The sequence below is a fragment of the Colius striatus genome, chromosome 4 (assembly GCF_028858725.1).
Source record: "Colius striatus isolate bColStr4 chromosome 4, bColStr4.1.hap1, whole genome shotgun sequence".
Taxonomy (NCBI): domain Eukaryota; kingdom Metazoa; phylum Chordata; class Aves; order Coliiformes; family Coliidae; genus Colius; species Colius striatus.
Window position 1 is genome coordinate 90078980 of NC_084762.1, and position 144179 is coordinate 90223158.

General features: G+C 39.6%; 1 protein-coding gene across 5 annotated transcripts; it reads right to left on the reverse strand.

Moving 5' to 3' along the window:
* Nucleotides 1-24240: 24240 nt before the first annotated feature.
* Nucleotides 24241-114679, reverse strand: ZFAT (zinc finger and AT-hook domain containing). 5 transcript variants are annotated; one of them, XM_061995445.1, is made up of 17 exons: nucleotides 114409-114435; nucleotides 113685-113822; nucleotides 104614-104784; nucleotides 97261-97521; nucleotides 85808-85981; nucleotides 73189-73339; nucleotides 71476-72923; nucleotides 69864-70096; nucleotides 60979-61066; nucleotides 57110-57259; nucleotides 55065-55238; nucleotides 50201-50289; nucleotides 47589-47727; nucleotides 42697-42815; nucleotides 41178-41304; nucleotides 38306-38436; nucleotides 24241-25346 (listed from the first exon to the last, which is right to left on the reverse strand). In XM_061995445.1, exons 3-17 carry the CDS (start codon nucleotides 104765-104767, stop codon nucleotides 25107-25109), a joined length of 3678 nt encoding a protein of 1225 aa, XP_061851429.1. In that variant the 5' UTR covers nucleotides 104768-104784; nucleotides 113685-113822; nucleotides 114409-114435; the 3' UTR covers nucleotides 24241-25106. The 5 variants fall into 5 exon arrangements, with proteins under 5 accessions (XP_061851429.1, XP_061851428.1, XP_061851427.1 ...); XM_061995444.1 differs by lacking the exon at nucleotides 114409-114435 and adding an exon at nucleotides 113934-113984; XM_061995443.1 differs by lacking the exon at nucleotides 113685-113822 and having other exon boundaries at nucleotides 114409-114679.
* Nucleotides 114680-144179: the final 29500 nt, after the last annotated feature.

Below are 144179 nucleotides of genomic sequence, written 5' to 3' on the forward strand. Positions count from 1 at the left end.
ATCCACCCGCTCCAGCGTGGGTTCCTCCATAGGCTGTGAGTGTGTCCCTGCTTCCCAGCGTTCCTCCATGGACTGCAGGGGGACAATCTGCTTCATCATGGGCCTCAACACATATCACAGGGGAGCCTTTTCAGTGCCTAAGCACCCTCCTCCCCTCTCCTCCACTGACCTTGGTATCTGTGGAGATGTTTTCACATTCTCCCTCCCTGTTGCTGCTGCAGTTTTGCAACTGCATAACAACTTCTTTTCCTTCTCAAATACGTTATTCACAGAGGCATTACCTCCATCATTAATTGGCCAGGCCTGGGTCAGGTGCAGGGTCCAGCTTAAAATTGACTGTCCCTAACACTGTCAGCTACAGGGGAGGCTTCTGGCAACTCTTTTTGTTTAAAGAAGCCACCCCTTTAGTCACCCTGCTACCAAAAAACCTGGCCCAGGCAAAACCACTAGAGTGGCAAAATATATTCTATCAATAGTTTCTTTTCTAAAGAAATATATTATTTAAGCTCCAGTTTCCAAATGCAAAAGAACAAAATATGTGATTACAGGCATGGGCCAGAAAAAAATATATACAAATATATTTGGCTTTTTGTCTAGGACTGGAAAGGCCTGTCAGAGGATGTAGTGAATGTGAGGGCAGTAGATGTTAATCCCAACAATGAATAATCCTTCCTTTAAAAAGTATTTTATACATTTGAGAAACAGAGATTTCATCTGTCTGGTTTTTAAGCTTGTATATCAGGAGAAAAATATTCAGTGCTAGTCTCAAGTGAAGTTATAGCTGCAGCTCTAGAGACAGAAGTATTAATAAAATACCATTACTGGGGCAGGCAACACATAGACTGGTTTTCACACACTGTATTCATAATTGCCTTACAAACTGATAAGCTGCAAGTCGTGGAGAGGACTCTCTAGCCCTGCAAAAAAACCCCAAAAGATTGCAGAGGTCAGACAAAACACCAAAAGTTGTCCAGGGGTACTTGTGAAATGGGCTGAAGTATCCTCTCTGATATCAGACACTGAAAATGTCTCTATAGCAGGGTCCAGGACCCAGTAACCTGCCTACTCCACACAGGGAGGCCTCTTGCATCTCCCATGTGGCTAGGTGGCTTTAGTTGTGAACCAAAAGACTTTTGAAGATTGCAAATCTGGGTGGTGGGGATGCAAGTTTCAGTCTTCTTAATCTGGAGAAGAAATTCAATGAAGGTCTCCAAGCCCCTGGACATGCTGTGGAAAAGGCAGACAACAAACAACATTGGCCCATCTCAACAGAGCTGATCCGACATAGGTATGATCTCTGTGAGAAGACCAAATGTTCTGACTGCACAGCAGAACAACATGCATAACATGCAACACTGCATCAAGCATTTGTATTTCCTCTGTTTGCCTCCAGGCTCCTTCCAGGCAGTGTAAAAAAACATCCCTCATCCTCTACCAGAACAGTGCTTCAGTCCCTAGGAGAGGAAGCCTGCTCCCAGAGACTGTACTTTGTGAACACACCAGAACAATCTCTGTTTGGCCCTATAGATCTTAACAGATCTCAAACAAATTAATCTCTGAAGACTGGAAAAAAAACCCAACAAACTAGTAGTCAGTTAGTGAGGCTGGGGATGGACCAAAAACTTGGAGTCAAAGGAGAAGTATATGTTAATCCAGCAGTACAGACCAATCTTGAAATGCCCTACCTGCTATTGAATTATTCATCCTACAGCCACACACGTGACCATGGGTGGTTTTTGCCTAATTGATCTGCCCAAGGCAACGTGAGAAGTGTGGCACGGCACAGACAAGCACAATGGAGCAGAGATCCCCTAAAAAAAACTATGTTAAACTAGGTCCTTCTCAATTTTGCTCACGAGTTGCTTTCATGTTAATATTCTGCTGCTGCCAGGAGAAGCCAGACACAACACACAGGGTACTGAGTTGCAGGAAATAAACCTTGTTAGCAATGCCTGGCAGCAAGTAAGGATGAGTCAAAGTTCCTCCTCTGTTCTCACCCTCCCAGCAGAGAGGAACAGTGGTAATACCAAACAAGGCACATAAGCATTAAAAAGTGAGATTTTAAAAGCATCAGTACACTTTTAGTAATCCCAGGTGTTATTAATAACATCAGTATGGGCATTTATTTTCCCCACATTGAAACGAGGGTTTTAATCCCCTATTGATTGAAGCTGAAGTGCAGGACACACTGCAATTTATGTGATTGATTCGCATACATTGAGGGAATCAAGTCATCTGTAAACCAAATTTTTTCTTCCCTTACAGGTCCCTGTTAGACAAATGTCTCTGTAAGCAAAATACCTTCTTTAAATTAAGGGCAAGAGGTCAAAGACGCTGCTGGCGAAAGCAGGCAGAGCTTTGGTGAAGTCTGAGTGGAAAATCTGACCTGATGAAGTAGCTTGGATTCAAGAAAAATAACTTAAGACTGAGAAGGTATATGATTCCAAACAGAAGGTACTTCACAGCACCCCAAAAGTGATAGTCATCTACCTATATATACTAAAAATGCATTTTTTTAACTATTTTTTTAAAAGGCAGGTTATTGTAGGAGCCCAAGCTCCTGTCCAAATAGCTAGAGTGTGCTTTGATTTTTGTCAAGCATTCCCCCTAGTAAAAGTACTAGTCTTCACTTGGGTGTAAAATGAGAAGCTTGAATATCCCAGTCACTTCATGAAAGGACGACTGGAAACCTGTTCAGAAACTGCAGAGAAATCACCTTAAGGGTAACGCCAGAGGGAGGAGACAGCCCCGAGTGCCTCTGGTGCCTGAGCCTGTGATCGACGGCTCCTTAAGCATTCTCTTTAAAACCTTCATGTCAAAGTTTCTCCAATCTCTTGACAAACAGAGTTTTTGCTACATTCATCCCGGCAGGGGAAAGTGTGATAACTTAGAAGGATGAAACTCAAAAGTATTTCTGGTTCATTTGAAATAGCAGCAGCCATGAGTAGGTAATAGAAAACAGAGTTCTTTCATTGCTGTGAATCTCAATGATGCCATCTCAGGCAGGAACAATAACATTTTCTTTCTCTTCCATATTTTTCATGCAGGGACTAAGTGCCCTGGGGGGGGGAAAGAAACTACATCTCACAGCATTCATACTTGTATATATGTATTTATATGTTGAATGACAAGGTTAAGGATTTGGGGGTGTAATACAGGTGAGCTTTCTGTTCCACAGCACTCAAAGCCAAGAGCCAAGTAATTCAGCAATGTAAAAGTTTGATTGGGTTTGTGTAAAAATCTAATTTATGTTTTCTGATGCAGACAGTAGCCTGCCCAGTCCCAAGGCTGGACTGCTTCTGTCCTGCTACCACCAGACCACTTCAGACTGATGAAGCATGCTGTCATAGAGACAACTCTTCACAAGCTGCACATGAAAGTTGTTGTGAGTAAAAGATTTGTTATTATAGGCTTTTCCTCCCCCTTTCCTTTTTTATTTACTGTTGATAGCAGTAGTAAAGAGATTCAAGACTGTGCTGTGCACAGTGTCTTCCCAACAGGGTAAGCTATGAGAAAATTATTATTGGAAGACATGTCTATAAAACAAGTTAAAATACTCATTTCCTTCACTTTCCCCACAACTTTTACTTACTAGGCTGTTTTTGTGGGATGGGGAGGAGAACCAGAAATAAAAGAAGTGAAATTTGTGGATTGAGATAACAACAGTTTGGTAATTAAAATGAACAGACAAGAACAGACAAGTGAAGCTCAATGCAATTGCTCAGCACTCTCTGATCAATGCCTGAGCTGTGATCCACCCCTCCCTGCCAGCTCCCTCAAGTTTATACACTGGGCACGATGTGCTATGGTGTAGAATAGCCCTGTGGCTAGCTCAGGTCAGCTGTCCTGGCCATGCTCCCTCCCAGCTTCTTGTGCACCTCCTCATTGGCAGAGCATGGGAAATTGAAAAGTCCTTCACTCAGGACAAGCACTACTTAGAAAAGACCTTTAAGATCATTGAGTCCAATCACTAACCTCACACTACCAGGCTCATCCCTAAACTAAATGAACAAGTAAACCATCAGTGTGTTATTGCCACGCCAAATGCAACACACAGCCTTGTACCAGTTGCTGGGAAGAGAACTAATTCTATCCCAGACAAAGTCCAGACAACTGTTTCAAAATCCTCTTGTTAAATTTACCTATAGAGAAGATGATCTCTCTAGTCACATCAATGTCTGAGGTGTTGGGCCAGTGAGTGGAGGTGGGTGAGGCAGCATTTGGAAAACTGCCTGTGTTTCCAAAGCCATGCTGTGTTTTTGGAATGAGCCTGGATATTTACTTCAACTCCCTTCTTCTTAAGTAAATGTTCATTTCCATGGGTTCCTGTGCAGCCGTGTCTCAGCTGGATGTAATAGTGCCAACATTTTGAAAGGGAAATTGCTTTCTGTTTCTCACAGTATTTCATGCATAAAGCATCCCTTACAATCAGAAAATGCAACTGCTCAGTCTGTGCAGACCAGGACAGTTACCTCAGGATACGAGTGGGTTGAGGTCTTTCCTGCTTCTTCAGTCCAGATCCATGATCTTTACTGTCATGACCCAAGGACTCAGGACTACACTGGCACGGGGCACGACTAAGGCCACTAAGAAAGGCTATTTCTGGCCACTTTCTTCAGACTGAGGAGGGTTCATTTAATTTTCAAATGATTGGGAAAAGGTTCAAGTAGTATCTGACAATGTCATGCAATGGAACTAAACTGAGAAAATGTCTTCTTTTTCCCCAAAGTTGGCCAGTTCCCCAGTGTTTGTTCATTTCTGCTTGTTTGTCAGAGTCAGACAAAGAAATGTTTATTATCTACTACCAAGAATAGCTCCTCGTGTCTTTCCCAGCCATTTAAACAAAGCTTCTGGAGGAACATGAGGCTTTATTTATGTTACAGGCAGCAGCATGGTAACAGAAGACATTTCTATTCACATATTTTTATTCTTGTGGGAAGTGAGGATCTATTTCTCTTTTTAAAACATGTTTGTACATAATGCTGTTGGAGGTGTCCAACAACATCATAAACACAAATCCTCAGTTAATCTGTCCATAGGCAGTGCCCCATGCCCAGGGGACTGCTCCTCCTTAACTTTTGGTCCTGGAGGCCAGGAGTGGGAGGGCTGCAGGACATCATCTTCTCCCACACAGCAAGCCGATGCTGACACCAGACAATGTGTATCCCATTCCATCTCACCCTGTGAGACACACATCTATAGAAGAGCTGCTCTTCTGTTAACATAGATATTTCTATCACTTGGATTTATCACAGCTCTTCCTTAAACTAGTGTGAAGTTTATTCTTGCTGCTCCTAAGGGAAAGTATTCAGAGTCCCAGTAAAACAACTCCTTAGAATGACTAATCAAGTATGTATTTAATAAGCCAGCACTGCATCCAGGGATTCACAGGGATACCCCAGAGCACTGTCGATGCCCTTTGCTGTTTTCTCCTGTTTTGTTACACTGTAGATGGGCTCAGCTGCCTTTCTGCAGCTGCTCTGCGACACTAGTTAGGAGGAGATGGAAATGGAATCTGCAAGTTATTTTGTAGGCTGAGGACTAGAGATGGCCAGCAAATGCTTGACAGAAAACCAGTATGAGCTAGAAGACAGAGTCACAGAGCATTTGCCTTGACCGTTTGCACCTCGGAAGGGCCCCGTTGGTGTCCTGCAAACCACATTTATGGAAATGGTGACTCACAACTTCCATTTCCCCTGCCTTACTGGCAGCCAGGTTACAGATCACCTCCAGCATTACAAGTGCACCTCAGACACAAAAGAGGTGAAAAAAGAGGATAATTTTGAGGCATCAGTAATGTTTTCAGTCTGTCAGAGCCAAGTTCTGTCTCTGTGAGGGTGAATAGAAGGAGCTGAAGAGCACTTGAAAAAAAAATTAAAGGCTAGCACAAGCACGCCATTAATTCAAAGAAATCCTGCAGCTGGGATTTAGAAGAGCATCAGGACAAAGTAATAGGTTATAAATCCTCGATTCCCTTAAAGACAGTAATGCCAATCACCTCAAGTTTGTTATTTACTGCCTTCCTACACAGCTGCCTTTCAGTCTGAGCACTCGGGGAGAAATTTCACTGGACAACAGACCAGCAGCGATTAAACTTTAAAATGCAATTCATGACTTTAACTCCACAATCTCCTGTACTTAGTGGAGAGAAAAATTGATATTCTACTTAAAATGTAACCACAGAGCAGATCTGATCTAGCTGGTTTGCACAAGGTGAGAGACTTTTCAGGAAAAATAGAAAGGGAAAGGGAGAGGGAAAGGAAAGGAAAGGAAAGGAAAGGAAAGGAAAGGAAAGGAAAGGAAAGGAAAGGAAAGGAAAGGAAAGGAAAGGAAAGGAAAGGAAAGGAAAGGAAAGGAAAGGAAAGGAAAGGAAAGGAAAGGAAAGGAAAGGAAAGGAAAGGAAAGGAAAGGAAAGGAAAGGAAAGGAAAAAGAGAACATTATTAGAAGGGGCTGGGGAGAAGGGAAACTTTACCATTTGAATGCAGGGTTTTGTAAAAGGAGAAAAAGATCCAAAACATTTACTGCAGTAAAACTGTGTCAAATCAGTTCAGAACCCGGGCTGTGTCACTCTAACCCCGCTTGGTTAATAAATGGAAATAGAAGCAACCAACCCAGAATGCTCCATCTTCTGATTAAAGAGAGAGAAGAAGAGGGGAGGGAAATGTTATCACTGTATTTGCAGCATGGCATGCTGACTTTTCCTTTTTTTTTCCTTCTTCTTTTTGTAACTGACTTTTACAAGCTCTCCATTAATAATTCATGCAGCCTCTAAACGACAGGGCAGCCACTGTTTCTTTGTCGAGTTTCACAATGGCTGAGTGACAACGGCAGTTCTGACTCCGGGCTACTATCTTTGACTATCTGCCGGGAGAGAAATGTTGCTGTCCTTCCGTTGCCATTCAATCCTTGTCACAGTTGTGACAAATGCTGACATGCCCTGTCATTCCCTCCACCCTCTGATAACAGAAATCTGCCACTTTCCTGTGCTCGGTCTGCCCTCTTGCCCCTCAAAGATGAAGCCGTATGTTAATGATGTCTGGCGATGTGCAAGCCTGCTTCTGCTGGTTGCTTTTTCCTTCTGTTATATATTTGGATTGACCACACTTCAAAAAGCACAGACTTTAAATGCTGCTTTGGGATCAGCACCCAGATCAAGCTTGTGTGATAATGATGTCTCCAGGGGGTTGGCAGGGGGAGGAGGGAAAAGGCTCTGCTTGGTTTTTAGCAACAGTGGTAGGAGACAATGCGAGATTTTAGGACAGGTGACAAAAGACCACAGATGGAAAGGACTGTGTTTCCCATTAGGTTATGGGCCTGAGCTGTCAGGGTGTGGTGTAATCTCACAGCACCCAAAACCTGTGCAGGATGGTGCATGTAGGACGTGCCATGTACCTTCCTCACAGCCATCACAAAGTGCTCTGTGGAGGCCTGTACAGAACACAGTCCCTTTTCCTGGGAAGTGCTGTGTTTGTTTTCAAAGGGCAGTGCAAAGTGTTCCAGGGCTTCCTCTACACTGACAGCAACTTGCAGTTCCTCTCTCTCCCTCCCTTCCTCTCCCCCTCCCCACCTGCAAAAGGAGGGGCACATGCTCCATGCATTCAGAGAAAATTGCTCTATTCACTTAATGTGCAATATCCATTACAGAGTATCTAGGCACCTGTTCAGGATGCTGATTCCAGGAAAGGGCTGGGAACCTTAATGAGTTTCCTAATTCCCAGCACTTTGATGTTCCCAGATAAATGGATGCAGGCAAGTGCAAAACAAGGATTAAGCCATCACAGCCAGAGAGACCAGCCTATTGACTCTGCCCTCTGAGCAGGCTGCAGTGCCTTAATGGGGCACATCCAGCATTCAACCAACACACCCTCAGCAAACACTCGCTACATGTTGCTATTATAAACACAGGGGACAAGATGTTACAAGGGCATTCTTTCTCCCATGGAGACATTGAATGCTGCTTCCTTTGCCCTTAGCTACGGCAGCGCTGGTACCAATTACAAGCACTAAAGAGAACAGCTGGCACTTGTTCCAACAGAACACTCTGCAAAGCTCACTGAACCTGATGGAAAAAAAAAGATCTTTCTTTCACTGGAGTTTGGATCAGGCTCAGAGACCCGATGGTTTAGAGAGGAGGTTTTGTGGGGTTTTTTTTGTCCATTCCTTTGTTAATTCTCCACCTCATGTTTGTGACTAGAAACCATTTCCTCCAATCTATACACCCCGTGATGAGAGGCTGGGGCAGCATCACCCCCACAAGATAAGAGATGTTAATTAAAAAGCTGCACAGCGGGGCTGGAACTATTAGAAACTAGAAAGGGAGAAAGAATGAGGCAGAACAGCAAACATGGGCAGAGTTTTGATGTCCTTTGCACATGGCATTTTTTCCTGTTAAAGAGTACATTCACAGCTGTTCCACCCATATCTCAAAGCTCAGTTTGTCTTGTACATTGATCTTACCAAAAGGTAACAAGCAGCTCCTAGCTAGAGAGTCAATTTACATGTAATCTTTGACATTTTGAATCATCAGTGGCTACCAGATGGGTTTCTTCTTTAAGCAGGATGAAATCTATTGCTTGAGTGTTTGTAAATTTGATTTTCTGTTACATTTTTCCATCCAGAGTGCTCTGTCTTCCAGTCCCATGGTGGCAAAGTGCACTGAGTTTTGCATCTGAACTTATTAACAAATCTCTTCTTGAGCTTAGGGAGCAACAAGCTGATCCAACAGTGACTGCATTGGGAGATCAAAATTTCATCTCCATTCCTTTCACTTCTTCCTTTTGGGGCCAAATGTTCATTGTCACACCTGTAAGGCTCGGGGCAGCACAGAGGAGGTGTGCCTGCATGACTGTAGCAGCTGCTGACACCACCTTCCATTCAGAGTTACCTTTCTTGCTGTTCAGCAAGCTCAGCTGCTCCTGCAGCAAGTACTGAACCCGATGCACAAGGGTTATATGATCTGAGATGACCCGGTATTATCAAAATGCTCAAAAAGAGACGTTCAGCAGCTGCTTCACGAGGCAAGAACTGTGGAGAGAGTGTGAAAGAGTGGGCAGCTGAGGATTAGATCTCTATATCCTTCCCACATTGCCAAGACACTAGATCTTTTATTTGCAGTGCAACAACAGTTTGAGCAGTTTTGGCAGAACAGATTACAGGTAAAGTACTTTACTGGACAATGTAAGTACCTCAGAATTCAGCTTGCAGACTGCTTGGAGAGGGACTTTAATTTCTCAAGTGAAGGATCCCAATTGAGGTTTCAGTTGCTAGAGCATCAGAAATATTTAATAACAGTAAGTAAGTGATTATCATTGCTCTGCAGTTTCATTATGTGTAATAAAATGGTGCCTATTAGTTAATAATATGCACTTATCTAAATACAGCAGTTGCAATAAGCCCTATCTTGCTCATCCTTCTGCATTACTGTTGGATCCCCACCAGTCTCAATATGGCTGAGATTCCATGTCAGTTCAAATGGGTTTAATTATCTGTCCCTAAAAGGTGAACAAGGAGGCAGGATTATATAAAAAGATCAAACATACACACAAAAATATCATATTAAGTAATGTATGAAAAGATCTTAATCACCTGTGAAGGCTGAAAAGCTGTGAGATTGGCCTGTCTTGTAGAGCTCTGTATTTTCTACATCTTGTTTAGCTATGTAGAATGATTTCAATAAACTATCACCTGTCCCCAGAAGAAAGGCTAAAAGACTATTGTAATAACTTCTGTTATTCTGTGCCACTTGCTAGCAATAGCCACAGCTCTGCAAGTCCTTCTGTTCATCTGAATGTCCTGCAAAAACATGTATATGTTTGACATCAACTGATATCTTTGCAGTTTTCTCATAACACTTCTGAAAACCAAGCAAGATAACAGCAACACTCATGTAAAGGGTGATTACCATGTTAATGATGGCCACGAAAGAAAGGCTCAGGCTCAATGAGCTCTGAATTGGAAATGAATTTTGCAGAAGAGGTAAGGAATATATGGGAGAATCTGAAACCCAAATCCACAGGGAAGCAATTTACTGCAATTTGTTGTGGACTGTAGGATTCTAAAGTAGAATGGAACTCAAGCCTTTTAAGAGAGGTTTCTGCCACGTCAATATGTTTGCTGCATCCCTACCAGAAAGGGGCTCTGCCCACTGCAATGCACTGCCCCGCAGCCAGATGAAATGGCTTACATCTCAGGTTCACTGGATGCTCCATTAAATCAAGCTGATAAAGCAGATGGATTCAGCCAAAGGACAAACTAAATGGCACAGAACGTACCGTTGCCAAGGCATAACACGTGGAGAACATGCAGAGAGGCTGCTTTAGTCCCTGTGTGCCTTGCTGCCCAAAGCAAGGAGACACTACCAGACATTCATGGCAGCACGGCCCATGTGCTAAAGGAGAAAGACATGCCATAAGATGCATCACCCATCGCAGCTGATAAAAGTAACCATGACAGAGACATTATACAAAGTGTAATTCAGCAGGTAAGACTTTACCATCTTTTCTGCAGAACAGATCAATGTGAGAAGGTTCCCAAAATTAATTGCAGTCAGTGGTGCTGGTGTATGAGCAGAAAGGTCACTAAGGGTCTGGAGCAGGAGTTGAACAGATTCAAGTTTGTATTACCCAGTGTTAGAGGGAAATGTAGAATAATCACTTCTGCAAGCCTGCAAACGATTAAACTGATGTACAGAATCACACAATGGTAGGGGTTGAAAGGCACCTTCAGAGATCATCTAGTCCAATCCTCTTGCAGAAGCAGTTTCACCTAGATTGCATAGGAACATGTCCAGGCGGGTCTTGAAGACCTCCAAGGAAGGAGACTCCACAAACCCTCTGGGCAGCCTGTGCCAGGGCTCCCTCACCTCAACAGTGAAATAGCTTTTTCTTATGTTTAAGTGGAACTTTTTGTGTTCCAGCTTCATCCCATTACCCCTTGTCCTGTTGCTACATACAACAGAAAAAAGGGATGTCCCAGCCTCCTGACATCCGCCATTTAGATATTTATAAATGTTAATAAGATCTCCCCTCAGTCTCCTCTTCTCCAGACTAAACAGCCCCAGTTCCTGCAGCCTTTCCTCATACAGAAGATGCTCCAGTCCCCTGATCATCTTCGTGACCCTGTGCTGGATTCTCTCCAGAAGTTCTGTCTGATTTTAACAGGCTGATTCTAGCTGCATCCCACTGCATCATCTGTGTTACTAATTAATATGTAGATTTGAAAAAAACTTAAATAGAGCAGTTTACTTTGCATTAAGGCAACATTTGCCTTTCAAAATTTCAGAGGCATCTCAGGTCTTAGCACAGATGGAGAGTGTAGAAGATGTCTTCCAGTGCTCAAAGTTCTTAATGTACAGGCTAATTAATTTTCCAGGCTGCTTTTTAATGCCAAAGAACTTAATTTGGGATTTAGAATTGAAAGTCTAGTTTTACACTACAGACCTAAAAAGTGTTAGGGAAAACAACTTACAAGTATACATAATAAAGTTGTGAGAGATGTATTTGCTTTGACTTGTTTTTCTGCTTTGCAGCTACGTAAAGGCCACAGTGAACATTAGACATGCTTAAATGGGCAAGCTAATTATTCCCAAACATTCATATTGCAGTAGCACTCACAACCCCATCACACACCAGAGTCCCACTGCTTTATTCAAGTCCGTCAATCAGACCTAAAACTGCATAGACAGAGTCGAGTGGTTGGAACAGAGTCCAAGGCAAAGTGGTGACCCAAGTCCAGGGTTCACTTAGAGGATGCAGTGAGGAACAGCAGGAGACGGGGCAGGAGGCACAGCTGCAGGCACAGCTATGGTGTAGGTTTGAGGTACATCCAGGAGATGGGGCAGAGGCAGGACTGGAGATGAGCTTCCCATAACCATGGTCCAAGGTCCTTTTAGGAAACAAACCCAGACACGTCTCAAAAATATCCTCATTTTCAATGCTGATCCTGGCTTCCAGTACTCTAAAGGTCCCTTCCAAACCCTACCATTCTATGATTCTATGACCAGACTTGGACATCTGTCTCTGTGCAATCTTCATGACCATCATCCTATGAATTTCCTCTTTAAGATCACTAAAAACTAATTTTCTATCAAAAAAGGAATCGCATCATTCGAATCAAACGAAATCTGTCGCTGGCTAAAGAATGATCCTGCTTTAACCTCAACTATTTTTATCTCACAAATGACAAAGAATGATGACAAGAATAACTCAAGAGGGGTTGTGACACTATTTGGAGTTGGTAGGCAGCTTTACTACAGACAGCTTCACAAGTTTTGTGTAACTCAGTGTAAGAGTTACATCTAGGAAGAAATGCTTAATTATTAGTTGTGCATTTCTGCTAGGACAATGAACATGTTACTGCTGAAAGTTTTAAGCTAGCTGATTCACTGGATAAACTTCTTAGAAGCTCAGCCCCTGCCTACAACACTATAAAACCAAAAGCCACATCACAAGGGCAGTTGGCTGAAAAGGAAAGGCAGCAGTCTGTGATCTGCACTGGAGAGCTGTTGCAATGCTCTGCCTTATGCAAGTAACACTCGACCTTTGGATGCTGGGAAACCAGCTATGCAGCTCTTCAGCAAGTCCTGAGCAACTCTTCTGCATCTCTTTTTCACAGCAGCTCCATCTCATATTCCAGATACTGTAGGATCCCCCCCCAGTCACTGCCCAGCTCCCCCCTTCTACCACCCTGCAGCTGGATGCTCACTCAGAGGCAATGAGCTCCCAGGCCCATTAGCACTGCAGAATTAGTTATGTTGCTTGTGTGCTGATGCTTTATAATTGCTACATATGCATAGCTAATTTTGTTTTTAACCACACTAGCTGTTCCTCTCAATCTCTAAAAATCTCCTGAGAAGTGGTATAATCCCATTGGTTCCCATTTTCATGATGCATGCTCCTAACACATGCAATTACTGCATGCATAATTGCCACCTCAAATAGGCTCAATTATTAGTTTCTAAATCAGGTATTTAACTAGTCCTTCTAAATCACTGGGAGGGTGATTTAAACACAAATTCATACACCCTTGTGGTGTCAGTCTCAGTGAAATGGTTTGGTCTTGCAGCAAATCACACAATATCCGAGCCTTAGTGCCTTGTGTTTTATAAGCAGGATCTATCATCTCAGAACAAGTAAAATCCTTTAATACACAGAATCCTTTTACATTTCTGAGCATGTGGATAAAGCAAACTGCCTTGAACAAAAGCTGAAAAATAGACCAACCTAAGCATTCAGCATAACAAAGGAGCATTAAGAGATCTGAGAGCAGAGCAAAAGTGGCAAGGCATATTCTTTTGAGTATATGGCACAAGGGAATAAGCACGAATGTCCAATTCAGATGGATCTTGGCTCAAGTGGGAAATATGCAATTAAACGACAATCTGGCTTTATGCTGCACTGTGATGAAGCACATTCTGACATCTAGCATGGAAACCTTATTGATGCCTCCCAGCATTCAGTGCATGAAGTCTTTGTGCACCAAGTTAAGCAAAAAGTAACAGCCGCTAACAGCTAGTGAACAGGGCTGAGAAAAGAGAGGAGAAAGTGGAAAACACAGCTTAAAACACTCTCATTTCTTTGAGAGGGGGTAGGAGGAAAGAAGTCCTGGTGGCTTACCTACAGAATTATATAAATACAGAATTTGCTGCTAAACACATTTATAATGTTAAATCAAGACAGACAGATCTCTCTCTTGCAACACCACAAAGCTGGGCTTTTCAAGAATGTTCCCTACATGTTGAATTGCAAGGTGCATTTCCACTTGCCTTGGTGTTACACTCCTATCTTGGCACCCACTAATATCTGCCACAAGAGGCTAGACAGTAGCTATATGACAAAATAACACTGATTTTATATATCTACAGATGATTAAAGCTAGTCTCACATGGATTCCCATGCAGAGAATACTAACTAAAAATGTACCTGAGTGAAAACCAGCACAACACCTGCAATCATGCTTCATACCACCACTCAACCAGTAGCTGTCCTTTTTTGTTTCCACTCCCCCTGCCATGGAAATATTGTTCATCAGAATTGAAGCAGCTCCAGGCTTTCACTTGTTCACAGAGTTACAGATCCACACAACTATAAGGTACCATCTCCACGCTGCATTGCACAAAGACACTGCACTGTACAAAGACATAGCAGAGAGGAATGGCCTGTGAGAAAAGCTTCCTTCCAGAAGAGCTTTCATATCTGTTTCTGCCTTCCTATGGGCTTTTCTGTCATTTCTTCATGTTTTGTGTATCAAAAGGAAAGACAACACGGGATATTTGGCTTCTCACGGCCCTGCTACAGATTAACAGCCACATCCTACTGTAATTAGCCATTTACAGATATGGAAAAACCGTATTTTAAGAACACATATCAATCCTGACTACTTAAATAGTGAAGATGTTTGGGGCAAGGACTTTCTGGTGTGACCTATACTGGTAACAAGAGGTTTTTCTGTCCCAGATGAAGACTCTACACTTGCTTGTATTGAATTTTATTAGATTTCTCTCTGTCCAACTCTCCAGCGTGTCCAGGTCTCTCTGGATGGCAGCACAGCCTCTGGTGTGTCAGCCACTCCCCCCAGTTTGGTACCATCAGCAAACTTGCTGACAGTGCCTGTTCCCTCATCAAGATCATTAATGCATATATTGAACAGTACTGGTCCCAGCACCCACCCCTGAGGGAATCCACTAGATACAGGCCTCCAACTGGACCCTGCCCCATTGAACACAACTCTCTGCCTTCTTCCCTTCAACCAGTTCACAATCCACCTCACTACCTGATCATCCAGCCCACACCTTCTCAGTTTTGCTGTGAGGATGCTGTGGGAGATGGTGTCAAATGCTTCACTGAAATCCAGATAAACCACATCCACTGCACTACCACCATCTATCCACCTGGTTACATCTTCATAAAAGGCTATCAGGTTGGTCAAACATGACTTCCCCTTGGTAAAGCCATGTTGAATCCTCCTAATGACTCTCTTGTCCTTTAAATGCCTGGAGACAGCACGTGGGATAAGTCGTTCCATCACCTTTCCAGGGCTGGAGGTGAGGCTGACTGGTCTGTAGTTACCCAGCTCCTCCTTCTTACCCTTTTTCAAGACTTAAGTGACATTTGCTCTCCTCCAGTCCTCAGGCACCTCTCCTGCTCTCCATGACTTACTGAAGATGATGGAGATGATGTACAGAAAGTTGGGAAGTTCTGGTGTAGCTTCTGGTACAGTAAAACAAAAACAGTATTAGCCCAATCACTGAAAAGCATAACACAATCCCTGTGACAGTCCCTCTGTCATTTATTTTCACTGAAGTACATACAAATCTAAATTTTCCATCAGCTAGTTAGTTTGGGGTTCATGGGGTTTTGCCCTTTCTGACTCAGGAAAATCATGCACTGAGACTAGTTAAAGTACATCATGTACAGTCATGTTTTTAGTTCTGTTCTTTTTGGTTTGTTTTGTTTTTTAAAAATCACACCTTAAGAGGGAGAAGTCCAGCAGCAGCTCACATTTCCAATACTAACACTGTTATGTTAGACACTTTTTGCCAGCAAAAAAGGGTTCTATTCAGGCAAATGGGAAAAGAATTTATTCTGAATAAGAGACACATCCAAGTAATGTAAAACTAAATCATCTTATCTTCATATTCCCAGCTTCAGCTATATCAGCATATGGAGTTTTATCCTGTCACCGTTGCACCCTTTTCCACAGCCATATTGGTTGATACCAGTGAAACTCCCAAAATGCTCATCATCAGCCACATCCATGAGGTTGCCCAACGCCTCTGTGAGTAGAGGGCTCAGGTGAAACTCTCTCACATGCCTTGAGGGAGTGTATCATTAAGTTAACGTTCCAGTTTCCTTGGAGTAGGTTAGAGTGCTTCTAAATGACCTTTTCTGCTGGCAAAGCAGTTGAATGAATGCTAGCAAATGGAAGAAAACAGTACCCAAGGATCACACTGCCTCTGGTGAACACCTCAAGGCTCAGAAGTGGACATCTGTCTAATACTTCGGTAAACAATCTTTGTAGTTTCAAGTATTGCTGTTCCAAGCTGTTTTCTAACTTCACAAAACAGCAGCTACCCCATAAGAACTTGCAAGTACTACAATTACACTAGTGGGATAGCACTCTAAATAGACAAGGCTTCACATTATTCACATTCAGGACATTCAAATCAGGACTGGGAGTCCTGATCGATAATACACTAACCATGAGCTGGCAATGTGACCTCGTGGCCAAGAAGGCCAATGGCATCCTGGGATGCATCAAGAAGAGTGGCCAGCAGGTCAAGGGAGGTTCTTCTCCCCCTCTACTCTGCCCTGGTGAGGCCTCATCTGGAGTCCTGTGTCCAGTTCTGGGCTCCTTAGCTCAAGAGGGACAGGGAAGTGCTGGAGAGACTCCAGCACAGGGCCACCAAGATGATCAAGGGTACGGAACATCTTTCATATGAGGAAAGGCTGCGGGAACTGGGGCTGTTTAGTCTGGAGAAGACTGAGGGGAGATCTTATTAACATTTATAAATATCTAAAGGGTGGGTATCAGGAGGTTGGGACATCCCTTTTTTCTATGGTAGCTAGCAACAGGACAAGGGGTAATGGGATGAAGCTGGAACACAAAAAGTTCCACTTAAACATAAGAAAAAGCTATTTCACTGTTGAGGTGAGGGAGCCCTGGCACAGGCTGCCCAGAGGGGTTGTGGAGTCTCCTTCCTTGGAGGTCTTCAAGACCCGCCTGGACATGTTCCTATGTGACCTGATTTAGGTGAACCTGCTTCTGCAGGAGAGTTGGACTAGATGATATCTAAAGGTGCCTTCCAACCCCTACCATTCTATGTTTCTGTGATTCATTATTTAAAGATTTAAATCACAATCTGAATAGCTAAAATCAAACTTTAGATAGAATGTCACAACGTAGGGTAACTTGTAGCAAGTGAAGGATGGCTGTTTCTGCTAGATAAACTGATTGACCTTTGATCAAGAGGTATACACAAAAAAAAATCTAGAGTTAAAGATAGGGGGATAAATCACTCAGACTTTTTTATATCAGTTAGATAATCACTCATATATCCTGTTGAGCCATGAACAGACATCTGCTGTAACGAGGAAACACAAGCCACAAGGTGAAATCAGAGAATCACAGAACGGTAGGGGCTGGAAGGGACCTTTAGAGATCATCCAGCCCAACCCCCCTGCAGTAGTAGGTCTGCCTAGATCAGCAATGAATTTTCCTCTTGAAATTCAGGTGTGTGTTACAAGTCCTGAACTTCTTACACGATGAAAACTGATAAAATGATCATTTAAAAAACCCAAGTCTCTGTACTTCTCTTCCAATCATTTTCCAGTCTCAAGTTTTTAAAGTTATCCTAGGACTCTTTACTTCCCACTTTGACTCCAGTCCCATTGGTGAAGAGTGCTTCCATCAGCAACATGCTCTTAGACTTTATTTTTAAAAACAAATTCCAATGCTGTCATCTTTGACTGGTTGGGTCTAACACAAAATATCTCTGTACTGGATGTTAGCTTTCTGACAGAACAATCTAAAATGCCAACCAGCTGACACTTCTGTCATCACTGAAAATCTGATTTTCAGAGAAGAAAAGGTATGTCACAGAACTTGCATCGCAACAGCCACAGAAACTTTCCCACTGATCTAATAATGGGTTTTTTAGCTACTCTGAGGACGACCTAAATTCAGGTCACATGTCTGCCTGAAGTTTTGTTGTTCCAGTAAAAACTTGACTTGGTACTTCGTTCCCAATTACAGAGATATTTTGACTTGGACCTTTTCTAGCATATCTTGGATTTGAATTCTCCAACTCATTCAGTTACCATTAGATGAAATAAATACTTGATTACTACCATTTGGATATCAATTTGAACAAGTTATCTAGTATAATAACTCTGTATTTTTAATAACCTTAGCCATTCAGCTTTCAGCTCCCAGGAAGCATTTTCACTCCTAATGGCAGTCACGAAATAAATGTTACCAAGGGTAATCAAAAAGGGGAAGCATTTCCAAAACAAATTGTAAAAACACTGACTAGCTCTGTAATCTGCTGTGATTTTTTGTCCTTTATTTCATTGCTAGCCCATAAAGAGTATTACAGATGAGGTAGCTCCTATGATCTCATTCTCATATATCTTAGTTAATCCCGTAACATAAACTTCATTTGAGTGCATGACACAAAATGATCCCTTATTTTCCAGAAGAAAGCACTCCTTGAAGTGACAAAAAAAACCCCATAACTTGTCCTATAAATTCCCAGTACTTATTTCATTCCAAAACACTGAAGACCTTTTGATCCCTTTTAATTTATCGCCACTGATAAAAGTTGTTCCCAGCTTTTCAGAAACGTTTACAATATTTAAAAAATCAGGTAGAGCTCTGTGCAATGTATTGACTGTAATTGGCCTTTTCATCAACTTTTAGCAAATAAGGCTGTATTATAGAGAACAAAAATGTAATTTATAGCACTATCAGAGATATTTGATTTGTGGTTTTGTATTTTACTGGCAACCACTACTCATTTCAAGTCTTGCAGTGGACCTTCATGAAGAATAAGTGACAGAAGACTAAGAAAACATGGCGATTTTGCTCTCATTTAACATCCCATCAATGCTCACCCCATCAATTCTTTCAGAGTAAGCTCTGATGAGCATCCTTGCTAGATGTGACTCAATATAAAAAACTTAGGTCATGTTGTTCTCCTTTGCTATTATTGCCCAGAACTCTGAGATACAAGAAAAACCTATGAGGTCAGGTGACCTGTTTTTCCCACCTGCCTCATTCTTATGTGTCTGGCTGTATTTTACTCAGTGCAATAATAGAGCAACTCAAGAAGAGAGGCTTGTACTATTCCAGTTACTGCCTTCCAGATACTACCTCTCCCCAACAGGATGTTAATTCTGTTATTTGGCTCATTATTTCTTTTCCTCAATGGCAATCTCATCACTCCATGTTTTTGTGTCACACTAAGCCCTGTCCATTCCCCTCTGGTGATATCCTTAAATATTGTTGATCAGGGTACACATGGGTACCTGGTATCCGTCACCCGGTCAGTTGATGAAAGCCAGTCAAAAGAGAGGAAGGAAAGAATACAAAATATTTTCAGTAATCAGCTCCCACTTCTTCCTCTCAGTTTCTGAGGAGCTGCAGGATGACATGGAGTCAACAGGCTCCATGAAGTACAGAATTTCGCTGCAGGAGCTGTGGCTGGGAAGAGCACCCAACAGGAGCAGGTTGGTCATGAAGGATGCAGCCTGTGCTGGAGCAGGGAGAGGGGGAGGAGGGAGGGGCTGCCATAGACCCGTCACAACCCCCAGCCCACCCTGCACCCCTCAGGGGGACGAGTCTAGGGTGTGCACTGAGAAAGACAGAAGACTGTTTTTTTAAAAGTCAGGATAACTATAGCCATCCCTTTCCTTCATCCAAAGGGCTCACAAATTAATTTAAGATTTATCAGGCACTTTAGATGTCATTTAGAGAGAAGAAAACAGGTAGCTGCACTAAGACAAGGAAGTGACTCTTGAACTCTTCATTTGAAGTCCCCTCCCGCACACATTGCTAGCAGAGCAGTCACTTGCTGACCAGATGTTGCTGCAGCTGCAGTACTATTCACATAGAATGGTAGGGGTTGGAAGGGACCTCTAGAGGTCATCCAGTCCAATCCCCCTGCAGAAGCAGGTCCACCTAGATCAGTAAAGCGTCCAGGCGGGTCTTGAAGATCTCCAAAGAAGGAACTTGAGCTCCACTGTAACTGAGGGCTGAATTGTACCCCTTGACAAATACCTCTCATACTTAATGGTTTATCAACGTGACAAGTGATTCACCTATGCATCAATATGTTCTGTACTCTAAAACATTTTGCTGGTTAATCTGAGAAAAGAAAAAGTTATTTTGGGATGGTGAGTTTGCACTGGGATCTGCTTCACACAGGACTGAAAGGAATTACATTTACATACAAGCAGAGCATTTTCATCCATTACTATTTAGCAAGAAACACACAATGTTTTCTTTCTCTGTCTCAATCATCTCGAAGACTGACAGAGGGAACACAACGGACTTGAACAGAATTTTTTTGTTAGGAACACTCAAAAAGGGCTCAGTAATTTGCACTGTCCTTTGAAATGTGTGGCATTGCTTTTAATCACTTAAAGCCCAATACAGACAAGTTGAAAACACATGAAAGATCATCTAACCAATTTATCTGTGGAATTATAGCAGAGATGAATACGATACTGTGTATTTATGTTGTAATATCAAGTTTGATACTCTCAGGATCCATCTCTGTGACTGAGTGAGCATGAAAGTCTACAAAGATGAAAAGTTGTCCTCATTTCAAGGAAGAAAAGACAAATGTAGTGCTGCTATTGATGGAAATGATGTCTTCTAATGATGAGAAAGCTGCAAATGGAAACTGAGAAGCTGCAAAGCCATGTGCATTACAACTCAGTAACCTCCCTGTAATCAGATTACAAAAGGGAACAGAACATCTGCAGTTCATCACATTATGAGCAAAGGCTGGATCATTGGCATCACCTTAAGAAACCATAGTTTTGTTAATGAGGCAGTCTGTAAATGAGCTCATGTCTTTCACTGCTTACACTTTCAGATGCAGCTCAAACATACCTACAAAAAACAGAAAATCTCATCTGGTGTTAAAAAACCCCAAAACAAACTGTAAGAATCTATTTAGTATGATTTTGTGCACACTGTCTGTTTCACTCTGCTATGTGCACTCTGGTAACAGTCATCACTATTATCAGATCAAAAGAATACAAAAAATAGAAAGCAATATTCTTTTCAATTCAATTCTATTGGCACAGTCCTCAGTTGAATCTTTCTATTCTTATAGAAATACAACTTCACATTTAAGCAAGACTAGAAAAGACAGGCTTGCAGTCTTTTAAAACACGTTTGGTTGATAATTCTCCTACCTCCATAAAATAGTAGCTGTAACTTTGGAAAAAAGTTCTCCCAAAGTGGTCAGTCTCAGTTATTCAGTATGCTTTTATCCCAATAACTTGATTTTCAGAAGGACTCAATACTTACAATTGCCTCAGTGGGTGAATTTTCCCATCTTCACTGACTTTACCTAAGCTTCAGCAATCTGCAGCAGCTAATGATAAAACTTTTCTATAGGCAGGCGTGAAGAGTTCAAGCCAAAGAACAAGTCCTGATCCTGCAGCAAAACACAGCTCCAAAGGTTCCCTCACGTGTGAAACTCTCCATCCACTTGGAATTTAATATATTTATTTCATAGAATCATAGAATGGTAGGGGTTGGAAGGGACCTTTAGAGATCATCTAGTCCAACCCCATTTGAACATCTTGCTATATTGTTTCTGCTACCTTCTTCCTTTCTCTATTGTGCTAACATTACATACTTATTCTTGAGATGCTGAGGGGGTTTTTTGTGTGCTTTGTTTTGGTGTTTTTCAGTTTGTAAAGCACATGTCCATGCTGTGACCAAATGTATCGGAATGGGAAAGCATTTTTCTTTTCCGTTATTAAGGCAGAATGGATTAAATGCCACATGCTGTGTGCACTCTGAACTTTAGAACTTCAGAAGAAATCTATTAAAAGGTTTTTGAAAATCTCAGACTTGCAGCAATGTCACTTCTGTAATCTTGTTTGAAAACATGCCATTAAAAGCATTCAAGTATATATACTCAAGGAGTGTAATTCCTTACAATGGTAGGAACGATTTGCCCAACGTTGTCATCTCTCTAGCACTCTTGTCCCTAGTCGTGATTTCACACAACCCAAAATCTGACGTGAAACAGGAAAGTATGCACTTCATTTCTCTTTCACCTCATGGATTTTATAGATAAGTGATGCAGATGTAGTACAAAGTCTCTATTTATGCAGCTTCATATAAGTCAGGATGCTACAACAGCTGGCTAATATCACTAGTATAAAGAAACAGTGCTGAGACAAGAGGAACTCCAATCTGCCACAGAAAGCAAACCACATCAGAAAGGCACATCTCATCTTCTTCTCTACTCAGAAAAGAGAAATTACCTTCTGTGGATATAACAAATCATGGATGTAAATGACTTTGCCATTTCCCACACCCTCTCCTGTGCCTTTTGCCCTGGGAGGTCCAAATTTCCCCCTCTGTGTCCAGATGCTTACACCTTTCTGTAAAAATGAGGTCGTTCCAGAACTAGCGCCCTGGTTAATTTCTGTAAGACCTTTCAAAGAAGTCACCTTCAAGCACTGTAATCTTACCTTTCATTAAATAAGACTGCTGCCACTAGAACTATTTGCAGCTTCTTTTTTTAAATCTTTGCAGGACTCCAAGCCCTACTTTCCCTCCATGCTCAATGCATTCCCAGTTAGCCCATCAGTTACTTCATTTACACATGCACAAGCATTTAAAGACTAATATTTGCCAAGTGTTAGCCTAAAGCCAGGATACTCCTCAGTTGTCAAAGAAAGAAGAAAAAACAGAAGATCATACAGTGTAGGAAATGCTAATGAAAATTATGAGGATGTGGGAAGAATGTACAACCTTCAGAAACTGGAGCTACTTGACTAACTTAAAACTGTAACTGCTTGTCTCCCTTGAACTGAAAAGGTCACTTAACCCACAGAAAAGATTAATTGGATAAATGGAGTTGACTCTACACTGAAAACAATCTGTGCTGTTTGGATGGTAAACAGAAGCAGAGCTTGCCAAGCAAATTTTACCTTTCTGATCATTCCAAATCCAGACAAATGACAACTGGAACAGTCATGGCCTCTCAAAACAAACTGTCTTTGTTTTCTTTATGTTTCTGAAAAAAACACAAATCTTTGGACATTTGCTTTGTAAAGTAGAAGTATTTATCTCCTCATAGCATTACAAATGCTGCATAGTCTAGAAAGAAGAAAATGTATTCCTTATGGAAGCAAGAACTGAAAATCCTTCCTGACTTTCTCCTCATATGTGTCCAATTATTGTATTTCCAAGCAGGAAAAAAATCTGGAACTTAAGAAAAAAACCCCTGAGTTAGGAAGCATTTAAAAAATGATAATAAAAAACGGATGCAAAAAATAACAAAATGTTTATGCTTTGCTGTAGGAAAATGTCATATAAGCAGTCAGTTACAAAACGAGCAGTTAATTACAGTAGGTATGCAAAGATATGATCTACTGGAATTAAATTAAAAAGTCAAACAAATACCCTTCTTCCAACTGAAAAGCCTCTCACTGACACAAGCACTGAGTCTACAGGACACAATTTACTTAAGAATCCTTGAGTGATGCACAGCAAATTACTGTTCTGTTTACCCCCTAAGTCAGATAATACTACAATGCATTGTTGACCTGAATCAGAATGCTTTCACATTAAGACCAGAGCTTTTACCACACATGGTCATGATGCTCTTCCAAATGTCATTTTAACAGCAAGTGGGCTATGAGTATTTCAATAAATACTAAGAGAACTTTTTGAGACTGCTTCCATTCCTTCTAGGTAATTGAAAGCATTATTCTTTCAAATCAAGACTGAATTTTAACCAGTAATTACAAACTCCAAGTTTCTTATGCAGATTAATCAAGTTGATACATATGGTGCATCAGTTTTTATCAGGTTGCAAACGTTGTTAAACACTTTGTAGTTCATTCTAGTGAAGTTTACTCAACATACAAGAAATCAACAACATTTGTGGCCAGGTCCAGTCAGTTACACCAAATAGCATAAAGGTCTCCATCTTACCAATGTAACATCCCTGGGGCTTCTTGTGCAATTACAAGATTAAACTAGAGGAAACAGAGCTTCCACCATAGTGGAAGGATTTTAAGTCCTTTCCCATTAACAAATTTGAATTCCCTATTGCCTCAGTTAAAGAAGCAGCTACCACTGAATGTTTGTGCTCTGATTTCGTACAGCGCTAATAGAAGCCAGCAGAGTTAGAAGAGGCAGACACTACATTACATCAATTCAGTTAAAAGCTTTTTTTCCACTTTTCTACACAGATCACCCATAAACTACTTATATCACGCAGAAAGGTCCACCCAGACTTCATTATGCTACTTCCTTGACTAGAGGCTACTAACAAGAAGAATAATTTACCAGAATCAATGCAAAGCAGCATTTTTTACTTAGCTACGAAAGCGAAGCCCACACTTAAGAAATTAGAGCATGAGAAGAAAACATGACAATTTTTAATTAATTAATAACTTTTATAGCTCAGATTTAAAAATATTAAATCAGAAACAATTAAAGATTCATGAAGAAAAATCTGGAACTATATACACACATAATTAAGAATATCTAGATTCCTGTCAATATTTACTTAAGTATTTTGTACAAGTTCTTTCACACAATCATATTTACAAGCATGTCTTTTAAAAACATATGAACATACATATTTTGTAGCATTTACAAATCATTTCAATATATATTTTTTTTCTTAAAAACAAAGAGCATATTTCACTGATTTGACAGATTTGGTTTCATCACATGGTACTAGAAAGGAATTTATCCAGTGGGATGGAAAGAGTTAGCATTATTCAATCATCTAAATGACAGTCATCCTACTGGTACCCAGAATTATCATATATGGCTTTAAATACCTCCCAAACTCAAAGGATCATCTCACAAGCAAAAACTACAGTCCATCTGTGTTGTTTCTAATTAAAGTCTTGAGCCTTTCTTTGGATTAGATCCACAACTCGGCAAATACGTTCTAAGTATACACTCAGAAATAAGAAGCCCTTCTAGTTTAAAGCAAAACAATTCTGCTTCCAACCAAGTCAAGCACATTTTAAGTATGTATAAAACAGGATGTATGGACTTTTCTAAACATTGTAGCTACTTTTATAGATGTTTCATTAATGTGGGGCAACACAGTTTTGAACAGATAATATTTGTGGGGGTTTACGGATATCATGTGAGAGATGTTCAAAGAAGGGGAAGAATACTTCTTCCTCAAATTATGAACATTTCTTAGACTGAAAAAAGTCTAAGCTACTGATACAATCCAATTAGTCAGACCACTGTCTAGTAACAAGGCCCCACTTCACAAACTAGTTCAAAATTTGTCAGTTTGCTTCCTTTCAGACAGGTAAAAAACCACAAACTTGTGGGTTTGGCAAATCCAGTAGCCATCCCCTTTGAACACTGTTCTTTAGAGCTCCTGCACTGATTGTTCCACAGTTTGTTCTTCTATAGGCTGCATAGCTTCCTGAACATAAACTATGAATTCTGAAGCCTCTCCACCCTGTGTGTAGACAGTCACTGTCTCAATTCCCTCCACTTCATCTGACGAGACAACCAGGTGATGTTGTTCAGACAGCTCTACTGAAGCCTGCTGCAGTGTCTCTTGAATCATCAAAGTGTGATTGGCTGATTGCTCCTCTTCTTTTACCTAAGGAGAAATTGAAGAGGTTACAGAAATTTCACCTTTCCATTAAGTACCTGGTATTGTGATGATTAATGGAAATACAGCACAGAAATTAGAAATCTGATAGTTTGGGGGAAAAAAGTCAGTTTTACATAAAATTTGTTGTGAGGACTTTTGATTAATAAGTGTAGAGCTAGACAGAATATTGAAAGCATAAACAGAGCACCTCAGTTATATTCACAGAGAGCTGCAAAGTTCTAACTAAGCACACAGGTCTTCAGAGACAGCTTTAATTTCTCAGCAGTCATTCATTCAAAACCAGTCTTATTAAATAAATCTGAAGTTTAACAATTCCTCTAGTAGCACTGAGATAAGAATCCATCAAAAAACACATCTACTGCACTCTTTTCTTTTTCATTTTGTGGGGTTTTTTTCCTGGCCAACTGATTGCTCAGGAAAGGAAAAACTTAATTCTAAACCTCAATGGATTCTTATGAGCAAACTGTGAAATGTAAATATTACTGAAATAGATTCCTAAGACCTGCTGTTTGTGAGGCAGCAATTTCTACATTATTGAAAGGATAATGATAAAACCAATTGAAAATACCAGAATTTTTACTGAATGTTTTGCTTCTTGTCAAAAAGGAAAAAACCCAACACAACTTGGTATCAAATCCTAAAAAGCTCAAACCGTTGTTTGTCACTTATTAAGATACAGTATTTACAAGAATTCACAAACAGATCTTAATTCTTTATGAATAACCATACAAAATTCCTATGCAAAGTACTTCAGGGCAGTCAGACACATCAGAAAACTCTAACTCATGTGGAAGAAGAGCATTCTCTTAATGACAAAATCACGTATTTTTGAGGAGAGAATGGAATAGCAATTTTTTGTTACACAGGATATATGCAGAGGCATTTGTTAGATGTACTCAGCACACCACCACTCCACCTCTCCCTGTGTTCATTGAAGAGAGTTGTTTTATTTGCTGGGCTATAAATGCCAACCCACCTGCAAATCCAACATGCAGTTAATCAAAGACTCTCTTCACTTTTTGGGAAATAGGCTGTTTGTGTTAAGGCTTCTTTCATTTAGACTTAGAGAATGGTTTCTGAAGTAACTTTCCAGAGGTAAATCATATTTCTTTTTCACTGTAAGAATGTATCTGATTGAATTTGGAGGAGGTCACGTTCTCTGCAATGCTTTTTTCGTATCATTACATGCATCTATAAATAGTCCACTTCCCCACACACCATGGAACAAAGATAGAGTAGCTGGCAAACCTACACCTCATGAGGTGTGCAAAACTCCCTGGTACTTCTAATAACCATTTGAAGTGTAATGAGAAGAGAACAAAGGCTTGGTAGATATCCATTTAGTTGATCTCAGTATACTCTTGTATTTCAGAGCAGTATAAGGTGTGCTCTTCACAACACTGAACTCATAAGTGACTTTTAAGAGAACGGGTCAAACATGGAAGATTCCACAAAGTCTGGATTCTAAATTATGCAAATTAGAAAGGGAATGTTTTTCTAATTAGAAGATCATTCAAAAGTTCTTCTCCAATTCTTATTTATATGACATTGTTTTGTAAGCTGTAGTAGTAGTAGAACAATTAAGAAAATATAATTGAGATCAGTACTGTTGCTTGAGAGAGGAGCAGAAACAGAAGGGAAGAACTACAGCAAAGATTCCAAGTGTTTGACTGCTTAGAGATCAGCAAGGAGAAAATAAGTTCCATATCTTTGTTTTCCTATTTCATTTTTCCCCTAAACAACCATTTCTATTGTTGTAGACTGACTTTTAACTTTTTTATTCTATATTTAACATACCTGCCAGATGAATCGTAGAATGATAAGGGTTGGAAGGGATCTTTAGGGATCATCTACTCCAATCCCACTGCAGAAGCAGGTCAACCTAGATCAGGTCGCATAGGAATGTGTCCAGGTGGGTCCTGAAGATCTCCAAGGAAGGAGCCTCCATACCCTCCCTGGGCAGCCTGTGCCAGGCCTCCCTCACCTCAGCAGTGAAATAGTTTTTTCTTATGTTTAAATAGAACTTTTTGTGTTGCAGCTTCATCACATTACTCCTTGTCCTGTTGCTAGATATCATAGAAAAAAGAGATGCCCCAATCTCCTCACATCCACCATGTATATATTTATAAATACGAACAAGATTTCAGAGATGTATAAACACTTCAGGACTTCATATTACTCTGAAATTTCACTAATTCACGAGGTTACACAAAACTTTTTCTTGAACAATCATGTTGAGGTTTTTATTCCAAGGCCCCAGCTACAGTATGCCTGTAATATATTGATATGTGCATTTTATCTGGTGAAGGATTTAACATCTAAAGAGAATCTTGCCATTTTCATTGACCTTAATGCAACAGCACAACTTTACCTGTTGATGCTGACTCTAGCTTTGTTGCACAGGATTCAGATTATACAGACAAAACTAGAGGAATGGGCTGAATTCCTTTCCAGGTTCTGTTTCTTCTAACAAGTACATCTGAATATTTTAATTGAAAGACACTTTCAACACCTCTTGCTGAAGTTCAGCTCAACATCCTACAAAAGCAGGTGATGCTGGATGCTTGTTTTGACACAATAAAATCTGCAACCACCCTCAGAAAAAACTAATTTATGTTGTTATAAAATATGGGTATCAACAAAGTACCCTTGACTAAGAGAAGCTTGAGCCTCTCTTTGGAAAACATGGAGCTAAATCACAAAAACATAGTGCTGTTAACTTACTCCCCTAGTTCCTCCTCATGAACCCCTTTTGTTTTCAATTATAAAAGAAATCCTAAGCCCTACTGAAAGCAATGGGAATTTTATGAATTCATTCTGTCCTCTCTTTTTTAATGACGCTACCTGCTCCTGTGTCAGCTCCTGTGCGAAAGGGAAAGGACACACATAAGATTTACTAATGAAGATCCAAAAGAGGTAGACTCACTTGAGAATTCAGACAGGAAGCTGCAGTTCAAAATGTTAGGTAATTAAAGTCTCACAGCTTGTCATGAATCACCTCACAATCACAGCCCTTGATATTAGAGGTCCTCAAACAAATACACAGATAGGGCTGCCTAAAAATTAGTCCTTTAACTATGTAATATACACTAAATTCTCCTGTGTTAGTGCACTGTTCATCATCCCCTGACAACATGCTTCGGGCCATAAAAATGACACTATATTTGTTAAGAGCTGCAAGAATACACCACACAGTCTGAGAAGGATCTCATACACTCACACTTCAGTCACTCTAAATCAAACCCCATAAATAATTTTAAATACAGATCTGTGAGTGTACATAAATAACAAAGAAAGGAAAATAAATAAAGCACAGCTGACAACAAAATGAAATGAAACCAGAATCTCATTGAATTCGATAGCACCAATCTAATACTTACTCAGTTTTATATGTCTTTGAAATGAAAATGGCCAATAAAGAAAGTTAACTTAACCTTCCTACCTGACTTTATCGATGTGGTTTTATTATCCTTGTCAGGCACGGTAAAGAAGACTAATGCCCTTATTTCTGGTGTTTCTAGCTCCCAGAATCTTTCTTTTGACAGCTATCTGTAATCCTTTTAGTTTGACAAATCACCACATTATTTTGGATATTTACATTTCAGATCAGTTCAATGTTTACATGCTTCCTATTAGATTGTTCCACAGGGAATAATCTCAACATGTTAATTTACATCTCTCAAATTGATGAAAGAATGGGACAGCTGCCATCAGAACCAATGAAGTCACCACACTCAATTCTTTTTATTGGCATCTGAAATCTTTTGAAGAGTAGTATCTAAGACCTCTTTTCTGTTTGAGAGTCAGTTGAAAAGCATCTGTCTGCTTACTCTTCACTAGAATGACAGTAAGAAGCTGAAGCTTCACACAGTTGGCATATTATATCAATTCAGTACCTGCATAAATATTCTTTATTACCTAAATGTGTCTCTCATAAAAGTCAATGGGACTTTCACCTCCATGTTTTCATAAGAAGCTTAACATTTCTAAATTAAAAATGTTTTTAATTTAAATATCAGAGGATCATCCAAATACATACAAGTGACATTAAAAATGATCTCTCTTAGAGGAATTTCTTACTCTCAAAACAAGTAAGTCCTTTTTAATTTGAGAGAAATGAATTCAAGTCATTAAGGAAAAGACACTTCTTCCTTTCTCTGAAAAGGAGTAAAAAACCCATCTTTGCAGTAAGATGCTAAAACTTCTTTCTTATTCTAGAGCTTATCCTGAGAAATAATGAGTGTTCCTTTGAAGTCAACAGGAGTTGCAGATCCACAGTGTTTAAAACAGTGTTGCTAGTCTTGACACAAAATCCTCTCCAAAATCTCTCCCTTGATTTCAGAATGCCCTTCAATTCACCACGAAGAAGAAAAGTTAATCAAAGAGATCTTGAAGTATTTCAAAACCTTACACTACAGATGCTCCTATTTATATCATAAGATGTCACAGTAAGAAAATACACAGAATATCTACAGAAGTGATTAAAAGAAAAAGTGAATATGGAGTCTCCTTCTATGGAGGTCTTCAAAACCCACCTGTACACATTCCTGTGTAACCTGATCTAGGTTGACCTGCTTCTGCAGGGGGGTTGGACTGGATGATCTCTAAAGGTCCCTTCCAACGCCGACCATTCTATGATTCTATAATTCTAGGTCACAGAGAGCACCTGGATATGTCATGTGCCAGCTTACAGAGACATCACTGTGCACACAGGACTATGTCTACCATTTTGTCCAGTGCCATTTGAATGATTTGAACTGTTTTGGCTCTAGTTTCCATATAGATATATTGTGTAGAACATACACAGACACAGAGAAAATGTAGTTTGATCACATGAACCTCTGTAATGAGCTACAAAACAAATTGACACACCACATTTTCAGAGTAATATAAGCCTTGAATTTGAAATATTTGCTTTGCATAAAACTTCAAGGTGACAGATAAACTTTTGTTTTGGTGAGGTTGATTTTAAAAAATCTTCTAGTAATTGGCTAGTTGAATAGATCCTGACAGAGAGACTGTGACTGGCAACTTCACTCATCTGGCAAAATGCTTTATTACTAGATTTCCTTCTGAGGAAATGTGCCAACATTACTGTCACTTCAAGACAGTAATGAGCTTCAAGAGCTCTAACAGAACAGTAACCTTGATATGAAATTTTATCTGTATTATAGCAGAGATTACAAGAACTTCAGAGGGGCTGAGAAAACAGGGCCATCTGCCCCAGCTGAAACTTTCTTTTGCTGGTACTGTCCCATGAAATATCAAATTGCTCCGTGTCCTAAAGCAATTGCAAATGTGACAATCAAGCTATATGTAACTCCATGCCTCAGCAAATTTTCTAGATGAACCCCAGCACCCAACATCATGCAGGTACAGAAACAGAGTCAGATTGAAATACAAGGTGCGTTGCTGAAGAACAACGTGCAGTAGCCTTTGACGTGACAGCCATGCTAATATTATTAGGTATTTATTTTTGAAGATGTGTTACACTATAAGATTCTCTTCTGTGATCAGCTTCAAGCTGATGTGTAATCTTTGCTGGGCATTATACCGCTGGCTGTCACTTTGAAGAAAGTTACCATGGTAGGAATTTACTGGAGCCTGAGGAGATCACAGAATAAAAGGATGAAAGGAACTAAAATAAAGGGTGAAATGCATGAATATCTAGTGTTTTCTTAAGCTTGATAAAGATCTGCTTAGTTAGTGAAACCCGTTGATATACTTAGTCTTCAGAGCAAATCATATTGAAATCTAAGCTGAAAATAGCTTAATATGCTTTTTAGGAATAGAGTTAACCCTACATTCCAAGCTACAGAGGTAGCAAGAACATTACTCCTGTCTTTTATTTCAGAATGGGAGAAAAGCAGAAATAATTCAGCAGACAATTCCAGCTCTTTATAGTTAGTATTACTGTAGTGCTTTGTACCAGCACCTGGATTGTACCACGTGTGCTACATGCAAAGAGGATTTCATGCCCCAACAGCCTTATAATTTCAATATAAAACAAGAGACAGTAAGCAGACATGGAAAAAGGGAAATGGGGTAGTACAAAATAAAGGAGGCAGTGGTAGTTTTGTGTGACAGGCACTAGTATCAATATATCAACAGCCTAACCACAGCCAATTACTGTCATATTTTGAAGAGTAATTGAGAAGACAATGAGGTACAAATTGCTCCTAATTAAAAGTCCACATAACTAAGTTCCATGTGAAAGAAAGAACTAAGATTCTTATTTAAAAAAAAATAATGAGCAATCAAATACTCATGGATTGAGCAAAGGCAGGAGTCAAAATCTTTACAGCTAGTGAGAAATGAGACTCTGAATCAAAAAGGAGTAAAAAGCCTTGGAAACAAAAACCAAGGTATTGTTTGATACAGCAAAAAAAGGAACATCAAGTGAAGAGAATAAAAGTTATATGAAGAAGGTCAGAGAAAAGTAATCTTTGAATTTTTCTGAAAGAATAGAAAAGGAGATATAACAGATATATTCTTCAGTTGGAAATTAAAGAAAAGAACAGGGAGCTAATTTGGTGAACAAGTCCATGGGCATAGGTTTGTTGAGTTTTTTTGGGTATTGGTTTTGTTTTGTTTGAACAAGGACTACTGCTGTGCTTTCTAGCAGTTCTCTGTATATGAGGCAGGATTTGCTTTGAGTGAAGAGGAATCACAGTGGCTTGTCCAGATGGGAAAATATAATACAGAGGAAAAGATTTAAAGCTTTACACAATCATCTGCTGCTGAGTTTCTGTCATGGTTTAGGCCTGTCTGACAACAAAGCACCATGTGTCTGCTCACCCACTCCTTTCTGCGCTGCAGCGGGATGAGGAGAAAATATAACAAAGGGTTCACGGGTTGAGACAAGGACAAGGAGGGATCACCCACCAGATATGGTCATGGGCAAAACAAACTCAAATAAGTGGCAAAAATCCAAAATAAATCAATCTGTTATCTATCCAAACCAGCGAGTAGGATGATGAGAAACAATCAGATGTTAAAAAACACCTTCCTCAACCCCTCTCTTCTTCCTAGGCTCAGTTCTGCTCTTGATTTCTCTACCTCTTTTCCTTCAGCGGCACAGAAGGGACTGCAGTCAGTTTATCACAGATTGTTTCTGCTGCACCTTCCTCTGCAGGGGAAAAAGACTCCTCCACAGATCCCAGTGTGGGATCTCTCCCATGGCAGACAGTCCTCAAGGAACCTCTTCAACATGTGCCCTTTCCATGAGGTGCAGCTCCTCATTAACTGGTCCTAGTGTGGAGCTATTCCACAGGGTGTAGTCCTTCAAAAGCAGACTGCTCCAGTACAGCCTTCCTACAGAGCCATGGCCTTCTCTTGAGTGTTCCTCTGTGTTCTAGCATGGAGTCTTTCCTGGCTGCAGGTGGGTCTCTGCTTTCCCATGGCCTCCGTGGCTGCAGGGGCAGGGCCACACCATGGGCTGTGGGGGAATCTCTGCTCTGGCGCCTGTAGCACCTTCTCTCCTCCTTCTGCACTGTCTGTAGAGTAGTCTCTCTCACATTCTCACTCCTCTCTCCAGCTGCAGTTTCAGGGGCTTTTTTCCCCCTCATTAAACATGAAGCAGTATCAATATTGCTGATGGGCTCAGCCTTGGCCAGTCGTGGGTCCATCTTGCAGATGGCTGGCATTGGCTCAATCAGACATCCAGGAAGGTTCTAGCGGCTTCTCACAGCAGCCACCCCTGTAGCCTCCCACTACCAAAACCTTGCCATGCAAACCCAATACAATATTACAGGCCTAAACAAGGCAAATTAGCAGCACATTTGTCTATCAGTATCTAAGAGAAAAAAGTTAAAAAATCAAGATAACATACAACCAATTTTAACAGATTACTAGAGCATATTGATTTAAAAGTGCGGTTGAGACAAAGAATCAACAAATCTGCCACTCTGGTTCAGTAATTTGAGGGGAAAAAGGAAAATTCAAATTTGGACAAAGAATCTCACAGTTTCTACCTTTTGTTTCAAAGAGATTTGGTACAAACAATGCACTGCATTTACGAAAAATACATGATTCAAAACAAAAAGTATCTTGTCACAATTACTCATTCCTGCTAGCACACACTGGAGATGGAAAAGCAACAACTGTAACAGAAATAAGCTGCTGGACGCAGACCAAGAAGGGATAACTTTTGTAATCACAGAATCAGAGAATGGTAGGGTTGGAAGGGACCTTTAGAGATCATTTAGTCCAACCCCCCTGTAGAAGCAGGGTCACCTAGATCAGGTCGCAATGCTCTGATCAATCCAATGGGACACTCAGGAAATAAGATTCAAGGATGTTCATACTATTCAACTGAGAAAATGCACTTTGAATCTTGTCTGCATGGAGAATAACTTGCAGATACTACATATAAGAAGAGTTCCCTCTGCAAAACACAACAAGAGTGCTCATTTCTGAGGGAGGTGCTTCTTCACAAGAAACTCAATATTTAAATAAAACAAATGTTTAACTTGGAACAAACTTCTTCAGGATCAATTAATATCTTTATCTGATCATACTGGTAAAACTTCACATTATTAAATCTTTTTCTCAGTTATTCAGTGTGTACTTTGTTCCTTAGTAACTGTATGTTTTCATAGCTGTCACGTAACAAGATTTCTCCCAAATTAGACACCAGAAAATGTTTAACTTTGATAACAGGTTAATATACTGACTCTGAGGCAAGAATGAATTAAAGTTATTTTGGGCTCTACATGCAATCTTTGAAAGGCCTCATACACATGATGCCATAAGAGCCAACAATTCCTGTTTCCCAATTATAATCCAAGATAAACAGAGACACTTTTCCATGTTTGGGGTTTAAAACATTAACCTGAATCCTGCTATGGTGTCAAAGTATTTTCTTTCACAAATCATTCCTATGAACAAAAGCCATAAAGTCAGAATTGACTTTTTTTTCTTGCCAATACCCAATTCAATTGTTTAAAGCTGGAGGCTTTAAACAATTTGATCTTGATCCACCTCCACTATAATGTATACTCATCATTTAAGATACTTGCAATAGGACTACATGCTACCAAGAAGAATTTAATAGAAGATAGTCTTTCTGTTTTGTGACTTTAGTAGAAAACAATTACTAGAAAACATAGCAATCAGATATAGCTAATACACTGGACATCTTGCAATAAGCTGAAAAGGAATTGTGGATAAAGACAGAGATTGTTTCTGAAGGCAGAAGTTCTGCAGTAAACTGAAACACTGCAAGTACTGCACATGGAAGGCATCTCAGCACAGAAGTTAGGGGAAGTGCTAAAACATGAAGATGGCAGCATTAATGACAGATACATCTGGATTTGCACATCATTTTAAGGATCAAGTGTAAATGGCACTTTTATGGGTGAAAAGTAAGGAAGAGGACAGCTGTAGGAGAAAGTTCCAGAGAGGAAATCGGAGACAAAGATAGCAACAATCTAGTGTAACATTTAGAGAAAAAATACTTTAAAAGTGTTCCAATAATTCGAGATTTACAAGAAATTTTTTTGGTGCAAATATAGAAATACGAAGGCAACTTGGAAGGGTAGCTGAAAATGACATATGAAGGTAAGAAATGATGAAAAAATGAGATATGTCCTTAAAGGTAAAAAATCCCAAACCCCCAATGTAACAGCATAAAAATCAGAACAACTACAATAAATGTTAAGGAAAAAAATGGAACCAAGATGCTTAGCAAGGACTCAGTGAGGCCATTAAGGAACAAGAGTAGAAATTCAGTGACAGATGATGCTGATATATTGCTGACACCCTGAATGAATTTTTGTCTCACAATCCACAGGAGAAGCTGAAGGTCACAGTAGAAATAGTGGAATAAATTTTACAGTAGGAAAGTGAAATATGAACATGTCTTGAGATCACTTCAAGGTTAACAATTAGGAACTGAGCATAATTAAAACCTGACAAAGTCGTAGGTACAAATGAGTGATATCCCCCCGAAAGCAACTCAGTATTGAAGAAAAGGGAAAAGCTGTCAGTTCTGAACAGGAGAGGATTACAGTCATGTTAATAACATTTAAAGACTTCATTCCTTCAAATTAAAAATGGGTGTGGCTTTAACTCTTCAACCAGAAGCAATCTTATGGTGGGAAGAGAAGAGCTGGAAAATAACTACAACAGTACAACAGACCAAAAAGTCTGATTTATATAGAAAATTAAAAGAGAAAAACGAAAGGAGAATAACTTACAAGAGAAATCATCATCACCATCATCATCTACAGACCTTCCTTTGTCTTTGTTCTACTTCCATAAGCCCACTAAAGGTAACTAAGCAGTAAGAGCACTGCCACCTGATCCTCCCCTGGGAAATCATGGGTCTGTACACATCTGCACACTCCAAGTGAAAAGTCACTGAGGCTACCAGAGAAAGAAATGAGTAGGCATTCCAGTAACACACAAGAAGCAGGGTAATAGAGGAAGAGTGCTTCAAGCATCAAAGTAAGGCATTAGTAAAATCCAGTGTAAACAGAGGTAGCACAAGATCGCTCAGATGTACTTAAATTCTTCATTGATTTTTCCTCTGTGCAACTTCAAGTTAGAGGAGAAAAAGGCATTTTATATTAACAAGATTTTAAGGAGAGGGGAGAAAAAAACAAAAAAGAAAAGCAGCAAAGAGATTCTGTGCTCTGAGAGTTCAATGTTTGATTTAATATAGCAGCAGAGCTTGTAACAGTTTGACATCAGACCAGTGAGAGTCATTGATGTATACAAGGCAAGGGAAAAGAAAAAGTGATCAATGTCTGGCAGCTGTAAACTCAACAGGCTAGAAATATGGATTAAAAAGCGAGGGAGAAAATTAACTTGAAATACAAACATTTACTTACAAAAAGCTGTCAGCAAATTCACATAGTCTAACAAGGAACATGATAGATTTTAAGACATTGATCAGATTTAATAGCTGAAGGCAGAAGAATCATTGCATTTTTTAAATGATGTATTTTTAAGTTCCAAGCTTCAAATATCAAAACAGAGCTTCTCCTTGGCAGATGCCACTTCAATGGTCACTTTCTCCTACACTTTCAGAAGGGCCTCAAAAGATGCATTTTTAAGGGAAGAATGGGTTTCAGCAATATTGACAGCACACACAAACACCAAAGGCTAATACTACATCCAACCCTTAAATAGGTCATACATGTGGCACAGCATGCATGACGGTAAGGACTCCCCTGATAAAGTTGTTTTGAAACTTGCACATAACAGACCTAAAATGTTCTCCTCTTTAATGACTGAATTTGGTTTCCAAATTTGGATCTGTTACTCTCCAAAAATCCTCAAAACTCTTACACGGTTTCTAATCAAAATACCTTTTAAGTATTGCAAAGGAACATCTCCAAAGAACATGGTTGGTCTTGAAATTCTGCCTTATGCACTTAATCTTTGGGCATCAAATTTAGGAATTATCCAAAAACTGCCCTCCAAGACTTCCCACTTGTATGCAATTGAACATGAATTGAACATTCACAACCCTAAAGAAATATTGAAGTAAAAAATTAGTTCTGGCACTCAGAATAAACAGATTTTCAGTTTATTTAAATAAAAAGAGTTACTCTTCAGGAATTAAAGACTTCTCATGTACTTCCTTCCCTCACCTATCAACCACATTTGAGTGCAGAGACTCCAGTGGACCAATGCGCAGAATGGAAAAAGGGACAAGCAGAAAGGTATGATGAAACAGGAGGAACAAGTGGAGCTTGGAGAACACTGTGAGGAGAAACCTAAAATGTCAGCAACAAAGTCATCAGATACACCTGTGGGCAGGAAATAATGAGCAAAAGCCCTGATGTTTACACTCAATAACCACCTCAAACTGAAAATTATTTCCTTTACTTGCTGATTTGGTATATCTTACTGTTCTTAATTTCTGAAGTGCTTTAGTAATACTGTACATTGCAAATAATTTTAGGAAAAACTGTGCAGCAACAAACTTCAAGAAAAATACGGAAACATTACAGTTACTTCTATCACTATCTCATAAGGTTTGTCTCATTTTAAGAGGAGCTATATTGCCTGTTGAAAATTATATTACTTAATTAATCCACCATTTTTCTAGAAAGAGAATGTGTGTAAAATCCTGAAATTAACCATCAATCTTATACACAGGGTTTTTTTTAATATTGATCTCTACCTTCTGGTCTTGCACAATTTGGTAACAACATCATTAACTATAGGTATTTTCAAACAACTACAACTCAAATGACTTTTTTCTTCGTCTCACACAAGTAACTGCTCTAACCTGCAATATTCCTCTCAGAGCTGTTATATGCTTACAGATCACCTTTTGGAAGCCTCACTAGAAAGGTAGGGTGAACTCAGACTGAGGGGAAGCCTCATTTATTCCCAAGGCACATGACTTCAGAACCCCACAAGTCCATTAAACTTCACCTACTAGACAGCACTGTCCAGATAAATGACAATAGTTCATCTTTGGGTACAGTCTTACAGCACTATGGCTGCAGAGCACATGCAGCTCTGCACAAGCAAAGCCCTTTCATGCTCTTCTGTATCTGGATCAATGCTGTGCCAGGGATCTCCTATTTCTTTTAGATGACAACAGAACTAAGTGCCCACACACAATGCAGGTATGTAATTTTAAAAAGCCTGAAAACACCTGCTATAAAAAAGTAGTCTTTTCACCCACACACATACATAAGTCCACACATACATACGTAAGTATGTGTGTAAATATATTTTATAGGCATGCAAAAAGTGTATGTATTTTGATATTTATAACCAAACCTGTGCACATACATATAAACATGTATGTGAGTGGGCACACGAACACACATGAACGTGACTTGTAGGAAAAAGCAGTTCAAGAAGAACTCGATATATATCTTGCACATTCAAAATTGAGCCCTTACAAAACCCCCTCATTTCCAAATGTATATATGAAAATTCAATACAGTTGTTTCAGAGATAAAAAGAGCTCTTACCTGCTTTACCACAGTCACAGTGCCAGGTGCCATGGTAACTACAGAAGCAACTGCTGTGGCATCATGGGTTTCCGAACCCAACTCGATGATTTGCTGAAGGATGTTTACAGCTGTTGGATCAAGTCTTTCACCTTATCAGAAAGATAGTAATGATAAGATTACAATAAGCCAGCTATAAGGGAATAGCTGTAGCTAAGTGCTACAGGCATGCTTTCTTCTCCTGCTTTAACCCTGACTCACAGGCCTGTTTATAAATTTCAAATACTTTGATAATAGATCTATGGCAGAAAAGTATTCACCAAGTTTGCCCAAGGAATGTATGAATCAGTGAGTGAAGCTACACCAATCGTTTCTAAGCATCTTTGAAAGAGAACTAAAAGACTATATTCAATAAATAAACAATAGATACAACTCTCAGCAGCAACTGTAAAATAGGAAGCTACAACACTTTACAAATCCAAATGTGTTATTTGCAAGTTATTCAGCTTAAACAGAACCTGAACTCTATACCTATAAGCACAACAGCTACTTGGTATATCACAAACCTATGTTTACCATCTCTCCAGCCATCTGCAATACCTGTCAAGCTAAAAGGAGTACTGTTATCACTTGTGTGCTGAAGGGAAAAGTTAATTCCTTGAGAGAGCTCATGCTTAGCATTTTATAAGCAGAGGATCAGAGCACATTTGCCCTTTTCAAAAAAAATCTTTTTGATGTGTGGAGTCCTGCCAAAGGAAAGACAAGTTTACAAAAATCCCCCTGTACACAGTTATACTCTTGCTTCTCCTAAAGTGTGAAAAGGGATGACTTGGATACTGGAAAACATTCTATGTTCTGTGAAAACTCCCCTCCTGTGAGCCACCATTCCCTCATGCCCAATGTCAACAAAAGAGATATGTCAGAAAGGGAAAGAAACTGCAAGGGTCATGTTAAAGTTGCCTTATATTTGCTGTAACCACTGTTGGAACTAGGATAGAGACACTAAATAGAATAAACTTGATGTCTTAACCCCAAATTCTTTCAAATTGAAGTTGATACTTTGATGAGGATCTAGTTCAGATAATTTCATTTTAACAGAAAGTAGTTATATTTTGTTATATTTTGTTATTTATGTGAGAAACAAGCTTATCTGAGTACTTAAAAATGTTTGCTTGTTCAAGGTTTTTTTTTTCCTACATAACTGCCTTTAGACTATTTCTCATACCTAGAGGGAATATACTTTTTTGCCTCAGTCTTTAGTGGCAAGACCACTAATCAGTTGTTCTTCATGGGGTACCCAGCCCCCTGAGCTGGAAGACAGGGACAGGGAGTAGAATGGAACTTTGATAATAGCAGAGGAAATTGTTAGTGACCTGCTACACCACACAGATGCACACAAGTCTCTGGGTCCAGATAAGATCCACCCAAGGGTGCTGAGGGAGCTGTTGGAAGTGCTCACTAAGATACTTTGTGCCAGCAGTCCTGGCTCACTGGGGACAGACTTGAGAACAGGAAGGCTCTTCAGAGAGACAGGTTGATGCCATGGGCTGAGGCTAATTGCATGAGGTTCAACAAGGTCAACTGATGGGTCCTGCATTTGAGTCACCAGAACGCCATGCAATGCTACAGGCTTGAGGCAGAGGGGATGGAAATCTGTCCTACAGAAAAGGACCAGAGGTGTTGGCCAACAGCATCCTGAATGAACCATCAGTATGCCAATGGCATCCTGGCTTGTATCAGAAATGGTGTAATCAGCAGGACCAAGGAGACAGCATCTTGAGTACTGTGTCCAGTTCTGGGCTCCTCACTACCAGAAGGGCATGCAGGTGCTGGAGTATGTCCAGAGATGGGCAACAAAGCTGGTGAAAGGTAAAGAGAACAACTCTAATGAGGAGCAGAAGAGGGAGCTGGGATGGTTCAGTCTGGAAAAAAAGGAGGTTGAGCGGAGACCTTATCATTTTCTGCAACTACCTGAAAGGAGGTTGTGGTGAGGTGGAGGTTGATCTCTTCTTCCAAGTAAGAAGTGAAAGGACAAGAGGGAATGGTCTCAAGTTGCACCAGGGGAGGTTTAGATTAGATATTAAGAAAAAAAAATTCACTGAAAGGGTTGTTAAACACTGGCACAGGCTGCCCAGGCTGGTGGTGGAGTCACCAGACTTGGAGATATTTAAAAGACGTGTACTTAGGGACATGGTTTAGTACTCGGCTTGGCAGTGTTAAGTTAGTGGTTGGACTCAATAATATTAAAGGTCTTCTAAAAACGAATTGATTCAATGATTTTATAACAAAACATGAACATCAACTCTAGTCTCTGATGTTTTAACACTCTCAGAAACCCAAACATTTTTCCTTCCAGGTTTGACATTTCCCATTTAGCAATCATTATCTAATCCCACTCTTATTCTTCCTCAATCTGATACTGAATTGCTCATTTAGTTTTGCATATTTTCACAAATAAGTTTACTAGTACTGTCTTGGGAACACAGTAAATGAGCTATTTCACTGTGTCACTTCTGCAGTCAGGCTGACTTAAGCAGGGAGAAAAATCATAGCAAGAGAATTGCCATTAGATATACACCATTTATTCTGCCAAGATAGTTGATTTCACAATATATTTAATAATACAGGCAGGAAATCCCACATATCTAATAATAAAGTACAAAACAGTGTGGTAAGCATTAATCATTTAAAGATATAGAAATCCATAAAGAATGTTCATTTCTCATTATTTATTCTCAAAGAAAAATACAATCCCCCAGTACTAAATTCTGGGTGTCAAATTTAATCTTTTTAATAGTTTTACAGGAGATCATATATTGTCCATTATACTCAAAAAAACTGGATATTTATGCAAGACAATGTATTTTGTGTTCCAACCTAAAAAATAACTTACCATTCTCAGAAGTGTATCTAAGGTTCTGTAATGCAGCTACGGCAGCTTGAGTGCCCTGAACATCTTCTCCAGCCTCTGTTATATGAAGATACTGAGTGGATGGTTCTTCAGAAACTTCAGCAGTTAACTTGAAAACAAAATCCAGTCAAGACATGAATAGTCTCATTCTTGTTAGCAATTTAAAGAACAATGAAAGCACTCTGTAACTTCTTTCTGTAAGTTTGAAAATGGCAATTTGTTTTAGAGAAATTATCCTGTCCATAACTATGTCTTTTCAAGACAAGCTGTCAGTAAGTATTCATGCTCTGAAGGGACTTCTTTCTTTATACCAGACATGCTGGCGTCCTGGATGCCCTCTTATTTTTTCAGGTTTGGGCATCTAAAGGGAGGGTATATAGAGAGTCAATTGTGAAATGCACGTGCACACAAGACTTCCAAGGACTACATTTCAAAATGCTTGCCTGGTCTTCTTTGAATACCACTCCATATAGAACCCACTTGAATATGGACTCCACATTTTATCTGTGTATACTCAAGAACTGTTTAACAAGAACTGCAGGACAGCTGTTTGAAATCAGGCATTAGATTTGTAACGAGGCGTAGATTGCCAGAAATTTAGCAGAATGGGTCTTGAACTGTGGAGGTAGCAAACTGCAGTTGTCTTCCTGCTTTTTCCTCTCACTGGACACCAACAACAGCCTACTGAAAAGATTCAGCTTGCCAACAGTCACTTTTTTAATACAAGTGTCTAAATAATTCTGTTGGTTTCCCATAGCTTCTGCATCTACAGTCAAGTCTGCTTGATATGAATAACAGATTTCATTTTAGAACAAATTGCTATGCATATGACAGTGGAGGAAAGCTTGAAAGAGGAAGCCCTCTCAAGGTAGCTGCCCTACCCCACTGTAAACTGAGAAAATTCAGGTTGGTTGGTTGTTTTTTTCCAACCCATCTTCTTAGGTATAACTTAATTTTTTAAGGTCTGATCTTAGTGATGCTGTGATTTCCTATACACTTTGGATTGAAGCTGAAAACAGAGAAGAAAATTTAGAAGACTTGGTAAAACAGGAACAATTTTCTAGCTGATCAATTTACAAATTCAGTTTTCTAGATTTTAATCTTTTCTGAATCAAGACATAAGCTTTTTTTTCATTAACTCAGGAGGAGTTTGCAGCTTTGCAGTTAATACCAGTGACTATCTGGCATATAAAAAAATGCAGTAAGTTTTTCAATTTCACATTTTTTTCCTAAAAACTTTCAATCTTTCTGCTGTAAAGTGAGGACTAGAGCCCTAAAATGCAGAAATAAGCAATAAGGTTGTTAATCCTACCAGATATTAAAGCAGTCAAGCTTAACAGTCATAGCAATGTATGCATTCAAAATGGAGATAAGAACACGACCTCCTGATCGTCTATAAAGTCTAAACCATATTTTTGAATACTTCTTTTTCTGGTCCTTACTTTTCTCCCTAGAATTCTTTTAAATTCTTAGGGCTAAAGCCATGACAACTTTGCTTTACCTCCCACTTGGTCTCCCCATCATGTTCCACTAGCTTCATTCCATGCTTGTTTTTAAGATGTCTGTTGAACTCCCACTTTGTACCATAAACAAAGCTGCAAACAGGACACTTAATGCCACCTATAAGGAAACACAAATAAATTCCTTATTTTCATATGCATTATTTTTCAAGGTAGTAAGGATTCATTTAATTTGTCCCCATCTCAAACAAGTCACATAACCATAATTTAAAAGGGTTTCCTCTAGCCATGTATCCAACACACATATACAAAAAGGAAAAAACTCAAAGTAGCTGATCTCTCACAGTGTCTAAAGGCTAATTTTTGGGAATGCTAATGGAAGGAGTCTGGAACAATTCATTTATCTGGGAAGCTATAGCAAACCTTCCCCATGCCTCTCTCTGGTGGAAGTAAAGTTGCAGGAATGCTGCTCCAATATGTCCTTGTCTCTACATTTCTCTCCCTGGGGAATCATAGAATGGTAGAGTTGGAAGGGACTTTTAGAGATCATCTGGTCCAACCTCCCTGCAGAAGAAGGTCAACCTAGATAAGGTCACATAGGAACGTGTCCAGGCGGGTCTTGAAGACCTCCAAGGAAAGAGACTCCACACCCTCCCTGGGCAGCCTGTGCCAGGGCTCCCTCACCTCAACAGTGAAATAGTTTTTTCTTATGTTTAAGTGGAACTTTTTGTGTTCCAGCTTCATCCCATTACTCTTTGTCCTGTTACTATATGTCATCGAAAAAACGGATGCCCCAACCTCCTGACACTACTACAGATGAATTAAGAAGGAAGAGCAGGTGTCTTCTATGAGACAGCTGTTCTAGTTTTCTCAAGCTCTAAAAAAAACTGTTTTGGCATTTTATCAAAGCAAACTAGGAAGAGTTAACAATGTAACTTCATCTTCACCCAATCATCTTTGCTTTTGAGAGTTTCTACTGATTATGTAAACATGGAAAAATGTAAACCTAAGTTGTCTGTTTATCCACAAATAATGCATAGTATGAATTTAGCACAATGTTTACTGTTTGAGTGTGCAGCATTACAGGTAAAAACCTGAGCATGGCCAAATCATAAACATCCCATTTTCTACACTAGATTAAACAGCTTTTACTTCTTTTTCTTGTGAAAGTCATTTGGACAAATGTCAGATCTCAGCTGCTCATAATTATGCAAATAAGTATTTCTCTTTTTTCCCCCCCTGTTGACTAAAGCAGAACAAAAATAATCTGCATGTGATGAATTGTTGCATTAGGTGACCAGAACTCACTCTAACAAACCTAATAGCTAGGGAAGTGCGTTCTGCCACTTTAGGAACTATGCTACCAGATGGTTGACTCCACATTATCATGGTAAATGATGACTCTTATCCATCACGTTCAAATGCTTCAAATATACTCTCATAAACTCGTTATAAGCCAAGTCCTCATTGCATGTAGCCTTTTATGAATAAGGTGATTAGAAAAAGCACTCTGATTTACAGTAATGGAAACCTACCATATGGTATTCTAGCAGGTGAAAATAAATCAACTTTTTATTTTGTTAAAACAGAATATAACTACAACTAGTCACTAGGGTCTTTTACTGACGCTTCCTATACAATTTCTCCTCTTTGCTCTCAGACTTTACAAGTCTCCACCAAACTTCATTGTTAGAGCAAATGCTCAATACTCTATCCCTGGACAAAACTGAAGTAATTTCCTTATTAAGGAAAGCTCAAAAGTTCACAAAAGCAAAATTCCTTTGTTCAGATTAGGACAAAGATATTATCAGTTATAGAAAATTAAACATTCATTTCACATGACTCTGTAGTACTAGGAAAAACCTGCTGTTGTGAAAAAAGGACACTTTTCCATGTTACTCTGATATTCAAACTATTGTAACAACACATCAGATAAATTAAAGCTGTAAATTTTGTCATTATGACTTTAATTAAAGAACAAATAATGAAGCATAGAATTAAACTGTTATTATGTAACTCCATGTCAGGGACTTTATGTGAAGGCTCAGGAAAATTAAATTCTAGATGATTCTTTAAAGTAATGGGCAACGTGCAGAAAAGTCAATGAATTACACACCTTATCTACTTTTGGTACTAAAACTGATGTTTGCAACGAAACAATGCATAGAAATATACAGCTCCAAAAATTGTGTGTTGGCCTAAAATCTCCATGAGACAACTATTATTTTACATTAAAAGAAAGTATGTGATGGAAGCAGCAGAACAGAACATAGAGGCCCCAACTGCATCATCATGTATGTGCTACACAAGTACTTGCACAAACACAAAAGAACATCTGTCTCCAAGAGAGTGCAGAAATACATAGACAAAACAATGGATGGTAGGGAGTATCAGTAAAGGGAAAAGAAACAATGTCAGTAAAAATGTTATATGACTTGCCCAACACAAAGCAAATGAAACTAAAATAGGAAGCCATTGAACCAGCAAGTAAGCAGGTTGTTGCATAAAAACCACAATGAGTGTTGCATATGTAACACCCCCATCCCCTATGCAGAACACATCATATTGTTACAGAATTTCTTTTTATCACTTCAAATACTAAAAGAAATGTCACAGTTCTATTTAGACAAAGTAAACTTAATAAAAAAACCCCCTGAACCTCTGATACTGGCTGATCCTAACCTAATTTTTAACTTAAACCCAGAAATTAAATACTGCTGTCTATCCCCAGCAATGCAGTTTTTCAAATGACCATGTTCCCTCTTCTATGAATCTTTCATTTATTTATAAACTCATTCTAGAAATCTTGAGTAGGGTGCAGCAGTCTACACTCATACAAATATTTCCAATTAAGATTATTTGCAATGTCTGCAATGCAGTCAAAAACCAGTTGAGATTAGAGAATAAAAGATGAGTAAGTTTGAGGCAATTCACTCTGGGCTCAGAAGATAACTTAGAACAAGTAGAGTACAACACAAATAGATACAGACAGCTTTTATTAGACATTAATCTTTGTTAGTTTCCCATCTCACTTTTAACCAAACACTTTCCCTTGCTGGTTCTCCTGCCTTTTTGTTTTCATCTATAGTCCTTTAATTTCAAAGGACTTGTTTAATATCAGATCTGAAGGGTCTTCATCTCTTATATGAATATATGAATAATTTTCCAAAATTGCTTTTCAGACCTATGAATATGGTAAACTGAAACTTGGCAGAGGCTGGTCAGACAGCAAGTTGCAGCTGCTGGCCCAAGTAGTTCAGAAACACACACTCTGTCATACTGTAGAATATGTCTGTGATCATCTGTTTGTGCCGTGTGACTCAGGTACAGATCTTCTGATTTCAAAATCAGGAAAAAATTTATTAACTTCAATGGGATTCTTGTTTGTCATTTCCAAATGCAAACCTTAATTAACTAAAGTCTCCCACATGGAATATTTTTTGTCCAGTTAGATCCCCCAAAAATGACAAAACCTGACATTTATACAATGTGGTAAGAAATCTGCAGGTCTCCTGTGTCTGTTTTGAGCCCATGAGTAAGATCCATGTGATGTACCATAGAGCAGAAAAAGGGAGCTGGCAAAGAAGGTTGAATGTGGGAAAAGAGCATCTATTAACAGGGCTATCTTTATGGCAGAGTCATGGTAAGAGGCACTGACTTCACAGCTACCACATGGATTTGAAGCCCCTTTACTGCTCTAAAACTCCACAGAGCAGGTGAATGTGTGGAAAGCAGGCACAGCACTAGAGGTAGGACAGGAAATATATATATGCTGTGTAAGTAAGGGAAGAGAAAGAAGGATGCAAAGTCAGAAACTGAAAGAACAGAATAGAACAGATCATTTTGAAGGGACTTAAAACAATCTTCTAAATCCAACTGCCTGACCACTTGATGGCTGACCAAAAGCTGAAGTAGGTCTTTAGGGTATTGTCAAATGTCTCTTAAACACTGAGAGCCTTGGGGCATCACCCACCTCTCTAGGAAGCCTGTTCCAGCATGTGCCCACTCTCTCGGTAAAGAAATGCTTCCTAATGTCCAGTACAAATCGGCCCTGGCATAGCTTTGAATCATTCCTACATGTCTTATTACTGGATACCAGGGAGAAGGGAAGTTAGATAGGACAAGGGGTAATGGTTTTAAAATGAAAGAGAGTAGACTTAGATTAGATGTGAGGAAGTTCTTACTGGGAGGATGATTACACACTGGCACAGATTGACCAGATCGGCTGTGGGTGCCTGGTCCTTGGAAGTGTTCAAGGTCAGGTTGGATGGAGCTTGGAACAACCCGGTCTAGTGAGAGGTGTCTGTCTTATATCAGAGGACTGGAACTAGATGATCTTTAAGGTCTCTTACAAGCCAAAACATTCTATGATTCTGGAAGAGTCCTCAGATATTCCTCATAGGACATTCCTTCCAGTCCTTTCAGCAGCTCTCTTGACCTCTTCAAGGATCTTCACAACCTTCTTAAATTGTGGGGCACAGAACTACACACAGTGCTCAAGGTGAGGCTGCCCATAAACAAGATTCTGAGCATAATGGTTTGTAACCTGTTTTACCTGTACTCTCCTTTTTCCTCCATTTTTCCAGTGGAGGAATAACTTGCTGACATTTACTCTTCAGACTCTTTAGTTATATTTTCTCAACCTTACCTTGAGGTCAGCCTTGCAAAACTGTCATAAAATGTATCAGTAGAATGGTAAAAATTTATCATTCATTTCAACAGAGAGTGATACTTTAGTTCACACACCCTTAGAAACAAAAAACAAAAGACACTGAATGAAGGGTAAGAGGTGGCCATTTCAGAATTACTAAAAAGTACTGATTTATCACACAACATCCAATAAACTGAGGAAAGCATATCACACAGAAGTTTATCTTTACACTAAGTTTGCTTCTACAAAAAGCCCCTCAAGTCTGATAGGGTAGAGATGTACCTTGTTGGATAAGGGCTTCTGCTGCAGGCTCCCCAGACCCTACATTTACATACTCTTCATTAGGATGCTTTCTGTTGTAATGCCTCTTCAGAGAACCAGATATGTTGCAGGAATAGTGGCAGTGTGCACAACGGAAAGGCTAGGAGCAAAAAGGAAAACGTTAGAACATACCTCCCAACTTCTTCAGGATACAGGTCTAAGCTGCAGTGTTTTGATCCTGAGAAGTCATGTTCATTTCCGGTTTAGGCACTTTCCAAGACCTTCCAAAATTCAGTATAAACTGAAGCTGCAACTAAACATTACCTGAAATTTAGTACTTTTTATTATGTGCAAGACACCAAGTATTCTCAACATTATAAGACTATTACCTAATTTTCTTAATTCAGTAAACTGTGCGTTTTCATAATTGATGATTGCAGGTCTGACCACATGGAGACTTTCTACTGCAAGGAAATGATTCAGCTGCTGTGAGTTTTGGTCTGAAAAGGGGGAGAAAGAGAGCTAAAATACCTTTAAGGTACAATATGATTGTACAGCCAACCTAATTTTACAGATAATCATACCTGAGGGGATTGATCTCATCCCTTTCCTTTTCTTCTCTCTCCAACATGCTCCCAAACTGCTTCCCTTTCACTGGCACTTGCACTCATCTGACCATTTGGTGAGCTAGGTTTTGGGAACTAAATTACTCAATTTTTAAGAGCATATGTCTCCATTTAACTGACAGAGAAAGACATTTCTAAAGCGAAGGGTTCAGAAGAACAAGCATTTGTGCCTTTGAGAATAACCTTCTGACAGAGGCATGTCAGTTACAGGAAGATTGACACAACCATTAGTGTCCTGGGAAACTATGCAGACATTGACCAAGGTCCTTGGGGAAAAGTCAGAATGGGATGCAAAATGTTACATGCAGAGCAATCAGGTTCACCTAAAGCTAGTCATCAGAAAACAGTTGGTACAGAAATGCTTATTAAGACGAGGAATTTAAAACAGGGAGTTTTAAACATATGCAGTCAGGGTTCACCAACCAACATTCCCCTAAGCTTTTTGCTCATGATCTTCCTTCAGGCTCCAAACAGCAAAAATAAGAAGAAAAGTGATGCTCAGGTTCCCTTAACCTTACAATTCAGAGGGTACTGTAACAGTTTTTCAGAGAGGAGTACTCTCCTTTTCTATTGCTGAAACTGTCCTTTTTTCAACACAATAATCCAGACAGACCACTGTGTTCTTGTACCACACTCTACATACTTGCATGCCCTGTGTGTTATCTGCTATCCCATCGCAGGACTGTGAATTCATGGCACTTGGAAATATGATGGGTTATTCTAACGTTAGGTGGCTTAACTACTGACATAGCCTCTGAGTTTCATATGCAGGCAAACAACAGTCCCAGAAAGAGGCAATGTTACTAACATTTTTTTAACTCCTTTTGACAAATACTCCTGATTGTTTTATTTCAGTGTCTTGCAGTTCTTTTGATAATGCATTGAATAGTCACATTTCTATCCAGGATGACAGAGGCCACAAAAGAGGTGCTGAGTCAACAGCTCTAAGGCTGATTCCAAGGTCAGAACCAGTGCATTATAAGGATATAACTCTTGTTAGCCATTAAACCAGGTAAATGATGTATTTTCACTTACAAAAATCCCTTTAAAAAAGACAAGTCTAGAGTAAAACTACATACTTAGGAAAGAAAAATTGCTTCTTCAAAATGTATCATCTCTTTAGATGATTGGCTTCATTTTCTTAGATGTCTTGTCTTTCAAAATTTAAATCTTTAATCAAAAGACTGACTTCCTTTCTGCTTTATGGAGGTACATAGCATTGGTACTTGTTAAGAATGGCTGAAGTGTATGACAACAGTATGTTCTCAATAAGAAATACTCTCATTGTCAAGATGAAGAGTTACATTAAAATGAGGATTTTCATACATAAAAAATGCTGGATTTTTCTAGAAAATAAACTCGTATCGTTTCTATTTCCTGAATATAATATTACACAGTTCATTACATCAAGACTTACCATGCTGAGAACCAATGTGAAATTTAGGAATGAAACCAGACTACAGTTTATTAAAATAAACCGTATCCCTAATCTAAACACTTCATAGAAACGTTAACAATCTTCAAAATTCTTTCCAAGACACGTTTCAGATAAATGAGGTGTTTTAAAATTAATTCTCTTCAATTTTCTTCAAGTATATGAACTCATCCATACACATTAGACTGGCAAACTTTCAGAGCAAATTAAGGTAGGCAATGAACAGTGATGTATGGGATTCACTTTCCTACTTCTCTAGGACATTTTAAGGTACATATTAGATTAGTTCTCTCAAAGACTGGCAGTCAAAAAAACTATTAATGTTTGGTGTATATTGGAACAAATATATATTTTTGGCAAGTAAAGAGACTAATTACAGATTGTCCATTAATAAAGTAACCTCAAAATAACACAATAACTCAAAAGCCTGAATACAAAGTCAAAAGTCCTGAAATATTAAATGTTAAGATTCCATAATTGGCATCAAACAGGGAAAAGCTCCAGAGCTAAAACTGAAGTTCAGTGTATTTCTATATGACTTTTCAACAAGCATGATTTGTATGCTTTCTTACCTTGAAAGACACATGTTGTTCCATATGACGTAGAAGCTGTGGCTTTTGGGCAGCTGTATAGTCACACACTGTACATTTAAACTGCTTTCCTGAGATGTAAATTAAAAATGGAGTCATTTTTTTCTGTATAAATTACTAATTATTACAAATTATTACTAATTATTATTCTTTACTAATTATTAACTTACTAATTATTATTCATTATAAAGATAATTTCCAAAATGCCAAAAAAGAACAATGAACACCAGAAGTGTGTTACTTGCTCGGCAGAATTTTGGTTCAATAGAGCTACGAGCAGGGCAAGAAGGTAAAAATAGCAAGTATCTTCTTTAAATTCTAAGCATTAAATAGTCCAGATGCTCCTGGGATAGTCACTTGAGAAAGAAGAAAAAGAATTACTATTGTGCAGCTGAAATGGATGAAGGAAATCGATGATCTACAACTGTAGGCACAGCTATTTTTCTATTTGTAAAGCAGATTTGGAAATCCTTAAAACATGATATTTGGTCATGTTGCCATGTTTTTACCTACTTCTGTCCCAAGCATTGAATTGTTATGATTCAAATACATTTATACTTTGTTGTCTTTTTCCACTGTAAGTTTTGATAATTTATTCCTGGTAGGGTATGACATGGTTATTTTTACCACAAGATTTTGTCATAAGTTTAGCATTACTCTTCCAATAATGACTTGAACTGTCATAAAAGGGTTTTCTATACTGGCTTGACCCTGGATATGAGAAGAAATAAAATATGCTGTAGACAAAAATAAGATTAGAATTGCAAATAATACAGAGGTTTTATGTTTTGACCTTTCACTTCACACAATTTTAAAATGATGGGCACAAGTTGCTCCATCTACGCCAGATTGAATTATGACATTTTGTCCTTTCTCATCTAAATCTCTGCAGTAACTCCATATACAGTTACACAAGGCAAGAGAAAGCATATACTGGGACTAGCTTACACTGTGGTGACTTAGATGCTGGTGGCTACCATACACTAGGGAAAATGGGTAGGCTCTGTGACCTGTCCTTGGAGAGTGCTGATTCATATTTTTCTATTTTAACTGGGCACAAATTTTCTCAAAATGCATGAAATTCAAGCAACTGATAGACTTCTACTCTTCTGCATCAGTTGTTTCAGAAATCACAGAGTGGATCACAAGTGAGGTTAAGACAATGGGTATGTATTTGCATAAACTTTGCTCCTTCAGATACCAACTGAAAAAGCCACTGAGTCTGTCTGTCTCTCAAGGACTTGCCAGACTGAATGTCTGTGTTGTAAGCAGGTCTTCTACACAACATAATGTAATTAAATAGAGTCAATGCAAATGATCTATATTGCTTTCTGGGAACAAAAAAAATCACTCCAGAAGCATCACCTAAAGAAAGGTGTTATTTTAAGTTCCACAGACAAAGCACTCTTGACTTGCCTGTGAGCTTTCTAGTCAGGCATCAATACTGAAGGTACTAACCCTCCAGTCTCCAAAGAACAAGAACTGGAATTTCAACTAATGAATGATGCTGCTTAAACCATTCAGTCTAAAATAAAGTCAATATTTTTAACAGAGAACATGATTAATAACTATGACAATTTACTTAGAAATCCGATGCAAGCCCTGTCATACAAAGTCTTTAAATCAAGTTTGCTTAGCCCTTCCTAAAAATACACTGTGAACCAGTAGAAAAGTGATGCAAAATTATTAGATTCAGTTATGGCCTGTACTCTGCCAAGAGTCTCTGTGATTGTAAGAGTCTGTTTTGGGTGCTGAAATCATTAGTTTGAGTCTTTCCTACGGTAAGATGGTCAGATTTTGTCATATTTTTAGAATTCACAAAGAAGAATAAATTCTCTGCCATTTTCAAGAAACATCTCTTGCTGTTTGTGGCTTTGCAAAAAGTGAAACTCCCAAATATGTTACCATTCTGTACCTTTCTCTTACTTTCCCTTCAAAATATTCTCTCTCAAATCTTTATTTTCCCCTTATGATTTAAAATAACACCATTTCTTTCCTTTTTCTGTGTTTCATACTCCCTTTCTCCATATTTGATCTTTAAGTTTCTAGCAGTCCTGCTACCTCCTGCCAAATTACAAGGTGTATTAAATATAGAAAGACTTCATGCCTGTATTAAATGCCTATGGGTGGCAAACTGTATTTGACTGACACGGCATAAGTATGTGCTAAAAACTACTCCAAAAGCAAAAGAACCAAAAGGAAGGATAGAGAAGTACAGTACAGAATATTATGTATTATTCTGAAGAGATCTGGTTTCTTTAGATTCTGGATCTTGCTCAAAAAATTTACAAGCATTTTATACTGACTGTGAAAGGTTCCTTAAAACATAGCTAAGAAAAACAATTTCTGATATCTAACTAAAGTAATGAAAAATGGGTTTTCTGCTTTATTTCTAATAATAAACAGTGAAAAGCCTGGACTACAGAATTATTTTCTATCATGTCACTCTTGAGAAGTCTGTCTTCTGGAGAAGCATAAAGCAGACAGAAAACTACTTTATATTCCACTGCTTAAATTGACCTTGCAGGGCCGATATTTGAACAAAAATTGACTGGATTCATAAGTCAGGAAGACAAGACTCATAAACAGCACAACATCTTTCAAATTCATTTATTTGTGAAATAACTGAAGAACACTAGATGTGTGCTACTTTTGAAGGGCTGTCACTACAGAAAGGGACACTGGGCAAAGAGAAGCTGTCAGCATTCAAGAGGATGAAAGTCCCTTGACAAATCATATATTAGATTCCCGGTGACAAATGTTACCTCATTTTTCACAAGTATTTGAAATGTATGAAGAGTTTACTGGGGTGAACCTAGTGGGGAAAATTACTTAAGGCACCACAGATATTGAGGTTCTGTTTCCACCAGAGCCAATGGCAAAATGCATTTTCCAAAAGTATGGGGAATTTTCTGGAACATCTTTGGAAGTGTAAAAAGCAAGGCAAAAGAGTGTAAGTCTTGGACATATTTGTATCAATCTAAAATGAACATACAGTCTCTCTCAGTTATTGCAGAAGATGATGACAGTCTGAACAGATAAAAAAGGCTCCTGATAAAAACATTGCCCCTAAAGTCAAGGTTTCAGTCTGACCTATTAGTAAATGATAAGAGAGTACAGTTGCATGCAAGTAAATGTTAAAAATTACCTTCCCACCTTTAAACCAAATCCAGACAAGGCTGACTCCTGCATGACTACAGTGATATTCTTAACAGTGCCAAATTTCAAAGCAGCCTCAGATGAATTGCAACAATTACTTCCAGGCATATTTTTTTTTTTCTCCAATAAATTGAACTCACACACAGGTAAAAACAAATCCAACTTTCAGTGGAGAATTTTACTAATTGGACATGCCAGATGTTGAAAACAAAACAGAAAGGTATGGAAATGAAACTTTGCCATGCAGATATTTTTTTACAGCACCATAGAAAGGGATCTTTTTTTCCTCTACAGTCTGATCATGCTCCAAATTTCCTTTAAGTTAAAATACAACCTGCTTCTGCCTCGCAGCCAGGAATAAGCTGAGGACTGTATTTTATAAGTCAAATCTTGATTCTTCTATATGAAGTTTACAGTTATGTGCAACACCTGCATATTATTGACAAAGTTATTTCAAAATACTGGAAAGTACTTTCTGAATAACAAATGATTCACTAATTCATCAAGGGGTAATGAGATGAAGCTGGAACACAAAAAGTTCCATCTAAACATAAGAAAAAACTATTTCACTGTCTGGGTGATGGAGTCCTGGCACAGGCTGCCCAGCGAGAGTGTGGAGTCTCCCTCTCAGGAGGTCTTCAAGACCCATCTGGATATGTTCCTGAGTCCTGACCTGATCTAGGTGGACCTGCTTTGGCAGGGCATTGGAGTAGATGCTTTTTAAAGAGTCCCTTCCAATCCTTAACATTCAATGATTCAATGATTTTATGATTATGGTAATATTACAGTAATTATATGCTTCTCATTGTATCTATCATATCACTATAAAAGGGATCATCTCTATCACTTATAGACACAGATATATGCATACATAAAAATAAGTGTATCTGACACAAAAACTTCATATATATTCTAAATATGTAACAGAGCATTGTGTGCTTTCTGTGATAGGACATCATAATGAATATGCAAATTTGTTTATAAAAAGAATTTAAATGTCAATAAAGAGTGGAATGATGTTTCTCAAGGTTGCATGAGCAACAAAGATCAAGCTACTAAGTAATAATGAACATCTACAACTTCATCTGCCAAGTCATTCCCTTAAAACAACGATCACAGAGGAATAAAGTACAGTTGTGTCCCATGTTCTGATGTAATAGAAGGTATTTTTCTGGATTTCCTTCTCACTTTTTTTCTGTGATCATTAAGAAATATTAAAATGGCAGAGCAAATGAATGTGCTGCATGTGTACCTTTAGAGAATACATGCTCAGCTTGCCACTAGTTGACTGGGGACACAGAGATGCAGCAGTCTTGCCTCTACCAGGCTACTGGATTCGGCAACTCCTAAAGATATTCTCACAGAAGAAAACAGCAAGACACTTAACCACAGAACTATCTATATTTTCAAATTTCTATTGAGATCAACAATTCTGTGTAAGAATATAATGGGATATAAAGCCAACACAGAATTTCAGAAAAATCGAGTATTCCAGCCACAGCTTTCTCTCACAGAAATTAATTTTACAAAGTTGTGAATTATTTCATGAACAGTGTCTCTGGGGAATGAACAAAATTTGTAAGTAGCACTTAGTGTTCAACTGAAAAATGCTTGCTAATAAGATCCAATAGTAGAGCCAGTACTGATTGCCCTAAAATAAACTTGGATTTAATAAACATGCACTTACCATCAGCAGTATGAAGGAGTTTATGGCTCTTCAAAGTGCCTTTTGATTTGAACTTTTTCCCACACATATCACAAAGGTGTGTTTTCTCAGTGCTGTGACGATTCATATGGGCTTTCAAGTTACTCTTGCTGCGAGTGGCATAGTCACAGAGAGAACACTTGAAGGGTTTGACACCTAAAAAATAAAAAAAATCCACTATGAAACAAACCTTTTGGTAAGAAGGTAGTCACTTGATTGAAAGAAATTTTAGATCGTGTGAGCAACATGGACAACAAGGTCAACACTTAAAAATGTGTAGATCTACATTTAAGAAATGTCATCTACAGCTTCTGTGTAAATGATAGCAAGCTCTTGACAGCATCATATAACTTACTAAGAGAACTGAAGAGTTCTTTTAAACACTTCCCCATTAAGGACAGGTATTGAGTTTAACCAAGCATATTCTAATATTGTGGCTTTACTGTGTCCATCTTTCATTTAAAAGTAGAATCCAGACTGCTTACGTTGGTATCTACCCAGTGTACACACTAAATCTCCCTCTCAAAGATTTCAGGTAACTATAATTCTCTGTGTACTACAATCAAGAATGAAAAAAATTTGTTCATTAGGTACTTAATATGTAATCAGAAGTTAAATGTGCAAAGCTATGTTTTATTGTTCAGCAGCAGCAGATTTGCTAATGGCTCACACACTAGCACACTTTTTTCCCACCCATCAGTAAAATGCAAGCACTTACAATTTAACTTCTCTCAAACAGTCCAAAGCATGTAATAGAGACACACAGTATGTCATCTAGCAGAAAGTCTACAAGAACAAAGTAAATCCTTCAAAGAAAAGTTGAGTAAATTTGAACTGACAGAGTAGCTCAACAGCTTCATGAGTCTCTGGCAGTTTTAGATTGATACTCATGACCTTAAAACCAGATTTACAAGCATGAGGAATTATAGCCTACTATAAACAGACTTGATTGTACACTTTGATTTGGGAATAAATTTCTATTCATCTCTTTCTCCTGCAAGTTAGATAAGTTCCCAACTTTCTTGGCAGAATAAACAAACTGTATCTATAGAATACACAAGTAATTGCTCTAAGCCCAAGCCTACAATTTTGCACTACCTAAACTCCTTAATGGAGTAAAGGCTACTGGTGAGGACAAGACCACTACTACAGTACACAGGCAGGTAAGCTCATAGCAAAAACACTCAAACAAATGTGAAGTACTAGTATAAATGTCTGAACTATCTGCATGGGAACCAAAGTAAGTTTAAGAGTACCAAGCCCCACTATCACTATTTCCTTTATGCAGAGGGAGAACTAAAGCATCCAAAATACTGCTCAAACACCATAGGCAATCTGTTCTATGAATTATTAACTAAAGAGCATGTGAGTTGTCTTCCACATTCCTGTTATAAAAATAAACCAAGTAGACAGAAGATTTTATTGGCCATAGATCTTAAGTTCAAGGGATTTTTAATCTCTGTGTTGCCATATTACTGGAATTTCTCTCTAAAAAGTCATAGGTATGATCGCCACTAATTATCTTATGGGCATTTCATCACTGTCCATGTCAGCTCATCATGATTAAATTAAAATACACTCTGAATTTACACATAAAACATCAAAGCAACTGGATTTCAATTGCTTTACTAATAGATTTCAGACCAAATATTTTTTGACAGATGTGAAAGAATCAGCAGTTATTTATGAAAAGACACAGAAAGTGACTTGTTTGAAAAGACTGAACATGTATTTCATTCACTCCTCCTTACGTTACATTACAGAATACTTTATAGATGTTTATGAATGAGTTTTGGAAAAAAAATGGAGTTAGAAACCTATTAATTTGGTACATTTGTCTATGTCACAATGTGTTGCACTTCCATATGTGATCCAGAATCTATTAAACTACTCAGCTGTAGCCGAAAGTTTTTTGATTCAGGTATAGCAATAATATTTCTTTCTTTGAATTTCTTTTTATGTGAGCAAAGTTTGTGTGGAATATAAGATTGATTCTATGCCCATAATGCTTAAAGCCAGAGTTTTACCTTCATGAGCCCAAATATGACGTTGAAGATCTGATCCATTCTTCATAAAATAAAAATCACAGTAGGGACATTTCACAGCTCTCTTTCCAATAAGTCCTTTCAACTGAACTCTTCTGCCAAGGATCTCAGAAATAGTAGTCATTGAAACCTCTGAGAGAAACGTAAAAGGTAATGAAAAGTAGAACGACATGAGGAAATTTCTTCTATAAGTAGTACTGAAGAGCTAGATTCTGATTCAATCCAACTTTTTAAAAGCTGTACTTCCCCTAGTCTCACTCAGATAGGACCTGAGCAAAAAACACAAAGGCTTTTAGGGCTTCTAGGGTGTTCTGTTCTTTCTCTCCTGATCTGTGTATTCAGTATCCACATTGTCTGGTTAAAAAAATTAAAAATTAAAACATCTTGAGTGTGCCACTGAGTCAGAAATAATTTTCCAACTATGAACTTTCCCAACAAACTAATTTGGCACTTTGCCCTCCAATATTTTCAAAAGACTTTATTCAAGATTTCACCCCAGATGTCCAGAATCTTAAGTTGATTCACTTCAGCCACAGCCACAATGATCAGATTGGAAGGGACCTCCAAGGTCACCTGCTCTAAAAGCAGGGCAAACTCTGAAGTTTAAACTCAAGTTACCCATGGTCACATCCAGTCCTGTTCTGAACATATCCAAGGATGGATATTTTACAACCTCTCTTGCCCCATTCCAGTGTTTGACTACTTTTACACTAAAAATTATTTTCCCAATCTCTGATCAGAATCTCCTTGCTTCAGTTCATGTCTCTTTACTGTACAGTTCCAAGCAGAGATTGTCTCTGTCTTCTTTTTAATCTCCTATTATAATAACTAAGATTCCTCTCCTTGCCTTCACTTACTCAGGCTAAACCCACTCAACTTCATACGATCTTATGTTTTGGTTGTCAGTGAAAAAGCTCAAAATAACGAAGTTTAAATTAAAATGTCACAAACACATTTAATGAAAACACTGCCAAAGGCTTTTAAAAAATAAATCCAACTACTCGATGCATTTCAGATAAATAAAATGTTACATATCACAACTCAATGAAAGTACAGTACTCATGACATCTGAACATTAAGACCTGAAAGCTGTTGTCTTACTATGCCCAAAATCTTACAAAATTTGAAAGTTACAATTTACCAAATATGAACTGTCATATCTAGTCCTCTGATAACTGGTCCTAGATTCAAACCAAAAATTCTGCCTGAACTCACATGCACAACGCAAACAACCTCAAAAGAGAAATTGCCCATGAACTGAACAGAGAGATGTTCTAAGTATCCAAAACAGAAAAATATAGTCACAAGTCTGGACTCTCATCTGCGTTCTAGGACTTACATCCTTCACTCATGACTGCAGGCTGATATGTCTGCTCAGTAGGCATTGACAAAAGCTGAAGCCTCTTATGTCTCAGGACAATTATAATATTAAATCAGACATCAGATGAAAAGGCAGATAATTCTGAGAGCTGAGACCAGGACTAAAGACTCCTCCTTCACTGCTGCATACCCAAATCATCCAGTAATAAAGCCAAGCTTTTATCTCTTTGGTCTGAAATAGTGCTCCATCAAAGTCGACCAAGATTTTTGTCTCGCTGACTCTGTAGGACCAGAATTCAGCTCCTCTGCTCACTTAGAAGAGGAAAGAGTACTGTTTTACTTCATATTTTCTACTGGAGGAGATATACATGACAAGAGAGGGGTCATGAGGAATGATATTAAGAAAGGAAGGAGAGAGGAGCTCCAGAAATAGCATTGTAATGATAAATATGAAAAGGTCTCACTTGAAATTAATATTTGATATTTCATCTTAAAATTCAATTCCTTTTAATAGTATCTAGTTTTCTTTTCATCTTTATTCTTTTCCATTTACATTTTAAAAACCTCTGCACTCATTCCACTGAAGTACTTGATAGTTTATACCACCAGATCCCTCACATATGTTTGGCTTGTAATTAAGTACATTATACAAATTAAGGATTTCCTCCTGCTTACAAGGAGAGCATGCACAAGAGAAAAATTTGTTATTAATTCTCCTCTATATATTAAAACAGTGTTGTTGCATAACTACTGCATTAGGCATATCTCAGATGCAGTATTTCTTTAGTACCGTGGACACAGATCTAATAAATCTAGTGTTTTGCTTCCAAGTTCTCTATTTGCCTGCAATATATGAATTAAAAATCAGGACACAAAATAACAGGCTGTGCAGATTTTATTTGCTAACTTTACCTCTATTATAACACAGAGTTTAAATGAATCCACTTTCTTGTATCAAAAAAGTCATACTACACTTTTAGACGGATTCAGATATCAAATGAATTGTTCAAAAGTATTGAAATGTGTAAGTTCAGCACATTGGGGCTCCAGAGTTAAGTGGATATTTCTGGACCCCAGATACAGCATATGCTAATAATTCAGTGGTCAATGGACCAGTGCAGATCAGTGGCAACCTGTAAAGGCACAGTATGTAATGTACTGCTAGTTCACAGATCACATTATTTAGGGAGGCCTCCTGTACTCCCTGGCACAAACGTTTTATAGGCACAGCACTTGATATTCAATTTCTATGCTTACTAGGTGACATACCTCCTGACTACAGTATAGCACAGAAGCCTTTCCTCATCTCAATTTGCTGCATCAGACATGTCTCCTGATGTATGACAAGCCCTCCAACCACACTGTTGTAAAGTGGTCTGCAAATAAAGAGGTTTCGTAACTAAAGAGCTGGTGGCAGTTACTCTGAAACTAAAGTGAAGGAAATGGTTTATAACATGGGTCTAGCACTATCTAGTGGCAGTGGGGAGCTAAGAAACTACAGCTTTATGTATGATGTTGCATTTCTGACAAAGTTACATTGTTTTCATTGGATTTTTTTTTTCCTGAAACTCAGTTTGAGCATTGCTGTCATTTTCTTTCTTAATACTAAACTATGTCAGGTGATAAGTAGGTTAGTTAATAAAGTATGTTGGCCAACACGGTCAACAGTCTTTTCATCCACAGTACCAGTGGGCCGTTCTATCTGACATACAGAGATACTGAGGAGAAAAGGATGGACACAGCAATGCAGCTCTGTTGAGTTCACACCAATCAGATGTAAATCAGTCCCTGCACCAGTTACTTGAAGATGCTGGCACTGCATTCACAAGATTTGAGAAAGGATTGTTTACTCAGGCACAGGGCATTGACTTACTGCACTCATTTTATGTTGTGCTTGCACTGATCAATCATGGCACCCTGCATTCTAGCAGGGTACAAACAAGAGTTTGCATGGACTGCAGTATTTAGCTTGGATCTAGGCAGGCATGTTGGCTCCAGTTTCATACAGGCCATATTAGATCACAGACGGTTCCTATAACAGCCCTGATGCTGACTTCAGTGGGCCCTGGAAGCAAAGGCCAGCCACACATGTAGAGTCAGCTCAGGGACCTCTGCATTCATGCCATTCACAACAGACAAAATAGTGTGCAATAAATGCATTTCTGTCAGTTTAGTTAGGGCCAGTGGGAATTCCATGTCTCATGGGCTGTTACGGGATGTCTAGATGCTTAATACCACACTTCCCAATGCTTAATTTGAATTCATGTAGGTCTTCTTTTGGAAATGAGTTCTTTGCCACGTGAATACACATTTCTTAGCACAACTACCTGATAAACTCCACATCACTCAAGCTGGAACAGTAACTTGTTTCACTCCAAATTCCAACATCTGCAAATCCAACACAGTTCTTACTCTAAACCAGTTAGACATAGACTTCTCTGCTCAGAATTTAATGACATTACACTGCTCACTCTAAACCTTTATCCATTTATTGTAATAGACTGAGAAATGTTCCTTGATTTTTTTCTTACCAGGGTGATTTGTCTTGATGTGTGATTTTATAAGTCTATCTTCAGAAAATGACTTCTCACACACAGGGCAGGAATAACTCTTCTTTTCCTTAAGTGAGAAAGAAAGAGATTGTGCTGTCAGTGCACAAGTGTAATCACTCTAGTCATTATTCAGTAATACATGGTTCTCAACAAAGTTATAATTGAAAGTTCATTTTTATAAGAAAAAAATGAAGATCTTTAAAGTGAAATAAGTGAAAGAGAAATATTAAAGTACTCTAAGCACATCAGTAACTCTCATGAATGAAGAGCTCCAAGGTACCACACATGACAATATGCACAATAAATGTAAGCATTATCTTCTGACTGACTCTTTAGAGATTCAAGAGTAGAAAGATCAAGTCACATAACAGAAGAAAATGTATTTGACATAAGCAGTAACATTCAGGGTTGTTTTGGTTTTTTTCACAAGTCCAGCCTTCTGAAACCTAAGGACTAGATCTCCTTATTCTGAAGACATCCACCAGTATGTGCAATTATAATAGTATTTAATGGCCTGAAATTGAGGAGAACAGGTAACAATGACAGATGCTATTACTTGTTCGGTGTCTAGGAGTGAAGCATCTCCCTTATGAAGAAAGGCTGAGGGAGCTGGGGCTCTTCAGCTTGGAGGAGACTGAGGGGTGACCTCATTAATGTTTACAAATACATAAAGAACAGGTGTCAGGAGGATGGAGCCAGGCTGTTTTCAATAATGTCCAAGGGTAGGACAAGGGGCAATGGTTACAAGCTGGAACATAAGAGGTTCCAAAGAAACACAAAAAAACCTTCTTCCCTGTGAAGGTGAGGGAGCACTGGAACAGGCTGCCCAGATGGGTTGTGGAGTCTCCTCTGGAGACATTCAAAACACATCTGGACAAGTTCCTGTGTGACCTACTCTAGGTGATCCTGCTCTGGCAGGTGGGTTGCACTGGATGATCTTTCGAGGTCTCATCCAATCCTTGAGATTTTGTGATTCAGTATGTCTACATTTCTAACTACTTTAAAAATATCCAGCATTTTATTGATTCCCAAAAAAGTATTATTCTACTATTTTGATTTAAAAACTTACAGACTACTGTTTTGTCAGTGTCAGTGATGTTATAAAACACTTCACATCATCAAACAATCTGAACTAGAGAGTTTTGATGTAATTTCTTCCTATGTGCAATTTTAGTGCAATTGTAATGTTAATGTTTTCACAAAAGCATCTGACTCCATATAAAAATGTAGGGCTTTTCCCCATTAACTGGTATATTACCTGATTTTAAATAGTCTTTGTGAAGAGGTTGTTGTTCTTTTCAAAAGCACTTGCTGACACAGATTGGATGCTCAGTCAAATGAGGGGTCATCTAGTCACCTCTGCACTGACCAGATTAACAGATGAATGGATTATCAAAACAACAGATGGAGTGAAATCTAGTCAGCCCTGACAACTAGGCAGACAGCCAGATAACATATTACCTAGTGGGAGATAGGTACCATCCAAACTACCAAGAGATTGCTGTAAAAGGCAAGTAGAAGCTACAGAACAGATATTTCACTGGTGGTTTCAGAAGGACAGAAAACTTCTTCAGAAGCGTGGAAGGAAGATTACTTATCTGAAAGAGACATCTCTGTTTTATGAAGGAGAAATTTTATAACAGGAGAATAAGGGTCCTGGACTCCACTAGTTTTTGACCTGACACTAAACAGTATCTCTGTAGAATATGAGATATGAAGCTCTTGTTACCATTATATATGGCAATGGCACAAGGAGAATTCTGTCTGCACTGTTAGGTTATTTGCTCTTGTGAGAAAACTTACATCAGGGACTGGGGATGGCAGCTTCTAAAGCATTACCACCCTGAGTGGAACAAAGACAGCATCGTGCTATGATGGAGTCAGGGTGGTCATCATTTTAAGCCCTGAAAATCTCAAGTGAAGAAGAAACAGCAGAGAATTCTATCTGGAACAAGATTCAAGGAGCCTATAATGCTGACAAAATCTTCTTTACAAAGAACTGTTAATTGGTGGAATTAGGGTCTCTCTGATGATACAACCTATAATCCGTAAACCTGCTATGGATGATTTTGGACTTCTACCTGAATATACTACTCAAATAAAAAGTCATACATCAATTCTAATAAAACTCTACAGCAATGTTAATATCTTTTCAAAGACTGGATTGCATGATCACATTTACAGTCTGGCATATACAAGAAAAACGTAAGCATAGTATCGTTTTGGGGCTTTGGAGGTGCCAGCTGAAATATGTTGACAGATCTCAGTCTGTTCCTCAAACCTGCCATATAACTGGTTTCAAAATACACAATAAATGAAGAAAAAAAAAGTATACTATTAATGTACACTTGTGTGTTGCTGGTCTTTAATACTGACTGTTTTAATCATTTCTTAGTGTGCCCAGAACACTAAGACAAACACATTTTGCTGCTTCACAAATTTAAACAAGAAAAAAAAATCCCAAACAATTCACTCCACACACACTACTTGAAGTAAAAGTCTGTGAATGTGACAACTTTACATTCCTGCTAATCCCCTTCAAGAAGGCAAGGCTATAAGCCTGTGCCTGAGAGAAAAAAAATCAAAATCATCAGTAAATGCATAAAGAGCAACACAATAACACAAAAGTGTGGACACTAAGAACATCTTTCCACATGACAATAGTAAGAATTTTTTCAGTAAAAAAATAATCCAAACACCTTTCTTCAAGCATTTAGAAAGTTACCTATTCCAAGTTCTGCAGTAAATGAACTTCAAAAGGGGTATGTTTTGTAGTCTGACAGACTGCATTTCCGAGCCTGAGTCCCTTCAAAGTGTATCTATCAAGCACCAGTCTCTCACTGAAAGCATCCTGCTGAAGTTGACCCTTTCACTGTTGTTTGTCCAGGTCATGTCACAGACTTGAAGCTTACATTGCTAGTTTTGAATGTTGAAGTGTTCTGTCACTGCCCTGGAAGCTTGTGACAGTGCTAGTCCTTCAGTGTAAAGCCATCACTCTCAAAACTAGCCTTTCAAGAAAGCCTCTTTTGCAAATAAAGTATTTCAGTGTATCCAGGTCACAACACAGAGCCCAAAAGCTCTCCCTGACCACAGCTCCAGCTCTTCAGAGTACTCTTATCACAGGCAAGGACAGAGAAACTTTGAATGACTTTGTCTGAGGTTGTAGCAATACTTTCATCACATTCTCAGCATGCAAGTTTATCTCTGATAAGAATAAAAGTTATTTGATCTATGCCTCATCAGAGTGATTGCCTTTTAAATACTTGTTAGGTTTTTGTTTTTAAAGGATACAAACATAAGCAAAGTATCAAGAGGGCTGGATCTATCTTTGTTAGGGACCAGCTGCATAGTCCAGTTTCTTAAATTTCAAGGCCATTTCACAGTTTTAGTTACTTCCATGCTTCCCCAGTTCTGCTTGATCCCCCTATCAGCCATTTGAGAAAATATAAGAAATTTAAAATAATTCCAAAACAGTTACTTTGAAAACATTCTTTACTGTAAGGGTGAGGGAGCCCTGGCACAGGCTGCCAGGGAGGATGTGAAGTCTCCTTCTCTGGAGGTTTCCAAACCCACCTGGACATGTTCCTGTGTGACCTGATCTAGGTGGACCTGCTTGAGCAAGGAGTTGGACTAGATGATCTCCAACCCTTACCACTCAGTGGTTCTGTGATTCTGATTGTCAACATTCCACAATCCAGGAATGGCTCAAATCCATATATGTTCTTAAACGTAGTAAAAAAACCCAGCCTAATGCTATCACAACATTGTCGTGTTTATGTTAGGTTTCATTATAAAATAAGGCAACTTACATAGGAACCACAATGCCTTTATCTTTATGTAAATGAATTTAAAGAAAGCATCAGATACATTGCATTACCAATTTATAGCTCTGAAGAGAATTTTGTTTCTCTAAGGCATTGTTTCAAGATAATTCAAGGGTAGCTGTACTAGTACAAGTTTATAAAAAGAAAATGGAAAAGCCTTTGTACCTGTAACACTCAAACCAACAGACCACTATGAAGTTTATTTAAGGAATCAACTAGCACCAAATACCACCACTACAAAATAACAGAAACATTAGCAGCTGTTCTGCTGCACTCATCAGTAAAAAGGCATTCTGACGACACAAGTATCTTCTCTTGTGAACAAATGCAGAATACATATGGTCATATATCATTTGGTCTATATTGCAATTCTGCCACTAGTTTCAAAAGAGACTGAGGGAACTCCTGACTGTTTTGTTATCAGTTTCACTAAGGGTCTAATGTTAAGACCACAGCCATAATATAGTGGCTCAAATTAGACAAATACATTCTAGACATCGAGAATCCCCTCCTTTTAGTATTAGTGACATTATTTTATGAACAGGAAATAAAACTCTGTTACTCTCTGAGCATTTCCAGCAAAGTTCCTACAACTCAACACAACATTTGACTGTGTAATTCCATTGAGTAAGAGAGCCAAAGCCTACTCCTGCATCTACTCAGATGAACAGAAATTTAACTTCTAATGTCTTAAGGCACAGAATTAAGCTCTTGAGTTACACTTCCACGGACTGAAGATGTTTAGAAATCTTCACAGAATCATAGAATGGTAGGGGTTGGAAGGGACCTTTAGAGGTCCAAATAGTCTAACTCCCCTGAAGAAGCAGGTCCACATAGATCAGGTCACATAGGAACATGTCCAGGTGAGTCTTGAAGACCTCCAAGGAAGGAGACTCTATAGTTTTCAAGATGTTCAAATCAAACTTTTCATGAAAGATACACAAATTAGGCTCATGTTCTAATAAAATGCAACTCAGCTAAAAGGATCTGATGCACCCATGAGGCAGCTATGCACACAAGGAGGCCATTGAAAAATTTACATTTGGTTACAGAAACTTTTATGAAGGCCGACAAGCAGCAGAAATCACAGCTCACAAAACGACAAGCACCTGCTCATAGTACTGCTTTAGTATTTTTTCACGAAATAATCACTAGTAAAAATGAAAAGCTAGTTAATATCCATTATGAGAGCAAGGATCAAGAACAGAAGACACTTTCCAACTGAGTGCCCAATCACAGACTTTTTGGCTAATTCCCAATACCTTGCATTTTTTATTACATAGGGACACTGCTCTGGAGGCAAAGGTATCATAGCCAGACAAGTAATAGTTTGAAAGCAAACACTCCTCAGGAAGGGGAACTAAGCACTTAGAGCTCAAGCACCTCACTTCCTACCAAAAGCTCTAATGATGTTATCACACAAAAGGTCAGCAACTTAATGACATTTCTAAGCATCTTTCCAAAGACAAGAATCATTTACATCCTGAAATATATGTGAAAGCAGATGTAAACACCTAACAGCAAATTGTGGTTGTGGAACTGAACTCCAGTTTTACAGAGGTGTTTATCTTGTAGTATCAATTACATACGTAGATGTAAAAGAATTTCCAAGACAAACTTCTTTGTAATGTTTACCTGCTCAGAATACTGAGTATTGTAAAACCTGTTGGAGGCTGTAAACAAACTCTGATTATCTACATCAGCATTAATTAGCTCCCCAACCAGCCCCTAACAATACTACTAGCATATTCATAACTCTAAATTATCCTGAACTCTTTATAAACTGCCTGCTCCTTTTCTAGGTACTATGACACTGAAGGGATTTAGATGTGTCATGGTATGAACTTCTAAACAGCTCCATAAATACCAAGAATTTCCAAAAACACTACACAAGCCCTAGAGGCAAAAGGTATTTTAAATCAATGGACACATGCAAAATTCGGGGTTTGAATCAAGCCAAGCTTCTATTCCCAGACTTCAAAATCTTCCATGTGACAACGTGTAACAAATACAGAAGTGAGAGGTAGCACAGACACATTCCCCATCAGCATCCCTCAGGGAATAAACAATCACAAATCCAGGGCAGGACTTAAGATGGTGCACAGAGAGTAAGATGGGAGGCTGCACGCTGAGTAACAAGGAAAAACAGTAGCCTGCTTCTTCATAACCATCATTTTTCCCATTCACCAAATAATACATCAATATAGTTGAAAAGCAGTAGAATTTTCAACCTAATATTAACATTAAAGCAGGTTTCTACAATGACATGTGCATAATTTGTTAAAATATTGTATTTTGGAAGGAGTGGTCTTTTTCAGTATGCATTCAGTAAACATCCCAAGCAGAGGGCACAAAGGCCAACATGAGAACTGCCAACCTTACTGAGTAAATTCTAACACATAAATTTTTCAAAGCATTTAAATATTCAAATAAATTGGGCAGTAAGCATCAGTAAGGACACTTTTGAAAGATTTTGCTGTCACACTGTTCTTAATTATGAAATGCATGTTCTCAATTCTATTTAGTATCTTGAAGATGTTTCTCCTGGTGTGAGCTGTTGGACATCCATCACACCTGAAAAACAAGTATTTACCTAAGATGTAGGATATCTAATTCAAGGATCTTTTGGTTTTTTTAAGTAGTTTCAGGCCTCATTTACAGAGATTCCTGACATCAGATGGACATCATAAAGAAAGCCTACAATGTGAGTTTTCTGCACACTTCAAAACAAATTCTGATTCTGTTTAATATATCTACATAATTGAGAGACGAGAATAAAGGAAAATGTTCACTTTCTGTGCCACCTGTTTTTGTTCGCTTTTTAAAGCTGCCCTGCAGTTACAAAAGACTAGTACATATGAAGAGTAGGAGGTGAAGTATCCTGTTCTGTTACAAATACCTTCAAAGTAACTTCAGCTGTTGGAAATATAGGCTGAGAGTCAACCTGCTGACTGCAGAATCATCGAATCATAGAATGGTAGGGGTTGGAAGGGACCTTTAGAGATCATCTAGTCCAACCCCCCTGCAGAAGCAGAGACACCTGGATCAGGTCACACAAGATCATATCCAGGCGGGTCTTGAAGACCTCCAAGGAAGGAGACTCCACAACCCCCCTGGGCAGCCTGTGCCAGGGCTCCCTCACCTCAACAGTGAAATAGTTTTTTCTTATATTTAAGTGGAGCTTTTTTTGTTCCAGCTTCATCCCATTACCCCTTGTCCTGTTGTTAGCTACCATAATAAAAAGGGATGTCCAAACCTCCTGATACCCACCCTATAGATATTTATAAATGTTAATAAGATCACTTCTCAATCTCCTCTTCTCCAGACTAAACAGCCCCAGTTCCCGCAGCCTTTCCTCATATGAAAGATGTTCCATACCCTCGATCATCTTGGTGGCCCTGTGCTGGACTCTCTCCAGCACTTCCCTGTCCCTCTTGAGCTGAGGAGCCCAGAACTGGACACAGGACTCCAGATGAGGCCTCACCAGGGCAGAGTAGAGAGGGAGAAGAACCTCCCTTGACCTGCTGGCCACACTCTTCCTGATGCATCCCAGGATGCCATTGGCCTTCTTGGCCACGAGGGCACATTGCTGGCTCGTATTTAGCTTATTATCAATCAGGACTCTCTCTGCAGAGCTGCTCTTCAGCAGTTCGGCCCCCAGCCTATACTGGTGCATGGGGTTGTTCCTTCCCAGATGCAGTAGACAACCTGAAACCACTAGACATTGTATGTTAACAGTTTTTTTAAGTAGCTATACAGAAATTGTCTGCATCTCACAAAAAATTAACATCATCCTTAATTTAAACATCATATTTCACTAGTAAAAGCAACATTATAACCTCTGTGGATATACACAAATCTAGAATGTCCCTGACCAACTGTACTTTGCGAGCTGAAAGGATCCTGCCACACAGCAGGAAAAGAAGTCTATGGTATACAGATGTTTTCTGACAATAGCTTAACCTATTAGGGCTGCTCATGCAGAATAATACAAGAAGAAAAAGTTAGGCAATATTGATATAGAGAAAATATTCTTTTCTTAATCTTTCAAGAAAAGCATGCGAATCATTTCAATTCTAAAAAGTCACCTTAATCAACAATGAAGAATACAAATCTCATTCCTTATTTTCTGAATATGATGCTGAAATTCTAAAAACCTATTTTGAAATAAATGCAAGGAGGGCTGATGTAGAAAACATTTTTCTTCAAAAGTTTATTCATGGGATGCTGGATAAGAGCAAGACTACAGAGTGGTACCTTGCTCAAACAAGGCTTCCAGTCAGGCATGCAGCCCCTAGTATAGTCTCAAAGAAAAGTGGTAATGGTGTTGGAGAAGCACATCAGAGCTGCTGGTAACACAATGGCATTCAGAGCTGGAAGGCTCACTGAAGAAGACAGGAGCCTTTAAAATGGAATCTCTTCATCTTTGTAACCTCAACAGAAAACAACAGATGTTCAAAGAGACTGCAACTGGTTGCAGCTATTGGGAAAAAAAAGTAGTTCTCAACAGTTTTAACTTCATCTGTCTACAGTAATTAAGAAAGGAACACATTTTCAATTTACCACAGTCATATACTTATGAAGGAAGGGAATTAAAGTCCATGGAATGTAACAATAAAACCAGACTTCATTTTACTCTCTCAAAATCCAAAGAACCTGGGAATACTGAAAAAACCAAAGGAAAAAACCCAATACAGACACACTCCATCAGAAACTACTACAAGAGGGGATCACTGGAACAGGCTGACCAGATGGGTTGTTGAGTCTCCTCTGGGGACATTCAAAACCCACCTGGACAAGTTCCTGTGTGACCTACTCAAGGAGGGGGCTGGACTAGATGATCTTTTGAGGTCCCCTCCAGCCCTTGAGATTCTATGACTGTGACCAAATATCTAGTTGCTCATGTATTCTCTGCCCAGAAGTATGCAGAGAGTGCTCACGTAAGAACTCTCACCTACGTCTTCACATATTGCCACATGATTTCAAACACTGTGAAGATGAAACTGAATTTGGACAAACACCATTTTGTTTGTTACTTACCAGTTCTGTGTGCACTTTAAGATGTGCCTGGAGCTTGTATTTATCTGGAGTGGAGTAGTCACAGTGTTCTGTGGGACATTTCAGCAAAATATTACTGTGTTTCTGGATGACGTGACGCTTAAGGCAGTTTTTGGTGATGGAAGAATAATTGCACTGGGAGCAGTAATATAAATGTTCTCGAGTATGGGTACGAACATGCATGTCATAATGCACCTGGTACCAAAACAACTTGCCTGAAAATAAAATTAGACATGAAGAAAGTAATTTCTAAACAATTGTTAGTGAAAATTCCAATACATACCCAATTTTCTTTCAGGGCAAAACACACTGTTTGAAGCCTGTCTTGTTTGTCTGTAATGAAAACTTGTCCCACGGACCCTCATTACTGAAAATATCAGTACAAAACCCACTTTTGTCTAAAAAGATTGTCATGTGTCCTGACAACCTAACAAGACCAACTTAAATGCATATCAATGATCTTCCTAATGAGAAAGTCCTTTAAATCTGTTCTCCTACACAAAGAATCTGAATGCAACTGCACATTAAAAGAGACTATGGTAACACTTTTTGTTACTTGATTTTGGTTTACTCCTTCCCAAAAGCCTTTCTGACATTATGGCACCAAAAAGTGCACAGCATTTCATCTAGTGTACAATGTTACAGTGCTTCCAAATAATTTTTTTTAAAAAACTTTGATTCCTTTCCCTTCTCAAGAATGAAGACTACAAGATAACTCCCAAATTGATTTCTTTCCAGTTACATAAACACAAAAATTTTCAGTTCTAAAAAATGGGGATGGTGTATTACTCTCACTTTCATAAATTAAAAAATACAATTAAAATCAGAACAGCCTTGATCTGATACTATGTAATGACAATTTTCACCTGGAAAAAACTGTTTGAAAACAAGTCAAAAAAATACGCCATTATAGACATATCTATTGTACAGAATGTACGTTACTATACATCCACATCCTCCCAAACTATATGAATAAATATTCTGAATTCTATACTAAGCTGATAATGAAGCTTAAGCACTAAAGCATGGATTGACATGGACTGATATGGATTGACGGAGTCCTGGCACAGGCTGCCCAGAGGGGTTGTGGAGTCTCCTTCCTTGGAAGTCTTCAAGACCTGCCTGGATACGTTCCTATGTGACCTGATGTAGGTGAACCTGCTTCTGCAAGGGGGTTGGTCTAGATGATCTCTAAAGGTCCCTTCCAACCCCTACCATTCTATGATTCTATGAATCTATGACAAATTCTGATCACATGCCTGCAGTTGATGTGCTTGTCCTCAGTGAAAATTATGAGGTGAGGAGAGACAAGCAGACAGAAATAAGCTATCACATTTCACATCACCAGAACACTGAAACTAGCATTGTTCTGCTAGATTCCACTAGCAGGTTTTGGAGGAGATTTGAAACATTCCACACTATTTATACAGTAACAAATAAATCTTGCTGGATCCCAGAATCCATACTGAACTACAAAGTTAATACTGCTACAAAGATACACAAGCATATCAAAGCTATAAACCAGAGGAGCAGGAAAAAGATGGTCCATTACATCACATTTAAAAAACCCAAACATAATTCTTCTGCTCCTTACCACAATATTCACATTCTAAGTCTCCATAAACCTTCCTTATCCTCTCACACAACTCCGTGTTCATTTGTCTCTTCTGTAAGCTATCCAAGATCTGCATAAAGGCAACAGTTCCAGTCCCGTTGTCTGATGTAACTGCATTAGAAGAGGCTGCCTGTGGGCTGGTGGCTGCAGCAGCTTCTGGTGCTGGCAAAGGGTTTGTGGTTTCTGCTGAATTTTGAATTGGTGGATTGCTTGTTTCTGATTCACTAGAAGGAACAGACTGATTTCTCTCTTCAGAAACTGGAAGGTTCTCAGTCACCGCATTGTTCTGACTAGGATTTAAACTTTTCTCTTCAGACAGCAAAAGCTGAATTTCTTCACCCTGCTCCTTTACAGAACTGCAGTGATTAACTTCCTCCTCGTTTGCAGGACCAGAAGTACCATTTTTCAGCAGAAAGCAATCTGGTGCTTCACAGGACTGAACATCTGGGACTGCTATGTCTGTTGCCTGACACAGTGTCTCTGTTACATTCTCCACCAGAGGATTTTCAAATTCTAAGGAAGGGACCGTATCAATTTTTAAGTCACCGTTCTGCTGACCATTATGGTTTACAGCTGCAGCTGTTGAGTCTCCCTCACAAGAAGATGGCTGTGGTGTGTTAATAGCATCAGTCCTCGTGACAGCCGATTCATCTGTACTTTGTGCTAGGTGTTCACCAAGGGCTTCCGGCTGGATATCACCTCCTGGCTCAAGCAGGCAGAAACTCTGATTGATGGAACTGTTAAAAACAGAAGTCTCCTGCAAATCTGCGTGCACGTCTTTGATGTGAGCACGGAGCCTTACAGAACTGACAAATTTCTTCAGACACACAGAACACACATATACAAACGGGTGCTTTCGAACATGAAGCTCAAGGGCTTGGTATTTAGTGGCTCCATGACCACAGAGCTCGCAAGCAAAGGGCCTTTCATCACCGTGAACAAGCATGTGACGGTCTCGATCGAGTTCATTTTTGAACTTACGCTCACAAATATGGCAGTCATAAAGAAGTTGTCTTTTGCCCTCTCGTGTCATCAAGCGAAGCTCGTCAAAAACATCTTTCACCTTTTTGTCTTGAAGGTCATGTGTTTCCTTGATGTGCTTGATCAAATTTTTAACATCTGAGTATTTCTTTTTGCAGAAGCGACAGTGCTGCTTAATTTTCTTATGAACTCTTTCAATGTGGACTTTGAGATGGCCTTTGCTGAGACAAGTGAATGTACAATAATCGCAGCTAAACTTCTCCCCTGTATGTTTCCGCATGTGAACGTTGAGGTTGGCTTTGATTGCACTGGCGTAACTGCAGTGGGAACACTTGTAAGGTTTTTCATTTGTATGAATCCTCAAATGTGCTTGGAGGGAGTGTTTAAATTTGAACACTTTGTTACAGTATTCACATGTAAAAATCTTCAGTTGAGTCGGACCCAACCTAAAAAGAAACCAAAACAGTTATATTTACAATATTGATGACATAGTGTATCAAAATTTCCCTCAATATCCATAATGGACAGGAATGTCTGCTTTTAAAAAGATATTCTCCATAGCTTTTTTAAATGTTACAACTTACACATGGATTATTTTCAGCTCTTTCTTTATTTAAAAGGCTCAGAAAATACTTCCATTTCATGAAAATGGATAGAGAAGTATTTATTTCATGGTTTGCCTGAACACAAGTACAAATATTTCAAAAATACCTGCTTGATTTCATTGCCTGTTCATACGGAGTTTGCTGAATGGCATATTCTTGATATCCTTTTCTTTGGGACGGGTCTTGAACTGTTGTCTCTGGAGTTGTGGGTTCAGTTTCTTGGGGAGTAGCCTCAACAGGAACAATTTTTGTGGCTCCTAAAAGCAAGATCAAAAATTGCTCATTATGTCATATTATCATAGAATCGTAAAATGGTAGGGTTGGAAGGGACCTTTAGAGATTATCTAGTCCAACCCCCCTGCAGAAGCAGGTTCCCCTAGGTCAGGTTGTGTAGGAACATTTCCATGTGGGTCTTGAAGATCTCCAAGGAAGGAGACTCCACACTCTTCCTGGGCAGCCTGTGCCAGGGCTCCCTCACCTGAACAGTGAAATAGTTTTTTCTTATATTTAAGTGGAACTTTTCATGCTTCAGCTTCATCCCATTGCCCCTTGTCCTGTTGCTAGCTACTATAGAAAAAATATTAAAACATGTTCTGTCTATAACACACAAGTATAAGGAAAACATTAAATTCTGTAATCCTTAGTTCAACTATTTAAGCTCCTGCTGTCAAACTTGTGTGTAAAAATGATGGATACAATTCTAAAACATATCAGCAATATTTAAATAACATGCCAGGACTGCTGGTTCTGAAGGTCATTGATGGTGCTCGATGCCTGCTATTATGAGATCCTATATCCAAATACATCACCATTAAAAAACTGTAACTTTTCAGAATGAAATTTTTACTTCTCTATTTCTGCCTGGTACTAAATCCTTTGAAAATTTCAGTCTAGTTGTTTAATCGGTTTAATCTATCTTTAGTGGGACTATTTAGTCTATATTTAGGCTGTTTAGTCTATATTTAAGGCTCTTTAATCTATCTTTTAAAGTCTGTACATCTTTTCCTTGAATAGATCTTTTACTGGTTATATTTTGGGGCACATTGCCATCCTCTCAGAATACAAAATTGTGTTCCATGTGCACTTCTCAGTCTCCAGGAATAAAGGGGCTCTAACAAACTCAGTAATATCAGATTCTAGCCCTTGAAACTTTAGAGTCAGCTGAGGCAAAAATTCGCATATTTTGAGAAGTGACTGAGCTGGGATTATACAGCTGGGCCTCTGTTTTCTGAATAGTGCCAGGAAAAACTTAATACCAGGCACCCATAATTACTATTGAAGGTAAGGAAAATAATATAAATATTAATTTACACTGAAAATCCCTCAAGGCAATAGTCCATGTGTATCAAACTAAGTAACCATTATTGATTGATTCTCTCCTTTTAAACTTCTTTGTCTATCTGTCATACATCTAGCCATGTATTGAATGAGAATGCTATTAGCTTCAAAAGCTGAAATTATACGTTTGTGTATTTAAACTTTGCAGTAAGAATCAATGAAGTCCAGAAAGCAAAAGACAGTCAACATACTCAACACATTTTTAACATATTCTCACTGTTACTTAGAAATATAGATATCAAATTAAACACCTGAATAGAAAGAAGAAAGTTAAAAGAACGATGCATGAGCTGTTCCTTTAACGAATTGATGAAATTAATTCTTGTTTCACAGAATGAGCACATTCCTTAAGATATTATTTACATCACATATGCAGTATTAACAGAGAGTCTCTGAAACAACAATTAGAGGAACAACAAAACTAAACCACAGACAGTACACAACCTAAAGAGAATTAACTACTTTGCAAATTACTAAAACTACTTTCCTAAAACCCAAAAAGTTAGCCTGCAGGTCAGCAAAAGCATCAGGAAAAAGGCAGGTAGAGTACATGGGAAAATTCAGTAATAAGGGAGGGTTACCCCACAATATGTGTGAAAGACTTAGTGCCATTAAGTTCAGGAAAGCAGTGTTGTAGACAGGAACAAAGATGGAGAGTCTCTGGGTCTTTCAAAGTAATCTTAAGTGGGAAATTGAGATATTTTGAGAAGAAGCCATTTGGAAGTATGTAAGACCATCGAAGATTTTTTTGTATCAGATGGGATATCAGCCAACTCTGTAAATAAAGCTCTGTTTCTCACTGAATTGGCTGCATCTAAAAATGGGACTTTTTCTGACTACTGCTTTTTAATAATGCTTTTAGTTCTGTAGTAAAAATTTTGCCACTTGATCAGAACTGATCTTAAAGTTTTCAAGTTCCTGTGTGACCTACTCTAGGTGGTCCTGCTCTGGCACAGGGGTTGGATGATCTTTCAAGGTCCCTTCCAACCCCTAAGATTCTGTGATTCTGAAACTTTTGTTCTACTTGTCCTTCACTCTTCCACAAATGCTAGGTTGTCCAGCAGGACTGCATCCCCCAAATTGCATTGGAGTAGCCCAGAGAGACAGGAGCTTGTCATTACAGTACAGAAGATGTGGTTCATAGTGGGTTCAGCATAAATTTGATAAAAGACATTAGACTCCAGACCAGCATTTCCATAGTTCACTATTTTAAAAACAGAAGCAGTTCCTCTTTACTTAGAACGACTCAGTTAAAAGAAAATATATCTTGAACTGCTCTACATGCATGGCTACCTCTTTCCCTCCCATTTCATCAATATGAGACAAAGATCCTCATTAAATGCTCTGCACTGATCCTCCTCTGAGCCCTTCTGCCTTTTATAATGTTTAAGCATTTCCTGGAAAGATTGTTGAACTGTTTAATAGTCTTTCATGTTACCAGTATAAAATTTTAATCACCAAAATTAGTTCAATTAGATAAGTATGAATTCTTAGTATTTTGCATACTTGGAGTGACCAGAATGCTCCAGGTCATCCTACATCCCCTGTGCAGTTAATAGAGAGGCAAATACCTCCAAAAAACTAAAGAGAATATCTCACAGAAGGCAATCATATTCCCTCATTAGGTATTTATTCCCTACACTTAGAAGATACAGAAGCATTAAGAAACATTAGATGCCTCCATTCCCTTGGGATGCTGCCTAAGTATGGGCTACTAATGGACCAATAGTCACAGCAGTCACTGCTACATCATAAAATAATGAGTAAAGCATATGCCCAGAAAGTGAGAAACTTGGTTTCTAGGCTCAATCCAGCCTTGTAGGTAGTGAACTCACAGGTCTCACATCCCAAAAGAACACTCGCAATATTCTTGTCTCTAAAAGTAACTATGTATTAAGGAAAAGTGTAAGAACAAGGCAAACAGATACAAGGTATGGTGTTCCATTAAAAATATCAGATGCCAATAGGTAAAAGTTTTCCTGTTTCCCTTGACAGTCATTTCAACAAGTCAGAGTATAAAAATACTAGGAGAAAACGAGTTTAACTGCACTGATCATTTCTTTCACAAAAATCCTTCCTCCAGCAGTATTATATCTGTATTTTAAATGTAGAACAGCTGTTGGTTTACCAGAGTGACTTTATGCCTTTTGCTCTCTATACAATATTAACTCTTCTAAGCAAATTTGCTTTAAGAGCAGTAAGACTTGAGTCTCTCATAACATTATGACAGCCACTTCTACAGGTAAGCACCACTCAGCATGCTTTGTCTCAAACTTTGTGACAGCCTCTTATCTTTCACAGTCGGTGCCTTAGAAAACTTGCCATTCACTATATAGTTCTCCAGTGCTTAGAATTATACAATTGTTTAGATTGGAAGAGACCTGGAAGATCATTGAGTCCAATCATTAACTACCTTGTCCACTACCAAACCATGTCCCTAAGCACCTCATCTACATATCTTTTAAATACCTCCAGGGATGGTGACTTAACTACTTCCTTGGGCTCAACTATGGCTTCAGCAAAGAAGTTTTTCCTAATAGCCAATGCAAACCTCTCTTGGTGTCACTTGAGACTGCTTCTTTGTGTTCTATCACTTGATATTTGGGAAAAGATACTAACTCCCACCTAACCACAACCTCCTTTCAGGTCATTGTAGAAAGTGATCAGGTCTCCCCTCAGCCTCCTTTTCTCCATGCTAAACAATCCCAGTTCCCTCAGTCATTTCTCATAAGACTTGTTCTCTAAACCCTTGTTCTCTAAGTCCGTTTTGGACATGTTCCAGAACCTCAGCGTCTTCTTGCAGTGAGGGGCCCAAAACCGAATGAACAGAGTTTTGAGGTGAAATCTCACCAGTAACAAGTACAGAAGGACTTATCGACAGTCTAAAATGTAAACAAATCAGAAGGAATTATTATGAATGGATCAGAAATAAAACTGGAGACATTATCAACCAAATTCCTACTCAGATCCAACCAAATTCCATGAACCTCCTACACCTTCAAGTTCGCACAACAAAAAGCATATAGAAGAACCATAAAACAGTAACAAAGACAAAATCAGAAGTATTTTGTTTGGAAGAGAGATACATATCTCAAGAGACCATCAGCTTGAAAGACAGGTAAAGAAAGAAGAATATCAGAAAGAGTTCTAAAATTAGCAATACTGTGACGAAAGTGTGACGAATCAATCTCTATCTCAAAAATCACAAAGAGCAGTTTGAAGAAATAAGCAGTCAGTAGGCTTAAATTAAAACAAAAGAATGTACACTTTAACTCTGTGTGTAATTAAAAGATGAGACAATTAACACATAATGTTACAGAGACTGAAAACATAAATGTATTCAAAAAGGGATTTAGACAAATGAATAGATATGTATTAAATATGATGATCCAGGTGCAAACACCAGCACAACAGTTGTCATAAACCGGGAGGCTTTACATAAGAAGTTTCTTTCCTTCCTATAGAAAAGTTCAAAGCTACCTTTAGAGGCAACTGATCTCATTAGACAAACCTTAAGAAAATACTGTAGCTGAAGTTTAAAAAAGCCTTTCATAATGTAGGTGTCCTGGTCTGTATAGGTAAAGTAATTTTCTAAGGTTATGAAGTGAATACTTGTTTCTTACAACCTTGTTTTGAAAGAATGTATTTTTTCAGCTTCTACAACATCCAAGGGAATGTGCTCCAAATGCATATGGCTCCTCAGAAGAGTTTTGAAAATGAAACCAACAGAAAAAATAACCCTACACATAACCCCCAACATTCCCCACGCAAAGCTACCTTTCACCCCTAAAATACAGCTTAAAAAATGCAATACAAGCTTTAATATTTTTACAGGTTAGCTCACCATGATGATAAAACACATTTTAACTGAGACAAAAACCAGCAACGGAGATCTGTGTATGGTGGGATGAAGCTGGTCATTAGACTAGCTGAGGGAAATCAATCTGTAACGTCGTGGTAATAGAAATACTCCCTCCATAGAGGGGAAAGCTTTACTTTTCCTTACCTTGTTTAATTCCACATTATTATAAATCAATGTAAGGTAAGCTTCTTTTCTCTAGCCCTCCACTACATGTTCATGATGCCCTAAAAGTGTCAGTACAGGAATTTACAAAGATCCAAGAGGATCAGAGAAGGGATCTGGCTAAAATCTACTCCATGTCTTTCCTTCTGCAAATATATAATTTTCTGGTGTGTTTTCCCACACAACTGCATGACCAGGCACAACAGAACAGCAATGTGTGGCCAGGGGTGGGGCAGAAGGACAGCACTGTCCCTGTGACTGTGGTCTGTATTTACTGACACAGGTAATTTTACAAAGGGGTGGTCCCAACCCTCCTCCTTTCCCAAGAGACTCATTTCCTCACCACTTTCCCTCATCCCACTTTTGAAACTTGTGTGGCCCCAGTATGCAAGATTACTCTAGTTAAAACTGGCAGAAAATAAATGCTCTGAAAGATAAAATGTGTGTGTACACATGTATGTCTATTTATTTTACCAGGTTTTTGAATCAGTCTGACACAAGCACTAGCACCAGTGCAAGAAAGGGAAAGTGAACTGGGAAATAAGAGATCAGCAGCAAAGTACTCTTATCAAGCCTGATATTAAATCCATTCAGATGTGTCATCAACCCACAACCATCATTCTGTGAGCTACAAAAAAAAGTCACCTTAAACAGAAAACATTGTTATCAGTTTAACAGAAGAGATTGTCATCAGTTAAACTAAGTCATTCCCAAAACAGTAAGCAAAACAGTATCTTCCACTTCTTCCCCTCTTCCCAAAAATCTGGATGGGAGGAGGAATCAAGAATTCATAAACTACAGCACAAAGTACAGTAGCAGAAGAACACAACCAGCCTTTTACAGATAGTTGTTCCTCAGTGGAAATCAGAGAGAAAAACCTGCATAGTCTTGTATTAAGAATCTGTAGAACAAAAAAACCTCAAATCCTTTAGTAATTAAAAAGTAATTAGCATTAAGAATTTAAACACATTATGCTATTTTTTTATATCTCGATCTCTACCAAAACCCCTACGAATTCTACCACTGAACATCTTCAGAGGAAATTAAAACAACTCTCCTAGTAAAAAGTGGAGTCTTTAAAATATTACAGGACTCACAGAAAACAATAATTCAAGTGTTCAAAGTAGACTCTCTCCTGAATCAAATTAATTGACCATGAATAATAAATTGGTTTTAGAAGCCTTGATAATATTACAGAATTTAAACATGGGAAATAAATTACATTAAAAAACCCCAGAAAACCAAAGACTTGGCAGAGTTTACTCACTGGTTCTTAAAATTAGGCTATGAACAAAAGTATCTGCCCTTCAAAAGAAAGTATTTTTAGATGTGCATATAATTGGAGTTATTCACTCCTATTCTTAGTTGTGATGTTCATGAAAAACTGTATTATATTTAATGTGATATCAGGCAAATGTATTCATCAACACAGCACTCTCTCTCTGCAAGGTCTTTGGGTCCCTCCAGGTACAGAATCATAAAATGGTTTGGATTGGAAGGGAACTTAAATATCATCAAGTTCCAACCCTCCTGCTATGAGCAGGGACACCTTCCACTAGACCAGGCTGCTCAAAGCCCCATCCAACGTGGCCTTGTACATTTCCAGGGATGGGACATCCACAATCTCTCTGAGCAACCTCTTCCAGTGCCTCATCACTCTCACAGTGAAGAATTTCTTCATAATGTCTAATTTAAATCTACCTTCTTTCAGTTTAAAACTGTTACCCCTTGTCCTATCACTACATGCCCTGATAAAGAGTTCCTCCCCATCTTTCCTATAGGCCCTTTTTAAGTACCAAATGCAAAGCTCTTCCAGAGCCTCTTGTTTCTCAGGCTGAACAACTCCAACTCACTCAGTCTTGCTCGCATAGGAGACATACTCCAGTGCATGGATCATTTTCATGGTCCTCCTCTGGACCCGCTCAAGCTGCCTTCTTATGTTGGTGCCCCAGAGCCGGATGCAGCACTGCAGGTGGGGAGTCACCAGAGCAGAGCAAAGCAGAGGGGCAGAATTCCCTCCCTCAACCTGCTGCCCGTGCTGCTTTAGATGCAGCCTAGGATAAAGCTGGCTTTCTGGGCTACATGCACACATTGCTGGTTCACACTCACTTCTTCACCCACCAGTAACTCTAAAAGCCTTCTCTGAAGGGCTGCTCTCTATCCACTTATCCCCTACTCTTTATCCATGTTTGAGATTGCCCTGACCTATGTGTAGGACCTTGCAATTGGCCTTGCTGAAGTGCACAAAGTTCACAAAGGCACATCTCTCAAGCCTGTCAAGGTATTTCAATGCCTGCACAGAAAAAAAATCTACTTCTATTCAGACTGTATTTGCTCTGTGGGGTAATACAAGCTTTCAAACTTCTAAAGCTGTAAATCTATTTATTACTTTTCAAATGCCTGTCAAGTAAACATTAGAGAAAAGGAATACGATGAAATATCAACTGTCCTTTCTGGGAAGTTAAACACTAACTGATTGTTTGTTCAAAGGGATTTTTGCAGAGATAATTGAGTCATGATCTACTAAACATAGGCTGTGAAACAGTGTTCCAAACCTAAATAACAGATAGCAAAACTACAGTAAACTGTTAACGTAGTACTCTTAAAAGCAGCTTTCATTTCAGAAGGGAAACATACAGTTTGAGTGTTTCCTCTACAGTATGCATAAAATAGAATCATAGAATGGTAGGGGTTGGAAGGGACCTTTAGAGATCATCTAGTCCAAACCCCCTCCAGAAGCAGAGTCACCTAGATCAGGTCGCACAGGAACATGTCCAGGCGGGTCTTGAAGACCTCCAAGGAAGTTGACTCCACAATCTCTCTGGGCAGCCTGTGCCAGGGCTCCCTCACCTCAACAGGGAAATAGTTTTTTTCTTATGTTTAAGTGGAACTTTTTGTATTCCAGCTTCATCCCATTACCCCTTGTCCTGTTGCTAGCTACTATAGAAAAAAGAGATGTCCCAACCTCCTGACACCCACTTTTTAGATATTTATAAATGTTAGTAAGATCTCCCCTCAGTCTCCTCTTCTCCAGACTAAACAGCCCCAGTTCCTGCAGCCTTTCCTCATATGAAAGGTGTTCCATTCCCCTGATCATCTTGATGGCCCTTGTTCTGGTTTAGCAAGGAGCAGCTTTTGGCTTAGTAACAGGGGGAGCGGGTTGCAGTGAAGACCCGGTAAAGAGTTTGCGGACCCTCCCCTGGCTCCTGGGTTCACACCCACCTCCGGCCCGGCTGGGCCAATCTGGCGCCTCTGCGATCACTATTTAGGGGACGGGAATTTGAAATGCGAGGCAGGAGGTGTAAGAGGGATACAAGATGGAGGCGACCACGCGGACCCTTCAGCCAGAGGAGGAAGGAAGGAGAAGCAGTAGACCAGAGACCCTTCTGCAGGCCGTGGCGAGAATGCAGCTGTGCCCCTGAAACCTGTGGAGATCCGTGGCAGCACTGAGAGCCACCAGCAGCTCCATGTGAGTGAGCCCGGACGGGCGAGGGACTGTGTGGGGAGACGGCCATGGCCCAGGCCGTGCTGGAGAGCCTGCACGCCGCAGAGCAGCCCCACACGAGAGGCAGAGAGGAGCTGCAGCCTTTGGAATGGGTGCACGTCGGAGCAGCCCGTGCAGGGCTGCCATGCGTGTGAGTTACCCCACGGACTCGCAGGGAGGACTGGTGTGGAGTTCACCCGTCCTGAGGAGGGACAGACAGCAGAAGCTATTGGGAGCAGACTGACTGAGACCTCCACTGCCTGCCCCCCCGAACCGTTCAGGGGGGGGCAAGGTAAAAACCCCGGGATCAGGGCTCTGAGCCCGGGAAGAGGGGAGGTGTGGCGGGAAGGTGTTCTTAAAAAGGCTGGTTGGACTCTTCATTGACGTATTCCTCTGTGTTGTTTCATTTTGGTTATGTTTTGGGGTTTTGTGGGTATGTTTTATTTGATGTTGCATTAAATTATTTTCTGTTTTCTTCCCCAAACCGAGTAGCCTGGTCTGTTTTGTCCTGGACCTTAAGCGGCAATTAAGCCCTCCCTGCCCTTGAGCAATTCTCAGCCTCTTCGGTACTTGAGGCTAATCGTGGTCTTTGTTCCCTGATGGGCCTAAACCACGACAGCCCTGCGCTGGACTCTCTGCAGCACTTCCCTGTCCCTCTTGAGCTGAGGAGCCCAGAACTGGACACAGGACTCCAGATGAGGCCTCACCAGGGCAGAGTAGAGGGGGAGAAGAACCTCCCTTGACCTGCTGGCCACACTCTTCTTGATGCATCCCAGGATGCCATTGGCCTTCTTGGCCAAGAGGGCACATTGCTGGCTCATATTTAGTTTATTATCAATCAGGACTCCCAGGTCTCTCTCTGCAGAGCTTCTCTTCAGCAGTTTGGCCCCAGCCTGTACTGGTGCATGGGCTTGTTCCTTCCCACATGCAGGACTCTGCACTTGTTCTTGTTGAACCTCATGAGGTTCCTCTCTGCCGAACTCTCACAATACAACTAATTCTTAAAGCCTTCTCTATTTTTCTAATTGACAGAATGTTTATCTGATGTCTTCAATAAGATTTTACTGCACTGCACAAAAAAGGGATATTTCCATGCATCTTTAAAGCTAGATAACAAGTGGCTACAAAATACTAATGCTTGCAGAAAGATGACTGAGTTTTCATAGTGGTTAAACTTTATTTTCAACTTGACTTTACAGATGATCTAGCACACAGAATGCAGGGAAGAACCGAGAGATGTTTTATCTATTTACACTCTTCAACAGCAGTCTATAGCAATAACTCACCTCGTCAGCACCTGATAAATCCCCAAAAAAGTAGAATAAAAGACTACAAAAGATCCTAATAAAAACTCCAGGGGAACAACTTAGGAATTGCTAGTAATATTAAAATATAGTTATAGCATGAAAACTAATGAAAAACTTGAAGGAAAAGCAATGAAAAATAAATTAAAAGACAATTGTATTAAATATTAATTTGATTCTTCAAAGAGTTAATCACTTCTATAACATCTTCTAGAATTTGCAAATTCTGAAAAGTACAATGATAATTCATACTGCCTTAACAGCAATTACCATTTTATTGTACATATTCTATCTGGGAACTTGAAAGTAGTAAGATTACTAACTGTCAACCAAATAAATGAAGGGACCTTCAAAAATACCTGCCAGTTCACACTTGACTGTAAATTCCTTTCTTCATTAAAAGCTTTTGAATGCATCATGTACTATGCACAAATAGCTTCAAAGTTAAGTTGTTTTAATAACGGGAGTCACTCAAAAGGCATGTGTGTAAAGAAAACCTAGACTTCTTGTTGTCCCAAGGAAAATTTTACTAGGTAGTAATTAAGACACCAGTCTCCTCTAGATTTTCATTTTCTCCCCTGCATCACAGGCTTACTACATTTTCTTTGCTGTCTGTATTTACTACTATTTTGTTTGCCTCTTTAGGCTAGTTTTCTAAGAAAATGGGTTTTTGGCTGCATTGTCTATCATGTTTTTCATAGAATCATGGAATGGTAGGGGTTGGAAGGGACCTTTAGAGATCATATAGTGCATTGCCCCGCCAAAGCAAGTCCACCTAGATCAGGTCACACAGGAATGTGTTCAGATGGGTTTTAAAAAAACCTCCAGAGAAGGAGACTCCACATCATCCCTGGGCAGCCTGTGCCAGGGCTCCCTCATCTGAACAGTAAAACAGTTTTTCCTTATGTTTAAATGGAACTTTTTGTGTTCCAGCTTCTTTGCATTACCCCTTGTCCTGTCACTAGAAACAATAGAAAAAAGTGATGCCCCAATCTCCACCTTTTAGCTATTTGTAAATATTAATGAGATCCCTTCTGCAGACACCTCTTATCTAGACTAAACAGCCACAAACTTTCTTTCTCCTCTTGAAAATTCTTCTGGTCCTTGTCATATTTCAAATACAAAAATTCATACAAGGTTCATGAAATTTCACACCAGGACAGAAGGAGACCTCAATTACAGCTCTTCTCAAAAGCTGCAAGGGAGGACATGTGTATAAATCCATATACTAACATCCATATGGATCCATAAACTGACACCTACATGAGCCTCTTAACACACCACTGCATGTTCCCTTGTGACCAGATGAAGGGGTAGAGGACGTGTGGGAAGCATCATGAGTAGCAGTGAGGGGAATGGGCAGCATGATGGAGATGCTACATGCAGTAGGAAAAAGGCAAAAGAAGTGGGAGACACAACGGGAAAATGAGTGTTTAACAACAATTAGGAAAGGTCCCAGGGTTACATCACACAAGAGAAAGGGGCCTGTGGTATTGAAATGAAGTGTCACAGACCTCAAACCACCCTGAAGCCAGGTTTCCATACTTCCAGTGCTCAATGATCCTCTTCCACCTTCTCCCATGTTTACAATATTACAAGATCAAATTTTTAATACCTCAGTGTAAGTCCAAAACTTTGTGTGAAGTTTCTCAAACAATGAATGTGAAGGTGGTTTTTACTTCCCTTCTATGCACACAGTATATTCATAGATAAGCTCATCCAGTGTCCTCTACCATTGCAAATAGAAACACATTTCAGCAACCAAAGTCACAACATATCAAAGATCTCAATATTAAAAGATATTAAAGAACAACACAGAAAATCCAGGTAGCTTCCAAATCACAACAATAAAATAAATACATTATAATTGTTCTGAGACCTATAAGGAAAACAAACATTCAGAAATGTTAGCAATAATGAAAAGCAGAACAATAAAGCTGCAAAGCTGAAAATAATGCACAAAACTATTAAAAAAGAAACTTTGGCAGTCAAGTGGTTTGTATAAACAGGCAAATGCAAGTCTAGTTTTAAAACAGTTTGAAATTTTTCCAAAATCCTTTGATGAAAAGGCACTATAGAAATGTATGGATGAAGAATCTTTTAATTATTATATAGGAACTTTACTTCATTGTCAAATATACACATATTTCTACATATAATATTAAGTTATATATCTCTATTAAGCTGTTTGTCTTTTTCATAAACAAATTTATATTTATCATAAATATATACACTAATCAAGAGCTTTAATAAAGATATTACAGGGAAAAATACTTTCCTGTACTTTGATCCTTTTTTTTCATTTTCTTCTTTAAAACTATTCATAGACTAAAGACAACTGATGTTAATGCAGATAACGACACCCAGGTCCAGAATTTGCCATGCCTATGAAGAAATGTGACAGCACTTCTCATGTAGCTGCCAGGTGTAGAGATTCTGTATCAAGAGAAATACTACTAAATATTCTTCAGATAAGAAATATCCTAAATATTTCAGTCTCAGACCAAAGGCTACTTCATACACTGTCAGCATGGACAAAAACGAATTTGATTATATAAGGTGTGATTCTGATTACCTGGAATAGCTTCATGGGCTGTCAAAACCACACTTATAATAGGATTTTTAGCTCCTGAAATCTGTTCAGTCTCCTTAGTTGACGGAGTTTTCTCTGTTTTCTGAACTCTGGGCCTCTTTGGATTTTTTTCTCGCTCATCTTCCTTCCTGTCAAGGTCAACGTCAGAATCATTACCTAAAGAGTAAACATCAAAAAGAATGTAACTATGTACAAAAGAAATGCAGGAAGCACAGTCACTAACTCTACAAGAAGGAATTAGGATAAAATTCATGCTATTGTAAAAAGAAACATATATTAACAAAACAAGACGCGCTGCACAAGTCCCTAAAGGAGAACGCTTCTCTATGCTTAATAAAACAAGAGGGATACTTACATAAAAAGAGAAAAAAGACAAAATAAAGGAAAATTAATTTAAAAATGGACTCTCAGCAACATGTTTTGTGGTTTTATCTTAATATGATTGTGGATTTCTTGTGAAAATCCTACAAACTTTATAGAATTTATAATGATTTCATCATTAATGAACAAGTTGTTTTTCTCCTTTCCGTATGCAACTGTTTGATGACTTCAGGGTTATTTCTGCTACTACTGGACTCATTGGTCATTTTATTTAATGGAAAATCTTCCAATAGTCTCTGGATTGGGCTTTTTCCCATCCCATTGTTATTGTGAATCAATAGTCAGAAACATACTTTTGTTTTTCAGTGTTGACTTGAGAAGAATTAGGGTTCAAAATAGTTCGAGTTAATGTAATTCCTGACCTGATTCTGATCTCACAGAATCTTACAGGTTGGAACGGACCTCAAAAGATCATCTAGTCCAATCCCCTGCCAGAGCAGGGCCACCTAGAATAGGTCACACAGGAATTTGTCAGGTGGGTATTGAGAGTCTCCAGAGAAGAAGACTCCACAATCCATCTGGGCAGCCCCTTCCAGTGCTCCCTCACCCACACAGTGAAGAAGTTTTCCCTTGTGTTCCTCTTTCATTCCAGCTTATACCCATTGATCCTTCTCCTTTCACTGGACCTCACTGAGAAGAGCCTGGCTCCACCTTCCTGACACCCATCCTTTACGTATTTGTAAACATTAATGAGGTCATCCCTCCGTCTCCTCCAAGCTAAAACGTCCCAGCTCCCTCAGCCTTTCATCATAAGGGAGATGCTCCAATCCCTTCATCATCTTTGTGGCACTGTGCTGAACTCTCTTCAGCAGCTCCCTATCCTTCTGGAACTGAAGGGCCCAGATGCGGTCTCACGAGGGCAGAGTAGAGGGCATCCTCATGGTCAGGTGACCTGTAATAGGCACTCACAACAGCGTCACATATGCTAGCCTGACCCTTAATTCTAACCCATAACTCTTCATTTTAAAAGCCTGCACCTCTCAATTATTCCCTGACTATTGCTGTTCAAAATGTCTTCAGCCTCTTGATTTGGATAAATTTTCGTCTTGTTAACTAGAATATAATGCAATAGTTGCATACAAAACACTCATCTGAAACAACTGAACAATCAATAATCAGCTAAATTGATCCTTGAAGCTATTCCTTCCTTAAAGTAAATTAGGAATTTCTTACTAAAATTCTAAAAAAGGTAATAGAAATGCTTATCTATAAAGAATAAAAATGGAGGGCTGCAAGTTTATATCAACAAATTACTAATTATTAGATGAAATGGTAGAAAATACAGGCTAGAGAAAACAAACTTTACAAACTCAGGCAAAATGTAAACATTCTAGAGGTAATGAGTAAGGAAAGCAAAAACTGATGGAAGAAAATTATAAATGTGGACTTTTTTTTTCCCTCCTGAATCTAAAGCAGCTGACACAATCTCCAGAATAAGTCATTCAATGTATATTCATAATGTGCTGTAGCTGCTGTACTGAGATAGGGAAACAATACACCAAAAAACCACTAGTAACTGCAAAGCTGTTGTGCTACATTGAAATTGCTGTGCTTTAATTTCAGTAATGTTAATATTCAGCTGAGAGTCAAACAAGTCTGTCTCTTATTGTCTTACCTTAATGTAACAAAGGGTTAAAGCTTTCTGTCTCTTCCTTAAAAAAGTACAAACTCAAGTGGCATATTTAGGGCTGATCATGTAACTACCACAACTGCTAACACTTTACCAAATGCAGAATGAGAAGGAAACAAGTTATGCAGGAATTAATTCCAATTTCTCTGGCATAATGAGGCAGAAATGTGTATACTGACAACTATTAATGACTTGATGCTAATCTGTAAATCTGAAATTGAAAGATAAAATACCTAGAATGATCAATGACCATATGACAAACTGAACTCAAACACAGCTAGCAGCATGTCTTTCTTTGAAGTCACATTAGCAATGTTTTTGCCCTAGCTTCAAGTGTCTGGATAGAGAAAATTGTGCACTGCCTTGAAAGCCCCCTGCTTTCCAGTGCCTGGTAATGATTTCTTTGGTTCTGTTAGATAAATTCATTGACACATACTTCTTCTCTACTTTATTCTCTGTAGATTTCTACCACTTTGGAAAATATTGTTGCTTTATAAAGAGTTTAATCATGTTCCCATTTAACTCCTGCATATAGCTATAAATTATTGATTGATACTGAAACCACAGCTACATTTCTCTGCAACACTTCAAATGCATATTAGAATATAAAGAAATTTTCTCTCTGACCACAAACTGGATGTGCAGTGTTTGGAGTGATGAATGGGGGTGGTAGGAAACAAACACATTTTTCCACATTTCCTTCATGACACAGCCTCTATTAGTTTGTTATCAACTATAAAATGAATCACTGCAAATTTCACGGCAGGACCAGACCACCAACAGATGAAAGTCTCTTCATAAAGAATCAGAATACACAAAGAGTGTAAGCTGCTTATTAATTGTGTTTCCCTGAGGCTACTTCACATACTGTTAAACAACAAGTACTGTTCAGTGGACAGTAACTTAGTGATAGAATTACGGAACAGAAAGAAAAGATTTTATATATCCATGGAAAAAAACCTCTTAAGTAATTTTTTGCATGTTTCAGGTAAAAGAGATTCAGAACCAATGACTGAAAGAAAATCTGCCATGAAGAAACAGAATTTTCTCGATTTTGATTGGGATCAGATAATGAATTCCCTACAGGCATACGAATATAATTAAAGCTTTATACTCCTTTCTAACCATTACCAAGTAACAAACATGTTACTAATGAGGAAATAAAGTGGCTGAAACTAAAAAACAAAACCATTTTACTGCCTTTTCATGCTTTTCACATTAATCTGTAACTCTATTAACTTTTGAATATTGGAATTCTACTGAAAAACAGAAAAGGAAGAAAAGAAAACAAACCACAGACTTGAGTTTGTTAGTGGTCCACACTAATGAGTAGCTACTACCACAGGAACAAGCTAACAAACATTACATGCTGTTTTTCTCTCCTAATGTGGCTCTATCAAGCTGATCAGTTTGCAAATTTCATCAGCTAGAGCAAGGATAAAAGCTGTGGGAAAGAACAGACGTCCTACAACAAAATCAGTTGACTATGACTCCCTGCTTTCACAACACAACTCCAAAATGCTATTTTAAATGATTTTAAAACAACATACAGATTTTTAATCTAAAACTATTTTTTAAAGTGTTGTTGTTTCATATGCACAGAAACCTTGGGCAGATTATGGCCACTGAAAAATATTTTCTTCAGAAACCCAAAGCTGTTAACTACTTCAAAGGACTGAAACTCAACTTCCATCTTTTCAATATGAACTGAAAACATCCAGCAACTAACAGGAGGACAACATTCAATATCTGTAAGGGTGTAAGGAAGAGATTAAGTGCCATGTAAATTCTTTTAGCACAAGAAGCCCACACATATATTGGTCAAAACCAGGCCAGTGAGAAAATTCAACTGATTTGCTGATCATATATCTGCAACTACTACTGAACACTTGGGTGAACATTCTCAATTCACATGATATGTGAAAAAAAGCTCTCCTTTCTACAGAGTGGTCAAGTCAAGCTCTGACACATGTTAAAATTCATTCACTAATCTGATGCATGTTGATGGCAGGAGCCCCATTCTCTCTCTTTTTGAGAGCAACAAGCAGTTGCCAGAAACTATTTGTTGATAAGGAGCTGGGGCTGCACACATTGCAATACTTTTAGTTACAAATATAACTATTTTATAGCCAGAAAGACACTTAAAAAACCCTCAACAAACCAACAGTCACCATCAAATCACCAAACCAAAAAAAATCTTAACTGTCAATGACAGTTGCTTTCTCATTGAACTCTCTTTACAACAAAAAAAACCCTGAACTGAAAGGTGTGCTTTAGGAAATGATTAAGAGTGAGACAAATGCATGTTTTAAAGAAAAATATGGGCTTCGACTTTAACCACAGAACTTACACTACATTTCCATAATGTGGGACCATTTCTTCAGTAATTTAGTTGTCTTATTGAAAAAAAATGTTAGCCTTATGGATTAAAATGTCAAAGTGTTTTGTTGCCACAACTAGGTCACTCAACCTGCATAATACAAAAATTCTCGTTGATTTACAAAAAAAATCATATATACAATTTAGAATAGCTAAGCCAAGTTCCTCCAAGGGATACAGATCTTGGCTTGCTCCTAAACAGTTTTAAGACAAACTGCTTCACTTTGCATCTCCCTTGCTAAGCAGTCAGCTTAGCACTTTGTCAGCTGGGATTTTGATTCAACAGACGAATAAACTGATCTCCACTACCTAGAGACAGGTATTTTAAATACCTGCTTTTGTTTGTGTAAGAAATACAACACTGTGCCTATGCCTCCTAACACATGTAGGAAATGGTCATGTCTGTGTTGAGAAGGAAAGCTACTGTTAACTTTGAATGAACTGTTTTCAGTCCTGTTGAACTACACTGTTCGACTGCCCCATGATTCTATTTGAGTCATTCATTGAAGATATTGCTCTCTGCATTCATAATTGGATGTACAATGTTTTGTAGGCACAGCTCCACATCCTTAATTGGCATGTTTTTAAACTACTCTTCATTCAAATTACTATTTTTATCCTCTAAAAGACGTCAGTATTTCACAGTAGTGAGAGCAGCTTGGAAGAAAAAAGTACATTGGCCATTTGAAATGAACACAGCAATTGCCTCTCCTGCAGAGATTGACATACTGCTTGCAGAAAGAATCCATTTACATTAGACTCCAATCGATGGCAGACTCATTTTAAACTAAGGCCAAAAGTGCCATCTTTAAGAATTATGGAGGCTCCTAATTCAATAGGAATGAATGGTTCACTATTCACTGCTATACTGTCTCTCCCACTCAATCCCATTCCTCAGTCATCAAATGTCATCACGTTATCTACCAGAGATTCAGGTATGCTGCAGTGTGGGAGAGAGAGGGTTGTTAAAATAATTACCTGTTGCCTATCTCTCAAAACAAGCAAGTTTACAGGCAAGTGCTGGGGAACTGATTCAATCTAGCAACAGTCAAAATCCCCAAATCCATCCCATCCCAGCAGCAGAGGCTGAAGCTGTGACATTTTCTGGCTGGGAGGAGACACACTGAAAACACAAAGCTGTTCAGAAAGAATTATCTACTCTTCTGTTGATGGCATTACCACTAATCATCCAGATCAAATCATTAACCAAAACTGTCAATTTGGTTTAGTCAAATAAAAACAGAGGTATGCACAGCTCTGCTTAAATCACAGCAACTTTCTTAGGCAAATAAGCCCCCTATTAAAAAGAAAATGTGCTAGGCCTGTACGCACATTTCTTTAATTCACTGCTGAACTGTGTTTCCATGGGAAGATTTTGGTAGTGGTAGTGCTACAAGGATGGATTTTGCAGACAATATGAAGCTGGATGGGAGCATAGAACTGCTTGAGGGTAGGAAGGCTCTAAAGATGGATCTGGACAGGCTGGACCAATGGGCTGAGGCCAGTTGTATGAGGTTTATCAAAGTCAAGGGCCAGGTCCCGCACTTGGGTCACAACCCCGTGCAACACTAATGCCTGGGGCAGTGTGGCTTGAAAGCAACTGAAAAAGACCTTGCTTGTTGGACAGCATCCTGAACATGAGCCAGCAATGTGTCCAGCTGGCCAAGAAGACCAATGCATCCTGGCTTGTATCAGAAACAGTGTGACCAGCAGGATCAGGATTGTCCCCCTGTATTCAGTGATGGTGAGGTTGCATCTCAAATACTGTGTTCAGTTCTGGGCTCCTCACTAAAAGAAGAATATGGAGATGCTGTAGCACGTACAGAGACAGACAATATGATGAAGGGGCTGGAGGAGTCTTATGAGGAGGAGCTAAGGAAACTGGGGTTGTTGAACCTGGAGGTTGAAAGGAGACCTTCTCATGCCCTACAACTACCTGAATGAAGGTTGTAGTGAGGTGGGGATCAGTCTCTTCTTACAAATGACAAGAGCAAATGGCCTCTGCCCCAGTGGAGGTTGAGATTGAATATTAAGAAAAAATTGTTCACTGAAAGGGTTAAGACACTGGCACAAGTGGCTGCCCAAGGAGGTGCTGGAGTCACCAGCCCTGGAGGTATTTGATGGATGAAGTGCTTAGGCACATGGTTTAGAGGTGAGTTTGGAAGTGTTAGGTGAGTGGTTGGACTTTATGAACTTAGCCTTTTCCTACCAAAACTATTCTATGATTCTGTGAGAAGATGGCAGAAGCTTCCCTCCCGTCCAATGCCATCTGGTTCCAAGACAGACCCGCTGCTAGGCAAGGCTGAGTACATCAGTGTTGATGGTAGCAACTCTGGGATAATGTATTTAAGACCCGGGAAAAAAAAGACAACCACAGAATGGCAAATGCAGTATTACAGAAGAGTAAGAATATGTGACTACAAACAACTCTGCAGACACTGGTGTCAGGGCAGAAGGAGGGGAGAAGGTGCTCCAGGTGTCGGAGCAGAGATTCCCCTGAAGCCTATGGTATAGCCCATGGTGAGGCCCTGCTGCTGCAGCCACGGAGGCCATGGGAGAGCAGAGACCCACTTGCAGCCCAAGAACAACCCCATGCCAGAGCAGGTGGATGCCTGAAGAAAGTTGTGAGCCCACAGGGAGCCTGTGCTGAAACAGGTCATGTCAGGACCTGCAGACTCATGGGGAGAGAGATACTCAGACTGAAACACAAGAAGTGTGAGTAGCTCTGCCCGTGATACAGAAGGAGCAGCAGAGGCAACGTGTGATGAACTGACTGCAACCCTCATTCCTCATCTCCCTGTGCTGACACTGGAACAGGCTGTCCAGATGGGTTGTTGAGTTCCCTTCTCTGGGGACATTCAAAACCCACCTAGACAAGTTCCTGTGTGATCTATTCTACGTGGTCCTGCTCTGACAGTTGGACTAGATGATCTCTTGAGGTCCCTTCTAACTTTTAAGATTCTGTGATTCTGTGTGACAGCAGGTGGGAAGTAGAGAAAACCATGAGTAAAGTCAAGCCCAGAAAAAGTGAGAGGTCAGAGGACAGTGTTTTAAGATTTAGGTTTTATTTCTCACTATCCTATTCTAATTTGTTTGGTAATAAATTAAGCTGGTTCCCAAGGTCAAATCTGGTTTGCCTGCAGTGGTGATTGGTGACTGATCTCTCCCTGTCCTTATCTTGACACACAAGACTTTAGTTATCTGTTCTCTTTCCCATGTCCAGCTGAAGAGGGCAGTGACAGAGTGGCTTTAGTGGGCACCTGGTGTCCAGCCTGGGTCAACTCATCACATTTTTTTCTTGCTGTTCTTGTGCATCAAGGTGAAGGCAATCATTATGTATCAAAGGATTAAATTAGATGCACAGAGAGTGTCAGTAACCAGTAAGGATTGGTGACTCCTGAAAGAGTGGGAGAATCAATGAGACGCTGATCTCCGAGAGGTCAATGTGAATCAGTAATCAGAAGCAAAGAGGAGTAGAGGTCTATTACATCCACCAATTATTCCTCTTTCTAATACACACTGTAGTTTCAATACAGTTTTATAGTGATTTATTCATGGTAATTTTAAATGTCCAATATGATAAGGATTTCAACACTTCCCCTGCGGATCTATGAAAGACAGTAAAACATTTTATTACTTTTAAGTCTTTCTTAATATTTCAACTTCATCTTAAAACAAATGTTTCTCTCAAGAAAGGACATCAAACAGAATATCAATATATATTTTTTCAATATTTACATTTTCAATATTTTATGGTTTGCATATTTTAGCAATAGCTAAAACATTTGTGTGTTGTCAGCATTACTTTGGTCACAAATCTAAACCACCATATACGAGCTGCCACAAAGAAAATTAACTCCATCCCATCTACACCCAGTGCAAAGTGAAAACATACTGGATTATTAATCAGATATCCATACAGTGTTAAGCTTTGTAATAAATTAAAAACATGACAGAGTAGTAAAAAAAGTACTACAGAAAAATCCAAGAAGCATTAGAAAATCAGATAAAGGTAATTTCAAGTTGGAATGACATTTGTAAAAAGAGAGTACAAAATAACCTGTATGTATTAGGTAAGATATCAAATACTAAGGGGGAAAAGTTTGCAGTCAAAGCTCATTGGGATTTTTATCCATATGCTCTAACTACTGTGTCTGAAATGTGGGAGAAGATACTGTAACTCTAAAAGACTCAAAGACCATCAATAAAATTCTCCATCAAGTTCTACGAACTTCAGTAACTGAGAAATCTCATCAAATTGGAAGTTTCAGTATTCTTTTTCTCAAATAAAACAACAGAAGTTTATTTTCCAGTAGCTCTTGTCTCAAGGAGAGAGAAAATGTTGGTGTCATCCATATCTGCTCAAGTAACTGAAATATTTGTTGAACATTATACAAACACACAAAATAAACACCTGATGTAACACTTGCAGTACTGTGTGCTGAGAAACCTACACCACTATCAGTGTATGATACATTTAGTTTCAACACCATTTGATGCCAATGAAGCTACAGATAGCCCCTCAATAATGAGTAATTGGTGACAGGCACCAACAGGCTACATTTCTAAACTGCCATTACAGATAGAGCTCTAGTTAACACAGCCAATGGAGCCTACAAACAATTCATCTAACCCTATGTCACTCCACAGACTCCACTGAAGTACTGACTTCATTTTTGTTGAGTATAATTAATGCTTAGAAAATGTAGTGAATAAACACATATATGTAGACAGGTGCTAGTTTGAAACAGACTCTCACCTACAGTGACAGTAAATGCAAAGCACAGCACATAAAGAATAAAACTTTACTGGTTAAATAGTGGTCTCTAATTTGACTCTTAAAATGCAGGGAAGATCTGGTTGTCTTTCTAAAATAGTTCACTGAAAACCTCAGATCAATACTTAGTAGTACTCTAAAAATCAAACATAATCTGAGGAATCATCAAGAAGAGCACAACAGAAAAACAAAAATGAAAAACTCATGACATGGTATAAACCAGGGGTTTTATGTCTTGAACATCACTTGTAGTTCTGGTCCTCTATCTCAAAGCAGTAACAACAGAGTTGCTGAGAAGAATAAGATTGACCAGATCTATAAGGAATTCCCATACAGTCTAATTAGTCTGTTACTCAAGACTCAGCACAGGAATAATCTAAATGCCAATATGAAGATTTCCAAATTATGAACCTTATGCATTTATAATAATTTATGAATTATTATTCCCCATTTCCAAGAGTTATAGAGTAAGATGACACTCAATTCCACCATAAAGTAAATCCACAAGTGAAAAGCTCTCCTGTGATGGGATAGTAACCAGTAGATAGCTGAAGACTAAATTTCCCAGATGTACTCCAAGGAAGAATTATCCCTTCTGGACAAAAACAGCCCACAACATCTTCCCAGTTTGCAGTCTAGGTAGGAAGCTTTGGGCTAGACACATTCTAGTTGCACTAGCCACCAACAACCGTAAGCCCTTGTTATTTGAAGCTCAAGAATGGCTTGGATTGGTTGCTTTTGTTTCACTTGTTCAAAATTAAGGCTATTTTTTTTTTAAAGATGGAAAAGGATGAGCAATTTACTTTGAAAAATCTGTCAGTGTGCTTTGTAGCAAAAGGATCAAGATAAGATTTAGGAGCTCCAATGAGCCAACATGTCAAGAACAGTTTATTTGTCTTCACACTCTGAGATTTTATTTTAAAAGGACATTAGAAAAAGCAACATTGCCAAAGTAATGCTAATGTTAATATTATACCTAATACATTAAAAGCAACAAAGGATACGGACACCTGTGTCACCTGAGATGGGACAGCTGCAGTGAAGGTCACTATGTATAGTTGAAAAATCCTACCACTGATGATAGTATAAAAATAACCAGGTACTTAATCAATGCAAGATTTTCTCTGACAATATATTCAAAGCCTATTTTAATTATTATTTTCCACAGAAGTTAAACTCTATATCTTAAAGTAACATTCTTATACTAGTTATGTATCATAATGACAGACTGGATATAAAAGGTAATAGAAAATTGCAGAAAAATCAATACCAAATTTGGTCTACAAGTAGAATCAACAAAGTATCACACTAAGCAACTGTAGGAAAAGCTAATTTTTACACAAACACAAAACTCATATAAAGTTAGATAACTTGGACAAATGTATTACTTTGCATGTGACATTCACCTCTGAGAAAAGTTAAATAGGCACAAGATGATTGTTGTAGGTCCCTTCAACTAGTCTGGTATAGTCTTTACGAGTATTCATCGTGGTTTTTTCAAACAGGCTTCCTAGAGAGGTGATTGATGCCCCAAGCCTAACAGTGTTTAAGAGACATTTGGACAAAGCTCCTAACAGTGTGCTTTAACTTTTGCTCAGCCCTGAAGGGGTCAAGCAGCTGGACTAAATGATTGTTTTAATTCTCTTACAACAGAAAATACTTTATTCTATTCCATTCTACTCCATCTCAAAACTTTCAGTGGCTGGATATATTCAAATTAGTATCAAAGCTAAATTTAAACAATGGACTCTCATACTCCAATGACAATCATTTATGTAAACGCTTGGAAAATAGCAGAGGTGAGTTTGGCATTATTTTTCACACAGTAAAACTAGCCATCCAGAAAGCAGTCTTTAAATTTATCAAAAGAACAAGGCAGAAATCATGTTTCCCATGAAAACATTTCTATGAGATCATACATGTGTGATAATTACCTATCTGGCCCATATCACTTCTTATCAGAAAACTCTGTGAACCTGGAAAATCCTCTTTGTGTGAAACAGAAGAGTTTATGCAAAAGAAGCATTTCAGGGATTTTAAGACAATCATTAGTGTAATACACATTTTGACCTTTTGGAAAAAAAAAGAAAATATCTTGTGTGACTTTATTCTCAGTTTTTCTTCAACATGCTTTTTGTGTTAAAAGAAACAGACAATTCCATTTCAATTAAATTAACACTGGAGATTATGAGCTGCTACCAATTAGGTCACAGGACAGAAAACAGTTTCACAACATGCTTCAGATATTCTTGTCGGATATGTTCTTACCTCCATCTCCTTCTTCCTCTCCTTCATTTAAAACTAGAATGCAAATATGTTTCCTCAGCTGACGTGTGTTGGAGAACTTCCGATTGCATTTTCTACATTCCAGGCTGCCCGGTGAGACTTCAGACAGTTCTGATCCTTCTTCTGTCCCAGGAGGTGTTTCTTCGCTTGGAACAGGGTTGTTTTCTGCCACGTCTTCATCCACACAAAACTTCTTAGTAGATCCTTTTGGTCTGCCCTTTTTCCTCTTCACTACAAGAAGTTCTAGAAAAGAAAATTAAATTCTAAATTAAATTCTAAAGCTAATTAGCCAATATCCATCTGATGTTTGAAAAATAGGAAAACTAAATGAAGTTTAAGAGCCTCTATCCTTCAAGCTTGAAAATAAAATGCTGGCTTCACATAAATTTATTTTTAAGCAGAGGTACTCACCGACATTTCTCCTATGGGAAAAGCAGTAACATTTTTGTTACTCAGATCAGCAGATGTCTAAGTGTCCAGCTGTAAGTTACTTCTATCTAATATTTTAATATAATGAAAATAATAATCACTCTTCATCATCCTCTGTCTTGCTTGTTAATATCAGAGAATATCTGCTTGTTCTTTCACTTCACAATATCACAGAATGGTAGGGGTTGGATGGGACCTTTAGAGATCATCTAGTCCAAACTCCCTGCCAAAGCAGGTCCACCTAGATCAGGTCACACAGGAATAAGTTTTGAAAAACTCCAAAGAACGAAACTCCACACCCTCCCTGGGCAGCCTGTGCCAGGGCTCCCTCACCTCAACAGTGAAATAGTTTTTCCTTATGTTTAAATGGAACTTTTTGTGTTTCAGCTTCTTTCCATTATCCCTTGTCTTGTCACTGGATACAACAAAAAAAAGCGATGCCCCAATCTCCCAACATCCACCAATTAGATATTTGTAAATATTTTGTAATATGTGTTAATAATCATGGAATGGTAGGGGTTGGAAGGGACCTTTAGAGATCATCTAGTCCAACCCCCCTGCAGAAGCAGGGCCACCTAGATCAGATTGCATAGGAAGATGTCCAGGTGGGTCTTGAAGACCTCCAAGGAAGGAGACTCCACAACCCCTCTGGGCAGCCTGTGCCAGGGCTCCCTCACCTCAACAGTGAAATAATTTTTCTTATGTTTAAGTGGAACTTTTTGTGTTCCAGCTTCATCCCATTACCCCTTGTTCTGTTGTTAGCTACTGTAGAAAAATGGGATGTCCCAACCTCCTGACACCCACCCTTTAGATATTTGTAAATGTTAATAAGATCCCTTCTCAGTCTCCTCTTTTCTAGACTTTATTACTTCTTTATAATGTGCTTCTAGAGGAATCATCTGATTGTTATTACTTACTCTGAATTTGTTCTTCTGCAAGAAATCGTCAGTTCACAGATAGCAAAAATGACAGCATTTAACTGCTTGAGTCTGAGCAGACACTTAGTGAAATATCATATCTATGCTGCATAGACAGAAAAACTACCTTGTATCAAAAAGAGCTTGCCTGATGGTGTATGGAGAAACAGGACAGTTGGGCTTCTTCCAGACTTTTAGGATTAATTTTTTCTAATGTTAGACACCTGAGCTCTCAAAGTAGTTAATATTTGTCTTCTATATTGAAGGAACAGGGAAATTACTCTGTGGAGTGCAGTTGAGATCACATAAGGCCTGAATTGTCTCTGGATCCCAAAGTGACAAAGATCTCAGTTAATAAGCTGCGGTTATTTGCAGTGAATTACAGCTTTGAGAATTATAAGGTAAAAGAGCTTGATATGGTCATCATAATTACAAAAAAACCCTGGAGTATACTATGCATTAAAATGAACTAAGTGAAACAGAAGAGGTATCAAGCACCTCTCAGCCATCATCTTTGTAATATCAGAAACAGACAAAGGACTGGCACATAGAAAAATGTTGCCAAGAACTCCTTTTTTAGTGCTCAGAGAAAACCAAGCCAACTTGAATCTTGTGCATGTTTTAGGTTATGCTAGTCACAGCAAAAAAAAGTTCCTCAAAGGTTTTTTACATTGAAATATTTCCAGAGCTTGAGACTTGTGCATAAATAAAAACTGAAATTATTCTCTTCAGAGTTTCAGACTTTTTCTGTTGGTTCGGTTTTGGGTTTTTGCCTGTTTGAGGTTTGTTCTTTTGTTGTTTGTTTTTTCTTTTTTGCTCATCATAGATGGAAGAAAGTATAAAATCTGCCTTCTGGGTTGTAAGAGAGAAATGTCCAATAATTAAGCAAATGTTGCAGGTCAAAGGCTGGAAATAAGCTTGACAATACTCAAGCTACAAGACACTGATTATATCACACATCAGTTTCTTACTAGAAACTTAAGATTTCTCCTGCTCCTGTTCCAGAAACCTTCACCAAAATCAGCATATATCAAGAATAAAGATTAAGAGCTATCTAAAGCTTTTTATCAGATGTTCAAGCCAATAGCCTACCTTCTGTCTGATAAATTGAGACTGACAATGTAACAGTTTGAAAAATCACGAAATGAGAGTCTTAAGGAAAAACCCAAAGCGTGAATAATTTTCAGGTGCATGTGCCAAAAGACCTTGCTGAATTGGTGACTTAGAGCATATGGAAAAATAAATGACTTCAAGGAATCTTATGGGAAAATGATGCAACATAACAGGAGGTGGTAGCAGCACCTTCATCAAAATTTGTTCCACATTTCCCTTAAATATATCAAACAAAACCCCACGTACAGATGCCATAGCTTTGAGTTAATCATGTAATTAATATCAAATGAAAAAGAAAGCATTATGTATTCTTATAGGAGTGACTGAGTACCTGCCTGCTCAAACACCATGTAATAAGAACTCTAAAGCCCTCATTAAAAATAGGAAAAAGGAACCCATTCACTTCAGTTTTTGTAGGCTTCCATCAGCAGTGTCCTGGATTTCTGTGCTACTGCTCTCAAGTGAAATTAGTTTTGTTAATTATCAGCCAAAAAGAGAGGGGTGATTTCAGTATTCTAAAAACTTTGCTACCATTTGTTATTTTGATATCCATCAATCACAGCAATCAGTATTTGGTGCCTTAAGTTAAATTAACTTGCAATTAAAACAAGCAAACACCAACATTTATCTTCATGTCAATGTGTAAAAAGGTCACAGTTTGCAAATGTGTCAAACATAGTATCAGGAATACAGATGTGGATATTGCTCAGGTTACTATAAAATAACTAGATCTCAGTACTTGAAGAGAGAATGCAACCACCATATTTTCTGTATATGCCATCCTTTTTATTCTTTCACAACCCAGACAGCAGATTGCCTGACAAAAAAGAAATGAAGCAGAATCAGATAAAAGAGGTATGCTGCTTCTTGACTGTTTTAATCTAAACTTAATGAAAAACAGAACAGTATTTTTACATTAAGACAGAAATTGAAAGAAAATCTTGTATGTAAGTGGAAATGTGAAAACTGCTCCTTTAGAAGGCTGGTAGTAGACCTATGACCTTCAGAACTGCATTTCTCATCACTGTGACTATTAGTGGTGTGGCAAACATATAAAGAATGTGTAAATTTTATATGTTTGGAAATAAGACTATCTGTAGGCAAATTTACAGCAGTTCTCAAACATTTCAAAAGTTACTATATTATCTCCAGGTAAACACAACAAATGGTTAAGATTATGCACTGTAAGTATATCATAGATTTTTCTCCTCTGGTTTTCTACCCCTTGGCCTTAAGTCAATCACATGTGTAATTCAAGTTACACATGTACAAAACATCTCCAACAAATCATTTAATATTGTAATGGGTAAAATACCTCTGCCTCTGGAACAGTAGGAGAGACAAGGTATTCCTGTTAAATAGCCTTTTTTCTCCAAATCTGTGCGCATAGCTCAACACAGTCACCACACCGCCAGCTATAGCAGGATGCAAACAAAAAGTTTGTCACGTGTCACAAAACACTTGTGCAAGTAGTCACTTCAACATCCTGACCAAACTTTAACAGTTAAACGCATTATGTAACACAAAACCTTCCTCAAATGTCAGTATAAAAACCTTATATTTAATGACTTACAACAGTATATGGCTGTATCCAGAATCTTCTGCACGAGGTGTCATACAAACACACGCAAATAAATCTCATCCACAGCCTTATATTGCTGTGTGTACATATCACAGCACCTAGGAACATCTCTTATCCTCCACGAATGCACGCTTTAGTTGCATCCTTCCTTCAAGTAAGCACAAGACTGATGCATATGTCGCAGTTTTAAGTGACTTTAGCTCATTAAAGTCCGCAGAGTAAATTGTGATATCCAGACTGCATCAATCTTTCTTCAAGATTTCATAATCAATAAAGTATGTATGTCATAATGCAGACATGGGTTAAAACAATGATCCATCAGGGAATAATATGAACAGATGAAGCTAGGTCCACTGAGGTTGTCCCTCAAAGCACTACTGATTTGACTAAGTAGAAAAAAAAAAAAGGCAGAATTTCAACAAGCACTTTGACAGAGATGGAGATCATTATGAAAGGTTATGAAAGGAAACATTACGCAAAAGCACAGTACAGCTAACCAGTAAATACCTGTCATTACCCAAACGCAGCTGGCAGACTGGCACTGGACAAAGCATGACCTTATGCATAATTATGCACAAAGATTATGAAGGGAGTGGAGCATCTCCCTTATGATGAAAGACTGAGTGAAGGAGCTGGGGCTCTTTAGCTTGGAGAAAAGGTGACTAGGGGGATGATATCATTAACGTTTACAAATATTTAATGGTGCATGTCAGGAGGATGGAGCTAGGCTGTTCTCAGTGATGTCCAATGACAGGATAAGGGGCAACAGATAGATGCTGGAACATAAGAGGTTCCAAAGAAATACAAGGAAGAATTTCTTCCCTGTGAGGGTGAGGGAGCACTGGAAGGGGCTGCCCAGATGGGTTGTGGAGTATTCTTCTCTGGAGACATTCAAAACTCACCTGGACAAGTTCCTGTGTGACCTACTCTAAGTGGTCCTGCTCTGGCAGGGAAGTTGGACTAGATGATCTTTTGAGGTCCCTTCCAGCCCTTAAGATTCTGTGATTCTGTGATACAGTGTTTACCAATAGTTGGAAGAGAAACTATGCTTTCAAAGGACAAGAGGATGTTCATGGATGAGTCAACAAGTACTAAAAGGAAGTTGTAATTTCTAAGACTGTTATTCATCAATCACTTCTCCTTTTAGTGACAATACTGAATTACTAAGGTCTCAGGGGAGACCTTACTGCTCTTTACAACTACCTGAAAGGAAGCTGTAGCGGGGCAGGGGCTGGTCTGTTCTCCTTAGTAATAAGAAATAGAACAAGAGGAAATGGCCTCAAGTTGCACCAGGGGAGGGTCAGGCTGGAAATGAGGAGGAATTTCTTTGCTGAAAGGGTTGTCAGGCATTGGAATGGGCTGCCCAGGGAGATGCTGGAGTCACTGTCTTTGTAGGGGTTTAAGAGATGGGTGGATGTTGCACTCAGGGAAATGGTCTAGTAGTTGATAGGGCTGGGACAAAGGCTGGACTTCATGATCTTAAAGGTCTTTTCCAGGAGAAACAATTCTATGATTCTATGACTACAAAGAAGGGTTAACTGAGAAAAAAAAAGAGTATATTATAAACTTTTAAAGTTTTGTCTGTTGCAGATACTGTAACAGGAGGGAAAAAATTGATGCCTTGAAAGCCAAACTCTCCATATTCCTACACTGAACTGTGAAATACCATATTTTTTTAACAGGACACAGGCAATAATTGCATAGGAGCTCAGAATAGATTACTCTCTTCTCCGATCAATCTGTGTGATGGGAAAGAATATGAAAGTATGTCTAGAATACGAGTTGAAATCTATGTGAGAGCAATTTACCTTGACATTCTTATTGATAGCAGATGGCAAAGAGTTGGGCTACATAATCTAAAAAAGGTGGCAGCATATTACAATAATGAAAAAGGTAACTTATGAATATGTAACTTAATATGTAAATGTTATCTTTTACATAATTAGATTTGCAAAGTTATTTTCTTAAAAGCAGCATATGTCTGATTTCTGTTGTTTTAGATCATAATAGTAATTACATACTATTATCATAAATATACAATGCCTGCTTAACAACATACAATACTGAAAGTATAGATAGTCCCTGACAAATGCAAAATGAAGTTTACAGAAGAGCCTTTTTACTAAAAGGACTAAGAATATGTTATAGAGTACCAGTCTCACTGCACTCAACAACACAGTTTAGTGAAGAGACAATAGGAAATGAAGATTTAAGAAAGGAAGATGTATTCTGCATGCCTGAGAAATTAATCCTGTACAATTAAAATAAAATTAGAATGGCATCTTCAGGCTTGATTTATCCATCTTCTTCTCATGCGCTATTGTTTTACCCAATGTCTAAAAAATGAACAAGCTGGTGCAATTGTTCCTCAACAACTATCTGAAGAGATAGCAGCTACAGTGAAATACTGTATGACCACTATCAGAAATATCTTCTTATGTAGATAAAGTTAATATAACTAATGAATTGTTGCTAGTAAATAAATGAAGAAATATCACACATAATTTAATGATTAAAAAAATCTTTTGAGTATGATATTAGAGTGTTTTTTACTTACAAGTACAGTTTTTAAAATACAGAAAATATAATGACTGGAAAGTCCTAGTAGTTAAGAGCTTTGCCAAGAATACGAATCCACTGCTCTGTAAGGGTCTAAAGGAAGATATAATTATGAAGTCTGAATTATTTTCAATCCATTGCTAATATTACAAATGATTGCAATTACAATCAGATAAAATGGAATTAATGTAACTTCTTCCGCTGCAGAGTAAAATTGTTCTGTACAACCAATTCAACCTTTGACTACCAGACTGCTTCATTTAATAGTGCCAACATCAACACTCAGTTATAAATTGGGAATCATGCCACTTCCATTTTAGAATAGAACTACTAATATTACCTGAATCACAACAAACAAGTCACACAACTCAAAAAGCCCACTATAATTCCTAAGCTTGAAGACACACGCCCTTCCATGGTAACCTGGTTGCTTCCCACTGTTATTACATGATCTTCACACTGCTATTGCACAGCTCAAAAGAAAGCAGACTTTGTTATAATTGGCATTGATAATTAATGAATCAATGTCATCATGCCTTATCACACGCCAAGTTTATCCACATCTGTCCTCTGGTCTATTCTTCAATGAATGAAATTCAGTGGCAGTTGCACAGTTACCATGTAAATCATAGCTATGTAAAGCATTCTATGCACAATGCAAAATCATCACACCACAGGTTTTATTAAAAGCTAGAATACTTTGAAAATCACATTCTGTTCATGTTAAGAATGTACCTTCTCCATCTTTACTTGTGTTTGTGGGTACTGTCAGAGGTTGAAGCGGAATAATGATGTCATCCACATTGGCCCCTTCTTCTGTATGCTTCTCGGAGACATGTGACAATAGCTCAGATTGATTTGGTGAGAATAAGTTACAAAGCTTACACATGAAGATGGAATTGGTCCCTGAAAAATAAGTTGCAAAATGAGGAGTTAGCATTTCAAAATTTAAGTTGTTTATTTAATGACACATTTACTGTCTCATTATTGAGATTTTGGTTTACCTAACACAGAAATTACCAGTTAATTTAATACATTTAACACATAGGAACAAGGTGGAACAAAGGATGTTACACCATTGAATGAAGACATTGATAATAAATCCCAGCAGGAATTATTTTAGAAATTATTAAATTCTTACCCAGATCCTCACAGGGTAAAAAATTTCATCTGGCTCAAATCTTAGAAAATTGTAAAGAAGACACAAACGGCAGCAGGATAGATTAAGACCAGTCACAGACAATGTCACAATTTCATAACTGGTAAAACATATAAGATATTAGGTCTCTGTTCTGGTTTGCTGTGTATCACATTTGTAAAGGAGAAAACATTTTGCATTTATACCAAGCAGCTCTGAAATACAGCTGGGCTTTTCAAATCTTAATTTATGTCCATGGACCTCACTTCTCTTTCCTACACGTATGTAACCATTTGGATTTGGACTTACTTCACCTAAGCAAGTTTAATCCTCTAATTACCTGTGTAAGAGCTGGAAACAAGGACAGAAAAATTAAATCCCATAAAAGATAAATCTTTCCTTCACTATAGTAACATTTGTTATAAGATAAACATATTTTATAACAAATGTATGCTTTGATGTGTCTATTTTGCCTTAGCACATTACCACCAGCACACTGCAAGTTAAAAACCTTGAGTGTGGGGTTTCAGGAGTCATTATACTTAGATGCAGCTCTGCAACTAATGAAAGAGGGGGAAGGAGAGCCAGAGAATCTGCAGTGCTGTAGATCACAAAACATTCCATCATACGACAGCCACAGCTAGGCAATCACATCGTCTTTCTCATTTCCTTCTGGCCATTCACTTCAGAGCTGTACAAACCAAGTAATTTCTCCTTTTACCCCAGTACTTGAAAAAATATCAGCCCTCATCTGAACCCATCTACATGGAGAAAAATTGGCAACAGGAGGAAAAAAGAAGAAAAAAGGTTTTGCTCTCAAAACGTGTCAAATCAGCCTCAGAGGCAACATTCAACATTAACAAAAACATCTAGCATTTCATATGCTTCGACATACAAGTTCTATGAAAAATTCCTGATGATTAAAAAAAAGTCCAACAAACCAAAAACCTTCAAAGCAGCAGAAAAGAATCGTTTCATTAAAAGTCTCCTTGGTCGGTGCTTTAAACAGAAATTTTACAGAACTTTTTAGATCAAACTTGCACCTTTTTTTTTTTTTCGGTTCACAGGTACTAGAGGCTTGATGTGAAAGTCACAGAAGAGTCAATTACAATAAAGAAGGGCTTATATAAAGGGAACAATTCAGAAAAACCCAGCTAATAAAAAAAGCTCACAAACTTTTGGCAGAGTGAAATCAGAGGATTTTGTTTGCTTTCTAAATTGCTGTCATTTGTTTTTAATGGTTTCATTTTTCAACAGTCTCTGTTCCCTTCAGTATCCAATAAACTTTAACAACAAGAACGAATCAATCTTAACACTAAGCTTGTTCTTCAGCCCCATGTATAAAGTCCTGGCCCAGAGCCTAGTTCCAATTGCTCCTCTCTCTGCCCACCCAAGGAAAATTAGGGACATACACTCACTGAAATCAAACTGGAACAACCAATGCTATTTGAAGTACAAGTCAAACACAGATGAACCACGTAAGTGGAGAACACAAATATTACTATGTGAACTTTAGGATGAACCTAGGGGAAAGAACAGGGAAGCTGTATTTTGGGATCTGTTTTCAAAACAATCTCAAGCAAAGATCACTACCGCTATTCAACATTATTCCTCTCCCTTAATGACATACTCTCTCCCTCTTCCTCTCTCTCTTTCTTTCTCTCTCTCTATATATATATACAAACACATACACAAACACAGAGCTCCCGTCATTCAAGGAAAATCCACCTTTAGGGTGTCCTGAATGTTTAGAACAGCAGGGATGGCTCTGTTTTACAGTTATTTGCACTCGGAACCATATCTTCAGAAATAAAACAATTACCTCAAAACTAAAAGGCAGAGTATAGCTTCATCTCTTAAAACCTCTCCAAAGAACAACTTAAATATTGTAACTGTTGTTTGAGATATACTCTGTATTATACACACACCAGTAGCTATGTAAAATGTGTAATATATTTAACGTGTTCTTAAGAAATCAGTAGGGTTCCTTTTCATGCATTCTCCTGTCTTGAGTACACACACATTTATTTTGATTGCAGTATGTTTGTAACAGAAATGTTCCTTTGAACTAGTTCTGCTTTAGTTAGCATTGTGAATACAGCCTGTTATTGACCCAGTGGATGATAACTGTTCTTTCTAAATGTAAATGCACATTTAAGACTCACAATGAATTTATGAGCATTTACCTAAACTAAAATTAAAACTTTAGAAAAAGAGGAAATGGCCTCAAGTTGTGTCAGGAAAGGTTCAGGATGGATCCAAGGAGAAATTTCTTTGCTGCAAGGGTTGTCAGGCATTGGAATGGGTTGCCCAGGGAGGTGTTGGAGTCACCATCCCTGGAGGGGTTTAAGAGATGGTTGGATGCTGCACTTAGGGAAATGGTCTAGTGGTTGATAGGGCTGGGACAAAGGCTGGACTCGATGATCTTAAAGGTCTCTTCCAGCTGAAAAGATTCTATGATTCTAAACAGTGAAGCTCCATGATCTAGCTGACATTTCTATTTTTAGGTTTTGTTTCCCACTGCTTCTGCTTCTTGACCTGCTAGCTGTTCTCCCTCAAAGTTTAGGGTCATTGTTTTTGTGTCTCCTGTCCCTTCAACAGCTGTAATCAGTACTCGCACACCATCTTCTCCGTCACTTCTCCCAGTGAGGACTTGGAGATGGGCAGAAAAGCAAGAAGAGTCTCCTTAACTTTCTGTAGCTGTTTAAAATACGTGATTAGACAAATCACCAAACAGAAGTAAAGCTGGAACAAATCCAAAAGTGAACAAGTCAGGTGTCAGAGAACATTGTGATTGTGAAGGTGCAGAAAGCACCAAGAGAATATGGAGAAGCAGCCTGTGCTTTGCTCAGAGGTGAGATAGAAGCAAATTTGAGTAAAGAAATTATTTTAGGAAGAATTACTGGAAAAGGAGGTCAGGTATCAGAGGATCAACCCTGCTGACTACAAGCCTGAGAACTCAGTTTGGAGTAGGCAAACAATAATTGATTAACCAGTTGCTAATTAGGTGGTGTAGCAATAGAGCAATGAATTATAGTCAATTAAGTGTAAAAATCAAATAAGCAATAAGTTAATTAACTATGCTGGGAATCAATGATTAATTAGTGAATAATTAATTATGCAGGAAATCAACAGAGCAATTAATTAGGCAGCAATTAAAATATGCAGAGAAAGAAAGGAACAGTAATCAAGGATGCAGGTAAACAAACAACAGGAACTTCAGCCAAAACCAATTTGGAACGTTCCATTCACTAAACACGCCTTGTGATAATTTGTTATCTTCACTTTGCCCACATAAACTAAGTGTACACTGAAATAAATAATAACAGTTGTTTTCTTCTTAAATGGAAAAGGGGAAAATTAAGCTATAATAGAAGTGAGGTCATTTCAATTTTAAACAAATAATTTTCCAAGGGTCTTAAAATATTTCTTAGTTAAGTCTTTTGTTTTCTTTATACTGAGCATGTTTACAGTAAAGGAAGATTAACAGATTACTAAAAACAAATAGCAAATTGTGGACTAGGCAGCAGGTTCCCTTACTCCTAATCTCCTTCACAGAGCATAAAACTACCTGTGTCATTTCGCTTTAAAGTTGGAGTGGAGATAAGGGGGGAGAAAGAAGCACTTATCTTTGAAAAATCACTGAAACTGACAGTATTTAAGGGAAACAAATAATGTTGTCCTATGTGCTTTCAATCATTGTATGACAAAACCTAGTCCAGACATAATCTTAACTAATTAAAAATCTTTCATTTTACACAAAAAAAATAGGCTAGGAGTTGGCTATTGTTTTATTTTTTAATAACTGATTTCACAACAAAAAAACAAACCACAGAGCAGGAAATAAATCTGTATTTATATGCCATAAATCATTCTAATATAACCAAAACCTTTCAACACTGTTTTGAATGCAGGCAACAGCTAAAAACTTCTGTACCAGCCTTTGAAGATCTGCAACTGTTAAAAAGGAACTAGAACTCCATAATTAAATAAAAAACTAACAATTCACTGGATATCTATTGGCCTGTAGAATTACAAAATAGATAGGAAACATACTCATGCACCAGGTCAATCTTCCTGAAACACACAGCAATAAAGCTGACAATATGAATAACTACTTATTTCCTTCTAAATTTACAACAGAGCTGAAACAAACCTTGCTTCCTCAGCACCATCAAACCCTTAATAACAAGAACTTTCTGCAATGAAAAAAATCTTATATTGTAATTCTTAGATTTTGTCTTGTGGGGGTTTTTTCCTTCTTTTTATACCAGTTAGGTATTTGTGACTGTATTACAATTAGCAATGCTAATGGTGAAACTGGAAAAAGCGATAAAGTATGTTCATCTAAAATAATTTCTTTCCCATAATCTTTATTTACTAACTCCAATAACTCTCAAATTATACAAGTGTTTGTTTCCAATTTGTTTTTCCAAACTTCCTATCATGCACTTTCAACCTTTCTGTCTCCTGCATCTCTCATGCCATGCTCTCTACCAGACCTTCTCTCTCCTTCTCTCTGCCTTCCCTACTTTGCACTTCCAAGCTTTCAACATAACTACTCACATTAACTTGCACTTCTCTTTCCAATCTCCTTTTTTCTTGCTGCTGTAAGAACTTTGCCCCTGTCTGTCGAGGCCTGTCTGGAATCCAAAAGTACTCGTTCTTAGCTTAAAATCTTTCAGGTAAGCATATCTTCCAGGTTTCACAAGATTTAGACAGATAGCTCTAAAGCTACCACAGTCCTCATCAGGCATATTATCCTTTACGGCTCCCAGACACTGCCTTCCTGAACCCTGCCAGAAGACTCAGGTACTCTTAACTCAGATTAAATAAGAAATTATGTTTCTATTCCTGCCCAGTTACACTACAGAGATAACCACCATGTCTCTTCTCCAGCAAAGGCACAATTTAAGCCAGAGATTTGCCATCTTCTACCCTAGCAAAACAAGTGGAGGATCTCCATGGAGCTAGCCACAGGTGTGGTTCCTCACAAGGTTGATTCTAAACTCCTTTTGCTTCTGTCTTCCTGTCTACAAGCACATCAGGGTTTGCAAAGAAAGGCCTTGTGGTGCTATTAAGTTTCTTTATGGAATCTGCTAGAATTACTAGAGACATAAACACATGTCTTCAGTGCAGAGTCATGTCCTCAAATCTATTCTCCTTCTTCTAGTTCCACAACGTCATCTTGTTCTCCAGTGTTTGGCTGCATTTCCAATCTGATGCAGTCACAACTCTCTGCTTTAGTACACTGGCAGCTCAGCAAGAGATAACAAAGAGCAGTGTAGCAGGGCACACAAGCAGACATGACATTCTGTCACTTCACCTGATTTGCAGGTCCACAAGACCACTTCTTCTTCACTACTCAGCTTCCAGCTCTGGATGTTTACACATCATTAATGACTGCTTCACCCAGCAATCAGGCTGGGAAACCACAGAGGAGAAACAGCTCTTGACATTATCAGAAGTAAAACACAGGACCCTATTCAAAGTTACACTAATCATAGTTGCAGAATAACTCTCAAGTAAAGTAGTACTCCAAACCTTTTAAAAGACTGATAAACAGCTGAATGTTTGTGTTCAGCTTCAACAAAGATAAAAAACATCCTTAACAAAACAAACCACAAAATGGTCTGAAAAGGTTCCAAGAAGAGCTAAATCCTTGAAAGCAGAATGAAGGCTGTTTAAAAGCCTCATATTTGATGATAATCACCAAAGAAGACTTTAGAAAGGGGAAGAAAAAAATCCTAGCACAGCTAAAAGGCAATGAGAGGAAGCTGTAGTAGGAGAAACCAACTTTATAAAAAGTTTGTCAAAGGAGGAAAACAAAAGAAGACTGCAAATTACATCAAATTAAACAAAAATAAAAGCCAGAATGCAGCAGTTTTTAAAAAACACCTCCTCAGTAACAGGCCTGTCTGAAAGCCTGTGCAGAAGTAATCAATCTGTGTGTGAAAAGACCCTTCAAAGCTGGTGAGATCCTAAGCAAAGAATGCTTTTCAATTCATGGTCATTTTCTAAAGGTTTGGAGGGGTTTTCTATGAAAAAAAAAAATCTCTCAATTATGGCAGACACTTTAAAGACAATCTCAAAATAGCCAGAAAACCTCAAAACCAAAGCCTTATAATAGTCCTATAAAACACATGGTCCTGTAACATGTAGGCTTACAAAAACCAGAAAATAAGATTACTGCTGCCAAAGCCCATACTGGGCTTACACCTTTGGTTATTGTTCCTCCAACATGAAAAACTGAATTAATAATATTTATAATTATAAGTAATCCTTAAAAGGGACAGAATTAAGGACAATCAATATCACAGTACAGTTCCATAAAAGAAGCAGTTCAATAAATCATAATTTTTCTGCCCGGAAAGGAACTGAGGAGTAGAGAAAAGGCAAAATATAAAATAAAGAACAATGAGATCACGTATGTCATGAAGGAAGTGACCAGTAAATGATCCCTCTGCAACCACTGTCTGCTCTTTTAGCCAACCTCTCTCTGCTGCTGCACTGGGAGAAGCAGAGAATCTGAAAGGAGGCAGTTCTTCACATAACTGTAAGGTGGGTACACGTCTGCTTAGTGTTAAAAATTCTTGTCAGGGAAGTCCATCAAGAACTAATGAGTGCAAAGTTAGGGCTCAGCAAGACCATTAAGAAGGCCTAAGAGAGTATTCTGGACAAATACCACTATGTGCTTGCTCTGTTCTTGCACTTCTGTATTTAGACATCAATCATGAGTCCAGAATCTAGATGTTAGACCAGATGATCTCTAAAGCTCCCTTCCAACCCCTACCATTCTGTGAGTCACCTTTAGATACATGATGTGTCAGGTGTGCAAAAAATAAAATCCATATCATTGATACTTTTGGATTTTTTTTTTAAAGACACAATAAGAGTGCAACACAGTGTAGACTTGAACACAGCTCAGTTACTCCAGCAGTCAAATACCGTATTTCACCAACACAGTGCCCCTGCAAATCTCCAGATATTTAACAAGAAGACATCATTATCTCCAGTACAAAGGTTGAGAAACAGTCCAGTTAATTTGCAGACCAATTTTAGATGATTAGAGTTACTAGAAGTATCCAGGTTACATTGACTGGCTTCAGAGCTGCCTAAGGTATTACCAAAAAACAGAACTTTACTCACATCACGGTGAAACAACCACCCCAAAAGGATAAGGTTTTTATCTCTCTTCTTGGTGTGAGGTGTGTCCTACATTCTTACCATAACCATATTGCCAAGTCTGCTTTGTCTGGAGAAAAGGAAACTGACGGGAGACCTTCTTCCTCTCTACAACTCCCTGAAAAGAGGTTGTAGCAAGGTCGGTGTCAGTCTGGTCTCCCAAGTAAAAGCAAAAGGACAAGAGGAAGCTGCCTCAAGTTGCACCAGGAGAGGTTTAGATTGGATATTAGGAAAAACTTCTTCACTAAAAGGGTCGTTAAAACACTGGAACGGGCTGTCCAGGGAGGTGGTGGAGTCAGCATCCCTGGAGGTATTTAAGGTGCTAAGGAATAAATATAAGGTGCTAAGGGATATGGCTTGGTAGTGAACTTGGCAGTGTTGGGTTAATGGTTCGGTTTGATGATCTGAAACAGTTTCGTGATTCTGCATGAAGTAGATTTATCAGAAGTAGTTTGTATTTAAAACTAATAAAGTTTAACAAACAAAGACAAAAACAAACAAAGCTGCACACATCAGCTTTATGTAACTTCTCCTGGAAGCATTTCTAAAGTCCTTCAAAAGAAGACACCTACCAACACACATTTGTGTTGGCTAAAATATACAAAATTCAGGATTGGATTAAAAGGGTGTTCTAGTAACTAGGAAATGAAATTATTTGCAGCAGTTTAGAATAATCAGGTAGGTTTAAGTGTTTAGAGTCAGACTTTGTCTTTTTTCATGTTCCAAGATCGCCCTCATGTGGCTCGATGCGATGCTGCCCAAGTTACCACTTAAACACACCACCATACCGTCCAGTCCCGGGTCACAGGGTAAGCCACCACTAGCAGAGACACCAAAAACACTCGGAACCTCTCACAGAATAAGCACGAACTACGTGATCAGCCATCGACCTCAGTATGCCTTGGCTGAAAGGCTCCCAGTATGATTTTTGGAAGCACATGTAACAGAAAAACATCTGAAGTCAAATTCAGTTCAACAGTTACAGTATCAAACTCGCCAGACATTTGTAACAGTTCTGGGTTCAATTACCCTTAGAACAGTTTTTATTATAGCAAAGGTGCTTGAATATGACTTTAGCAGGAGTAAAAGAATTTCTCATCAAAAGTTGGATCAGAGACTATAAAGCAATCCTGAAATGCTTTTACAATTGTATTTAAATAACACAGCACCTGTTGGATACTCTGTTATTCAGACATCAGTTATTCTCCTGACAGTGTTACTCTCTTTGGCATAAAATGCGAGTTGTAAACTAATTGTCTGTAAATACTTCATATGATAACTGGAAATTCTTAGGTTTCTAAAACTTAAAATGTCATCTCAGAAAATGACAACCAAGTCAAATTTCAGTACACAGAGTAATTAACTACCAGTGAAGTATTGAAACATCACTTCACAAACTTGTACTGCAGCAAATACGTAAGGATTGTGAAATTCAGAAAGCATGTACACGGTATTACTACGGCTGTCACTTCTGCTTACTTACATGCGTAAGCCCATGCAACTCAGACCCGTATAAGGCACGTAAAAGACTGAGATGTCAGTGGAAGCATCTAATTTTAACTTGCTAGCTCCTTTCTGCAGCTGAACTCACAGGCACCTGAACTAAAATTATTGACACAAGCTGTGAAAGGAAAGCACGAGTGGTTTAAATCCCGACGTGCACTAGTTTAGTACAAACAGTAGACAGCCCAGCAGCTGCTCCTTCCCAGGTGCTCCCTGAGACACTCCTGACCTGGAGTGACGGGACAGGCGGTCGGGGAACCTCGGGGCTCCCGAGTTGGGGCTACACCGAGCCCTCCCGCGCACCTCGCCGAACCCGATCGCGGCGGCACCTGTGTGGTGCGGCGTGACACACGCGGTTGCGGACGCTTCTCCCTCGCCGTGGGGCACCCCTCGGCCTGGGCCCCGGCACCCCAAATAAAGTGGCCTCACGTCCTCCCAGGCCGCCCCACAGCCGCTGCCCTCCCCATCCTCCCAGCCCTCCGCCGGCAGCGGACGGACAACGACGCTTGGGGTGGGGGAACAGCAGCCAGTCCGCACTAAGAAAACTACTTCTCGTGCGGATGGAGCGTGACGACAGACGCACGCCGGAACTACTTCATCCCCCCCTCCCGTCGTCATCGCCGGCCGTAGCGCAGGGGGATCCGTGCGCGCTCTGCCGCTGCCCGGCCCCGCGCTGGCGGCCGGCCCCGCAGCGCCCCGCTCACCTGCAGCCGCAGCCTCCATAACCGCGGCGGGGAAGGGGCGGGGGACGGCAGGAGAACTGAGCGAAAGCCAGGCGGCGCGGCCCGGTTTAAAGAAAAATGAGTGTGGAGGGGAAAGAGAGAAGGGGAAAAAAAACCCAAAAATGCCTGCGGCGCTGCCGGGCCGAGCGCACACCGCGTCCCCTCCGTCAAGAGGCTATTATGGGGGCGGCAGGGGGTGGATTGCCCGGGCAGCGGGTTATGGCGAATCTGCCGCGTCCGACACGGCGGCTTCTCCCTCCGCGACGTCGCACAGAGAGCGTGAGGCGGGGCGGGGCGGGGCCGCGCCTGCGCAGTGGCGGCGGCGTGAGCTCCCCTCAGGCGCGCCCCGTCAGCGCGGCGCGGTGGTTTCTGCGCGCCCGGCCCGGCTGAGGGACGCGGGAATGCTCCTCCAGCCACCTCCGCGGGTGACCCACACCCTACCTGCGCCCCCGTCGCCCGGAGCAGCCTTATCCCTGCCCCAGGACCCCGAGGAAGGGTCGTGTATAGTTGGTACTGACACAGCCTTCGGTAGAGAAACCACACGGTTACTCAATTACTACCAAAGATTACAAAGTGTCTTAATGAACTCGATCTATCTGCATGTTTACTGCAGGGTAAACGTACGAGTTTTGGGGAAAATAACTCCCACCCTATTAACAAACCTGTAAACGTTAGTGATGTGTAGTACAGGCAGATGTTTAGCCTCATGCCAAAGCCCATGACTGCCTTACGAGTTTATTTTCATCTAGTTTAAGTTTTATATTTGCCTCAGAAAACTATATGAACGTCTGGTGAATTGCCCTGTTCGTTTGATTCAGTTATGAACGTGGGCATTAAATTATTTCTTTAGGGGGTTTTGGTGATTTTCCTAGTGCTGCTGGACTACTCAAAAGTACTTATGTCTCATAGCTTTCTGTTTCGTTGCTTTGCTGTTTTGTTTCTACACTAACAACCACTGAGTACCAGTTTTTTGTTCACTTTCCCTGCTTATCATAAATATGGTATGTATTCAATATTAATGAACTGAATACTGAATTCCATAATGTCTATTGTTGTAGTTAATTTCAGTACAAAGTACTGTGTAGGAAGCTCATTATCCTTCCTAAACATTAATAGCATTGTATGATTTCTTTTTTTGTCATCCTGCAGATGTACTCAATTAAGTGTAAAGGGTGGAAATTGTGAAAACAAGAATTCATTTCAATATTAATTACAGTAATAAACCTAAATAATTTCCTGTTCTCAGATAAATAATGCATATATATTAACTGAGAAACAGCTTGTGAAAATGTTTTTTAAACTTCGCTGCTGATCTCTTGTAATGAGTGAAATTCAGACACAAGCAGGCAGCCACAAACCCATCTATTTCTTAGCCTGACAGAGCAGTTTTTCATCTAGACAACATCTCTGTGATGATTCACATCATAAATACAGGCTCCAGAGCCACAAACCTGATTCACCATAGCCCCAGGCTGAGCCATCTCTGCCATCACTTGAGCATTGTCTGACCGTTTCTGCACTGTTACATTACCAGCACAATCTTGGTGCTCTCTTCCTGTCACAGTAGAAGTAGCCTCTCTACCACCATCCTGTCTCAAAAAACAGTGGGGATTGATGTCTGCAAGTTTACTCTTCCTCTTTTTTTTTTTCTCCTAGCTGCGTCACTGGTGAAATTTACTGTCAGTTCTTTAACAGCAGAAAAACCCGCATCCAAACAACCAGGGGGAACAACCAGGAGATATGCTGATGGGGAGTCAGAGGCCTGTGTCCCTTTTCCTCTATATCACTACAAGTAATTCTGTCTGGACTACCTGAACAAACATCCTTGGTGCTTCTGCATTTGAAAGAGTGAGTGCAAGGAAGAGAAATCGCCTCTCCTAGCTGATACCATGTTCCGTTACATTACTTGCAGAATTAGCCAGTCTCACATTGAGTTTTACCATGTGATTTGATACAGTTGCAGGAAGAAGGCTTGGCCAGAGCCAGACTGATCTTGGGACCCAGCAGAAAGACTTTGACCAAGCAGCTGTTACTTTACCAGTGTTGAACCCACCAATACTCCTCTTTATCAGAATGACTTGCATGAGACAGCCAATACAGAAGCACGTTCTTTAGGATTTGTCAGAGACCCAAACACAGGTAAAACAGAAAGATGACCAGACATTTCCAGAGGCTATGGTCACAGTCCTCTGCTAAATTATTTGTCTCCTGTGACCCTAATGACAGAGCAACATTATGTCATACATAGATATTCTGACCTGATGAGAAGCAACATTTAGGAATCTTTGTTGCTAGCGTGCTGCCTAGACATGGTCTCTTCACTTTCTGGACTTCTAGTGCCCCTCTTTGCCCCTCTTCCCATTCCTGCACTCTGCAGCCTCTTACCATCTTCTGGAGAGTGTTTTCTCTTAGGAGCCATAAAGATGAAAGCACATTCACACTCAGGCTGTCACTCCCCATGAAAGGAAGGGATTGTGCTCTTTTTAGGACATAAGGAACATTCATCCTTACCTTGGCACTGAAAAAAACATCCTCCAGTCCTTGAGTCACCAAGCCTCACTATAGCAAATAGGGTGGATTCTTCTGCCAAGAAAAGTACTTGTCCCAAATCTTTTGCACAGTTAGAATCCCCCATGGCTTGTTACTTTTTACTTGCAGGTGTTGCATGTAGTTCTGCTTTGCACAATCATAAGCCCATGTAAAAGACCATATCAATGAAGACAAAAAAATCAGAGCTGGAACCTGTGAGCTTTGATGTCTGGCTCAGTCAAAATTTTCTGAGAGCTCTGTCTGGTGGAGGCCAGAAGAGTAGTTATTGCTGCTGTGGTGCCTGGTTAGGTCACAGAGCCACATTAAAGCAAAGTCTTTACAATTCTGAATCACAGCTTAAACAAAAATACCCCCAAGTTCTTCCAGAATTTCCACCATGTGCCATCACTAAAACCCACATAACTCACCACCAGCATGAGTCCTGACACCACACACAACAGCTGATGCAGCCAACAAGATAACTAACACTGATTGTAAGTGGCCTCCAAAAGCAGACCATCTTCACCTCAAGAGGGAATCTGATCCTGGTCTGCTTATTCATCCCATTCTGTCCTAGTGTCCTTACTGGCTAAATTCAAGGTCCCCTCTACCCATGCATTCCCTCTTTCTCCTGCATGTCTCTTTGTCTGACTTCTGTTGCTGCCTTTCAGCTCCCGGCCTTCATTCACAGGAATATCTTTCCTATTTTCCTCAAAGACTTTTCCCAGGTAAGTTCTGCACTTCCTTTCTAACCCCAGCTTCTGTCCAGTCCCTCGCAGATAAGATCCTGCATGCACAAGTGTTCCTCAAATACAGCTACTGCTGCCCTCTCTGCAGGTCACTGAGTAGTTCCTTGTTCTAGATTCCATGTTGAGCCAACATCAGTTGACTTCTTCATAACCAACTGTCTTAAAACAATAATGACAAACCCTCTGAAGTGCTAGAGAATGCAGAGTTTACCTATAGAGCAAGTTAAGCATTGCATGGAGTTTAGGCCTGCTTCTAGACCTGGAGTCCATCAAAGCAGCCTCAAGTTGTACCAGGGGAGGTTCAGGCTGGATATGAGGAGGAATTTCTCTACTGAAAGGGTTGTCAGGCATTGGAATGGGTTGCCCAGGGAGGTGCTGGAATCACCATCCCTGGAAGGGTTTCAGAGATGGGTGAATATTGCACTTAGAGAAATGGTCTAGTGGTTGATAGGGCTGGGACAAAAGCTGGACTCAGTGATCTTAAAAGTCTCTTACAGCTGAAATGATTCTATGATTTTACAGAAAGCATGTAGATACCATTATTGAGGGCACAGCTGGTACCAACTCCTTTTCCCAGTTACATGTTTGGCTTTCTTCACAAACAATAGGAAAAGCTCGTCACTGAAAAGTGTGAAACCACAGTGCTCCTTGCTTAGCTATTCAGTAAGAGTGGTTCCACAGAATGAAAGTAGTAATATCCGCAAGTTAGAATTTGTCCTGCCTTGTACAGCAGTCGTTTCCATTTGGGTTCACACAAGCTGTTTCTGGGAGTCTTTAACACAACAGTCATACACTGCATTTGTGCAGGATCTCTGACTCGCTGAGCATTGTTGACGGACCTGACCTAGATAGGAATTTGGGCCACATAGTAATGAGGTTTGTCTATAAAACAACATTCTGCCTCATTTGTTACAGAAGCTGGCAAATGCTGAGAAGGAAACCTGAGGTTTTACAAAGGGAAATTTAGGATAGATAATAATAATAGATTTTTTCAGGAGGGTACTACTTTTCTCAAAGAGTTAATTTATGATTTCGCATCAGGATTCACTGTTTCTGCTTCCTTTTCTGGTTGCTCACCATGGCATCTTGCATTATGGTTTGAAAAGTATCAAGTATTTCTATAGCTGAACATTTTAGCATCTGCGCTTAAAGTGCTAATTGCTTTTCAACCCCCTCATCCTGGATGTCTTGAACATATGAAGTGAGGGAAACTTTATACCCTACACTGCAGTGTTCCACTCTCCCTTTTTTGCCCACAAGCATTTTGTAAAAATAAAGCCATTTCTGTTGAAGCTGCAAATCAATATAAATATCCCATCAGCACCCACAACAAAATTAATTAAGCCACAGGGAGGATGCAAAGCTCTATCCAGGAGGCACACAAAGTGCTATGTAACTGCCTAAATGAAGCAGTGGTCCTGTAAGAGAAACCAGGCAATTATATGATCACAGACCTGAAGATGTGCAACAAAAACTATCAGCAAGAGAATAAAACCAGAAGTATGCTGACAGTCTCAACTTTGACACTTCATAGGCTTCCCATGCTTGACTTCCCAACCTTCCCCATTTTTATTATAATACCAGAATTTTTAAGAGATAAATCCTTTAGCATTTGATGAAGTAGAATGCATAAAACATTCTAATAGAAATGCAGAACTCATAGGTATGACAACCTAGATAATGATAATCAATCAATCTTCAAATCAGCTTGTTGTACCCTTGCTGTAGAATTGAAGAAACCAACACAAAACATCTCTTGGGGTTCAGGTTAAGGCAAACATGTAAGATACAGATAAGATCACTTCCCAAACTCACATGAAGAAGCAGGTTCACCTAGATCAGGTCACATAGGAACGTGTCCAGGCGAGTCTTGAAGACCTCCAAGGAAGGAGCCTCCACAACCCCTCTGGGCAGCCTGTGCCAGGGCTCCCTCACCTCAACAGTGAAATAGTTTTTTCTTATATTTAAGTGGAACTTTTTGTGTTCCAGCTTCATCCCATTACCCCTTGTCCTGTGGCTAGCTACTATAGAAACAAGGGATGTCCCAACCTCCTGACACCCACTCTTTAGATATTTATAAATGTTAATAAGATTTCCCCTCAGTCTCTTCCAGACTAAACAGCCCCAGTTCCCACAGCCTTTCCTCGTATGAAAGATGTGCCATACCCTTGATCATCTTGGTGGCCCTGTGCTGGACTCTCTCCAGCACTTCCCTGTCCCTCTTGAGCTGAGGAGCCCAGAACTGGACACAGGACTCCAGATAAGGCCTCACCAGGGCAGAGTAGAGAGGGAGAAGAACCTCCCTTGACCTGCTGGCCACACTCTTCTTGATGCATCCCAGGATGCCATTGGCCTTCTTGGCCATGAGGGCACATTGCTGGCTCATGTTTAGCTTATTATCAATCAGGACCCCCAGGTGTCTCTCTGCAGAGCTGCTCTTCAGCAGTTCACTCCACAGCCTGTACTGGTGCGTGGGGTTGTTCCTTCCCAGATGCAGGACTCTGCACTTGTCCTTGTTGAACCTCATGAGGTTCCTCTCTGCCCAACTCTCAGGCTGGTTGAGGTCCCGCTGAATGGCAGCACAGCCTCTGGGGAACCAGCCAGTCCTCCCAGTTTGGTGTCATCAGGTACGTGCTGAGGGTACACTCTGTCCTCTCATCCAGGTCATTGATGAAGATGTTGAACAAGATTGGCCCCAGAATCGATCCCTGTGGAACTCCACTGGCCACAGGCCTCCAACTCAACTGTACCATTGATCACCACCCTCTAGGCTCCGTCATTCAGCCAGCTCTCGATCCACCTCACTGTCCACTCATCCAAGCCACATTGCCTGAGCTTTCTGATGAGGATGTTATGAGAAACAGTGTCAAAAGCCTTGCTGAAGTCAAGGGAGATGACATGCTCTGCTCTCCCCTCATCTAGCCAGCTGGCTATGCACTCATAGAAGTATATGAGGTTACTCAAACAGGATTTCCCCTTGGTGAAGCCATGTTGACTCCCCCAATAACCATCTTATCCTTCACGTGTTCAGTGATAACATTCAGGATGAGACTCATGTTGCTAGACTTTTCTGGGGTCGTTTTGAGGACATTATGGATGTTATACAAATTTACCCAAGAGCTCTTCCTGTGCCATTACCCCATGATGGCCATGTCAGAAGTGACCCAATCATGGTGGGCAGTGAAGCTTGTTAGCCCAAGAGCCTAAGAACCACTGCCCCTCTGCTGAAACAAGTTCTCAAACTGCACTCCCAAAGTGAACCCTAGATGAACGCCCACTTTATGGTTCTGAAAGGGGACATAGCAGTTCCACAGGCCCAAATCTGGCCACACAAGGTGTGGACACCCCATTCCAGCCTGAACTTCCTCAGCACCAGGTGTTGCATTTCCTGGTGACAAAACAGTTCAACAGCCTTCCCAGTCTTCCCCTGAGCTGTTCAGCCCTCCTTGCCCATAAGTTTATGGCTATTAACCTGGTAAACTGTGCAGCCAAGTGCTCTGTATTCAGTTTGCAAAACAATCTACATACAAAACATATTTAAAGAAGAATTATTTATAAGCTGGATTAGTTCTTCCAACCAGTCCACAGACAACTGCAGTGAAACAGCAGAGAGAGTGAAGCAGGATGGATTGGGAATGGGAGATGTATTGCCATTTATTTGTCCATAACATCTTTAATGTTGGCCAATTAAACAGCTTTTAAACTATTTAATCAGTACAACTACCAGTTTTCATTTTATGCCGTGAAGACGGTCTGAGTCCATCACCTTCACCTCCAACTAGAAGACCTGGGTGAACATGTATTACCAAGCAGGCAACTTGTTTCATTATTTTTAAACTAAAAGCACCATTTAATGAGAGCAAAGACTAATGTTTGTTAAGTAATTCATAAGTTGTTGGGTTTTATAAACTGTTTTTCTGCTAGGAGAAAAGCCATAATTATAGCTGTGAAGGTATTCAACAGTGTCCATTTAAGACAGATTCCAGGTGAAGGCATGAAGTAGAGCATTCTCAAAGTATTTCAAATAGATAATTGAGGGTAGACAAAGTATATCATTTAAAGTTGAATTGTTGATTGTTTTTTTTAAAATAATGAAAACATGATGTTCTTCCAAACAGAAGCTCTAAAGCACTATAATAAGCAAAAATATTTAATGTTGAAAATGAATTTAGCTTCACCTTCCTGTGAATAATATTCCCCTTTATCTCTTTTTCCAACAGTTTGACTGTGTGGCAAAAGTCAGTTCACCTCTACTCAGGTTCAAGAGGAATTTCCAAAGCTATCTGGCACATGTTTTTTACATCACTTCTACTTTTCCATTGTTTAAAAAGGAAAACAACTCAAGCTGATACTGGGCACTTTTGGATGTCTTACTTAAAAATGCAAGACAAATGCTCAGAAATTATAGGAGGTTGTTTTGCAACTAGTTTTATGCTTAAGAAAGCAAAGTTATCATTGCTTTACTGTAAATGCCTCTTTCTCTTCCCCCCCCACCCCACTTCCCCCAGTGTCTCTCTCAAGTAACTCTATCTGCATGTTATTTTTTTCTGCTATGTTTAATGTGGAGTTCTGTGTTTAGGACTGTATAATTGCCGTTCTCTTGTTATAGAACATTAACTTTATGTTTCCAGTAACAACTTGATAATGAAGATGCTAATAAAAATGGGGCAGTGCACAGTGTACATTTACAAATCTCTCCAGAGCTTAGTATGGGGCTTATCATAATTCTTGCCATCTGAGGATCATATAGTCTACTGATACTGATTACACTGCACAGTTAATTTAAAAATTATCTCCTGCAGGCCTAAGAGAAGCCAACAATTATAAATAACTTCAGGAAAAAATGTGTAGATACTGAAAATACTTCTAATAAACAGATTCTCTCAGCATAGCAATATAATCACTGCAGGACTTAGAAATACCCGTATTAATCACATTTCTGCTTGCAGGTTTATACTATTTAATCCTATTACAACTGTACAGCGTGTTTTTCCTTTGCTAGGTGATGTCAGACTATCTGGAGACAGCAGCACAGCTGGAACACTGTGCTGATTTAAATGGTGTTTTTCCTTGTTCTCTTAAGGACTTCTTGATTAGGGGTTGCTTTCTTACACAGGCTCCTATGCGACAAGAAATGATATTAAAAAAATAAAGGTAAGAAGAAACATTATGTGCTGTTTCTTCAGTTTAGTGCAAAATGAGCACCACGTGGCTGGATTGAGATAGAAAATCATGGGAGAAAGCAAACTTTTGCCAGAAGCTTTTCAAAATGTAGCGCTCCCAAAATAAAAGACTATTTATATTTGTAATGATGTATAAAAAATACAGTGCAATGTCCAAACAGCACCCTGATTTCATAGAATCACAGAATAGTTTGGGTTGGAAGGGACCTTCAAGATCAACTACCTGAAAAGAGGTTGTAGCGAGGTGGGGGTTAGTCTCTTCTCCCCAGAAATAAATGATACGACAAGAGGAAACAGGCTCAAGCTGCACCAGGGGTTTAGACTTGAGGTTTGGCAAAACTTCTTCACTGAGAGGATTGTTAGACACTGGCAGAGGCTGCCCAGGAAGCTGGTGGAGTCACCATCCCTGGAGATGAAAGATGTGTAGATGAGGTGTTGAGGGACACGGTCTAGTGATGTGCCTGGCAATGTGAGGTGAGTGGTTGGACTCTATTATCTTAAATGTCTTTTCCAACCAAAATGACTTTGTGATCCTATGATTCTATGATCATCTAGTAGGCAGGGACACCTTCCACTGGACCAGGTTGCTCAAAGCCCCATCCAGCCTGGCCTTCATCCTCTTCACCTTTACTGTAATTGAGGGAAAGAGGAAATATAAATGTACCAAATTGAAAAAGTAAACTCAGTACCAACAGCATATTCTCAAAACCCCTAAGAGACAAAGGTATTGTCAGAGGCACAAAGAAAGGTTTAGGAGATGGACATCTTTGTTATCTTATTCCTACTGGGAAAGCTGCCACAGCTCTCACTGAACAGACAGCTGTTTGCAGGACAGCAGAGATGAGAGGAAAAAGCACCAGTTGTGCTGGGTTTGATTTATTAACTCCACAGTAGTCAGAATTTGACACCCTTGATATACCCAGACTGCAAACTATACAAATCTGACAGTTCCTCCATGATTTGTATGATTTCTATCTGATTAGACATTGCAGCATATGTTTAGCTTCAGCAGACTACTGTTCTATTCTTAATCTTCCTTTTTTTTTTTTTTTTTGAAAGATTAGCATGTCATTAAATACTTCATAGCTTAAATTCCTCTTTAGGAAAGCTCAGGGCCACAAAGACGATTGAGTGGAGCATCTCCCTTACGATGAAAGGCTGAGGGAGCTGGGGCTCTTCAGCTTGGAAGAGGCTGAGGTGTGACCTCATTAATGTTTACAAATATTTAAAGGGTGGGTGTCAGGACGATGGAGCCAGGCTGTCCAATGATAGGACAAGGGGCTGCAGGCACAAGTTGGAACAAAGGTTCCAAAGAAACACAAGGAAAAGCTTCTTCCCTGTGAGGGTGAGGGAGCACTGGAAGGGGCTGCCCAGATGGGCTGTGGAGTCTCCTTCTCTGTAGACATTCAAAACCCACCTGGATGAGTTTCTGTATGACCTACTCTAAGTGGCCCTGCTCTGGCAGGGGAGTTGGACTGTATGAACTTTCAAGGTCCCTTCCAACCCTTAAGATTCTGGGATACACCATCCCTATTCTTATAAACATGGGTTGTTTTTTTTACAAAAGATGGTACCTAAGTAAAGAATTTCCCATACTTGGGGACTGGAGATGGCACCTTTCAGTGTCCTCAGCTCACAGGCAACTCCCAGCCCCCTTTTAGTAGCCTTTGAAGTCAAGAGGCTGGCTCTGAGCAGGGACATATCTGCCTCCCGACTCTGTATGGATAAGCATTCTAATAAATGGAAACAAATCTGCATCTAAATTCTTCAGAGTTTGCCTACAGCTTCCAGAAGTCTTCAGAACCATCCAGACTTTCCCACTGACTGCAGAAGGAGACTGATAGGACTACTGTGACCATCTAAACAGCACCTTAAAGGAGCATACACCTACTTATAAAAGGTAAAGCTATTATCTGGTGTGATGCTGATACCATTGATTTGCTCATTAGTCTTTGCATACTATATTGCAGCTTCCAGTTATCTCAGTCCACTAATTCACTCTTTGACTTAAAATATATGGATGACAGAAAAAATCCTTCAGAAAGGAAGAGTTGTAAATAAGTCCATTTTCAGAGAAGTATTGCTTGAGTGGCAAGAAGTCCTGTCACCACCCATTCGTTCCTTACAAGGAGGAACACACTGCACAGCATTTGAGAGTATTAACAAAACACCCTCCATGTCTCTTACAGATGAACTTTGAAGGTAGTAGAGAGATGGCAGCACAAAATATTTCAAGGAGAGGTACAGTTTCAAATTTTCCTACAGTTACAAATACTGCTCATCTTTTGAGTACTTCAGCTGCTAAAATTTAATGTTAACACTGAATTGGGTTGTCTGCAGGAACCCTGTGTAACAGAGGTTGATTTCATTTCTCTAATCTCCTAGGGCTGACAAAGGCTACAGTTACACTCCTTAATTAGTACAAACTGTTTGAATTGTCTTTTTTATTACTCCCTCAGTTTAAGGTAAACTTTCAGATTTCACTGTGTAGTATCTCAACACCAAGCAACTGTATGTTTTGTCTGGGGTTATTCTCTAGGCCATGCTACTGGGGTTTTCCTGGTCCAAGAAGGATTCTCCGCTCCCCAGTAAAAACCTGGCAAGTGTGTTTCACATGTAACTCAAGTGATCTAAGGAGATAGTTACTCAAACTGGAGGGTAAAAGAAAATAAGTTTTGCATCTTGTACTGCAGCATATTTCCCTTCTTCTTCTTCTGGTCATTTTCTGTGTTATTTCAACAATCACAGAATCACAAAATCTTAAGAGTTGGAAGGGACCTTGAAAGATCAGACAGTCTAACCCCCCCTGCCAGAGCAGGACCACCTAGAGCAGGTCACACAGGAACTCGTCCAGGTGGGTTTTGAATGTCCCCAGAGAAGAAGACTCAACAACAATGACTGGAAAAGTACATTTTAGAAGTTTATTTCTTTCTGCCTCACTTCCCTTTCTCTGAAAGAACAGCACAGTTGCATAATATGTGAAGTTCAATCCCTAAAAACCATCTGCTCAGTCTACCTTCATTAGTATATCACATTTTAGGGTTTGGGGGATTTTATTTTTGTAACAGACAGCATTACTTAAACATCCAATAAAAATACACGACTTCAGTTGTCATGTTCACACAGGGAAGGTTTGCTGACAAATTACTCATCCCTGTCATATCTCAGCTGCCAATTTTGCAAAACTTGTTTATGATTAAACCCACTTCTGTATTGGGTACACTTCACATGGTTTACATGACTGCTTACTTTGGCTTATACTTAGTATCTCCTGATCTATTCTGTACCATAACTGAAGCCTGATTATAATCTCATTCATATGAATGAAAGCCAGAAGAAAATACTTCAGAAACTGGCAAAGTCACCCAGATGTAAAGGCATTTAATGGAGTCAGAATCTGGCCTTCAGTCACAACTACAGATTGACTAAATGCTCTCAGGTCAACACTACTGCTATAAAACCCAAATATCGAATCTAATCAATAAATGGGAGTTAACCCTGAGGTCAAGGCATTGAAAACCTTAGTGTAGTGTGACCTCATTTGTCTATTTTTCTAGCAGAAATGCTGCAGCTCAAAAAAATCCAGGGAAGTTTAATACTGTAGGCTTGTCCAATATCCCACCTGGACACACTGGAGAAAATCCATCTGAAGACCTGTAGAACCTTCACATCCCTTTCACTTGCAGGCCACATCTGCAAGAGCTGCAGTGCTGAAGCTGTCAGTGCAAGGTCAGAGCTTGGCACAGTGTGAACCCTCCCATGCCAACTGTCAGATAGAAATGGGCATTCCAGGCCTGTCCCAACTCCAAGAGGCATCTTTTGTCCATAAGGGCAAACTGAAGTCTGACATCTGTGGCTTTGGGAAAGGCTTCAATGATCACCCTCTCCCACTCCACCTCAAAAGAGCTGATGCCTGTGTAAAAGCTACCAGCCTGGCAATGAAGGTCTGCGGCACTTCCTGTGCTGTCTTGTCTGCCTCTCCCAGACACTTCTTAGCCCTTCTGACACATTTCCTTCCTTCCCCCAACAACCAGGCTGTAACTAATTCTGTTTTCACTAAGTTTTCTAAGGAGAGGAAGCCAAACTCCAATGTAAATATATTTACATAGATGGGGCTTGGAGCAACCTGGTCATAGAACAGTTTCAGCTGGAAGAGACCTTTAAGCTCATGGAGTGCAGCCTTTGTCCCAGCCCTACCAACCACTAGACCATTTCCCTAAGTGTAACATCCACCCGTCTCTTAAACCCCTCCAGGGACAGTGACTCCAGCACCTCCCTGGGCAGCCTGTTCCAATACCTGACAACCCTTGCAGCAAAGAAATTCCTCCTCACATCCAGCCTGAACGTCCCCTGGTGCAACTTGAGGCCATTTCCTCTTGTTCTATTTCTTGTTACTAAGGAGAACAGACCGATCCCTGCCCCGCTACAACTTCCTTTCAGGTGGCTGTAGAAAGCAGTAACGTCTCCTCTGAGTCGTCTTTTCTCCAGGCTAAACAGCCCCAGATCCCTCAGTTGTTCCTTATATGAGATGTGCTCCAAATCCTTTCCTAGCTTGGTAGCTCACCTCTGGATCCTCTCCAGCACCTCGACATCCTTCTTGTAGAGAGGGGCCCAAAACTGGACACAGCATTTGAGGTGCAGCCTCACCAAAGCCGAGTCCAGGGGAATGATCACCTCCTTGCTCCTGCTGACAACACTGTTTCTGATCCAGGCCAGGATGCCTTTGGCCTTCTTGGCCACCTGGGCACACTGCTGGCTCATGTTCAGCCTCTGTCAAGCAACACTCCCAGGTCCCTCTGTGCCTGACAGCTTTCCTGCCACTCTTCCCCAAGCCTGTAGCGCTGCTGGGGGTTGTGGGCCAAGGGCAGGACCCAGCCCTTGGCCTTATTGAAACTCACAGTGTTGGCCTTGGCCGAGCCATCCAGTCTATCTAGATCTCCCTGTAGAGCTTCCCTATTCTCAAACAGATCAACACTTCCACCCAGCTTGGTGTCATCTGCAAACTTACTAAGGGTGCACTCTATCCCCTTATCCAGATCATTAATAAAGATGTTAAACAGGAGCGGCCCCAGTACTGAGCCCTGAGGGACACCACTCGTGATTGAGTGGAAGGTGTCACTGCCCATGGCGAGGGGGCTCATATGTGGTGATCTTGAAGGTCTCTCCCATACCAAACCATTCTATGATTCTGTTTACTAGTGTGAGATGTAGCATGGCTGTTAGAATTCCTGCAGAACATAAAGACTATGAATAAACAGGTGAGAAGGTTTTTATCCTGCTGTGTTTGCAGTGAGGCATTAGAGAGACGATACCCCTCCAGACATGGGCATCAAATGGTACACTGCTCAGTGTGGCAGGCAGCTGTCTCACAGCAGCACCTAACCCAGTGAAAAACCCACCTTTATCAGTTCTGACACAATGAGAGTTTTAATGAAGGTCTCCAAGGGTAATGAGTTCATTTTTAACAGATGTTGAGAAGGAGTGACTCCAAACAGCAGCTGTGCTCAGGGCAGTGGCAGTAAATAAACAACATTACACAGAGGGGCTGCTCATGGACATTGTCGTATCCTGATCTACCAGAAAACTGAGTTTCAGTTTGGGCATGAGGCCCAGATTTTTTTGGAGGGAGGCATTTTTGCCAGTTTTTAGCATCTTAATTTAAAAGAAATGGGCAGTCTACCACTCTAATACCTTTTTCTTTTTTTCAGTCTGCTTATACTAAATATACCTCAGTAAAACAAGATCTCGTTTCCAGTTCAGGAAAACCAGTTTATGGTATGGTTAAATAGTGATTCTTAGATATCTTGAAGAAATGAGGTTTTATTCCATTCTACACTAAAGATACATGTTCTCCCCCTACCATCTCTGTGTTTAAGTATTCTTATCCAATGAAACTTTAACAAGCAAAACAAAAATCCCTCAATATTGAAGTTTCTAAGGGTGCAACTTAAACTGTTCTTACAAAGCATTCCTTTGCAAAATGCTTGTGTGTTCTTGCGACACTAAGAATAAATTAGGAACATGTTTCCTCACAGTCCCATATTTATCAGTCTGTTGAGTAGGTCTGTGTCACAGCTGACCAGCGAGGTGGTGCAGTCACCATCCCTGGAGATATTCAAAAGACTCCTTATGAGGTGCTGAGGGATGTGGTTTAGTTTAGTGATGGGCCTGGCAGTGTGAGGTTACTGGTTGGACTTGATCTTAAGTCTTTCCCAACCCTAACAATTCTGTGATTCTATGATAGCACGTCTCATGTATTTAAAACCAAGAGTGATGAAGCAGTGCTCAGAATCCCTCCTTCAGCTGAATATTTTGTTGTATCTCCCTGACTGAAGTTGTAAGGACACCACACATTGGCAAAACTTCAAGCAACAGAGGATAAAATTGTCACGTAGCGTGCTGACTGCAGGAAACACTACTTTCACAGCCATTAAGCACTTAATTACTTCATAGTCCTTGAGAATCAGGGAATCATTTGTAAGTGGGATATTGTCACCCAATTTACTTTCATATATTTGGATTTTTTTGTTACTCATAATCTGAAGAAGTTTGGATTCTCATACTCTGTGAAGTTTTCCTGTTCTACATAAAACATGAAGACTGATCACCACATGCCTGGAAACCTCCGACATGGGGCTCTGCTCTACACAGTGCTTGTTAGGACCATTTAGTTGTCAGAGATGGACAGTTTAGAACATCATTTAAGGTTTTGAGGCTTCACAGAAGTGTTCTCCCAATTCAAAGGTGTGGTGAGTCCTCTTTCCCAGACAATATCACCTGTCAGACTTTTTTTGGTTCCTTTCCACACCTAGGAAATCGCCATCTTATGGAGCCCCTAGAAGATGCTGCCCTCATGACACATTCCCAGCTGCAACTAATCCTGACAATGCAAATCCCTTATAACACAAACCAGCAGGTATTCCCTGCTCCACACGTTTACAGCTCAAAGGATAGGCTCAGTTTAAAGCAGTGAACAATAATGGACCTGTTCCTGACATTTGATCTAAGCAAAGGGAGCCTGAACTTGCTCAACCCTTCAAGACCTCTAATTGTATCAAAATAGTTTGGGCCAGGGGGATATAACCTCAGTTTTGGACTAAGACTCTGCAGGAGCCTGGACTATTTGATAGAAATAGTAGTAAACAGAGTAAAGAAGCACTTCACCGAACCACAGAATTCCCCAGTAATGTCACTTTCATAGATCAATGTAATCAGGTCCGTGGAAGTTTCTCTTACACATTGCAACTTAAATTAACATGTCTTTAAAATCCCAAGTGTTTTACAATACAGGTGAGCACTCTGCAGGTAAATGGCATCCTTCTTGTCCCTGCTGAGGGGGTAACAGGCATCAACAGGCTGGTTCTAGGCAGCACCAGCCCTTGCTATGATGCAGGTGTGAAGGTAAAGGGGCAACAACACCCAGAACACATCAAACAGATGGGATGGACTGGTGACAGTAGTGCTCACCTGCAGCTCAGACACCCACACATCCAAATTGTGATACCAAGCAGCAGAACATGAAGCACAGCTTGAAAAATTCAGCTCATTTCAAGTAAACAAATAATGCAAGAACAGGAACAGTGGGAACATTTGAAAGCACATAGTGCAGTAGTTAAAGCTGTTCCTAACTCCACACAAGAAAATGAGTTGTTTCCATTCAGCTTGAAACGTTTTCACTTGTTCTGGCATAAATGCAATATGAGAGTAATCTGGAGCCATTTTTAGACCCAAAGTTCAATATAAAGCACAATGTACAAGTAAAATAATGGCAAATGTTCTTATCATGCTGCCACCCACTTACTCTGTCGCAGCACACGCTGCACATGCCGTGGCATTCAGCCATTGAAAACAGGAGTGAGTTTATAGGACAAAATCAGCAAAACTAAAGACATCTCTGCATTTGAATATCATCCCAAGATGTTAAGACCAAAACAGCAGTCCTGCACTCCCTGGAGGTTAAACTGTCTTCAACAGCTTGGTTTACACACACGACACACTACTGAATGTAGAGAGCAAGAACCTCTCATGTTATTGAAGATATGGAGCAGGTATATAAACCAAAATTATGCATCTTCTGAATCTTCTTTGACTGGAATTACAAGCAACCTTAAAAAGTTGATTAACATGCATCAAAATAAGCCTTAAAATTTTGTCATCTCTAATGCAAATCTGGCTTGGCCATTATCACAGAATCACTACACTTGGAAAAGACTTTTGAGATCATTGAGTCCAACCACTAACCTCACACTGCCAGGCACTTCACTGAACTAAACTATATCCCTCAGCACCTCATCTGTGCATCTTTTGGGTTCTCTAGGGATGGTGACTCCACTACCTCCCTGGGCAGCCTGTTCCAATGCTTCATAACCCTCTCAGTGAAAGACTTCTCCCTAATGTTCCACCTAAACCCTGGTGCAACTTGAACCTATTTCCTCATGTTCTAGAATTCATTACTGGGGAGAAGTGATTGACGCTCACCTCACTATGATTCCTGTTCAGGTAGTTGTACAGAGTTATCTTTTCTCCTCAACCTCTTCTAGGATAAAGATCTCCAGCTCTCCAGACCTTTCACCAGCTTTGTTGCCCATCTTTGGACATAATCCAGCACCTCAATGTCCTTCTTGAAGTGAGGGGTCCAGAACTGAACACAGTATTCTAGGTGTGAAGGGTTGACCATTAGAACTTCAAAATGATATGGTCTGAGTACATAGGTGTGTGGTCCCACATCAAACTTATTATCCAAATAGGGCTTCTGTTATTAGCATCTAGCTGTCATCTAAAAACTACTCAAGAGTTAAACAGTTGACTGAAAAGTCTCCAACTGTGCAAGTGTCCTCTGAATTGAAATTGACACTGTGTACACAATCTTCTAAAATAATTTAGTTCAGAGTTTTAGTGTTTCTTGCTATTTCCAAATAAGGAACCTAGAGAAGGGATGTTTTCTAGAAACCAAATCTTTACCCATTTTAAAATGACTTTTTTTTTCATTGGGTGTTTTTTTTGGTGGTGGTCTTTGATTTTTAATCAGCTTTAGCAAATAAAAATGGGAAGCAGAAGGAAATTTAATATACCAAGGAGAATGCCTCAGTTCTCTGAAAGAGAACAGGTTACTTCAGTTACTGTAGCCATTTTGGGATGTTTTCTCCCCTTTTCAAAGAAAAATTATGAGGTGATTTTTCAGAGTTTGTAGCTCAGCCATATCTGCAGCTTTCACTTCATTCAGTTCGGTGAAGCAGAAGCCAACAGATGTTCCCGTGGCCTCTAGCACCAACAGTACGCATGCCCTAGTGCCTCTGACCTAAAAACTCTGTATTGCCTTCTTTCCCTTCCTTTTCATGAAGATTCCTCCTTCTGATAAGACCCAATTTGCTTCTTGTTTTCCTGCCTCTGCACCACAACAGCAGCTTTTCTGTAAGGCTGTAATTTATGCAAGAAGGGGCAATGGGTGTTTCTTTGTTTAACAGCAGACACAAGAGTTCATTAACTCATCCCTGAATGTGACTATGACACTCATGTCTTCATAAGCCCTTGGCACAGGATGCAATCAAGGAGTGCTATGCCTGGAGAGACAGAGGAATGTGGAAACTGTGTTAAGTTTCCATTGCAGGCAGGAGGCAGGGAGCAACCCACAGCACCTACAGCAGACAGCTGAATAGGACAGAGAAGACTCCATGTGTACATGGGCACAAACAAGATCATATTGCATGAAATCACACATAGCACACACTTCTGCTTCCTATTAATACAAAAATAGACTCCAGGGTAAGGAGAGATTTGCTAGCTGACAAATTCCTTAAAGTGTGAAACATCTCCAAATGAGATTACTAATAGAGCACGTGCTCTGCCAGTTAGCACACAGTCAAATCAACTGATTTATTATTTGGGGAAATGTGTTTACATAAAGCAGGCATTAAGCTATGCACTTACCATACTGGTTGTCTGCATGTTTTCCATAACTTTATGTAAACAGAGTTCAGCTCACAAAGCTTTCATATCTTTCATTCCTGCCACCTCCCTTTTTCCTGTCACACAAAGATAAGGCTTGGGTAAAGTTTGGGAAAATAATTTTCACTTTAATAAAGTGGCAGATTTTTAAGATAAAGCCATATTGTTTACAGGAAATTAGTTCTCTGCTGAGAAAGCGATGTTATCAGGCAACAAATGATCCTGCTGACATCAACTGCATTTCCTTCATTCTGCTTACAGGGTCTCTGCCTGCACGAGGGTCACGCTTCCCTCCCTTTCAAAGACACACTCTGTGGGGGTCTGCCAGCCCCTAACTGAGGAATACCAAGCATACAACATTCCTCAACTTTCTGAGCAAACTTCAGCATCAGAGTTAAGACTCACTGCTCTACTAATACAGAATGACATGGAAGTCATCAGTAGTTTTAACTATGCCTTTGCTCACTGCACACACAGAACCCCCTTAGCACATCAACCAAGAGGCAGGAACTGGTATAGCTGGTTAAGAGGGGAGTGGAGTGAATCCCTGGAAGAACCTTAGTGAACAAAAGAGAGGGAGAAGTGGGCATCAGTGTACTTTTATTTAAATAGGTATTTGGATTTTCAGCATAAGACAAAATCAGGAGGAATTAAACAGAAGAGTAAGTGTGTGTTTTCAAAATTGACATGAAAAAAACTCATCAACAGTGCCCACAGGCTTTTCAAGTGCCATTTTTTGGTCTAAATTTGTTACTTACCTTTGCCACCAGATCTATGTGGAACTTTCAGGCAACCTCACAAGACATGCACACTGTTTCCCAGCTATTCCTCCCATCAGGGGTGACCTCACTCTCTACAACTAGCTAAAAGGAAGTCATAGCAAGGTGCAGTCAGTGTGTTCTCCCTAGTGACAAGCAACAGAACAAGAGGAAATGGCCTGAAGTTGCACCAGGGGAGCTTCAGGCAGGATCTGAGGAGGAATCTCTTTGCTGCAAGGGTTGTCAGGCATTGGAATGGGCTGCCCAGGGAGGTGCTGGAGTCACTGTCCCTGGAGGGGTTTCAGACACAGGTGAGTGCTGCACTTATGGAAATGGTCTAGTGGTTGATAGGGCTGAGACAAAGGCTGGAATTGATGATCTTAAAGGTCTCTTCCAGCTGAAACTGTTCTGATTCTATGCTGTTCCTGGTGCCATGGAACCATGACTCACCTGTCTAAAAAGCAACAACACAATGGAAGACAAGAGTGAACTGTGTGATTTAAAACAGCTTCAAGTATCAAAATTTAATGCTCGAAATCCTTCAACATATTCTAGGTTAGAAGTCCAACTTTTTTTTACTTTACCACACACTAGGATGATAAGCATTACACAGTTAAGTACAGCTGAGGAGGAACAGCACCAGTATTAGTCTATTTAATCATAGAATCATAGAATGGTAGGGGTTGGAAGGGACCTTTAGAGATCATCCAGTCCAACCCCCCTGCAGAAGCAGGTCCACCTAGATCAGGTCACATAGGAACATGTCCAGGCAGGTCTTGAAGACCTCCAAGGAAGGAGACTCCACAACCCCTCTGGGCAGCCTGTGCCAGGGCTCCCTCACCTCAACAGTGAAATAGTTTGTTCTTAAGTGGAACTTTTTGTGCTCCAGCTTCATCCCATTACCCCTTGTCCTGTTGCTAGCTGCTATAGAAACAACGGATGTCCCAACCTCCTGACACCCACTCTTTAGATATTTATGATTGTCCTGTCGTGGTTTAGGCCCATCAGGGAACAAAGGCCACGATTAGCCTCGAGTTCCGAAGTGGCTGAGAATTGCTCAAGGGCAGGGAGAGCTTAATTGCCGCTTAAGGTTCAGGACAAAACAGAGCAGGCTACTCGGTTTGGGGAAGAAACAGAAAATAATTTAATGCAAAATCAACTGAAACATACCCCCAAAAACCCAAAACATAACCAAAATGAAACAACCCAGAGTAATACATGAACGAAGAGTCCAACCAGCCTTTTTAAGAACACCTTCCCAGCCACACCTCCCCTCTTCCCGGGCTCAGAGCCCTGATCCCGGGGTTTTTACCCTGTCCCCCCCGAACGGTTCGGGGGGGGCAGGCAGTGGGGGGTTCAGTTAGTCTGTTTCCGAGAGCTTCTGCCGTTTGTCCCTCCTCAGGACGGGTGAACTCCACACCAGTCCTCCCTGCGAGTCCTTGGGGTACCTCACACGCATGGCAGCCCTGCCCGGGCTGCTCTGACACACACTTATTCCAAAGGCTGCAGCTCCTCTCTGCCTCTCATGTGGGGCTGCTCTGCGGCGTGCAGGCTCTCCAACAAGGCCTGGGCCATGGCCGTCTCCCCACACAGTCCCTCGCCCGTCCAGGCTCACTCACATGGAGCTGCTGGTAACTCTCAGTCCAGCCATGGATCTCCATGGGTTGCAGGGGCACAGTTGCATTCTCGCCACGGCTTGCAGAGGGGTCTCTGGTCTATTGCTTCTCCTTCCCTCCTCCTTCTCTGGCTGAAGGGTCCGCGTGGTCGCCTCCATCTTGTATCACTCTTACACCTCCTGACTTGCATTTCAAATTCCCGTCCCCTAAATAGTGCTGGCAGAGGCGCCAGATTGGCCCAGCCGGGCCGGAGGTGGGTGTGAACCCAGGAGCTGGGGGAGAGTCCACAAACTCTTTACCGGGTCTTCACTGCAACCCGCTCCCCCCGTTACTAAGCCAAAAGCTGCTCCTTGCTAAACCAGAACAATGATGTTAATAAGATCCCCTCTCAATCTCCTCTTCTCCAGACTAAACAGTCCCAGTTCCCGCAGCCTTTCCTCATATGAAAGATGTTCCATTCCCCTGATCATCAGAGTTTTGTACCAATTAAACAGAAGCACTCAGTCAAAACCTGGAAGAACTATTTTATATGCACAAGCACAGACAGTACATCCATGGTTGTACTGCAGCATTCACACACTGGAATGACCTGTTAATATACAATTTGATAACTTTTCTCACTTGCAATTGGTTGCATTGCCATATATTGCATATGAATTGCCCATAAGAGTTCCACAAATTAGAAACTCCTTCAATTTGGAAGGAAAAAGGAAAGCACATCAAAAAGCTGAAGGATAGCAAAAAAGTGCCCATGTATGTGAACTGAAATAAGGAAAAATCCTCTTGATAATCTTCATAATGTGACTTTGTAAGAAATATGTTACATCTCGGTTTGAGCCTTTCAAATATTTAAAGGGGATACAAAATTGTAAAAGTGATCCCCAAGAAACCAGGTTCTGCTTCACAATGGCCTTCATTCTTCCATTTGAATAAAAAGATTTGAGTTCTTTCTGAACAGTTAAATTTGACACTTAATATCCTCTAAATGCTGGAGCCATACTTCATTTAACAACACACCCATCAGCAGCAGGAACGTGATACCAAGAGATAAGGGAAGAAGAGTTAGAAGGAAAGGGAAAGATGCTCATCTATGTTCATCTCTTTGCTCTGCTATCCAGATTTCCCTGATGATCTGTTGGCTTGAGTTTGGGTTTTCTTCAGCATTACCCAATACATCAATTCTGTCTTTGACACCAAGTAATAAATCACCGATGTGACCAAGAACAGAACATTCAATGTAAGATCCTGGATGATTTCTCTAGCACCAGGGTATCCTCGGTGAACTAAGGACAGCAGAAGTTACTTGGCAAGACAAAGATACACTAACAAAGTTTATTTGCCATTAAAAAAAGATAGAGATTTCATTAAATGCTGCTTCACAACATATATGCCTTTGTGCAGTCAATATAACATAGTTTGAGTACTAAGACACTTCTAGAAATACACAGGGCTTCCACAGAAATTGGAGCATTTCCAATACAATGAGCTCATTTGAATAGTACTGAAATACAGTATTCTGCCCTTGCCAATATGTCACTTAACCACTGAGGAAAGCTGCCTTTCCAAGTCAGTAACATCCACTCCCCAGCCCCATCACTTGTTATATAGCTGAGTGTAGGATGTTTACAGGAACTAAAAAATAGCTAAACAAAACAAATACAGTATTGGCTTTCAAGATATCCCAAAATGAATCTGCACAGACACACTTCAATGCATTGTGTGAACTACAATTTGCACAACTCCTAAGGCACGTGTAATACTTCTGAAGCTTTACTAGCATTATCCAGTCAGAACACCACTTTTAACATTAAATCTGCTAAATATCAGAACACAGCAATATCCATGACCAGTCTCTGATACTGTAGAGATACAAGAACAAAAATAGAAGTCTCTGGCAGCCCACAGAGCATTCTGCTGTACTTACCTGCCAAGGCCCTTGATGCTTGGAGTAGACACCTTCCAGAGATTGCAAATTCAAGTCATTTTCCAAATGGAAACTCCCCATCAGAATATACATGAGAGATTAGTGAGGTGGTACACACTGGGCAAAAGTCCTCAAAGATGTCCACCTCAAACTGTTTACACAACAATAAACCTTTGTGGTGTTGAACGTTTCAACATTTTCCTTGATGTGCTCAGTTTTACAGCTTTTGTTGCTACATTTGTACATTGTCCCATTTGTGTTGTATTTTCTTAAACTACCTCCCATTCCCTCTCACAAACTTTTTCAAGGTACTCCCATTTCTGTCTTTTTCATTCTTATTTTCCTCCCTGTAGATTTAGCTACTCAATAAGTCATTTTAACAGTAAGACAGCACAACATGAAAGCTTTACCTCTAACATCTTAGATTCTATAGGTATAGTTGACACCAAACTGGGAGCACTGGCTGATTCCCCAGAGGCCGTGCTGCCATTCAGCAGGATCTCGACCGGCCCGAGAGTTGTGCAGAGAGGAACCTCATGAGGTTCAACAAGGACAAGTGCAGAGTCCTGCATCTGGGAAGGAACAACCCCATGCACCAGCAGAAGCTGGGGGTTGAACTGCTGAAGAGCAGCTCTGCAGAGAGAGACCTGGGAGTCCTGATTGATAATAAGCTAAATATGAGCCAGTAATGTGCCCTCATGGCCAAGGACAATGGCATCCTGGGATGCATCAAGAAGAGTGTGGGCAGCAGGTCAAGGGAGGTTCTTCTCCCTCTCTACTCTGCCCTGGTGAGGCCTCATCTGGAGTCCTGTGTCCTGTTCTGGGCTCCTCAGCTCAAGAGGGACAGGGAGGTGCTGGAGAGACTCCAGCGCAGAGCCACCAAGATGATCAGGGGACTGGAACATCTTTCACACGAGGAAAGGCTGCAGGAACTGGGGCTGTTTAGTCTGGAGAAGTGGAGACTGAGGGGAGATCTTATTAACATTTGTAAATATCTAAAGGGTGGGTGTCAGGAGGTTGGGACATCCCTTTACTACTATGGTATCTAGCAACAGGACAAGGGGTAATGGGTTGAAGCTGGAAAATAAAAGTTCCATTTAAACATAAAGAAAAGCTATTTCACTGCTGAGGTGAGGGAGCCCTGGCACAGGCTGCCCAGGAAGGGTGTGGAGTCTCCTTCCTTGAAGGTCTTCAAGATCCACCTGGACATGTTCCTGTGCAACCTGGTCTCGTTTGACCTGCTTCTGCAGGGGAATTAGATGATTTCTAAAGGTCCCTTCCAGCTTTTACCATTCTATGATTCTATGTTTAATTTTATGTCTGTAGTCTCAAACAAACAAGACCTCAGCAATTCAGAGGAATACTTCCATAAACTCACTCAGCCAAGAGACCAAGCCTCAGCCTTCCAAAAGCTCTTGTCTGAACAGGTGTTTTGCAGATTTACTGGGGAGAAAGAATCACAGATGTAGATTACTTCATATATAGAAAAGGGGGGGGGGGGGGGGGGGAGTGTTCCAAATGGTTAACAGTTGTTCTTTGTATGAAGAAAAAGATGAGCTCAAGCATTTCTGCTGCACACAGCTGGAGTTCACAGCAAGGCAAGACAGTGCTTCATGTGTCTGCTGTCACTGAGGGCTTTGATGTATTGCTTTTAAGCAGTCATAACCACTGAAGGGAAAAGTGCAGCCAACTAACCCAGACCTCAAGCACTGGTCTTCCCAGACACTCCACTCGCTTAGCAAGTGAAGACCTTTGTGCTCCTCTGGCTTCCATTCCCTGATGTAACTGTACATTGCACTTGCATTTGACAGCCACCTGAAGTTATCAGCAGTGCCTCCACACCGTCCGTGCTGGCCTCTGGAGCACCAGCCTGTTTTTTGTTCATGTTTTTGCCTCTGCTTTGAAATTAGTGTGCTGCAAAACATCACAAACTGATCCACAGTATTTGACAACACAGGCAACAACCACAGACTTCATGTTAACAAGCTGGGGTGACCTGCTTGGGGAACGAGCAGGCTGACACATCAAATCTGCCTCTTTCATTGCCCAAATTGGTGTGTGACCCTGTGCTGTTTAATGCTGCAACAGACACTCTGACTTCTCCCCCCCAGCAGAAGTGTACAGGCAGCAACCAGACTCACACAGCCCCCCAGCAACCCCAGTACTGCCAAAACACGTGGGCAACAGGCCAGGAGACCCCACCTTCTCCCACTGGCAACAGCAGCCATGTCTGAGATACATCAAGGTCTTCAGATCTTTGTATTTCATATACAGGAAAAGGAGATGCTTGTATTTCAAACATGTGGCAAAAACCCACTCTCAAACAAACAAGGATGCAGTGTGGTTTTAATTCATTTATTTCCTGCAGTTACAAGCCACTTGTATTTGTTGTGTGCAGACAGAGGACAGCTGTGTTTGAGTACATGTCTTAGATCCCAGTACAGCATAAGCACAAGGAAAACTCCACCAGCCTGGACTGACAAACTGTACATCAACTAAGCTTTTAGAACAAAAGCACTGCTGTTTTCTGGCCTGTGGAAAGGCTGAGACAGGACCAGCTGAGATGTGTATTAGATCCATTATGAGATAACATGCTTACTTTGATCATTAACAGAAGTTTGTTTACAGAGAACACTTCCTCTGTCAGTCCAAATACAATCTACAACTAGGAAATGCTAAATATTTACAGCCAAGGATGCTTGGAAAACAACTACCAGCACTTTTTTCTTTAAAAGAAGAGCAAGATCTGTAGTTCTATGATACCACTCTTTGATTATAAATATACTTTATGAATTATGAAGCCAAACAATTTAAGAACTGATTCTTAACTGAGGTTGTATGAAATGTGCAAGTTGTTTTACAAACAAATCCTTGTAGAGCTGCTAGCAGTGAAGTGGATGGGTAAGTTCAGTACCTTTTATGACTCTGTGTTCTATGTCACCAGACAGAACACCCAGGTCACAGAAACCAAAAAATGACAGTCACAGGACCACAACAGAACAGTTGTGTTTGCTTCACCTTGAGTCATTCACTGCCTGCTTGAAACCCAATTACCTTCCTCGTGCTTATTAGTCCTGTTTTCCCAGGACCAAGAAATCCTTGTAGTTTTAATTCTGATGAAGAAAAAAACATTTAACTTTTCTAAGTATTTGTATCTTTGGACAAAATGTTATCTTACAGCATCACTACAGCAAAGTCAAACAGATTATACTTCAGTTTACTACACCATCAAATAAACAGTTTGAAGTGTTAGGAAATAAAAAGATGACATTTTGGGCAAAACGTAGAGGTAAAACAGTGCAAGAATATTTTCTGTCTTAGCAGCAGCAGAAGTTACTTACATAGGCCATTTCTTTAAAAAAACTGAGAGACAAAGGAGAAAAGGAGTCCCAGACAAGGAAACAGCATGTGCAGATGCCACCCTGAGAAGAGTGGAAAGTGTCGAAGCTTTTCTGCAGCCAGCTGTTGTTGACACGACTGCTTTCAGTCCTTTTGGAACTGAATCAAGGAAGAACCAATTGCAAAGCAGAACTTTCAAAAGCTGTTACTGACATTAAATATAAGCCTCTGTAGTACCATAGTGGGCACAGAAAAAAACCCAAACAAGAAAAAGCACAGCAGATAAAATGCCTGCTAAGTATTTGACTGTATTTATAATAATTTTTCTTAAGAGTTGTAAGCAATAGAAGCAGCTAAACCAGACAATTCATACAGCAAATCTAAAATCTCCATTTCAGACCAGATTTCCAGAAATCACACCTTCCCTACTAACAGCCATCAGAAGAATTCTTGCAAGGCAATTCAATCATGTCTCTAGAAACAGTGTGAGAGATATACATGCATGTACGTACTTTGGACAGCTTTTCCTTCCAATGGTGCCCAAGGATAGCCAGGTGCAGCAAACATCTGACTGAAAGCTAGCACTGGTACAGCTTCCAGTCGGGGATGTTTACAGCACCAGACCACTACACATCACTGCCACTTGTAACAGCACAAAGCAGCCCATCACCTTTAGAGGAGGGAAAGAAAAGAAAAGATTTAAGACAGTTCTAAACACTGCAATCAATTTCTGTTTAGCTAAATCTGAAGAAAACCTTACTTTCATGTTCAGTAACAAGAATGTAGTTCTAGATTCTCTACTTGTATTAATCAAGTTTCCAAAGGCAACACATTAGAATATAAATTAGCAATTTCTAATACACATTAAGGCTTCTTTTGGTTAAAATATGTATTTAGACATCTTATTTAATATTTATTTATAAATATATATATCACAGATTATTTTTAACATGTTTTATTTATACAAGCTCCTTTGACTTTTCTGTACCTATCCAAAATAAATGGACTTCTGCTTTCATAATCCTCTGAATTTTGCTGATAACTATTAGTTCATAATTACCTGTATTTCATTAAAGCTATATGCAAGACTAAAGACAGTAGCAAAAGAAGCCACATTTAGGAACCTGAACACATTTACTTTGTGACAGAATCTTGCCTGATGAGTTCAAAGCAATATTCTACCAACTAATAAAAAGCAACAAACCCAACCCAAACTCACTTATCTTTGGGTAAGCATTAAAAAGACAAGGTGAGAGGGGAGACAATACCAGTCATAGGATGGAACCACTTTAATTCTCATCTTCAATAAGCTATTACCAAAATTCCCACAAGACTGCACTGTGTTCTGCAATAACCTATTTCCTCTAAGTTAAAAGAACCTCTATAATATTAAAAAATAGTATTTACAATGCACAACACTCAGAGGAAATAACTTCATTTAGACTAAAGTAATTGAAGTGCATTGCACTGAGTGAGCTGGTGCACATTCTCCTAACGCTCTGATGCCACACTTGTGCACAGAAACAAACCACAAGTCAAGATGCAGAGGACTCCTGCGGTGCTCCTGCTGGTGCAAAAGTTTCCCCTCATCTTCCTGACAGATGTGGATGTTCTGAAACTACTACTAGTAGATTATTTTCTTTAACCATATAATTCTGGCTGTATCATATTCATGTAATACTTATAATGCCTTAATTTTGTAGTTTACAGTGGAATGTCCTTTTACTACCACAGCTGGAAGCACACCAGTATGCTGCCATTTAGCAGCCTTTTGTCCCATCAGAAAGAAAAGGATTTTGTCAGTAAGAAGTTTTCTGCTGCCAGACTACATGTAGACTTCAGCAATTTCAAGTTGCTTGTTCTAGGGGATTCTGTTTAGGCCTCCAGCAGTCACTCAAAAAAAAAAGAAATGACAACCAAGATGATCAGGGGACTGGAACATCTTTCATATGAGGAAAGGCTGCGAGAGCTGGGGCTGTTTAGTCTGGAGAAGAGGAGATTGAGGGGAGATGTTATTAACATTTATAAATATCTAAAGGGTGGGTGTCAGGAGGTTGGGACATCCCTTTTTTCTATAGTAGCTAGCAACAGGACAAGGGGTAATGGGATGAAGCTGGAACACAAAAAGTTCCACTTAAACTATTTCACCTTCCTTGGAGGTCTTCAAGACCCACCTGGACATGTTCCTGTGTGACCTGATCTAGGTGACCCTGCTTCTGCAGGGGGGTTGGACTAGATGATATCTAAAGCTCCCTTCCAACCCCTACCATTCTATGAAAAACTGCACTAATCAAGATTTGTTAGACACACAATCACATCCTGTTTTCAAATACAAGTTTTCCTCCCGAAGCACAGAAACCTATTAGCAGTAAGTGAATTTAGTTATTACGGCAGTGTGCCCAGATTACCAAGGAAGCTGCATGCACTCACTGTGGATACCATGCTGACCTTCATTATTTTTGAGAATAAATAGTTCAGAAGCCAGTGGTCATTTGCAACAAAGCCCTCTACAGGCTGCTCCACTGCTGAAAATTCCTATTTTACACTGTAAAGGCTATTTCATGCAGAGGTAGGCACATGGTATGTGACTAATTAGGCTGCTGAGTATTAAGCTGCAATGAACCATTTCTTATCCTGCTTTCCTTTAAAATTTACTTCTTAAGGAATAATGAAGGTTAGTGCAATGTCACCTTCCCAAAGAGAACAAACTCTACACAACCTCCTTTTGTTACAACATGTAAATCTTCAACAAAACAGGTGACAATGAAGTCTCCTGTCACTTCACAGAACTCACTGTAACTACAACTATATAGGATCTTGCAAAGTGATTATATTTGTTTAAAAAGAGTCGAATTTTTCATTTACAGGTGCGGTGAGAAAGGCAGAGGCACCACAGATCACTTTGTACAGCTACATGCTTGAAAGGTGCGACTTCTAGAAATAGTTAAATCAAAACTGAAGCTGTGTATTTATTAAGAAGCATTTTCAGCTATTTTCCCAAAGACTTTCTTTTTTAAAAAGAACAGAAATAGGAGGCATTCTCCAGCTTTCCCTGAAGACCCTGCCTCCTCGTTATAAAGCTTAAAAGCACTGAAAACAAACAGGATTTATTCTAATGTCACGATGGCTTCTGTTAATGCCTTTCACTGTTTTTCTTGACAGCAATAAAAATATTATCCTTGGAATGTGAAACCTCTCTTAACTCCACTTGTAGAGATCACACAGAATGATGCAAATCTTTTCAGACTACCTGAAGTTCTTCTGATACGGGAAATTTACCTATTTATCATTTTCCAACCGCAATGTATGATCATCTGCCTGGGAGCTGTTCTTCAGCTGTCAGTACTCCAGACTAATAAAAAATGCTTGTTACTAAAAAAGGGACATCATTATGATACCTTGTGTTCATTCACAATTTTCAAAGCCATGCAGACCACAGAGATCTGCTGCAGTTTCCCCAAGCCTCAAGCATTATTTTGCCAGTCACATTGAACTTTTACTGCACCTTACAAAAGCACCTTGAGCAAAAAGCTCAATGAGCTGGAAGGAAGAAAAAAGGAAGAAGACAAGGAGGCAAGCAGCCACAGAGAGCCGCTTTCTTCCTCACTGAAGATTCCACCACCAGCAGCACGATCACTAGAACTCACTGAATTTGAAGGCTCACTTGTCACATAAATAGTTAAACATAAGCAGAGTCCAAGGGCTCTGTG

Coding starts and splice junctions, on each gene's coding strand:
- ZFAT (XM_061995443.1), bottom strand. Junction 55,239..57,109: donor TCATATTTGGGCTCATGAAG/GTAAAACTCTGG, acceptor TTTATTTTTTAG/GTGTCAAACCCTTCAAGTGT. Junction 38,437..41,177: donor TAGATACACTTCTGAGAATG/GTAAGTTATTTT, acceptor CTTTCTGATAAG/GTGAAAGACTTGATCCAACA.